The sequence below is a fragment of the Palaemon carinicauda genome, chromosome 28 (assembly GCF_036898095.1).
Source record: "Palaemon carinicauda isolate YSFRI2023 chromosome 28, ASM3689809v2, whole genome shotgun sequence".
Taxonomy (NCBI): Eukaryota; Metazoa; Arthropoda; class Malacostraca; order Decapoda; family Palaemonidae; genus Palaemon; species Palaemon carinicauda.
In genome coordinates, this window is record NC_090752.1 from 34624303 (window position 1) to 34768481 (window position 144179).

General features: G+C 42.3%; 2 protein-coding genes and 1 non-coding gene across 4 annotated transcripts in view; all 3 read right to left on the reverse strand.

The window, feature by feature from the left end:
- Positions 1-14174: 14174 nt before the first annotated feature.
- On the reverse strand, positions 14175-106462 carry LOC137621492 (uncharacterized). 2 transcript variants are annotated; one of them, XM_068351831.1, is made up of 4 exons: positions 106307-106462; positions 60396-60492; positions 49362-49542; positions 14175-22115 (listed from the first exon to the last, which is right to left on the reverse strand). In XM_068351831.1, the coding sequence occupies exons 2-4, from the start codon at positions 60468-60470 to the stop codon at positions 19759-19761; spliced, it is 2613 nt and encodes an 870-aa protein (XP_068207932.1). In that variant the 5' UTR covers positions 60471-60492; positions 106307-106462; the 3' UTR covers positions 14175-19758. The 2 variants fall into 2 exon arrangements, with proteins under 2 accessions (XP_068207932.1, XP_068207933.1); XM_068351832.1 differs by lacking the exon at positions 106307-106462 and adding an exon at positions 106132-106226.
- LOC137622114 (5S ribosomal RNA) lies at positions 82880-82998 on the reverse strand. The gene has a single exon (XR_011040368.1). It is a non-coding gene; the product is annotated as a 5S ribosomal RNA (ribosomal RNA).
- A 25699-nt stretch (positions 106463-132161) lies between the features above and the next one.
- LOC137621494 (uncharacterized) overlaps positions 132162-144179 on the reverse strand; it is an 84567-nt gene continuing 72549 nt past the window's right edge. The window contains exon 2 of the mRNA XM_068351833.1: positions 132162-136508. Within this exon, the coding sequence (XP_068207934.1) occupies positions 134988-136508 (1521 nt within the window). The 3' untranslated portion in view covers positions 132162-134987. The remainder of the gene's footprint in view (positions 136509-144179) is intronic.

A 144179-nucleotide genomic window follows, 5' to 3' on the forward strand; every position in this document is an offset into this window, starting at 1 on the left:
CTTCTGATTGTCTCGCTTGGTAGGTAAGGTCCCGGAGAGTTCTTCTGGAACCCTCTTACCCACTTCCGAAGCGTTTCCCTCGATTCCGCCGTCTTGGGATCACCGAAACCCTCGGACATCAAGGCCGAGCAGACGGTGCAACCCTTAGGGTCCCAATACCTCGGGGTTTCAGTTCCGATGGAGCAGGGGGCATGAGACCTGCACATGTTGTGGCCACAAAAGTTCCTACTTTTGTGGTTGCAGTACATAACCGCACACTTCACCTTGGACTCCTCCTATAAGGAAAGAAAGAGTGAAATGAGTATGGGGTAATTTATCTAACTGATAAATAATTCACATGCATTGATAGTAATTCTTACTATTATAATTATAGCTTAGGATAGTAAGCTAGAAAGGAAATACTGTAGGAAAGACACATATCTGTGTTTCCTGTCCAGGCAATTGCTGTGACCTCCCTCAATATTAATATTTTAAAATTTCCTTATTAGGGAAATATAGGGTGGAATAGCTTTAGTACATAGAGCTGGAGTCAGTGTATACTAGCACTAACTCCCCAACAAGTGAAATATTAATACTATAGGGTAAAGATTTTATGTTCAGATGATCTAGGATACATCAGAATGTTGAAGGAATACTTCACCTCAACATTTGCTTAGTGGTCTCAATAATGGACTATGAAAGGATACACAGCATATGTTGGAAAATCATACTACTGTATGTTATATACTGTAGTTTTCTAACTGCTGTATTTGCTATACTTCAGGAATACTGGCTACTGTATAGTCTTATACTGTAGTTCTGCCGGCACACTACCGGCTAGGCTAGTACCTGGCGGCACTAGACGACAGAGAGAGAGAAAGAATGGAGAGGACTACCGTATTATTATAGTTTAGTACAATAATTAGGGTTGTAGCGACTACTGTCTCTACTGCCTTCTTTCCAGAATGAGGATTCAAATTGAAGGGGAGAGAATGTATTAATTCTAGCTTCCATCCAGCCACAATATCTGTTGCCGGCTGCATTGCCAGTTACTGGGTTTGTGGATGGCAGTCCAAGAGAGTACTGAAGAATACTCAAAGTTATAATGGGTCTCCCACCAGCAACCGTCATGGCCAGCACAACCTTTCCCGGAGCCTTGCTTCCGTTAGGGGGAAGGTCGAAGCGGCAATCTAGCCGCCTTTGTAGGAGACGGGCCGGCATCGTAATCAGCCCGGCAAGCGGGGAGATTGTAGAATACCAGCCGCAGAGGTTGTGACGGCTAGGCCATCACTAAAGGACAGAAGGGGAAGGGAAAGGGTCTTATATTTTGCATAGAAAGAAGGCGGCAGGTATGCCTCCTATTGTCGGCTGCAAATCAAGGAAACATAGTTTCCTACGCCGGCGCCGTCTTGGGCGGCAGAGGAATAACGATTCCTTAGCCTAAGACATTGCCGGATATAAGACATGGCTTCTAGTCCACAAGGGAGAAAGGTGGCAGCAACTGTACTACCACTTTTGGTTGTGGACTAGGGAAGCCGGGCTTCCTATGCCAGCAACTGTGTAACCGGCAGGGAATGACTAATCCCCCATCGGTAGAGTTGCCGACAACAAGACTGAATACTCTGAGTTACTGTCTATATCAAAGCCGGCATACTCACCGGCACAGAGGCTGGACAGAAACACTATCTCAGTCAAGCCGGAGTACACTACTCTATGGCAAGACCAATGATAGGGTTGCCGCCTAATGGCGGCACTCAGAGGGAAGGAAGGGATTATCCTTAAATCTCTAAAAGAGACGAGTATCGAATTATGATAGTAATTCTAGGTGATGTACTATCTCCGATTGAATTGATAATACGATACAAGAGGATAATTGAGGGTAACGTTACTAAAGTATACTAAAACGCGTTAGGCTAGCCTAACTCGAGTCGGGATCTCGGCTACGCTATATCACCGAGGCCCTAACGTATGCTATCGAAACTTTTTAACAGAAGAGGAAATATTACAAGTGTAATCTCATCTTCACTAGTATATTTTGCCTAAATAGCTAGAATTCATCATAGCTAAATACCGGGGACGTCGTACTACTAACTAAATAAAGCATTTATGGCGTACGACAGCGGTCCAAAATGGCCGCCTCCGGTGATGGCTCTGCTCCACTAAAGGCATCTAAATTATGCTAATTTAACTGTGAGAAGGGAGCTAAAAATTATACACAGGAAAGATTAAATACTCAACTTTCCAGAGGATGAAGATGCTGGAGATTGCATTGTAATAATCCTTGTAATAGTAACAACACCGGGAGCAGTCGGGAGATACACCATGCTTAATTCGCTACCACAAAAGGAAATAGTTCGCCGTAGTAATACAGGGAGGGGATCCACCGGGTAACCTTGATGACGGCTCCCCTTCAATTTCGCCACTCTTCCCCTTAAAAGCAAAAACTCTATTCGGGGTGAAGATTGCTATGTGTCGTATCAAGAAATACGTCCCCTGATATGCGATATCCTTAAGAGTTATTTTAAGGATACTCGCACCAGGAGTTAGAATTCTGGAGACCTGTGGTCAATTCTCTGGGAGTATCACTGTAGCCAAATATCCCTTAGAAAGCTGCCTAAAGGAACCTACCATCAGGATGACATGGCTGAGACCAAAAAATATTGTTTTATTACATTACAGTATTTCATTATGAAATGTTGTATATCTGAATATTATGATTTCAGTTGGATTTGTATTTACATCTCTTAATATTTGTAAGTTGAGCACCTTCTACAAACAAACAAGAAGAGGACTGACAAAAACAATTTCCTCCATCAACAGATATTTTTATTTACAGTAGTAAAAACTTGTGAGCCTGAATCTTAGGTACTTACAATATTCAATACAGGTACAAAATTTAGTTTGAAGAAATCAATAGTTCAAATTCAAGAACATACACTGTAAGCAAGAAACCTATACATTATATTTTCAAATAGTTGACGAATTAGTAAGAGAACAGACAATCTGCAACCTGAAAAATTACTTTCCCCAAAAAAATTAAGATAATTCCAACACAAAATTTAAACCTTACCCATAACATTTTCAATATTTAAGCTTTTAAAATCCTGCAAAATAGTCGAGCCTCTAATATCACAAATTTTAAAGATATTTTATATTTTCCCACCTACTGTATACAAACCAGTCCTTTATTAGCAGTATGATTTCAGTGGGTGACAATGAAGCAACTTGACCTTCATCTAGGAATTGCAGGGTGGATTGAGGTGGGAAGTTAACTTAGGGTTGTATGACTAAGGAAAATACAAATTATATTCAAAATTTGTTCCTATACAGATACAAATCTTCATCTGTTAATACGAGACTTATCCTTAGGAGGAAGGAAGTTCCCATGACAAAACCGATTGGTGTAAAATCCTGGGATGTCGATCACTCTGCCCTAAGAAGTTGCAGGAGCGCCAACTTCTATTCACATTATTGCCAAAATGAGGGTTTAGGTGAAGATTTAGGTTCCTGGTGTTAGGCAGACTGTCAATTCAGGAACCTTTCTTCACATTGGGATATTTCATCAGACTGTAAAGCTGATACATATACATGGGTTTATATCTACTGTATATCCCTCCTCCATCATTAAGAGGATGAGAGATCTAACTTATATCTTTACATAAGGTAGAACAGTACACAGTATGGCAACTTACCTGCATCTATGTCCATTCCAGTAATTTAACTGTCGTGTTGACTTCTGCACCCCCAGGAAGGGAAAGAATATAGGAAAAAGGCCAGACATCTTAAACCTATGCCACAACTGTTATTATAGACATGATGCTTCTTGTCCTTTGAGGAGCTAAGAATAATACACTTTATTGAGCAACTACTACATATCTCAAAGAGAACGTGTTAAATTAGACTTGTGAAGGTTGTCTGGCCCTTCCCGACTCTTGCCTCCAAAAATTGACTTACTGACAGGTTCCTTTTGGAGGGTAGGGTAATCCCAATTTCCCCAACTTCATGAGAACGAGCTTGAGATGGTTTGCCATTACACTATCTGCTCGATGTTCTTATGCTTTGGTTATTTAGTCTCAAAACCAGAAAGTGTTTTGGAGCTGTGGTCCAATGGGTTATGTGTGCTAAAGATAGTGTCTAGTGCCTTTACTGGCCATAGAAACAAATCATCCCCATCCTCAGTTGCTTCTGAGTCTCGCTATGAATTCAAGCATGAAGGAAAAGGAGACTTCCCCAACCCTTGGTATGAGATACCATGTAAGACAATCTGCGGATTTTGCAAACCTGTTTGGCTATAAAGAAATCTTATAACAGAAAAATCTGTCATAGACCCTTCTCAAGGATTCATAACAGGCTTTTGTCAAAGAGCTAAGGACTGTTGATGTCCTAAGCAGGAAGTTTGAGTTGTCTCAGGGCAAGATTGCTCAAAACTCATCAGTAATGTGAGTTCCCATGATGAAGTGAGATCAAGACTTTGTTCAAGGCTGAGCAACAACATTTTACCGCTGAAACCCAGAGGCGCTTTTCTCTATGTAAGAATACCAAAAAGTTTGATTTATACTGTAAAGGCTCTGAAAACAGTGCCTCTGCCATGGCACCAGCCACAGAAGATGGCTCACTCGGCCTGGTAAACTGTTCCCAAGGACTTTTGTAGGTATTCGGACATATTTTTTCCCACTACCTTGTGTGAAGCTTTTCTTCTGGAGATGCTTCATAGGCTACAACCATGAAGAAACAAGGATGTCATTGAGCTGTGATGTCGCTGGAAGTGTGGTTGGGGAGTTCTCTGGGTATCTTAGACATCACAAGGTCCAGGTATCGCCGATTGTAGCCATTTGGGTGCCACCAAGGTCATTCTTAGGTTGTGTGGTCAAGACCCTGTTAACAACCATTGTAATCTGGCAGAAATCTATAAGTGTAGAATCCTTCCCATGGATACTGAAAGGCATGCTTAAAAGCTGTTGCCTGATCCCGTACATTACTGGTGGAAGGTGTCCTGAAGAGCTGCTGCCTGATCCGGTACTGCTGAGCAATAGACAGGGAACTTTCTGTTGAGGATAATTGCAAACCATGTTTATTACTGGGGAATGCCAAAAAGACAATTAGAATTTTTATCTCTAGAGGATGCAGAGACCACTCTGCACCCACCACCTTCCCCTGCCGACTGAGTTGTCAGCAAAGATGTGCTTCCTACCTTGGATCAACCTTGCCAACAGGGCTATTGCAATCTCATCAACACCACACCTGAGTGGCCTACTAGGAGTTTGTTGACAGAAATGCAGAGATCGGAAAGCTGTCTAAAGCTCTAGTATATGTCTCTCCTCTGGCCAAGGTCCTACCACGAACTGGGCTCCCAGTTGTGCAGCCCAGCCTTTTTTTAATGCGTCCATAAATAGAAGCATCTTCAGAGGTGGGTACTCTAAGGGCATTCCCTTTAGGTGATTATCATCTAACCACCAATTGAGGTTTCGCCTCCCTTTCCGTGTTACTGGAATCGACTATTGTTGAGTGTAATTGGATGCCTAGCAATGCCTCTTTAGGCATCACTGAAAAGATCTCTGGTGTATTCTTCCTTGCAATACAAGTTTATCCACAGATGACAGGTGGCCCAAAATTTGTAGCTACAGCGAAGGAAGAGTCACGCTACATTCCGGAGTCTTTTGACTCTCATCTTCGAAAGGGAACGCTTTCTCCGATATTGTATCTATCCTCTTGGCCGTTTTCAGCCAGTTCTCCAGGTGTCATAGGAGATGTATACAGTAGGGTCCCGAATTACACGTGTTCTAATTACGCGATTCCTCAATTACACGATCGATAATTTTTAAAAATTAATTTTCCTGTATTTGCGAGGAGCATTCTAAATCCGCGAGTCAAGCACCGCGAAGCGTAGGAAATCTATTGTTTTCTTAATTGTATGGGGGGGGGGGGGGGGTGATGGTTCCCCGATGTCTGAGAAGGGGGGGGGAAGAATGTGAGAGAAAGATTTCTGTTCAAACATTTTAAGACTAGTTTTGGATGAAAAATGTTAAGGTTTGCCCATCTGTTGTGTGAACTTGTCGCTAGGCCTAGCCTAACTGTCCAACACCTATATGTATAATATTCCATATTTGTACTAATTAATTTTTATACTTACGTTGTGATTATGGTGAAAAATCCTTATTCAATAAACTTTAAATTAAAAACCATCAAAATAAAGACTATTTTATATCATGCTACTGCCAAACATGTCACCACAACCAAACCCATTACTTTGTTTAGTACGTTCCATCGCCGATCATAACGAACTCGCTAACCAATTTTAACATCTGTCTATAGGTTAACTTTTGCGGCAAAAGATATCTTACCAGGTACTATGTAATAATAATGTTATAATTAATGTTTTATTTATCCTTAGAAAATCAAAATATATGAAATATGAGCAATTTTGTTTCGTGTTGTTTTTTTTTTCCTAAAAAAACGCCTTCTTAAAAGGAAAACGTTTTTTTTTTACGTTTCATCGTCGATCATAAACGCATTTACTCCTGAAAGTGATATTGAAGAGCTTTTACTAAAGATGTTATTATAAATAAAGATTATAAATAGGTGGTAAAATATCTATAATTAAAGTGTAGCAGCATCAAGAAATGTTGGGGTTCGCCCTTTACATAAGAATGTACTGTACATTGGATTAGACAGAACGTAGAAAAAATCAATTAGGGAAAAATCGGTATTCGATATCCTCTTCATCAGCATCGTCAATCGGGCTTTTTATTTTTTTTTATTCTCGGTCGCTATTTAGTTATCGCACTGCCAAGATCTGCACACATTCCGATAATTCACATTTGAAGGTTTTCTGGGAGAGGATGGATAGAGAAAATACCGAACTATATAAAATGTTTTTTATCCTGTTAAGCGTCACCCACGTGATAAACCGTTCACCACGATCTACTCGGTACCGCCTTCAACAGTATATTCCGTTCATAACTTTAATTGCCTTTTACAAGCCGTCAGTCTCGTGATGTTACTTTACTCGTATAGTAAGTATAGGATCACCACTTGGCAACACTCTCAGCATATGGGGACTGTGAATAGAAACTTATATGATGTCTGGCAACTATTTTTCTGAAGGTAGCTTGATGTTACAAAACTGTGGTTTGAACTGGTTTCCTATCAGTGCGCTCGGGCGTTCATGCATAATTGGTTATTTGTTGTTCCTTTTGTAATGAAAGGTCTAAAGAGGAAGGTTATTTCTTTAGATGAAATAAATGATATTTTTGTTGTGGAATTTGATAATGATAATGAGAGCACTAGTTCTGAATCCTCCAGTGATGAGTATATTGAAGAAACAAAGTTTTCTTTCGATGTCGAAAGCGAAAATGACTTCTCATTACCGAATGACTGGACAACGAAATTTCACAAAACTATAAAGGGAAAGGAGACGCCGAGAGAGAGAGAGAGAGAGAGAGAGAGAGAGAGAGAGAGAGAGAGAGAGAGAGAGAGAGAGGAGAGAGAGAGAGAGAGAATAAAGTGGATAAATAATGTACAAATGTATGACGAACATATTTGAAAACTATACAGGAAACGATATGAAGAGAGAGAGAGAGAGAGAGAGAGAGAGAGAGAGAGAGAGAGAGAGAGAGAGAGAGAGAGAGAGAGAGAGAGAGAGAGAGAGAGAGAGAGAGACCTATCCCTTTCCTTTTGTTGCTTATCCAGGGGTAAGATTTACGATTGAAGATAAAAAGAACCCATTAGAATATTCAGTATTATGTAGCCATTTGAAATTAAATAATAGTAGTATTAATTGTTTTTTTTACTCAACCATTTAATTAATATCCCTACTTTTAACTATAATTACGAATTATAAGCATAAAGAAATTATATTAACTTTGAAAAATTATCATTAGTGAAATGACCGCTCAGGGCAAAAAAAGCGTGATTATTGTACAGCAGCCTAGTGCACACTTGCGCCTAGTGGCCGTGTTTACGTGTGGGAGTGTCATCATGGATATACAGTACTATACTGTAATTTTTAACTATTGCTAGATACGTACAGTATCAAACCTTGAAAACCCTTTTTTGTTTTTAGTATCTATAGGAAATAATTCTACATCATTCGGAAAATACTGAAAACAGTAAGCTATGCATAGTACAGTAGTAAATACTACAGTCATAGAAAATTATCAAAACTTTAACAACTTTTTATTGTTTTATTTATCCATAAAAGAAATTTTGTACAGTATTTTATAAAAAAAATCTATAAGAAGGATTTCTTACAGAATTGTTAAGATAAAAGCTACAGTATATATATATATATATATATATATATATATATATATATATATATATATATATATATATATATATATATGTTTTATATATATACATACATACATACATACACACATACATACACACACAGTGTATATACAGTATATATATATATAGCTAGAAAGCTAGAAATGAAGTGAAAAAAAATTGACGGGTAGGTTGCTGTTTGCCGCCATGATGTGTTTCGAAATATACGAATTTCCAATTACACGAGGCCTTTCATCGACCAAATTCTCGCATAATTCGGGACCCTACTGTACCTCCGGAGTAAGCCCAAGTGAGCGAACATGTGGGTGAGCACTTGAGGGGCAGTCAACAGTCAAAAGCAGAAGACTTTGAACTGGTAGACCTCCCCTCCGAGGATGAAATGGATTAACTTCAAGTAAGTGTTTGCCAGCTCCGTTTTTAATAGAGTTTAAAGTACAAACTAGTTCAGGGCTGAGAGGTCAGTCAATTTCTCTATAAGGAAAAGGAGGCTGTAGTAGCTTGTAGACCCATCATGTACCAACTGTGATATTTCTAAGGATTGATTGTAAGTGTACAACCTCGTCGATGTCCATGTGAGGGGAGGGTGAGAGCTAATGATTAGGAGGTAGTAACCATCCTAAAGGACACATTATCCACTTCTCTGCTCTGTGGTGCTGCCACCTTGCCCGTTTCCTCGACAGGCATCCCCCCAGTCGTGGCAGTGGAAGGGGAAGGATTGCCTTCCCTAATGTCCTCTGGCTCCTCTCCTTCCTCTTTACCACCTTGTAGGTTGACAAAAAGGCTAGGATTCCCAGGTTTTCTAAAAGGGGGTAAGCCCCAGTTGTCAGAAACTTCCTTATGGACTTCTTCAGCGGGGTCTTCTGAGTGGGCCTTGGAGTGTCAGATTTCTTAAAATACTACTTGGTGGAAAATGATTCCCGACTGGTTTTCCTCCACTTTTCTGACTCTGGTTGGTTGGGACATTTCTTCGTGTTAGGGGTTCTCTTTGCCTTGCAAATATTGCAACCACGCAGCATCCTTTCTCTTTAGCACCCAGTTGTTCCACTAGTGAGCTAGGAAGATGCTACTGTCACTCCTGATAACACTAGGTCAGTGAGTTTCTTATTGGTCAAAGCAAAGAAAGTGAGTTTCTTATTGGTCAAAGCAAAGAAAGTGATAGTACCAGTCCGATGGTACAACCAAGTTACAGAGGCTAGTCATAGCAGTTGCTTCCAAGTTTAAGCCCTCTGAGGCATAAGAGATTAAAGGTTGCCCTCCTAATCTTCATGACATGTCCGGTGTCTGAGTTGTAATCCTCAGGTCAATGGGGAGGTGAGAAGGAATGGTTCCCTCTGGCATGTAAAACATCCTCTGTCAAAGCAAGAGGCAGAATTTATTTGACCTACTAATCCAGAGTGAATTACTTAGTCCTGAAACCTGGTTGTTGACACTATCTAGAGCCTGTTAATAAAGATTTTACATCCCTTCACTAGTGCTCCTTTAGCGTCTCCTAGGCCGTTAATATGCCGCATAATAATAATTAATAATAATAATTATTATCATACTTAATGATAAGGATAATAATAATTTATTGGTAGTTGTCATGGGTAGATATAATACTTTTAAAGATGTTTTAAAAAACAAAAATATCTATTCCCAAAGCGTGAGCAGCGAGGCGAGACGAGATTCGACTACGGGCCTGTTTGAGCAAACCTGTCATCACTTAATTGTCGTCAGCATCTTGGAAGTAAACCAAGACTTGCCGAGGGCGCCTGCCGCGATAAGGGGTTTTTGTCCTGTTTTGACCAAGATGTTATCGTCTTAATTAGTGGAGTCAGCATATTTTGTGAGAAACCAAGCCTGAGGGAAATCCTTGTTTAGGATATATGCCATCGTGGAAGGACACGTGCTGCCTAATTGTTACAACTCAACACGTGGTCCAGATTGCATCAGAAATTTCTTCTAGAAGCTTCCATGGCGTGATCGAAGTGGGCGATTTTGAGGAAGCCAATAGAGATGCAGAATTGTTAAAAAAGAACACCTTCTATGGAAATGGCCACTGCCCACTGTAATTAACTCTGCCCATACAAGGGTATATAAACTTCAAGAAGAGACTGTCTAAGAGATAGGACAGGACATAAGACGAGAGGATCTATGTCCGAAGCAGATAAGATCCAAGTCCTAGCGAGATAAGAAACAGAGAAGACCAGAAGTCTGATAGAGCCAGATTTTAACCTTCCCTTCAGACAACAAAAGCCTATCTCCAAAGATCCTGTTATGGCCGAGAAGAGAAACTGCAGCAGCCAACCCTTCCTGTTTGTGACGAGAAGTAGCCAACACTGCCTGAAGCCTGCCTTAGTTCAACAGTATCATCAAATTCCTGGGAGAAGACCTCTGATGTCTCTTCTTGATGCCATCCTTTTTGTGACGTCTTCGAATTTGGTCATTGTACCGGTTTCATATGAACTTCAGCCGCCCTTCTGCAATGTTCTCAAACCTGAAGTCACTGTACCAGTATCATCTCAGCAGCTGCAGAAAACTATTCCTTAAGTATTTCTACCTTACTGACTGTTCCTCTTTTCTATTGATGTTTTGATTGATTTGAATTGTCAGTTAAAGTAACCGAAGAAGTAACATTAGTTTTCTTTGTAAGTTTGTAAATAAACGTGTTGTTTTTCGTGAGTTTCTTTTTATATTCATTTCCCATGTTTTAAGGGTTGTTGTTGTAAACATCTATTTTACTTATTAAAAGAACCTGTAACGATTTTAAGATCGTAACAGTACAATAATACCTTGAGATTCGAGTTTAATCCGTTCCGGGACCGAGCTCGTATCTCAGGTGAATTTTTCTCATATAAAATAACTGCAAACAAATTAATCCATTCCCACCCTCTGAAAAGAAACCCTAAAAACAGTATATTACAGAGGAAAAACATGTTTTTAATTGTTGTAATCAGCATTCTACACTAACAAAATAACTAATAGCTATGAACTGGTTATGAAATGTAACATTATTATGGAGTTCTTACCTTCGAGACAGATGGTAACGGCTAACAGCGGTGTGTGCGGAGGAGGAGGAGGGAGACTTGATGGCAACACATTCGGTACGCACCACTTTAGTAACACACTGTTACATAACCTTAATTTTAAATTCAACTTAAATGAAATTAGCTTACTGTACACACACTTAAAGATAAAATATTTATCTTACGTTACACTAAACTTAATTCTACTTAATTTTACTTTTCTTTTCCTTCCGGCTTGGCTCTTTTTTGCCTCGCTTTCACCTGCACTTTTTGACGGCCTTTATAAAAAGGAACCTATCTAGGGATGTTTGCTTTAGTCTCCCCTTCAAAATGTTGCAAAAATGACGCACGCAAGTGTTGACACAATAGGCTAACGCACGACCACTCGCCAACTTGTCCGGGTGCCTCTTTTCCATAAAATTAGAAAACTCCTGCCACTTCGCTAACATGTCTTTGATTCCCGACGTAGAAAGGCAGCCCTCGTCTTCCACCTCCTCCTCGCTACTGAGCTCCTGAAATTCCTCCGAATGTTGCATCTGGAGCTCGATCAATTCCTGTGTCGTGAGCTCTTCCTGATGCTCCTCGACAAGGTTGTTCACATCTTCCTCGTCTACCTCCAGCCCCATGGACTTTCCAAGAGACATGATTTCATCCATCACACCAGGTTTGGGGTCATCAGGGTCTGTCGTATCAAACCCTCCAAAGTCCCGCTCAGTGACGGAAGCTGGCCACAATTTCTTCTGCCATGCATCCTTGATAATTTTCAAGCAATGTACGATGTTGAAATGTTCCTTCCAAAATTCCCGAAGGGTGAGATTGGTGTTGTCTGTGACACAGAGGCATTTCTTAAATAAATGCCTCGTGTACAGTTTCTTGAAGTTAGAAATAACTTGTTGGTTCATGGGCTGGAGGAGTGGCGTGGTGTTGGGCAGGAAATAAAGGGCCTTGATGAACCTGAATTTATCAAGAATGTCCTCTTTGAGACCAGGAGGGTGACCAGGGTTCAGCAACAAAAGGGTTTAAAGTAAATGAAGAATTAGAGGCTATGTGAGAAGCTTTCGAATCTGTATTACTGTAGAATTTCAGAACCCTTACTGAAAGAAACATTATTAACACTAGACTCCACTTAGGAAATTAGATTAGGATTGGCAACGGGGCTGGTAGGACCAGAATTACCACTTTAAAAGAAGATTCATTGGAGTTCTGAATTTCAACAAAGAAAGCTAGCGATGTCAAGAGATGTTTAAGTTCATCACTATCGAAAGTGGACTGATTATGTAATTTGTCTAAAGGTGATGGCATGTCATCATTGTCATCCCTCTTATAATAAACTAGCCTATTCTTCCAAAGATTTTACCCGTACATAAAAAAAAAAAGTTTCCTTTTGCAGTTTCAATTGTTAACTTGATCAGCAACAACTGAAATGTATGTTTCCAGGAGAGGGACTGTGAGGATAACAACTCTTCACAATGGTTATTTATATAACGGTATTGCTTCCCACACAGCACACAAAGTGAATAAGGATCATGATCTCTAAAAGACAAACACTTCAAGCATTAATTGCTAAAAAAAATCCAGGGAAAGACATTCTAATGCACAGTAATAAGCCAACAATCTGGAGAACGTCCGAACTATACCGTAACGGCAGAGGAAATGATGGAACAGAGACTCTGGGCTTCTTGACGGTTACTAGTAGTTTTTTCCACTCCTTTACTAAGGGTACTGTATGTATTTATTGAAGGGAAAATGGGAAAAAATTTCAAAATTTTTAAAATTTTACGAATAAGTGTCCATTAAATTAAGCTTCTTGAGAAGAACCAATAGAGCATCAGGGGTTATTCATAGAAATAACAGATATTAAAACTAAAATGCACTCGGGTAAACAAGTATATACATATCCTGTATTGCAATATCATAAAAAAAATGCTGTTTTATCCTAACTTACATTGTATAATCTATCTGATCCTTATTGATTGTGATTACAAATTAAATTTTGTTATAGTCACATCATTCCAAAGAGTACTTTCAAATGACCCAGGGATAATGGAGTCAAGCTCATACATACCATATAATTTGCTTAATATTGGATGATGTATGAAGATATAAAATGAGTGAATGGTCTTTCCACCAAATCAATAAATTACAGCAACAGTTATGCTTTCTAATTCAGAATATATTGCAACCAAACAGTAATTTATAGCGATGTGATATCTCAAATAATGACAAAATCAAGTGAAACATGACATACATGCCTTTCACTTGCGAGTATCTGGACAATCAATAAAAATAGAACAAGCACAGGACAGAATTATGGTGTTTTGCATGAATATGGAACTATCTGAGAGGATCTGTTGTGAAGAAGCAAATGGGGTAACATGCATTGTAGAAAAGAACAAATCTAAATCTTCATGTTTTTGAAAACTGTTTGTACTCTAAATTCTTGTACACAAGTGTCTACTCTAATGGAGAGAAAATATTCAGAAATTGTGACAGTAAAAATAAAAATAATTTCTCATAAAACCAAAGTACTGCACTGTTCACTTTAAACATTACACATACAATCAAAATTTTAAATTATAAAACATGAAAAGTCAAAATACTGTAGACTACATACACATATTCTACATAAAAAAGGCATCACAGTTCATTTCAGCAATAACATATATAAATCAAGATTTTCAAATAAATACAAAATTTGCACATGGTCTATAACAATCAACGTCAAAATATTTAAAAGAGGTTTATGGAGGAACAATCTTTGGGTACAAAAAATCAAACCTGAATTTACATTTACTTACTATTTATATTATGGCTGAGATACCCTTCATAATTGGAAAACTGTTAGCTGGATGCAAGGCGGTTATGGATAATGCAAATATGTGACTCAAAAACAACACGTGTCAGAAAATATTTAATTCACTTCTATAAAGTACAAATTTCTTTACAATACCTTCCTTCACAAGGTGACTTAATTCAAAAGTTCAGGGTGAATATATAAATAATGTAGTAAATATATAAATAATGTAAGAAACAAGATGCATTTACTTAATTATTCAAGACATCTGATTTATCAAACTTATCTAACAGGTTATTTGACAGTCTCAAAAAATATGAGCAGCTTATGAACTTATCCGAGGGAGATTGTCCAGGGTTACCAAATAATTATAATTTTCAATCTTTAACAAGATTAACTAGCAAAATTTTTTAAATTCAGTCAAAATCCTCCAGCAAATCTTATGCTCTGTGACATATTACATAAATAAATAAAAAAAAACTATAACTAGTAACATTAATATATCACAAATAACATGAAAACAATATTCATCCAATAAAAAAGGCTGAAACGAAAGTAGTTTGCTATTACAGCAGATAAAAAACCTGTAAAAATTTCACTATTTTTTCATTATTGTTATGCTTACAAAGGAAGGACTTCCCTTAGTACACAAAAAGCATATAACTGTATAAGTCGTTATGGTGCTTTCTATTGCCACAGTCCTAACAGTGTGTATGTGATTCCTAAAACCTCTGATACTTTTAATTCTTGTTAATTTAAAAGGCTTTCTTCAACTTCCAAATATGACAGAGGACTAAATAATTTAGATGAAGCATACCTATTCAAGGAAAATTCCAGTGTGCAAAAGCATAAAATTCACCTACTCGACCAGCTTTACCTTTACGATTGAAACATAGTAAAAGATTATCTTAAAATAGACACCAAAAAAGATAATCTATTACGAAACTTGGTTAGCTGCTCAAAGTAGTCCCACAAAACATCCAAGATGGGTAAAATTTCAAAGAGAAAACAATGTCAATGTGAGAAAGACAATATATCTTGATATACTGATGTTCACAATAAAGAAATTGCATATGCTTTAGACAGAATAAACACCTAACTATAGCTTCTTGTATGAAATGATTTAAGATTAAAAAAAATTGCAAAATACTGTAGTACTGAAACTTGATATTGATTTCATGAAGGAAGGACCTACAATCTTCCTTCACAACAAGATCAATATGTGTATCTAACCAACAAAATAAAGACTCATAATCAGTCATGAACAAAACTTTGACTTGATCTCTACCTAATAAAACTTGCAGCATCAAAAACTAATGTGCTGGCGTCTTTAATTTTAAAAGAAAATTTATTGGCCCTAAACATTTCAATGCCTAGTAAATAATGTACTTCAGTTATGAAGAATGATTTCTGTAAAGAATATCTGGCAACACCTATTTTGATACACTTACTAAAACAATCTGCACTCTAATGTCTCATGGGCTGAAGGGCACTAAATATTCCAGGGGTTTCAACTCACCAATTGTTGGATAATATCATCCACCATTAATGACATCATGAGTACATTAATGAAAGATGATAAACCACTGAGAAGATTTAATCAACAAAGTAACCTAACCTCTTTGTTACTCAAAGGCCACTCAAGGATCTGAACACTGATTTCTATAAGATCCCAGTTTCCATTCAGAATGGCTTTGTACAATTAACTGGACTTCAAAGACCAATGGGTACATAAATTCCATTTTGGCCATGAACAAGATTTTAACCAACTTCTCATATATGACCACTTTTTCACTAAAATAGTCACATACATGCAATGACAATACTGAAGTGGCAAAGTGTATTTTGTACAGATAAATTACTTTTTTTTCAACTGATAATATAGCCAGCTAAGAGGCTAACACTTTGGAATTAAATACAAAAAAAAAGGCATCATTACATGTACAGATTTGGTGCAACATTCAAGAAAAATAAAAAATTTTAAAATGTTTAATAAACATAATTAGCCAGAAAATTCTAATTGTAGATTACAATAATTCAAAGTAAACAATTTTGACGATTCTTTTGAAAATCATTTTTTTTTTCAGGCAAAACTATGTACAGTGCATCTTACTAACTAGTCTTTATACTAATACTGTATAGTAAAATAAACAGGCAAAGTACCACGAGGGACAGATAACACGGACGGATGTATCTTTCCAGAGGTTGTAACACAACCTACTGCATGTAATCAATTACATAGAAGATAAACAAATAAGAAGGGGGAAACAAAAACTATATTACTAACTACACAAATTATTTGCAATACAGTAATCAGCAAATTGAAAAGTTTACGTCACTAATTACTAAAACAATAACCATAAACTTGATAAAAAAATTATTTCTATACTGTACTCCCATTATGTTCATATTGCTTCTTCTCCATAAGCTTGGTTTATCTATGTTTACCCTAAAAATGTAATACAAATTTCAATTTTATTTCCTTTCAAACGATACACGGCTCCTGCAAAATTATGAAAGAATCTAGCTTTTAACGTTGGGTAGCATACCAACAGTTTACCGCTCTTCAATTCTCAAGTCAAAAGTACTCATTATTCCTTGATATTACAAGTCAGTGGGGAGGGTGGGCATGTATATGAAAATCAGGTGTTCAGTTTGGAAATGAAAAATGTTATGAAAATTCTGGATTTTTATGAACCTCCCCTGACATTCATATTGCGAATTCCAACACTCTCATGGCAGTGGGACACAAGTGAGGGAAAGATATAGGTTAACAAGAAGTTTAAAATGTATAACATAATTGAGATTCTAGACTCAATTGTTAAAATTATTACTATTATTGGTATAGATTTAATGGAAATCATCTGAAAATACAGTTTACAATAAAGAACTTAGTCTGCATCTGATAAATTTATATACAAGTACCTTAGCCAAAAAGAACTATGTACTCTAAGTAGTTGATTTGTCTTTTTTAATTTATCTTAAAAACTAATTAAAAATCTTTTTATTATTTAAAAAAAAAATTATGTTTTTCAAATGACTACAGTACCTATTAAGTATGGAAACTGATGTACTGTATATAAGATAAAGAGACTTTCAAGCAAGTGAGGTTATAAATTCCATATTTACCTCATACAAGAAAGGCATGATATGAGCTAGTGACCGAACTTGTTAGTGAACAGCTCCCACAGCCCTTCCAACAGGATGCAATCGAATAGATTTAGTGAATCCTCATACAAAAAGAAAACAATTAGCACCGTAGCATCCTAAGATTGTCACGCCAACCACAAAACAATAAGAGAAGTAAAGAGGAGTACTAAAACATCTAGACTAACATCTCAGCACATAAGAATAAACATAGGTTTGGAGGCGCTTGAATTATTGAGAGAAAAGAGATACAGTATAAGGATCCAAGCTACCATCTCAGTTTTAATTCTTGCAAATTCTAGGGGTCTACTAGATTGGCTAGAAATGTGGGAGAGCTATGTTTTCCCTGTAGAAGGGAAAGTAAATACAGATTTCAAGGCTCTGCCAGAAGATCTGCGATCTTGGAGATACTATGTACAACCAGACTTAACCGAAGGGTACATCACAACCAGCGGTTACCACTTGAGAAGTTAGGTTAGGATTTTAAGCAGGGCAAGTTAGGCCTGAAATATTACTCTAAAACAAGAAATAAATAGTTCTAAGCTACCACAAGAGGAGTTACTGACATCAAAATTCCTAATAAAAAACTAACTAGTTACGCTGTGGTAAAGACAAAGCCTGGAGTGACTGTAGTGTCAACATTGACCTTTACAAACAACAAACCTAGTCTCTGTTAAAAGAAAGTTTCTAAAACACTAAAATTAACTGCAGAGGAAAGTCTTTCAAAAACACTTCCAAGATTACTATCCCCAAACAATCATTAGTAAATTAGCTTGTAAACCTTTAATTTAAAGGTTTTTGTTAATTACTCGTAATGATGGGCTCAAAGGCGGGCATTATATTGAAATCTGTAACAAGGTCAAATAACAGACTAATCTGATACTAGTCAAAACTTCTTTGAGGTATCAAAGATTTAAGAGACTAAACGAAAAAAAGAATTAGCAGCCATTCTTAGTAATAGTGACAACAATCTAACTACTCTTATCCACAACAAAAAAAGGGTAATTGGGAGGTATACAGTATACTGTATAATCTTAGAAACAACTGTCTACAAATAGGCTACTTGGAGGAAAATGTCTCACTAGAACATATCTTACAAGCCAGTAATAAGGTAGTTTAATAAATAAAATTTTACTTGACACTTCCCTCTTAAACCCCTTTTTTACAATTGGCATGTTAGTGCTGTACATATGTTGAAATTCAAGGACTAAAGGCATAGTCTGTAATGTCACCTCCAGTGTAATAGCAATGGATTTTTTGTGTATTAAACACTTTTACTATTTTTAACTATATTCCTTCAGTGAATGCAAATAACCCACAATAAACTTCTCCTACACAGAAAGTTCATACATCACCAACAACAATAAAAAGTCAAGATAATTTACAATATAAAACTCCAACTCCAAAATTACCCAAACATCAACTACCAAATTCAAAATAATGTCACGGTTTAGCAGCAGAAAGCTCCAAAGTAATTAAAGAATTTGAGACTATAACAGAGCTCCACTTAGAAAATTTTCTGGCCCTATGAGAATAACAAAGGAAGTTAAATAAGTTGAGATCCTTTAAGGCTCATCACTAAACATTTGGCTGGTAATTGGCATGTCATATCATAGGCAACTATGCAATAAACACCTATTCTCTTCCCCTTGAACTAACAATTATTTTCTCTCTTCGGCTGTTATGAGAATCGTACGTTAGTTGTTCTGCTTATGATGCACAAACTTGCTTTTGTGCAGTGTAGATTCTCCCGTTCCATAAACACTAGAACTTGATGAGAGGAACAGCGAGACATCGTACTCCTCATAACAGTAATGGAAAACAGTGCTTTCCCTCTATATGAATCCTAATAAATCCAACAAGACAATTAAAATGCAATAAATAGCTTATCGTAACCTGAAGAGGATACGTCTTGATAGTAGCGTAACAACTGAAAATCTGTTGGCAAGTTAATTCCCATTAACGAATAGATTGTTTCATTACTTTACTGGGGGTGTGTAATCATTTGATAGGAAAGAGAATGCAAAAATATAGAGATTTTGGGGGTAAACATTGGTAAACCTAGCTTCTGGAGAAAAAGCAATATGAACATCCAGGAAGGCCATTGAAATAAATTCCATGTACAGTTCATACTTACTGAGGAGAATATGATCATGTTACTTTTTTATCACTTATTGATTAAGTGGTGATATACTTTCCTTGTTTTCCTTCCCCTTATAAAATAATACAAGAGAATATTCTTCAATACTGAAACTTTTTCATAAAACAAATGTCTTTAAAATATGGCCTTTTACGAAAACTATCCATGTCCACATAGAAGGTGTTCTAATGCAATCTCTTCTCTTAGGAATAAAATCACAAAATACACTGTATAGTAGAATGTATAAGAATATACGAGATCAAATGCAGCTTCATTCCAATGCTATCTCAACACTAAATATGATACTGTAAACTAAAATTTTTATGTATTAAACAATTAAAAATAAATGAAAAACACTAAATAACTTGACAGACAAAAGAAATTAATTACATATATCTATGTCACCACCTCCTACTGTGTCTCTCTTTTGTGACCAATTTATACCAACCTGGATCTCTTCGATTTTGTAAAGCTTCCTGAATCACTTCATCTGGAGAAGGAGTATCAAACTTAAATATTTTAAAAGGTACACAAATAACTTTCTCTGTTAAACGCTTGACTTGTGGTGAATACGGGATGTTTCCCATAACTTTGCCAAATGATGATGGCTTTCGCTTCCAAAGTGTTGCATCATATCTGAAGGGACAAATCTGGGGTTCAATGAACAGGTCAGTAGACTGTATGTCAGTTTTTCTCTCTGATTCTTCCTCAGCCTGAGGTTTCAAAAGTGCTGAGAGCAAATCAATATCTCCATTCATATCAACTTCTTCCTGTATCAACAAAGTTTCCAAACATTCCTTTTGTAGTAAATCACCCTGAGGAACAACATGCTCAAACCCTGGAGGTGGTTTTAAACAAGGTTTCAGTTGTAGAGAAGAAGTTATCTGGAAACCCACTTCAGTATCCACATCTGTTGTAGACACTGCTAAATTTGCTAATGATGAAAGAAATGAATGGTCACCAAATGGACGATTAGAATCATTCATTTTTAGTAGGTTAGACATTGAAGAGTTAGAAGGAGACTTATTCAAATTTGAATCTAATGTAAATGTTGGTGGTCTTCCAGGTTTATCAATGCTGTTTGCATTACTATTGTTAAAACCTTCAGTTATATTCAAACCTTGAGCCATATCAAACACTGATTTTGATTCTCCAACTTTTAAAGTATTTTCATTCCCCTGACAAATCCCTTTTTTGCCTGTCTCTAAAGGTGGTACTGAAGATATCGACAAGCTATTGCTGCCAAGATAAGTACTTGCCAATGTGAATAAACTTGGACTGCCACTATCAGTGTTGGAACTCTCTGGAAGCTTTATGTCTATGGGACTAGATTTAACTGAAGACAATGATTTTGCACTAATGTTTCCTTCAGTCCTTGACCCTGTTAAGGATGATAAACTCAGTATAGAGTTAGGATCAGGTACAGACGATAAGAGTGAGTTAGCATTTCCTAAAGATGTAGTTGCAAGTGCAGACAAAGTTGAGCCAATGCTCCTTCCACTGAAGTTAGGATCATTTCCACTCAAGTTTGAATCAGCAAGTGATGACAAACTTTGGGGGCCACTCACAGGACTGAAGTTTATTGACTTCTGACAATTGACAGTACTTGTATTAAGTTTTGGAATTGAAAATTGAATTCCTGAACTCCCAGCAACACCACAAGCAGATAGGGGCAAATTTGGCTTATTGCTATCCTGACTCACATTATTACATAGAGAATTTCCTAGGGTCAATGAACCTAAGCCTACCTTACTTGTACTTATTTCATTATTACTTAAAGAAGAATGGGCTAACATAGATAATTTAGGTCCTTGCATATCTAACCCCCTTTTAAACATAAATCCACACTGATCTGGCCCCTTCACTCCAAAGTCACACTGGGGATTATTTCCATCCATCCTTGAATTTGCCAGATCAGATGAATTGGAATCTTTATTCCTATTATCAAACTGGGGCTTACTTCCAGTCACACTAGAATTTGCAAGCTCAAACAAACTAGGCCCTTTAGTTTCAGATCCTAATTTACATGTATTTACACTTGATTTTGTACTCTCAAACACTTTATTACCACTGACACTGCAAGAATTTACAAATCCTGTTTCACTGTTTTCAATCATTCCCATTGGTGGTGGATGAGAACTCACTTTGCTGCTATTCTCATCAACCTTAAATGGCAATTTTAAACTAGGAATCTGAAATAAACCCGACTCTCCACGTAAGTTTGATGTGTTTGGTGTAATTTGTAACTTAGGTACTGGTAATTGCACAGGTGTTAAACTAGACTCAGCGATTGATGATGATTGTATTTGAATATTAATGTTACTTGGTAAAAGTTCCTTGAAGCCACCCTCGGAAAGTAAAACTGTGTTTGCTGATAAATCATTTTGAGGCTGGTGTTCCACTTTGGATGTCTCCAAGGATATTTCAACCTCTTCACCAAAATCTTGATTCACACAATCAACAATCATATCCTGACTATCTTCACTCAAATCCTGACTACTATCTCCCACAACATCCTGACTGTCCCCACTTGTGGTAACAACAGAATCTTCGCTACATTGACTTTCATTCCTGTTTCTAAAATATCGGCACTTTTCCTCTTCTCGTTTCTGTCTTGAACGTTTTCTAAGAATTTCACTCAACCAATCTCGAACTATCCTATGCAAAGGAAGTCTATCTAAGGTTTTATTTTCAACAAAAATTGCTGAATTGTGGCAATAAGAGATTGGTAACTGATATTGAACCAATAAATTGTGACCTTACCTCATAAATTCATTGTAGTCGGTCAAGCAAATAATAAAAAACAAGAATTGCCAGGAAAACCATCAGCATAGTCAGCACAGGTTACCAAAACAGGTCATGGAACGAAAAAAATAAAAAATAATGTTAAACAATCCAAATATAATTTGACAGGGTAAATGAATTATTAGCCATACCTTTAAAATACCTCTAAGGAATTAAATACTAAATTTCATAATGTATAGTAGTATATCTACATATTTACAGCAATTATATCTTTAAAAATAATGGAGAAAATTACCAAACCAATACAATAACTTTTATAATTTGCCAATAAGAAATCGTGTCATTCAGCCTTATCATTAATTCTGCCAACCATATAAACTTTAATGACAAGAGTATCCTAAATCAATTGCTAGACCAACTGACATATACAGAAATAAGTTGGAATTCCAAAGGATTACTCTACTATTAAAGGCCAAAATAATTTAACAAAACATCAATCTCGACTGTGCAAGTTATTCTGGTGAAGGATATACGCGACTCTCATCCTGCAAACACTACTCATCACAAGAGGAATATAAATAGTATATACTAAGTCACTGATTTCCAGCTGGCTTCTTTAGAGAGGATCTTGATAAAGTGAGTTTTTAAATTTTGTCTTTTCCTGTGTCCTTTTGCTCTAACTGTTAAAAGGGATGGTAGACCTCAACTTGAATTTTTTATTGATTCAAGTTGTCTTCTGGTTGATCTAAAATATCAACAGACAAAACATCATATCTACTTTATGTAATCATTTCCATGTTCCTTATGGAAGAGGGGTGAGAGAGATGGAGGTCTCTATTTTCCAATCAAGAGGTGCTGAGCGACCAGGTTTGTGCACCTTCCCCACCACAGGTGACCTGGTAAATTGGTTTTAACTGGAAACTATCAAATCAGGCAAGGGCACAGCCATAGAGAGGTTTGTACTATAGTTTGTAAAGAGCAGGGGTGTAACTCAGGGGGGGGGGGGGGCTCAAAGTTTGGGTCAGAGGGGGACACAGTATACTCTTCCCCTCTAAACAAAAAAATATTATGGTTGAATATCAGGCTCCTACAAAGACAGAGTAAAGAGAATTGAATTGTTACCACTTAAAGACAGTGCCGTGAAGTTTTATTTTGACTTCTGGAGAAAATTAATATAAGTTTGGAAGAACATATGTATATATTATAAAAATATTTTAATATCTATTCATTACTTATTTAGATATCAATTTATTTGTGAAAATGAAAGATTAACTTATTTCTGTTAACTTTTTCTCAAATGCCGAATGTTTCATTGTTTACTTATGAAGACAAGTCACAAGTCACTGCACCCAGTAACAGTTGATTAATTAGGTAAGTGGTTCTTAACAGGGGTGTGTACTCCCTAGGGGCCATCAGAGGTTTTCATTGGGAGTTGGGGGAGCAGGGTTTGTATCAAAAGTATATGATATGTGAAATAAAGGTTTTCATGGTATTTATTTTCCTTTGAATATCCATCATCCGTGCATATACCAAATACCCATATAAACAATGATGTATAATTTCTCATTGAACAAATATAAAATAATTATCATCCACAAGAATATTACTATTTGACAAACAAATAGGATCTAGGGGACGTGAAGGAGAAATAAACTGTTTAAGGGACAAGTATCTTTATTCTTCACAATTAGTGCTTCATGATACTTTTATAAAGTTAGACACTAGGTAATACACTCTATCCAAATTTTGTACAGATACGAGGGTTCGTTACAAAGTTAACAAGTTTTCATTATCTCTGAAACCCATATAGGTAGAAGTAAAGATGTCTGTTTTAAGTTCCAATATCATCAGAATAGATGCGCACCAGAACAGTAGTTGGGCAAGCCCAACCCCTTGCTATGGTGCCCAACAGATTAGTGCTATCCCAGTAAACAGTTTAAATTCACAGTCCAGGGATGATATCATTCTTTTGTTATGCGAATGCTATGCGAATGCCTCAACACTGTACTAGCCAGGAGGCCACTTAGTCAGTGTTACTCCTCGGCTCAATTTGTAATTATTATATTTTATTGATTTTGCAGAATATATATATTCAAAAGTTTTTTGTCCCAAAAAAGTGGGGAGGGCCAGATATGTTGATATAGGCCCAGTAAAAATGCCAGAACCAGTAGAACCTCGATGCCAAAAACAACTGCCAGGCCTAGTACAATCACTAGGCCAAACACAACCTCCATGCCATGCAGAACCACTAGGCAGCCCCGCACATTTATCATTAATCCAAAGCTAAGTTACAAACCTACCAATTAGCTACGATGGTGAAGATGGGTTGATGTCAATTCCAAGTACAAAAAACCTGAATTCGACAGGTATAATTACAGAAGAATTGCAATTGACTTTTATCTTTCTTCGTGGCCAAGTGGTATGTTACTGTTGTTACAAGTTTCGTGGACAAGGGTTCAATTCCTGGCCAGTCAGAAGCTATTGTCTTTGAGTGGTTTCGCCTGGGGCTCTGATCACGGAGTCGGTAAGAGAATCCAGACATTAATGTATCAAAATATATGGCTTATTTGAATATGAAAAACACGTCTAAGTCTGAAAAACTTATCATTAAGCGAATGCCAAGTACAAAAATACCAATTAGCTACAATGGTGAAGATGGGTTGATGTCAATTCTAAGTAACAAAAATCTGAATTTGACAGGTATAAGTACAGAAGAATTGTCATTAACTTTATCTTTCTTAGTGGCCAACTGGTATGTCACTATTGTTACAAGTTTCGTGGACCAGGATTCGATTCCCGGCCAGTCAGAAGCTATTGTCTTTGAGTGGTTTCGCCTAGGGCTCTGATCCCAAGGTTGGTAAGAGAATCCAGACATTAATGTATCAAAATATATGGCTTATTTGATTATGAAAAACATGTCTAATAAATGTGCAAAGTTTATGATCTATACATACATACATACATACATACATATATATATATATATATATATATATATATATATATATATATATATATATATATATATATATATATATATATATATATACATAGATGGTAGGCCTAGAGCCTATAGAATTGGGTATAATTTTGCTTGATTTTCTGCAAAGGGAAACTTTTTGCGATACAACGGACTATCGGCGATACCGGACACACCTTCCCCTTTATCAGTCCGTTATTGCAAGGTTCTACTGTATACTTATTAACCTTCAAATTCAATAGTCTCCCTTAGTTTCAAAGTTATAGCATTGAAATTTGGTATATAACTTAGAAATACATTATGAAACAATGAAATGAAGCCCTTTTTCCAATTTTAGTTTCATATTTTGTTTGTTAATTTTTTCCCCTGATTTTTAGGGTTTATTTTTTTTACCATAATGAAAAAATTCATATCTGGCAGAAAAATTACTTAAGAAAAAAACTTCATTTTATTGGAGGTCTATATCCGGTCTATATAGGGTAGTAATCCCAGATCTTGGTAATAATTATCAAGGAAAGAGATAGAACTTAAAAAATTCATTTTCAGGATAAATCACCCAGGCATAGTAAAACCGAAGGTCAGAGGCAAAACTCCTAAGCAATTTGAAAATGCCCTAAGTCACCTTATTAAGTGGTATGAATTTCAAAGTCCTGTCATTAAAAAACGGCATTAGCCAGCCGGCCCCCTTAAGCGCATCCTCATGATTTTTACAAGATATCCTAGAATCCAATTTTTCATTAAGTTTCATTCTTATTTCATTTATCAACCTATAGCACTCAAACGCTTTTAATAGCTCATAATAATTTGTCTTTAATGGAATTTGGGTAACATATATAATAAATTCTCAGTTTCCTGGTGTTACCCAAATTACTTGATTTATGAACAGATGGTCCCCTCAATACAATACTTGTGGGATAGAACAAAAGAAATATAGTGGCACAGGTATAAGCTAAATCCACCTGTTAGGATAGACTAAAAAACATGGAATTATCCTCCTTGTATGTGGTGATGGGCTTCTGGCCAGAGGCCTTCAGTCTTACCTCAAGGATTGGATCCCCTTGGATTCTGACAAACCACCCCTGGAGAATAGCTCCACCAAAAAAGGATTAAACCATCTTAGGGATGTCTGAGATCGTCTAATACCCTCACATATAGCTTTGAAAGCAAATACCTTCCAACCTTATCCCTTCAACTATTCAACTAATCAGGCAGTAAGAATGAATGTGGAAATATGCATGCCACTTAACAAACTATATATATAAAGGAATAAACAAAAAATATATATAAAAATTAGGGAAATATTACTTATAGAGTTAGGACAGCAGATAAAAGAAAGTTGTTAAAGTTGGAAGAAGGTCGGAGTAATGTTGAGAAGAAAATAGAAGAGAGATAGAATTAGATTTGAACTGGGGGAGCAGTTTCCTTAAGTTCCAAAGCCCTCTTGCTAATCACAATCCTTCAACATGGAAACGATATTCCCTGTTGAGCACGATGACTTTATCAAGGCAGTAAGTAGTGGTTTGGGCAAGGCGCCAGCCACCGGTTGAGGTACTGCCATTAGACAGCTATTGGTTCCTTTGACTCGCCAGACAGTATTACATTGGATCCCTCTCTCTGGTTATGGCTCATTTTTCCTTTGCCTACACATACACCAAATAGTCCGGCCTATTCTTTCCACATTCTCCTCTATCTTCATACACCTAACAGCACTGAGTTTACCAAACAATTCTTCTTCACTCAAAGGGTTAACTACTATACTGTAATTGTTCAGTGGCTACCTTCCTCTTGGTAAGGATAGAAGAGACTCTCCAGCTATAGTTAGCAGCTCTTAAAAGAGGACACTCCAAAATCAAACCATTGCTCTGTAGTCTTGGGTAGTGCCATAGCTTCTGTACCATGGTCTTCCACAGTATTAGGGTAGAGTTCTCTTGTTGGAGTGTAGACTCAAGCACATTATTCTATCTCATTTCTCTTTCTCTTTTTTATGTTTTTATAGTTTATTATATAAGAAAGAATTATCTTTAGTGTTGTTATTATTCTTAAAATATTTAATTTCAATTGTTCATTATTACTCTTATAGTTCATTCATGTCCTTTCTGCACTGTGCTATTTTCCTTGGAGCCCTTGGGCTTATAGCATCCTGCTTTTCCAACTAAGGTTGTAGCTTAGCAAGTAATAATAATAATAAGAGGGTCCAAATCTCTGAATAGACCTGTTTGCCACAAAGAATAACCACAAGCTTCCACTACAAGTAACCCAGCATGTGGATTCTGATGCAGTGGCAAGAGATGCTCTGAATCTGGATTGGAACAGACAATCATCAATCTATGTTTCCTCCAAAAAGTTTGATTGCGAAGACTTTGAATATCCTTCCCTGCCATGCTAATAGCTGCACTGTGGCCAAACAGCCCATAGCATCCATTGCTTCTGTGTCTGAGGCAAGATTACATGTTTCGGTCTTTACAGCTATATCAGACAATAGGGAGTCGGATATCTTTGCTTCCTCCTTTCTTACCCAGAACCTTCCGGCTTGGATTTTCTCTCCCGTATTTACAAGAGCTATTTCTTAGCCCACTACTTGACTAGTTTCATGAGTTGCAAGAGGTCTTCATCCTTGAGATATTGCCATATGTGTGGAAATCTTGAATGGCCTCTCTAAAGAATTAGGTTACCTGTCAAATAATGTGAGACTACTTTGCTTCCTTTTTTATTCACCTCTGAGGATAGTAAGCTTCAGCCATCAACTACTTTTTTGTATAAATTGGCACTGACAGAACCTCTCAAGCGTGCTTTTGGCATGGATCTAGACTAAAAATGTTTCATGAGAACACCCAGTCTTTTGTTTTGCATAGACTATCTCCACCAATAACTGCTAAATCTTAGTTTCTAGATAGGGCGGCCTGAGTTCAATAAATCAAAGCATTCTTCCATCTCCCTTAACGAATGATAGCAAAAAGATCACAAATTTTAAGTAATTTGTATTTTTCCTAACAGTACTTACCTCGAACTACTTTCTTAGGAGTATCTGGCATCTCCTCCCATCCGACCTGAGTTTTGTGTAGTTTACCCTAAACCCATTTTCTATGAGGGGTAACCTCAGGCGGAGGGATACGCGCCCTGAGGCTAACCCCGGGTCAGAAAGCATGTGTGCTCAGGTCTCGACCTCCAGTATGTTCTTGACAACTAAGGTCTCTAAGAACACCAGGGGACACTCGGGGAAGGCAGGGTGGGCCATTACCCGAAAGTAGTTCGAGGTAAATACTGTTAGGAAAAATACAAATTACTTAAAATTTGTGATTTGTTCCAACACGAAGTACTTACCTCGAACTACTTTCTTAGGAGACTTATAACTTAAGAGGTGGGCGTGTCCCACAACCGTTCTAGAGACCGTGTTAAGGAATGTTCAGAGACCTAGATAGGAGGCTAGGTCGTGTTGACCCCATAGAAAGCGGAAGAGAGGAAACTACACAAAAACCCATCTTAGTGTCTAAGAAACTCACCTGTGCAAACAAAATCCTAGGGGACATGTCCTCCCCATGTTGAGGTACTTGTCTCCGGCTCAAGGCCCTCCCTGGGCCCACTTGAAGCAGAAAAAAAAAGGGGGGGGGAAAGGAAGTACAAGGGGGTTTAAGGAACGAACCTGTCTCTTGTGCTTGTTCACCCGCGGTTATCACTGAGGCTATGCATTTAAACCGTTTGGAGCGCGGAAACGATGGTACCTATCGAGAACCCGTCCAGGGACTTCCTTAAATAGTCGCTCAAGTAATGAGCCATGAAGGTAGACTGGTTGGCCCAGGTGCCTGCCCTTAGGATCTGGCCCACTGCCATATTCTTCTCGAAGGCCAATGTAGTAATCAGGTCCCTAATGTTATGGGGCTTGGGTTTCCCGGCAGGGGGATTCCTGCCTCACTGTAGGCCCTGATGATGACCTGCCGCAACCAGAAGGAGACGGTATTCTTCGAGACTGGCTTGTTCATGTGGATACAAAAAGACTCTTGATTCCTGGCCGGAGTTTTGCTGTCCTTTCCAAGTATTTCCTCACTGCCCTGACAGGGCATAGGTGCAAATCCTTCACGTAGTCCGACTGGGGGATTGCTGGAATTGAGAAACCTTCAAATCTGGTGTCCCACACGGCAGGGTTCTGGGTCTTAGCTACGAAGGAAGGGACGAACTTGAACGTGACTTCTCGCCAACCTTTCGATTGAGCTACTTCGTAGGACAGACCATGAATCTCGCCTACTCGTTTACCTGATGCCAACGCCAGCAAGAAAACCATATTGAGAGTGAGATCCTTGTCCACGATGTCCTTCAGGGGCTCGAACGGAGGTTCGGATAACATCTTCAGGACCCTTGCTACATCCCATTGTGGCACCTTCACAGCTTGCGGGGGACATGATTGCTCAAAGCTCTTAATGAGCATTGAGATATGCCTGGAGTTACCCAGGTCTATGCCTTTCAGGAGAAAAACTTGGCCCAGAGCAGCTCGGACTCCCTTGATGGCTGAAATGGACATGTTGACCACCTCCCTGAGGTAAACTAGGGAGTCCACTACATGCGGGATGGAGGCCTTTAGGGGCCTGATGTTCCTAGCGGCGCACCATTTGGTAAAGGTGGCCCACTTAGCTTGGTATACAGCTGTCGAGGACCGTCTCAGGTAGCCCGACATCCTCGTTGCTGTACTCGATGAATAGCCTTCCCTCCTCAGGAGATGCTCGATAACCTCCACGCGTGAAGGCGGAGGGACCAAGGATTCTCGTGGAATCTTTAGAAGTGTGGTTGTCGGAGAAGGTCTGGCCTGTCCGGAAGGGGCCAGGGTGGTTGTTGGGCTAATTCTCTTAGGTCCACGAACCATTCTCTCTCCGGCCACCAGGGCGCTACCAAAGTAATCCATTGGTTGTCCGTCCTTCTTACTCTGTTGAGGACCTGCCGGAGCATCCCGAAGGGGAGAAAAGCGTACACGTCGAGATTGTCCCAAGGATGTTGGAAGGCGTCCTCGAATGCCGCTTCTGGGTCTGGGACAGGAGAACAAAACAGGGGGAGCTGCGTGTTCAGCCTTGTTGCGAAGAGGTCCATCATTGGAGAACCCCATTTCTGGATGACGGACCTGGCTACTGATGGGTGTAGAGACCATTCGGACCCTACCACTTGCCCCATCCTGCTGAGGCCGTTGGCGAGGACGTTCCTTTTCCCTGGAATGAACCTCGCTGAGATTCTTACCTGCTCCACTTCGGCCCATTCCAGAAGTTGTAACGTGAGGACGCACAGCTCCTTCGACCTAGTCCTCCCTGCTTCTCTATGTAAGCTACTACCGTGGCATTGTCGCACATCAACGCCACGGTGTTTCCCCGGAGTAGGTGTACGAACTCCTGGCACGCTCTTTGTACTGCCCTCATCTCTAGTATGTTTATGTGCTGAGTCTTCTCTAGGGCTGTCCAGTTCCCTCTTGCCAATTTTCCTATGAGATGGGCACCCCACCCCTCCTTTGATGCGTCCGTGAACAGAAGCATCTCCGGAGGGTCGGCTGCAAAGGGCATCCCTTTGAGGGTGTTCGTCCTGCAGCTCCACCATTCCAGGACCCGTTTCGTGTTCGGGAACACCGGGACTACTCTGTGGGGGGAATCTGTTTGGTTCCAGCTTTCCTTTAGGTCCCACTGGACCTCCCTGAGCTTTAGCCTGCCCTGGGGGACCAGTTTCTCCAAAGACACAAGGTGGCCTATCAGTCTCTGCCAGTCCTTCGCTCTCCTGGGTTGGTCCGTCAGGAATTGGCGGAGGACCTGGTCTAAGTTGTCTAGCCTGTCCGCGGAGGGGAAGGCTTTCACCAACCGGGAATCCAGAACCATTCCGAGGTAGGTTGTCCTGGTGGAGGGTATCAGTTGGGACTTCTTTAGGTTGAGGGTGATCCCCAGAACGTTGCAGAAATGCAGTAACATTGCGCCTTGCTCCTTCAATACTTCCTCTGAGGCTGAAAGCAGCAACCAGTCGTCCAGGTAACGAATCAGGTGAATGCCCTGTTTGTGTGCCCAGACTGAGACCGTTGTGAAGACCCTTGTGAAGACTTGGGGGGGCAGAGGAGAGCCAGAAGCAGAGGGTCTTGAACTGCAACGTCTGGTTCTTCCATTTTACCCATAGGTACCTCCTGCTGGAGGGATGAACCAGGATCTGGAAGTAGGCATCCTTGAGATCTACCAACATCATGAAGTCCCCTTCTCTCAAGGACACCAGGACTGATTTTGGAGTGTCCATTTTGAAGTTGGTCTTGCAGACGAACTTGTTGAGGGCTGAGAGGTCTATGACCGGTCTCCATCCTCCTGTCGCTTTCTCCACCAGGAACAGCCTACTGTAGAACCCCGGACCTGGGTCCTGAACAGGTTCCATTGCCCCTTTTGCCAACATCGCTGAGACCTCTCCCTGCAGAGCCGTCCGTTTCAAGGGATCCTTGGCGGCTAGCCACTCCGCCTGCTGGTCTGGCATCAGAGGTGGAGGGTCCGCTAGGAAGGGCAACCTGTACCCTTCCTTCAGAACTGTCACGGTCCACGGGTCTGCTCTGTGTTCTTCCCATGCTTGCCAAGAACGTTTGAGGCATCCCCCCACCTGAGGCTTCGGCAGGAGTAGGGGGCCTCCCTCCCCATCTTCTCCTTGAAGAGTGGCCTGATCGCCCTCTTCCGGACGCCGCGAAGGACAGCCTATAGGCGGCTTGGGTCGAGGCTGATCCCCTACGGGAGGGCTGAGACGACTGGGACCATGTTGTCGCCGAGTTGTCTCTCCTGGGCTGGTTAGTAGCGGGCCGAGGATGGCGAGGCACGTCGACGGAGGACCTTCTGAATGTCGGCCTTCTGACCGGGTGGGGCCTGGTCTCGAACGGTTCCTTCATCCTCAGAACTCTCTCCATCGGTTCCCCCGCTGCCTTCGAGGGAAAAATCCCGTCGTCCCATAGGGTCTGGTTCCTCAGAGATCTGGCCTTTCTGTCCGGCATCTTCCTAGTCAGCCTGCTCAAAACGGTGTCCCTCCTTCATAGGACCCAGTTGGCGGAGAGGGCTAACGACTGGTATGACAGGAATTTCAGGGCCTTACCTCCCAAACTGATAAGTTCCTTGAGTAAGGCCTACGTCTCCGGTACCGTAAGGTCGTAGGACGACTGAACGCCCACCAGGGTAGAGGCCCACCAGTCCAGCCAGGAGGAGACGTTGACTAGGTCCTTAGAGATCTCCTCCATCATGACTGCCTCCGAAGGAGAGAAGCAGATCGGAGCCGTGGACGCCCTTTCTTCTGAGGCTCCTTTCCCCAACACGGTTAGTGCTGGCTCCAGTGCACAAGCGTCCGCTCGTTGCCCCTCTGGAAGGTAGAACCTGCTCTGGGACTTCAGGCCCTGGAGCAGCTTGGAGGCGCTCTGGTTCTTGGGCGCCTCGGCGTGGTTGGCCACGATCCTATCCACGTGTGCTCTTCCCAACTTAACGTCCCTCGGCAAGGGGAGAGCCAAGGAGGGGCACTGCTGGACCGGGGCGTCCACTATCCTGTTGAGGCTGGAGCGCCATGCATCTTCGGAGGAGGGTTCCGGTACGTCCAGCCTGTGATGACTTCTGATGAGGCCTATCACCCTCCGATAGGCCGAAACCTCCGCTGCTGACCCCTCTCCATGGTCGTCGAGCTCCTCCGACGGTGTTGCTGGTACACTACATGTGACGGGGTACTCCGACGGAGGACCTCGCACGTGGGGGAGTCCTGGACCGATGCTCTCGCAGGGGTTCACGGCGAAGGACGGGCATCGCCGTCAGAACGGGTGCCTCCATCCTGGGTCCAACATCTCTTCCAGAGGTTCTCGAATCTGCGGGTTTGCCCGTCGAGGAAAGCCGAGGGCTGCGCTCGTGCCGAGCTAAGTGGCCTCGGGGCGACTCTCTCCGCTGGGCGGATGGAGCCGGAACCTTCGCGGTCTTATGCCTGTCAACTGGAACCAGCCATGATGAGTCCCTCCGTCGGGTTCCGCTGCTGCCGGAGGAGTATTCATCTGGGGATCTTGTCCTCGGACGCCAACTTGAAGGTCCCGGCGCCGCAGCTAGCTCCAGCTGCCTGTCTCGATGAACCATCACCCACTCACTGCTCTTGGGGGATCTTGGGCGCCCACTCTCGTGGCGCGACCTCGAGGGAGAGCGAGAGCGCGACAAATTCCTGTGGGACTTCTCCCTTCGTCTCCTGAGCTTCCTCAGCGCTTCGTCCTCCGAGGAGCAGGAAATTTCCCCCACTGCGGAGACCGACAACTTATAAGTCCTCTTCGAAGGCCTAGCCTCCCTCGTTGGTGTAGGAGGATTCTTGCGAAGTTCAGTAGAAGACAATGCCTGCAAAAACTCCTCTGGGAAGACGGCCGACGGCGCTGGGGGGGAGCGAGGAGGATCTCTCGTGGGAGTCCAGGTCCTGAAGTCTTCCTCCATCCTCAACGGGGACCTGAAGGGCGTCTTAGGGAGAACCCACGCAGTGGGGTCCGACGGCGGGGAAAGCTCCTTCTCGACGTCGCCCTCGGCTGCTGAACCACCTGAAACATACGCCCATGAGGCTGGAGAGGAATTAGTAACATTTTTACCCCACATGGGGTCATCTGAGGAGACGCGACCTGCGGGCACCAGGCCACCGTATCCCGAAAACACTCCCTTCTCTCCCTCAGGTCCCTCACTCGCCTGGAAAGACGCCACTACACCACTGTCTTGGAGGTCAGACTCTTGGGGAAGGGCCGCGGGCCTCTTCCCCGCAACGGACTTACCTCGGCCCCTACTCTGGGTAGGGGAGGTTGGAAGAGAAGCTTGGACCGACGAGGTGCCCATCGAAGCAAGGGGGGAAGGAACGCTGGGCTTCTTAGGTGACTTCTTCGTCGCCTTCTTCTTGGTGCTGTACCGCACCCACTGCACCTCATTCCACGACTCGCACTCCGGACACGTGGCGGAAGGGGAACACACGCTGCCCCTGCACGAGGAACACAAGGAGTGCGGGTCAACTTCGGGTTTCGAGAGGAACGCTCCCCACGATTTCTCGGCCATAGGGCCAGGACAACGGCGAGGATACTCCATGATGAAGGAGAAGCACTGCGAGACACAAGCGCGCACAGGGAAAGCACAATTGAACCACGTGGGAAGCGCGTGGGACACAAAGGGTCGGGGGCACACAAGTCACACTGGGATTAAGGAGAGCGGCGAGATGATATCGTGACGTGACCAGTGAACTTACTGGAGGTCGAGACCTGAGCACACATGCTCTCTGACCCGGGGTTAGCCTCAGGGCGCGTATCCCTCCGCCTGAGGTTACCCCTCATAGAAAATGGGTTTAGGGTAAACTACACAAAACTCTGGTTGGATGGGAGGAGATACCAGATACTCCTAAGAAAGTAGTTCGAGGTAAGTACTTCGTGTTGGAACAAACATATTTTTAATAGCTTTAGCCTGAGGAACAATAGTTAAACTTCCAGCCTTTTGGAGAGAACAGGAGTTTCACCGTATCCCAGCTCATTTTCTAATCCTGGCCAAACACAGAAATCCTCTTGAGAGACGGGGTCACCTTTACATTTTGGCTCTTAGAGTCGGGAGATAGTAACCTCTGTCTGATGTTACTCTACTACTATATATACTTGCAGAGATCCACATTCTCAGAAGGTAGTTTGTTTCAAAATAACCAGACCAACAAACCCCTTTCAACATGGGCTATCAATATTCTAATGACCTCTATTTAAAAAAGCTGATCATCTCCATCCCCAAATCCTACAATGTTAGAAAAATTTCTTCACTAGCATTTTTTTTGCTAATAAGCAATTTCAGGATATCCAAAGCTTTACAGGTTGGTCTGGCTATAAAGTGCTCATTAAATACTAAATGAAACATCCAAGCAATACAACATTCATGTGTGGTACAGTATTTGGTTTGTTTGGGACACCTTAAAGGTAACTCTGAGAAAAATGGAGTTTTTATGATAAAACAAAGTTTTATGAATACTTACCTGGCAGTTATATATACATAGCTAATTATCTCTATTTCGGCAGAATTTTTCTAAAACTAGGCAACCGCCTTGTGGTGGTTGGGTGGTAACACCCGTTAAAGGGTGGTAGGAGGAATCATTCCCGTTTTCTGTTCTTCAGTTCATCTATGCCCGACCTGTCTCCTGAGGGGAGGTGGGTGGGCCTTCGAATGTATATATAACTGCCAGGTAAGTATTCATAAAACTTTGTTTTATCATAAAAACTCCATTTTTACGAATAGAACTTACCTGGCAGTTATATATACATAGCTGATTAACACACTTGGAGGAGGGTGATAGACAGTAACATCGTTGGGGAAACAACCAAAAAAGTTGTAGGATAAATAAACACCTTGATTCCTTACCTGCTAAGGTAGCTGACTTCAAAGGTTCCTGCCTCTTGAGTCGCTTTCCCTTAGGAGTGTCAGCCAGGATGTGACCTGCAGTGCTGAAAACACTCAATCGAGTCTGTCAACGGGGTGAGACCAACAATCTGACTAGACTTCAGGACTACCTATTGCCCAAAATAAAAAACCGCAACTTTACCAAACCAACCACCTAACATTTGCAAAGTAGATAAAAATGATCTAACTAGACTGAGGTGACTGTACACAAGTCGAAGTCCTCAGACAACCAATAAAAAAATACACCAACCTATGCACAAGTAAACAAAACTAAGGTTGAGGGGAGGTAGTAACTCCTTTGCCTAATACAGAAGCCGTAGCTACGTATGGTCCCAAGGTATAACATTTCTCATAATCCACCCTCACCTCTCTGAGGTAATGAGAGGCGAACACAGAGTTGCTCCTCCAGAATGTCGCATCCATAATTTGACGGAGCGACATGTTCTTGCGGTAAGCAAGCGAGGTCGCAATGGCCCTCACTTCGTGGGCTTGCACTTTTAAAAGTCCGAAGTGTTCCTCCTCACACAAGAGATGCGCTTCTCTTATCACTTCCCTCAGGAAAAAGGATAAAGCGTTCTTGGAAAGGGGCTTTTGAGGATCTTTCACAGAACACCACAGGGAGCTAGAAGAGCCTCTCACACTTTTTGTGCGAGACAAGTAGGTCTTGAGGGCTCGTACTGGACAGAGCAGCCTCTCTTGCTCTTGACCCACTAGGTTGGTCAAGTTAGGAACCTCAAAGGTCCTCGGCCAGGGCTTAGAAGGGTTCTCGTTCTTAGCGAGAAAGTCTAATCTCAAGGCACAAACTGCCCCATTCAGATTGAAGCCTACCTGTTTTTCAATTGCATGGACTTCACTAACTCTTTTAGCTGTTGCTAAGGCCAAAAGAAAGAGGGTCTTCTTGGTAACCTCCCTAAGGGGAGCCTGTGAGATGGGCTCAAATCTCTTGGTGCACAGAAATTTAAGAACTACATCAAGGTTCCAAGAAGGGGGCTTTAACTGGGTCTGCTTGGTCGTCTCAAAAGACTTCAAGAGGTCATGTAAGTCCTTGTCGCGAGACAAGTCCAAGCCTCTATGCCGACAGACGGAAGAGAGCATACTTTTGTACCCTTTGATAGTGGACACAGCTAGCTTAGCGTCCTGTCTGAGGTACAACAAGAAATCCGCAATCTGGCTCACAGAGGTAGTGGATGAGGAAATCTTGTGCTTCCTACACCAAGCCCTAAAAGTCTCCCACTTGGACTGGTAGACCCTCTGCGAAGAGACCCTCCTCGCTCTGGCGATAGCTTTCGCAGCTTGCGCTGAAAAGCCTCTCGATCTGACGAGCTTCTCGATAGTCTGAAGGCAGTCAGATTGAGAGCGAGGGGGTTTTGATGATATCTCTCGAAGTGGGGTTGTCTGAGCAGATTTGGACTTGCAGGGAGGCTTCTTGGAAAGTCCATCAACAAGTCCACCACCTCCGTGAACCATTCCCTCATCGGCCAGAACGGAGCTATCAGGATCATCCGTCCCGAATCGAGGAGGGCGAATTTCCTGACTACCAGATTGATGATCTTGAACGGGGGAAAAGCATAAGTGTCCATCCCCGTCCAATCCATCAAAAAGGCGTCTACTGCTATTGCCTCTCTGTCCGGAACTAGGGAGCAATAGATGGGGATCCTCTTGGATAAATTGGAGGCGAAAAGATCGATGAGGGGTCTCCCCCACAGCCTCCAGAGACTCTGACAGACCTGTTGGTTGAGGGTCCATTCTGTGGGAAGGACCTGCCCTTTCCTGCTGAGCATGTCCGCCCTCACATTCTTCTGTCCCTGAACAAACCTCGTCAGCAGGCTTATCCTGTTCTCCTTCGCCCAAAGAAGGAGCTCTCTTGCTGTCTCGAAGAGAGACAGAGAGTGAGTCCCTCCTTGCTTCCTGATGTAAGCAAGAGCTGTGGTGTTGTCTGAGTTGACCTCCACAATCTTCCCAGACACCAAGTCCTTGAAGGCCTTTAGCCCCAGAAAAATGGCCATCAGCTCCTTGTTGTTGATGTGCCATCCCAGCTGAATTCCTTCCCAATAGCCTGAGACCTCCTTGCTTTCTAGTGTTGCCCCCCAGCCTGACTCTGATGCGTCTGAAAACAACACTAGGTCTGGGTTCTTCTTGTGTAAGGAGATCCCTTCCCCTAACAAGGTTGGGTCCAGCCACCACTTCAGAAGAGTCTTGACTTCTATTGGAATGGGGAAGGAAAAGGAGTCTTCCTGCATCTTTCTGTTCCATGTCTTCGAAAGAAAGTGCTGAAGAGGCCTTAGGTGGAGTCTCCCCAGAGAGACAAACAGTTCGAGGGAGGACAGAGTCCCCAGCAAACTCATCCACTCCTTCGCTGTGCATCTCTTCTTGTCCAGGAAAGTTCTGACTTTTACGAGACACTTGGCCTGTCTTTCCTGAGAGGGAGAAGCCCGAAAAAGAACTGAATTCAGAACTATCCCCAAATAGAGAATAGTCTGATTCGGTCTGATCTGAGACTTCTCCCTGTTGATGACCAGGCCTAGATCCTGAGCCATCATAAAAGTCTTCCGTAAATCCTCCAGACATTTCTCCCTCGATCGTGAACGAATCAGCCAATCGTCCAGATAGAAGGATATCCTTATCCCTTCCTGATGCAGCCAACCTGACACATTCGCCATTACCCTGGTGAAGACTTGAGGAGCCGTGCTGAGACCGAAGCAAAGAGCTCTGAATTGGAAGCACTTGCCCTCCATTACAAACCTCAGGTACTTCCTCGAAGTCAGATGGATGGGGACATGGAAATATGCGTCCTGCAAGTCGAGGGACACCATCCAGTCCCCTGGACGTACTGACGCCAGCACCGACTGAGTCGTCTCCATGGAGAACTTTGTCTTCTCCACAAATACGTTGAGCGCGCTGACATCCAGGACGGGTCTCCATCCGCCCGAGTTCTTGGGGACCAGAAACAGGCGATTGTAAAAGCCTGGGGAGACTAGATCCCGAACCGGTTCTATCGCCCCCTTGTCTAGCATTTGGTTGACAAGGTCTACTAGAGCCTTCTGTTTCCCAGGATCTGAGTACCGGGCTACTAAGGCCAGCGGAGCATCTGCGAGAGGAGGTTTTTTCAGAAAGGGGATCTTGTATCCTTCCTTGATGACTGAGAGGGACCAGGTGTCCGCCCCTCTCCTCTTCCAGGACTGCCAAAAACCTGACAGTCTTGCGCCTACCGTCTGGAGGAGACGAACTTTATTTCCTGGAGCGAGGTCTGAAAGAACCCCTGGTAGATCTTGGTCCTGAATCTTGCCTTCTCCCTCTAAAATCTGATCTTGAAGTAGTCCTGCCCCGAAAGGGCTGCTGGAATCTCCTTTCCTCCCGCTTCAAAGAAGAAGGAGGGGCTGCAAAGGGCTTACGAGCAGAACGAGATAAAAGGTCTTGGGTGGCTTTTTGGGCCAGAGAACGCGTAATGTCATTAACCAGAGACTCGGGAAAAAGATGTTGAGAGAGGGGGGCGTAAAGAAGCTCAGACTTTTGAGCATTGGTAACAGACCTAGAAGCAAAAGAGCAAAGCAGAGCTCTCTTCTTTAGGACCCCAGCTGAGAACAGAGCAGCCAACTCATTCGCCCCATCTCTGAGGGCCTTATCCATACAGGACATAATGCTCGTAAGGTCCCTAGATCCATCCATCTGTTCAGTTTTCCTTGCGAGAGTCCCAAGCGACCAGTCTAGGAAACTAAAAACCTCAAAGGCTCTAAAAATACCTTTGACGAGATGATCCAGCTCCGACATTGACCACATGACCTTGGCTGAGTTGAGAGCATGCCTTCTAGCAGAGTCCACTAAACCAGAGAAGTCACCCTTGGAGGAGGAAGGCACTCCCAGACCCAAAGGTTCTCCAGTTGCATACCACATACCCGCTCTTGAAGCAAGACGAGCTGGTGGAAACGAGAAGGAAGTCTTAACTGTTTGTCTCCGCTCCATCATCCAGTCATCAATCTTCGTGAGAGCCTTCTTTGCGGAGATAGACAGCTTCATCTTGATGAAGGCCGACTGTTTCTTGGCCTTCTTTCTGTTAAATTGGGACTGAGGAGAATGAGGGGCAGCAGGTTGGAATTCCTCTCCAAAAAGTTCAAGAAGGGAGCGAGAGAGAACTTTGTAATCTCCCACAGCATCGGCAGGATTATCATCGTCATCAGAAACATCCTCGAGGGCCTGATCCACATCTGCAATATCCTTCGAAAGAGAAGAATCCTTAGAACCCGACAAGGGCAAATCAAAGGCATCATCCTGCAAAAGACGGGTTGCATCCTGGAGTCCCGCGCTAGAAGAATCCTTGGAACGAGAGGCAGTATCGTCCCGAAGAGGCAGGGTGGTATCGCCCTGGGACCGAGAACGAGAGGCAGAGTCGTTCTGTCGTCGAGAGCGAGAGGCGGTATCGTCATGGCGGCGAGAATGAGAGGCGGTATCGTCGTGGCGGCGAGAATGAGAGGCGGTATCGTCGTGGCGTCGTGAACGAGAGGCGGTATCGTCGTGGCGTCGAGAACTAGGGTCGGTATCGTCGTGGCGTCGTGAACGAGAGGAGGTATCGTCGTGGCGAAGCGAACGAGAGGAGGTATCGTCGTGGCGAAGCGAACGAGAGGAGGTATCGTCGTGTCGAAGCGAACGGGAGGCGGTATCGTCTTGGTATCGAGAACGAGAAGCAGCTTCGTTCGATAAGGTATCGTCCCGGTATCGAGAACGAGAAAACGTATCGCCCTGGTATCGCGAAGAAGTATCGCCTGGCGCAAGCACACATTCCTCATCCTGGCGTAGAGAGGGAGAAGTTCTCTTTAAAGAAGAACTCCGTTCTCTCTTAGAAGCAGACTTCTTAATCGGCAACGAGTCGTCTTTACGTCTGTCAGACTGGGCGTGAGGGCGGCTAAAGGCTTGTACTAAAGTCAAAAGTTGTTCCTGCATGACAGACATAAAGGATTTAGCAACATCAGCTGGGTCTTGCGGATCCGAAGGGGGGGGCTGACGAATAACACTCGTATCTTCGGCAGCAGGCTTCGTCCTTTTCACAGGCACGGAGTCGAAATCATCCTCCGACGGACAAGGTTCATAACTGCTAGAACCGGGAGAGAAAGAACGAGACCGTTCGTCGCGGTTCCATCTCCTCTTAGTAGGTCTTGAAGCTTCATACTTCCATTTACGTCTGGACGAATTCGGAGAAGAAAACAACACATCCGACTCGTCTTTCCCGTGACGGTCAAGAGCAGCCTGGGAATAGACAACAGGACTGTCTGAGGCGACGGCTGACCGAGGGTACGTACCTCTCACCCCCTTTCGGTCATCGACGTACCTTCTCCCTTGGTCCTGGGAGCTTGGTAGAGGTCTAGGCCTAGGGGTATGACAGATTCGGTCGGTCGCCACCTCCACTGCACTAACACAAGCACTTTCACTTTCCTTACCTTTAAAGGCCTCCAGCTGTTCTTTAATGGCCTTCAACTCGGCCGCCAGGCTAGCGTACCGAGGGTCATCCGTAGATACGGAACCTGTAGGAGGTGCAGGAGTTACTACCTCAAGGGAAGGATCAACTTCCAAAGAGGAATCAATAATAGGATCAATAGAAAAATCTACGCTAAGTTCGTCTTCCTTACCACTAACAGACTTAGACTTAGACCTAGAAGCTCTCCTAACTCTATCGAGCTCTAGCTTACGCACATAGCGCTTCATAATTAACCAATCTTTCTCATCCAAAACCTTACATTCCCCGCACCTATTATCAAGGGCACAAACAAAACCCCTACACTGAGAACAAACAGTGTGAGGATCAACCGCCATTTTGGGTAGTCTCACCTTACATTCCTCATTCGCACAGATACGGTAATGACTCTTTTCACTCATAATGAAAAACAGCAAAAAAAAAGCTAAGAGAAAACAAAATACAACGATCGCCAAAACCCCAAATCAGAGTACTTCACCAAAAAGCAGACTGGTACACCGAGCAGGGAAATCGAAGAAAAACTCTTAATGACGGACCAACGTGTTATCGATCCGGCCGGCAGAGATGAACTGAAGAACAGAAAACGGGAATGATTCCTCCTACCACCCTTTAACGGGTGTTACCACCCAACCACCACAAGGCGGTTGCCTAGTTTTAGAAAAATTCTGCCGAAATAGAGATAATTAGCTATGTATATATAACTGCCAGGTAAGTTCTATTCGTAAAATGTTATTTTCATTAGTAAAATAAATTTTTGAATATACTTACCCGATGATCATGTAGCTGTCAACTCTGTTGCCCGACAGAAATCTACGGTCGGGATACGCCAGCGATCGCTATACAGGTGGGGGTGTACACAACAGCGCCATCTGTGAGCAGGTACTCAAGTACTTCTTGTCAACAAGAACTCAATTTTCTCCTCGGTCCACTGGTTCTCTATGGGGAGGAAGGGCAGGTCCTTAAATTCATGATCATCGGGTAAGTATATTCAAAAATTTATTTTACTAATGAAAATAACATTTTTCAATATTAATCTTACCCGATGATCATGTAGCTGATTCACACCCAGGGTGGTGGGTGGAGACCAGCATACATGTTAACAAAGAAGCTAAGTATCCCGTATTTCATTTTATTAGTTATTCAAAAATAACATAAAATAAATAAGTACCTGGTAAGGAAGACGACTTGAACCATTACTCTGCCTTTATTAAGTACGTCTTCCTTACTGAGCGTAGCGGTCCTCTTAGGATGCTGAACGACTCTTAGGTGCTGAAGTATAAAGGGCTGCAACCCATACTAAAGGACCTCATCACAACCTCTAACCTCGGCGCTTCTCAAGAAAGAATTGACCACCCGCCAAATCAACAAGGATGCGGAAGGCTTCTTAGCCGACCGTACAACCCATAAAAAGTATTCAAGAGAAAGGTTAAAAAGGTTATGGGATTATGGGAATGTAGTGGCTGAGCCCTCACCTACTACTGCACTCGCTGCTACGAATGGTCCCAGGGTGTAGCAGTTCTCGTAAAGAGACTGGACATCTTTGAGATAGAATGATGCGAACACTGACTTGCTTCTCCAATAGGTTGCATCCATAACACTCTGCAGAGAACGGTTCTGTTTGAAGGCCACTGAAGTAGCCACAGCTCTCACTTCATGTGTCCTTACCTTCAGCAAAGCAAGGTCTTCTTCCTTCAGATGAGAATGTGCTTCCCTAATCAGAAGCCTGATGTAGTAAGAAACTGAGTTCTTAGACATTGGAAGAGAAGGCTTCTTGATAGCACACCATAAGGCTTCTGATTGTCCTCGTAAAGGTTTTGACCTTTTTAGATAGTACCTAAGAGCTCTAACTGGGCAAAGTACTCTCTCCAGTTCGTTCCCCACCAAGTTGGACAGGCTTGGGATCTCGAACGACTTAGGCCAAGGACGTGAAGGAAGCTCGTTTTTAGCAAAAAACCGAGCTGCAAGGAACATGTAGCCGTTTCAGATGTGAAAACTATGTTCCTGCTGAAGGCGTGGATCTCACTTACTCTTTTAGCTGTTGCCAAGCACACGAGGAAAAGAGTTTTTAATGTGAGGTCCTTAAAAGAGGCTGATTGGAGAGGTTCAAATCTTGATGACATAAGGAACCTTAGGACCACGTCTAGATTCCAGCCTGGAGTGGACAACTGACGTTCCTTTGAGGTCTCAAAAGACCTAAGGAGGTCCTGTAGATCTTTGTTGGTGGAAAGATCCAAGCCTCTGTGGCGGAAAACCGCTGCCAACATACTTCTGTAACCCTTGATCGTAGGAGCTGAAAGGGATCTTACGTTCCTTAGATGTAACAGGAAGTCAGCAATCTGGGTTACAGTGGTACTGGTTGAGGAAACTGCATTGGCCTTGCACCAGCTTCGGAAGACTTCCCATTTAGACTGATAGACTCTGAGAGTGGATGTCCTCCTTGTTCTGGCAATCGCTCTGGCTGCCTCCTTCGAAAAGCCTCTAGCTCTTGAGAGTTTTTCGATAGTCTGAAGGCAGTCAGACGAAGAGCGTGGAGGTTTGGGTGTACCTTCTTTACGTGAGGTTGACGTAGAAGGTCCACTCTTAGAGGAAGAGTCCTGGGAATGTCGACCAGCCATTGCAGTACCTCTGTGAACCATTCTCTCGCGGGCCAGAGGGGAGCAACCAACGTCAGCCGTGTCCCTTTGTGAGAGGCGAACTTCTGAAGTACCCTGTTGACAATCTTGAACGGCGGGAATGCATACAGGTCGAGATGGGACCAATCCAGCAGAAAAGCATCCACGTGAACTGCTGCTGGGTCTGGAATCGGAGAACAATACAACGGGAGCCTCTAGGTCATCGAGGTAGCGAACAGATCTATGGTTGGCTGACCCCACAGGGCCCAAAGTCTGCTGCAAACATTCTTGTGAAGGGTCCACTCTGTGGGGATGACCTGACCCTTCCGGCTGAGGCGATCTGCCATGACATTCATATCGCCCTGAATGAACCTCGTTACCAGCGTGAGCTTTCGATCTTTTGACCAGATGAGGAGGTCCCTTGCGATCTAGAACAACTTCCTCGAATGAGTCCCTCCCTGCTTGGAGATGTAAGCCAAGGCTGTGGTGTTGTCGGAGTCCACCTCCACCACCTTGTTTAGGTGGAGGGACTTGAAGATTATCAAGGCCAGATGAACCGCCAACAACTCCTTGCAATTGATGTGAAGTGTCCTTTGCTCCTGATTCCATGTTCCCGAGCATTCCTGTCCGTCCAATGTCGCACCCCAGCCCGTGTCTGATGCGTCCGAGAAGAGACGGCGGTCGGGGTTCTGAACAGCCAAAGGTAGACCTACCTTGAGAAGAAAGCTGTTCTTCCACCACGTTAGAGTAGACCTCATCTCTTCGGAAACAGGAACTGAGACCGTCTCTAGCGTCATGTCCTTTATCCAGTGAGCAGCTAGAAGATACTGAAGGGGGCGGAGGTGGAGTCTCCCTAACTCGATGAGCAGGGCCAGCGATGAAAGTGTCCCTGTTAGACTCATCCACTGCCTGACTGAGCATCGGTTCCTTCTCAGCATGCTCTGGATGCATTCTAGGGCTTGGTTGATCCTTGGGGCCGACGGAAAAGCCCGAAAAACTCGACTCTGAATCTCCATACCCAGGAAGACAATGGTCTGGGATGGGACGAGCTGGGACTTCTCTAAATTGACCAGGAGGCCCAGTTCCTTGGTCAGATCCATAGTCCATCTGAGATTCTCCAGACAGCGACGACTTGTGGGAGCTCTTAAAAGCCAGTCGTCTGACGGAGCCGGACACAAGATCATGGTACTGCTGCACAGTCTGTGAACTGTCAACCATGGGGAAGCGAGGAAGTACAGCGACAACCCGAAACTGTCTAGACTGTCTGGGTAGTACAGACAACTCCTTATCGGGTTGCTGAGGTTGCCGCACTGCGTCACAACAAGTCACCTCTGCTGGTTGTTGAACGTCTTCCCAGTGACACACTGACTCCGTAAAAAAAAAAAATCCTCTATCAAGGACTAAGCTTGGACTGCATGTCTTGCAACAAAGCTCAAGGTCTATGGGAGCAGGTGTGGCAACAGACGGGGTTAGCGACTGAAGCGGAACCATTTACCCTCCCTGGAAGTATGTTATGCTTAAATAAAAGTCCATAGGAGGCTAAGCAGCTTAAGGCTCCTCTCCAAATGACAGAGTCCTCAAGGGAATATCAGAAGGAGGGAGAACAGCACTTTCTCATCTACAGGAACCATATCCGAGAAAAGCTAAGTTCTCTCAGTGAGGGTTTCACTGGTGCAAAAGCAGCAGACCAGAAGGCAACGTTATGAAACTGCTTGACAGTCTGTGAACTGTCAAAAACTGAACTGTCAACCACAACAGGAGCGTGAGGACATACAGCACTGGTGTATAAGTAGCAGACCAGAAGGCAACGTCATGTAACTGCATGACAGTTTGTGAGTTGGCAACAACCAAAGATGTGTGGGGAAGCCTCAACTCCCGCCTGACTAGTTTGCTGCTGGCGAGTGGCGGTAACCACAGTGTGTTGCGGAGGCTGACACACCGTGTCAAAACACGGCAGCTTGTGGTAGCTCCCGCACGGTAACGGAGTGCTCTGTGTGTGGGAGTCATCATACATCTGGCAGGGTTGACTGTGCATGGGTGGAGGAGCTCTCACAACAAGAGTGTGAGAGCATGAAGCCATGCCGGGCGCACAACCGTGGGAGGTGTAGGCCCACGGGTGCATCGTCAACCTTCTCCGCAGTCGGAGTGTGGGAGCTGGCAACAACAAAAGCAGAGTGCTGGTGCGTGGGAGGGGCTGCGGTGGGTTGAGGAGCATGCGGTATGGTATGCAGAGCATGCTGTAAGGTATGCAGAGCATGCTGTAAGGTATGCAGAGCATGCTGTAAGGTATGCAGAGCATGCTGTAAGGTATGCAGAGCATGCTGTAAGGAATGCAGAGCATGCTGTAAGGTATGCAGAGCATGCTGTAAGGTATGCAGAGCATGCGGTATGGTATGCAGAGCATGAGGTAAGGCATGCGGCTCATGCTGCATGGTATGCGGCTCATGCTGCATGGAATGCGGCTCATGCTGCATGGTATGCGGAGCATGCTGTAAGGTCTGCAGAGCATGCTGCAATGGCTGAGGAGAATGCCGCATAGTGCTGGAACCCGGCAACTCCTGATGCGGCAGCTCACGCATGTTAGCAGATGGTGCAGCAAGAACATGCGTCTGGCAGTGAGGACTGCGCATCGGTGGAGGAGCTCTCACAGGTGTGGTGTGGGAGCAGGCAGCCGCAGTATCTGCTGAGCGCACAACCTCGGAGGGTTGTAGGTAAACAGGCTGCATTGTCAACCTTCCAGCATGATACTCCTGTATGAAGGAGCAAGCTGAGACTGTATAGTCTGCAGCATGGACCACTAGGGTCTATGAAAGACAACAACAAACGGAGCTACTGTCCGTTGTGACTGAGGGTCTAAAACAGCTGGTGCGGCAACAGACGGAGTTACTGCCTGTTGCGGTACCACCTAGCCTCTCTAAGGAGGTGTGCAGTTGTCGTACTGCAGCGAGTCCGAACTGACCCAGTGGCTACACCTAGGCCGTTGGACTTGCGCGGAAGGGACCGACTTGCACTTAAAAGCTGCAAGATTTGGTCCATGGTTTCTGCGAGAAACCTCTTCCGCAGACGAGGAATAAATGGGCTCTCTCGTCTTTGTGTGGGTGGGGTGATCACGTCGGCAACGTGTGTAGATACACCCGAAACCACAGAGGGAAACGTCTGTTCGTCGATCAAGGCCTGAGGAACCCATAAGTCCTTCGACATTACTTCTCCCCTGGGCTTGGGAGCTTGTAAGAGGTATCGGACTAGGTGAACCACTGGCACGAACAGACGAACCCTCGAACGCAACACTGTAACACTTTGCGCATATCACTTTATCACTTTTGATTTTCTGTTTGCACTTATTTCACTGAACTCGAAACTTTAAGTGGTTTGTACCTGAAACACGCAATCCTATCCTTCATTAAAAGGTAGTAATTGCGAAAGCAGTATTACAATCTAACAGAAAAACATAATGAAAGATAAAGAATTCAGTGGCTGGAAAAGAGACTAAACACTAGATCAAATAAACTACGTTTAAAATCTCTCACCGCATAAAGCCTGGGAACAAGAATAAAACTCTAGAAACGTTTTACCTTCTTCCCCTCTATCGACTAGGGAGAAGAGCAAAAAAAAAAAACGAGAACAACGTTACCCGCTTGAACGAAACGTTTATCCTCCTCTCTCTCCCTCCGTCTCTATCTCTCTCTCTCTCTCTCTTGACTTAGAACCTGAGAGATGAGCCCAATTATATATATCGTTAAAACATATTATTTGTTAAAGGAAAAAAACTGAAAGGTTTCCCAAATAAAAAGTTCCTTTATTAGAATTAAAACCATTTAAGCTAAGAAAGAATGAACGAAACGCTAGAATCGGTTTACTCTTACTGCAACGTGAAACCGTGAATACTCTCTCTCTATCGTAACGATAGAGCGCAAGTTGAACGTTCTGAACGTCAACAACTGCGGAGACTAAACAAAACGTTAGTTCAACTTTGAAAACAGTACGAGACTTATCAAAGAAATTCTTTCAAAAACATAAAATTAAAAAAGCATAAATTCTTAACAGGAAAAACGATATGACGAGCTCAATGTTAATTAACTTCGGTTCCAAGTAAGGACCGCCTACTATTAGGAAAGGTCGCATATTTTTTTTTTTTTTTTTTTTTTTTTAAGGAAAGTTAATCGAAGAGGCCTATAAATGGCGGAGAGATATAAAATAAAAAGTGAAAGAGAGTCTATACTCTCTTCGACACCAACACTTCCGTCTAAGGGAAGGGTCGGCCATTTAAAAGTGAAAGAGAGTCCATACTCTCTTCGTCACCATAATTAATTCAAATTAATTCCAAAAGCTTGCTAAGCTAAAGATAAAGCTTCCTGAATAGCGAAGGCTAAACTCTAGAGCAAATACATCACCAAATCGTGAACAATAACTCCAGAATCAACAGCGTATCCAAGTAGGTCTAGCCGGAGGCACGACAGAGGAAAAATTGAGTTCTTGTTGACAAGAAGTACTTGAGTACCTGCTCACAGATGGCGCTGTTGTGTACACCCCCACCTGTATAGCGATCGCTGGCGTATCCCGACCGTAGATTTCTGTCGGGCAACAGAGTTGACAGCTACATGATCATCGGGTAAGATTAATATTGAAAAAGGACCATTTCAGTCAGGTCTTTCAGCAGAAGCATGATGATAGTAATCCAGTGTTTCCTGGAGTCATCTCTATGAGGTGATAGTCATACTTGTAGGCTTTTCTTATCATCTATACAAACAAGTGTAGTTGTTGTACATTATTACTTGGTGGTAGATGGTTGTCGTCGATGGTGCAGGAGTCTACTTGGCGACAATACAGCCCATAAACCCCTAAAAAGGCATTTTCATGATGGAAAAACCTATTTTTGGAAGGTGCTGTTTGGTTTCCAGAACTGATTCCCAGCTGTAACGTTAGGTTGTTTGGGTATGTGATGATGACGTAGTAATAACGTCACTCATAGCAGATGGTTTTAAGCATTGGAGGTGTTGTGTCGAGTTCAATAGCTCCTGAAATAGAAGGTCTCTCTCATATGCACCGAGTCTGTATTTTGCAAGTTGATACACTGGCTCTAGAACAAAGGAGATATTTCTTTGGTATTTATATTGCACTGGATTTCCTGCTCTATCCTTTCAGAGGAAAATCTGTGGAGAACACACTGCACCGCCCCAAAATTAGGTTTTCCTTTGTCAAAAACCCTTTTTTGGAGGCAATATTCAGCCTATGTTATATTGTACACTATTAACAAAGGCCAATTATTATGTGCTTTATTACTTATAGTCTTTACTGGTGGTGTTTACTGGCCCAGCCCTTTTTTATTAACAAGTTAGGTATTATTTCCTAGATTCCTGTACATGCACGGGATCAAACTGCTACGTTACAGTTCTTTAGTTTGAATACTATTCTATATGTATGGTTGCTAGCAGCTCTCTGACAATTAACTTCTACAAAATAACCCATTTTGTAAATTTACAGAAAACCCCCCTTCATTCCATTCTTGTATTACTAAATGAAGTTATAATTAGTCTACCCCTTTTGCCAATTAGAAATCACATAGTGACCATTTGTAGACATAGCAATGTTTTCTTTTATCACCTGATGGAAATTTATTTTTTGAGTATAAAGCTACTTATATTCTCATTTTGAAGCTAAATGCTGAAATTTATTGTGATATGTGACTAATATTTATTATGGTATATGACAAATACAATTATCCTAATATTTTCAACAGATCCTTACAAGGTTAAAAAATGCTTTTCAATATTAACAACAATAGTTCACCAAAAAATATTTATCAAATTACCTTCATAAGTTTTTCTTTTTTCAGGACATTGCCTTGGTACTGAAGATTCCCGTCCATTAAGTAATTGCACGGCTGATTTCAGATCGAACTTACAGCTAATTATTGCTTGCACCATTTCCTGTTTTGTAAAATTTCTCCCTGCCATGATGGAGAGTTCATCCACAAGAGGACCTAAACGTATCTAATGAAGGAAAACATAAAAAATTGGTAACAAAACTTTATAATTTTTAACACATAGATGATTACAATATAGAATCTTACAAAGGTAACATCAATATAAAATGGTTTCCAAGTAATTTCTGGTAATTACTAACTGGAGAATCAACATAAGCAATAAATTAAACCCTATCAGTTATTTTAAACATATTTTTCCATTTCAAAAGTTTCATTGCTCTCAGTATTTCAATATTAATTGTAATACTGTATCATAATTACTATACAATTCATTTTCAAGTCTTGAGCCTAACCCCTGTACTAAAGGTTCTGTAATAAAATGACAATGAAATTTTTTTGTTTAAAAATGTCAGAGCTACCACTACATGCCTTATGTAACCCATATACAATTATGTTTGTTAGCCCTAGTAAAAATAAAATTTCTAAAAGGAATACATATTTTTCAAGCTATAATAAACCATAAGAACTACAAAATAGAGAATATACTTTCAGCAGAGCAGGAGCGGCCATTAAAATCCGCTAATGAAGTAATTAATAACAGGTGGCGAGTGTGAGCGAGTGGGAAAGTGGAGGGAGGCAGCAGGTGTGGTATGTGATAAGAAAAGGCCAATCAAGGTGAAAGTCAAGATCTATAGCACAGTAATAAGACCAGTGTTAATGAATGGATCTGAAACTTGGGTTTTAAGACAAAAAGAGGAAGCAAAGCCTGAGAGAACTGAGATGAGAATGCTGAGGTGGATTATGGGAAGATCACTTCTTGAAAGATGGGAAAATTATGAAATAAGAAGAATGGCAGAGTAGTAAAGATAACAGAGATGATAAGTGTGTCACGGTCAAGATGGTGTGGGCACATGTTGCGGATGGATGGTGGGGAGGGAGTGAAGAGGGTTTGTGAGGAACCTGTTAGGAGGAGATCAATAGAGAGGCAGAGAATTGAATAGCGAGATAAGGTAAAGGATGAAATGGAGAAAAGAGGCTTGGTGGAAGAGGATGCCTTTGATAGAAGGTATTGGAGAGGGCGTATCAGGTAACTGACCGCTTAATGTAGGGATAACGGTGGGGAAGAAGAAGAAAAGTGAGCACGGGCGAGAAGACCACGGGCAAGCTCCACCTATCAGAAGCACGTCACTTTTGACCTTCAGCTCAAGACTGAAAGTGGTGGTTGACACGGGAAGTTCAACTTTAAAGGACTCAGGTTTGTATAGCTAGGAAAAATACAAATTAATTTTCAAATTTGTCATTTGTTTCTACGCATATATATATCTTTCATGCTTTAAACTAGGAAGACTCACTGATTGGTAAGTTGGAATTCCCCCTAGAACAAAAACTGGTTCATTCTTTTCTTCCTTGGAAAGGTCAATGACCCTAGTCCCATATGGGAGTGTAGGAGAGGACTCCAGCAACCTTCTATCTATCTATAACAGAGATAAGAAGGCTGATAGGACCTGGTCAAGATGATTGATACGTGGTCATATGAAGGATCCCTTTCCTCAAGGGGAGTATGGAACAATATACCTTGCATGTGATGATCAATGGTTTGGTATAATTTCTACCATACTCCCCCTCGTAAGGGAGGACGGGGGGGATACTTCAGATTCTAAAGAATGGAGCTTATCAGCATAAAGTCAGATCTGGTGAGTGCGTTTTAGCTGCTTATTCCCCAAGAGAGGAAGCAGAAAAATTAAGGAGTAAAGAATGTCATTCTACCTTCAATTCCAGACTTATATCTATATGTTACCATAGACAAGATGCTTCCTGTACTGTCTGGGCTAGGCAGATACACTACTACTTGTGGGTATACACCCATAGATAAAAGGCCGTGAAGGTGATTTGTCTTTTCCAAACACCAGCCTTCAACACCTAGCCAACAAAGATTCTTCTTGAAGGTTAAGGATTATACCCCTGACTTGGTGAGTTCTGGTCCTAGCTGGTACCTTGACTATCCCAGCAGTTAAGGGTACACTTTAAAAATTATCTAACAAAACCAAAAGGACATTGTTCTGTGACAACTCTTTCGTGGTCCTTCCACTACTAACAAAGAGTTGTAAACACTCAGGCCTGTAGTGTCAGGTCTTTTCAGGTAGCACCACAGAGCTCACAAAATCATCTCAACTAGATTACCACCCGACACTCCACGTCGAGAAGGGGTTGACAGGATCTAGAACATGGGGTCGTGCACCGACTGGTTCTAGGCTGTTCTGAACAAAGAAGTAAATATTCAAATGAGCCATTAGATCATGAAAAAGTAGGTCATAAGCCACCTCAGGCCCGGGAAAGAGTTGTACTGTGTATGTTGAATGTAAACTGCTGTCATTCTTTTACTTCCCAGGTCAAAGCATGAGGGAGGTTGGAAAAGCACTGAGGGATTTGAAGTTAGGCAACCTAGATCGCAGATGTCCCGTAGTAACAGGCTACCTTCTATCTCCTGGAGGAAGCACCTGATCCCCATAGAGACAGTGCCATAAAAACTCACCCTTGGAAGTAGGGTAAGAGGATTTGGGCCTGAACCATGTGCCCTTGTCACCACTGGGCGCCATTACGCCCAAACGACACTCCACTGGGTTGCGATCTTAGTATTAAATTTTGCCTAAGAATTATAATGTGAAACAAGTATCATGTGTGCCCCTCCCTCTTGCTTGACTTGGATAAAAATTAAGATTGCAATGTTAAGTCAATGTTAGATTTAAGACTTTTGAGATAAATTGTTATTTTACTGATGAAAAAAGATAAACAATAACTTGCTCTGTCCTTTCCCTCCGAGTGAGTCTGTTAAAGTTGATACATTGTTATCTACAACTCGTGACTATCTACAGTAGAATATCCAAGTACTGTAATTAGAAAGCTAATGAGAGACTTAGAGATCAATTGATATGTAATTGAAGATATTCATCCATTCACTTTGAAAGTGTTATGTTCACGTCAAATTATCTTAGACAATAAATCCTCTTTACAATGTAAAAGTCATCTATTTCCCCTGCCTCTCATCATTTATTATTAAATTGCCACAAAAATCAGTGACAAACTGGTGGCAGAAGTGAGATGAAGAGGATGAAATGGTATTAAAAGCAAGTTTTTAAAAATTAGCAAAACACAGTGTCATAGCTACCAAAAATAGGCTTAAGACATGAACAACGATGGAATAAGAAAACGAATAAGGAGAGGGGAATGAAGACACACACAAAGCAAGAGACAGACATCTCAGAAGAAGAAAAACCCAATTAAGAGAACAGCGGATGATAACTAAAAAAAGATAAGGGACGAATGGATTAAGAAGAAAATCCTGACGATGATGTCGAGAATCGCAGTCAGGAGGGGTGGCATAAACAAGTCACCCATGGACGAACAGCAGGGAAGAGACATTAGCGCCCTTCCACAGAGGCAGGCAGGCCGGAACAGCCGACGCCCAAAGGAGGAACCCTTTATGAGACACTCTCGTTCCCCAGAGGACGACACGACAATGTTCCTGTAGGAAACGAAGACGGTACGCCCACCCTAATATGGAGCCCTATTAGCCGATCATCAGAAGCAGTTTGGGGTGCCAGCAAATGCCCTAACAATGGAGAACCTCGTCATCTAATCAACAGCAGCGGGCGCCCTGACAGATATGGCGCCCATGAAGGCCAAGGACAACCCCGAAAAATGGACAAGGTCCCAAACAGCAACTATAGGACGAAGGACGTAAGACAATCCACAGCAAACAACATATGTTAAGTAATGTGGTACAAAATCTGTAGGTTTTATGATTAACAAATGTGTTGTAGGATTTTGTAAAATTGTGTAGATTAACGAGGTTGTAATTCCGTTTTCTTTAGGTAATGTTAAAGTAAAATGAAGAACACTGATTTTCATGTATTGTTTGAAGAAAGTAACTAGTTTAGTAAAATGTTTTCTGTGTTAAAGATCCAAGTAAAGATTGGTTTTTCTCAAGAGAATAAATAGTCAATGCACTTGTTGTCGTGTGGATAAATAAGAAATTGTTCTTTGCTTTGTGTAAATTGTGGATTTTCACTGCAAGATTTCTTTGATTTGAAGTGATTCATTAATGTTTGCTGTTTATGACATTCGTTGCCAAACATGTTTGATGTAATTATCAAAAAAGTGTGATCGAATGTTGAAAAATTGTGTTAAAATAAGAGTAACAATGACAGTCGTTAGTATTAAATTCAAGAGAAGAAGTGTTTCAATCATAATTGGAATGTAGGATGGTATACAGCTTTCATCTGTAGCTGAATGTGCTTCCCCACAATGTATACAACTTGAATGTTCCGTGCATGCTCCATGACTATTTTTTTCCACAATTGGCACAAACAACTGGCTTATTATTTAGTTTTTCCTTACCCTTCTAGCTTAAATGGCCATACATATGGCAACGATAATATCACAATGGTGTAGGGATGTATGGTTTCACCTTCAAAGATAGCTAACCAGCTTTAATAACATTAGGTGTTCTACATTAATCAAATGTTACAACCAAAGTAGCAAGAGGAACACGGTCTCAAACTCTCTTGCTCATTTTAACTACTACTACTTCTTGACTTTTCAGTTCATCCTCAGTTTCTTTTTCCTCTGTCTAGCAATTCTAGAGCATATATCACAACCCTACTCTGGTTGAAAATGGAATGCAAAACGTATTTGCCACTAAGACCATCCAATGTTGAAACTGCTTTTAATCTTTCACTTTGTATTGAGGATAATGTCTCAATCAAGAGACTTCCATTTCCCTGGGGAAAAATTTTTGGCTGCCCTAACATAAATTAACTATTTCCCTGTTAGCTTTAAAAACATGCTCACATCTTCCATTTTCAAATTCCAAAATGAAAAAAAAAATTCATAATTCACTACTTCGCAGTGACCAGGTAAAACTGCTTTTCTATATTTTTTCTATCCTGTCATCATTTCTTCCTTTCTTTCTCTTCTTCTCTAGTGTTTTCTTATAATCATTCTTTACATGACATGAATAAGGTTCGAATGTTAAAATATTAGAACCTGAGAACCTGCATTGGAGTTGTCTGTACCGACATCCATGCTTGTATTTTCCCGGTTGTCACCAGAGTGGTTTGTTTCTAAAGAAGGAGCTAGCTGGTTATCCCCCTCTTCTCAAAGGATATCAGTCCTCCTATTCCATGTGGCTCAACTTGAGAAAAGGTTTCGCGAGGACTAGTGCTCTATTAGAGAGGGGCTGCCTCTCTTTAGGGGGGACATGCACTGGTCAATAGGGGTTACCACTCCCACCGACAACTCCAATGGATGGCATCACTAATTACCCGCAATAATAGGATGACTTGAAACTGGATCACTCTTAACAGACTAAGACTGCACCCAATGGGATCTGCCAGAAGGTGATGGTGTCTAAATTTGAAGAATATACAGTAAAGAAACTGGTCAATATTCTAATAATGGTCGTCAACAAAATTCAGATAGAACAAGAAGAGAAAAAATTAAATAGAAAAGAAGGCTTATGAGGTCCAGTCTAGGTCTGGGGTCTCAGAACTGGCCTTAGTGGTATGGTTGTACCTGAAGGGGTGGATAATCACCCCACCACCATTGCCCAGCCCATCATTGAGAATCTCAAGCCCCTCTACAACATCAATGTGCTGGACCATCAGAAGGGTCTAAGTGCTGAAGGGTTGCCACCAAATTTGCTAGGATCAGCCAATTGTCGAAGTATCATAAGAGATAGATGCTGATCCTGTGAGCCTAAGATGACACAAGGGTGAACACCCTGGTGAATACCTGGGGTACTGTGGAAAGACCAAATCCCAGCACCTTGAATTGGCATTGCCTGTTCTAGTGTATGATCAAGAGATACTTCCTTGAAGACGGATGGACCGAGATCTGGAAGTATGTCTTTGAGATACAGTGTGCACATGAAGTCATGTGGTCTTACCATTTGTCTGTCCGTGTCTGCAGTCTCCATTCTGAACAGAGTTTGAAGAACGAACTTCTTCAGAGACGAGATATTGATGACTGGTCTCCAGCCTCCACACTTTGGCACAGAGAGCCAGGCCCTATGAGGATCCCTTCTTATAGGAGCTCGATGGAACTGGATCCCGAGTAAGTGGAGGGAGAGATTGAGTGAACGGGACGCAATACCCTGAACGAAGCATGAAGACTGTCCATGGTTCGGCCCCGTGCTGCATCCACCTCTACCAATGGCGTTGCAGGCGTCCCCCTATCAGTGGCCCAGAGAGAGGATTGCCCTCCTTAGCGGGAGCAACCTCTGCCGCGCCCCCCCAACCCCTACTACTTTAGCCTCCTCTACAGGACTTAAAGCCCTTTTGGTCTTTAGCAGGAAAGGGCTGTTTAGACACCTTCTTGGAGTACCCTGCTGTTCGAATGGTCAAGGGTTTAGATGTTTGAGACTGTTTCCTAGGCATCATTGGGGCCTTGATGCTGGACTTGCTCCACCATTCAGCGCCCTCTTGACCTCTTCCGGGTTCTTGAGCCTGGTAACCTCAACCTGGGAGACCTGCCTATGAGACCTTTAGATCACCGCATCCCATCGCCTGAAAATAGTGTTCTTTCCCAGGTTAACAACCTGGTGAGCAAGGAATTTTATGGTGAGGGTGCCAGATAAAAGGAAGGTTTCCATGGACTTCCTTGTAGAATCCTTGGACAAATTCTCAATTCTAACAAGGTAACCCACTGATGACAACCACAGATCCAGCCACGAGGTAGCCTGCATGACGTACTTCGCAGCCTTTTCCATGTTTAGGATCTCAGACGCTGAAAAGGAGGCTGAAGCCCAGTAAGCCTCTCAGACACTGAAAAGGAGGCTGAGAGCCCAGAAAGCATCTCAAACAAGACTTCCCTTGAGAGAGACTACCGAGGAGTCCAGAGGCAAAGCCGATAGGGAATTGTCTGAGACCTCGTAATACCTCCTCTGCAGGACGAATGGTGGTGGGAGGCGTTTAGAGGATAATCCCACTCGAAGCAGACAAGAGGAGCCAGCAATCTGAGAGAAGGTCTTTTTTGTGGCCGCCATCATCCCCTTTGACCAGGGCAGAGCAGCTAGGACTTAGGAGGTCTATGGCTGCCATAGACATGGTCTAGGACCGTGTCCTTGCCCTCCTGAGGAGCCTTCTCTGGCTCAGCTTACCCATTGATGCCCCAGAAGGCTTACTCTGACTCTCTCTGCTTGGCTTCCGAGATGAACTTAGGGATAGCAGGCCTCCGGAAATATTTGTCTTCCATATCAAAATCCTCATCCACTTCCAAGCTCTCACCAATAGGAGCCCGGGGTAGGTCAAGGTCATCAACACAGGGAATGTCACTGGCAGACATTCCTGTTGCAGGGGATGACCCGTGAGCCCTCTCTTGAAGAAGAGCTGCCCTTGCCTTTGCATTCTTTGAAATGGTCTTTGTGACCTTAGACTCTTTGCGAGGCGGCAGGAATTCCTCCAGTGGAGAAGGTCTGGGAGGTTCTTGCTATCGCAAAGTGGTCTGAGCCTCTCTTGCAAAAGGCTCCTCGTCTTATTCTGATGGTCTGGATACTGGTTTAAGTTCTGGCAGGACCACCTCAATACGAGATGGTCAGAACCTTGGCACCACGAAAAACTCCCACAGGACTCTAAGCCTCAGCTTGCAAGAGGGTGGACGAGATCAGCCTGAGGAGTAAAATTCCTCAATCTCCTTTTCTGCTTCATCGTCAGGACCAGGGTGAGCATAAGCTGCGAGAAGTCCTGTTGGATGTTCAAGGACATTCTCGCAGCTTCATGAGGTCTTTTGAAGATAAAGATGATCATGGGAGGGTCCAGGACTAGAAAAGAGACAGGTATCATACAGTCAGATGGAGAAGAAGAAGCAGAGAGGGAGACCAAGTTCTCCAAAATCCTCGGGGTTGACTCAACTGCTGTCTGCTTAGGAGGTTCTGGCTACTGTACTGTTACCTGATACTGCTTGCTTGACCACCTAGACCAAGATGTCAAACCATGATGGTGGTTTCCCCACAGTAAACAGGTACGGCGTGTCCTTGAGAAGACCTATAGGTGGAGAATGCCTCTTTAGGGATCGCTTATCCGGTGCAAGGCGGAAAGGGTTCCTGAAAGTCTTCATCAACATTCTTGGGTGGTCGAACTGGAGTTATGGGCAGCCCGCAAACTTGTTGGGAGGTTCCCTGAATCCCTCTGGGAAAGGGATCGGGCAACTGCCTCTTGCTAGTAAGTTGGGGAAACATGCAGGTTACTCTGGAACAGTCGATGATTGATTACAAACCATGTCCCAGGGCTGTCGAATTGGAGAAGCCAGATCGCTTGAGGGAGTGTAACTTTCCCTTGCGAATCATGGCGATTGCGCAAGAAAGAGTGGGAATCGCGTGAGGAAGATGGAATAAAGCGCGCTGGCAAGTGGCAATTACATTAGGAGACCTGCATGAAAGAATACGACGAGCTGGCGAATGACGATCAAAAGCTTACGAACGGCGAGCAACATGTTAGCAAATGACACGCTGGAGATCTGAAAGCTGAAGATCGGCGAGATGGAGAACGTCGCGCTGGTGTGTGAGATGAAGCGTGGCGCGCTGGCGAGCAGTAAGATACAGCGTGATGTGCTGGTAAGCGGCGAGATATAGCATGGCGTGCTGTTGAGTGGTGAGATATATCGCGGCGTGCCGGTGAGCAGCCAGCTGAGGAACGTTTAGCAGGCGAAGGGCGAGCTGGCGAACGGCCCGCTGTTGTGTAACAATAATGATGACGAATGATCGCACGCCGAGGAAGAGTGCAGTAAAGTAGAACATCGAACAGCTGGTGAACGATGAGCAGGCGAGTGATGATCACAAGCTGGTGAACGATGAGCAGGCGAGTGATGATCACGAGCTGGCGAACAACGGTCAGGAGAGTGACGATCACGAGCTGACGCATGGCGAGATGATCGTCTATCTCTGGAAGGAGAACGCTGCTTCCTGACAATAGGTGTTGGCGAACGTCTGGATGGGCGAAGGGGAATATGGTTGCTAGAAGATGAAGAGGTCCTGAGGTGGCGAAAACTCTCATCGTCCGTAGCAGATCGGTGTCAGGGTGGCGAGTGGGCAAGCTGGTCTCATGAGAGGCGATCCTTCGAAGGGGAATCACTCTGTGAAGGACTAGCAGGAGCAGCAGAGGGCGAAATGGGCCTCACAGACAGCAAGCGTATCAACCACGGCGTACAAGAAAAAGAACTTCTATCTCAGAGGATGCAGGAGAAGGTTTTCTCTGTGACCCCGCTGAAGAGACTCTAACAGAATGTCCTTCTAAGATGGCCCTGCAATCCCCAGCAACAGCCAAACTGCAAAACAGAAGAGAAGGGCTGACCCCAGGGCAGGAGCGAAGTTGCTTCTCTAGGGGAAGCAGCTCCGTCCCCAGAACTTCAGTGTTGCCCAGGTGATAGTTAGTCAACACTACTATTCGACCAGTCTTCAGAAGAGACGAAACAAGCAGGAGCTTTGGGAAGAGACAGGGGGGTCAAGGAAGAGGTCTGGGGTTTCTTCACTCTCGAGGAAGACCCCAAAGAAGAGGAATCTCTCTCAGACCTTTCCTTGCGACAACTCCTAAATCTCTCCCGCTGGGAGGATGACCACTCCAAACACTCCTTGCAGGTGTTACTCTGATCGCATCGCCATCCTCGGCAACCCGGACATAATAATTGGGGGCTGGTCTCAGCGCAGGACTTGAAGGTAACGCAAAAGTATTCTTTAAGTTCTGTGCAGATTTGCATTAGGACGGCATGAAGAAGAAACACGCACACCTGAAAAGAGACAAAACCTGAGAAATTAGTTTATGGCAAAGTTTGTTGGGAGGCAGAGCGGGGACGTCCGTTCTCAGCTAAGACAAAAGAGAAAATGGTTGAGACACACTGGTGTGAGTGAATGGGGTAGCCGGCAACCCCTACTACCAACAGTTAACTAGTACATTCGGTAGTTGCCACCTGGCTTAAAAGTCTTATGGCTAGTCTTCCATCTTCTCCAAAAGATAATCCCAATAAATAGCGTAGGGTTTGCATTGAGTGTCGAAACAAACTAGGTATACTGTAAAAATAATTCCCAGTTTTCCTTTTCTTTTGCAAGGCTTAATACTAAAAGAACTGCCTTCCCAAAGTTTCATTCTGCTTTGACCAAAATGAGGAATGATCTTCCAAATCAAACAGTTGAATCTGGAATTTCAGAAGTTGAAACTTGCTGCAAATATCATTTTGTTGAGCATGTTGAAATTCTCTTACTAATGTGGATTTTGCATCCCAGAGTATCTCTGTGACACCATTTATTACATTCTGTATAAATTACAGACTTCATCACAAACTTTTCTTACAACAGCAACATGACCATTCCCCTGACTGTATTTTTCATTTGCAGTCATCATTAGATTGGTTTTGGTTACAATGATTTACAACCATTTCTCCTCTACTCCTCTCTTCCCCCTTTTAAACCATTAAACCACTTCTTTCTTTAAATTCTACATTCCTTTGCAGCATCTTCCATTGGCTTTTGATACCCCTACAACTACCTTTACTCTAGCCACTACCTTCCCTCAAAACATTTAAGTAGAGTAACATCACTAACTTTATTAGTATCTGGTACACACCTTCCTTTTTTTAAGCGATTTATTTACTTGTCTTGGTACTCTGTTGAATGCCTATTCAAGGTCTACAAACATGCAGTACAGTCCCTTACTCTTTGAATGGTACTATTACTGAAAAATTTTCTGTTGTTCTCTTAGGTTTGAAGCCAAACTATTATCAATCTTTTTTTTTTATTTTCATCTTTCCTCTAGTATATTTCCTAATAATTTCTAGCATGTTCAATAATACTATATGCCAAGACAAGGTGACGGGTAGGTTTTATTTGCATCTTCAACTGGCAACAGTACACTATCATAGTATTGTTTTTACCTCATCAACATCCTCTTCCTCTAAAGCCATCTCTCCTCCTCCTCCTGCAGCAGACCAGCTACCAGCATCACTCATTTTGGTTTATTTTCCTTTGTACCTGCAAAAGAATTAAAATCAAACTTGATCGAGCTAGTTATAAATACATTCCTCAAATTCTCCAATAGTTAAAATCATTACCTTTCTTAAGAATTGTTTCAGTTATAAAACAATCAAATTTAATGGTGCCTTTAACTCTATTCTTAGCCAAAATCTATAAAAAGGCCAAACTGCTAGCTATAATATGACCAATTCGGAGATCATTTTTATTTTTCCTAACTATACATACCTTTAGCTATTTATTAGGGGTTATTACTTTTAGCGAAGCTGAAAGGACAAGACATTAAAATTTAGCAAGGATTAACTACCCATACCGCTAGTTAGCGGGGGTAGAGGGGGTAGCTTGCTACTGCTCCCGCTCACACACCGGTGATTTAGCTCACTTTGCTTGGAGGTAAGACTTCAAGAGGGATAGGGCTGGAGGGTATGTTTGTATAAATAGCTAAAGGTTTGTATTATTATTATTATTACTAGCCAAGACACAACCCTAGTTGGAAAAGCAAGAAGCTATAAGCCCAAGGGCTCCAATAGGGAAAAATAGCCCAGTGAGGAAAGGAAATAAGGAAATAAATAAAAGATGAGAAAAAATTAACAATAAATCATTCTAAAAACAGTAACAACGTCAAAACAAATACTGTATGTCATATATAAACTATAAAAAGACTTATGTCAGTCCGTTCAACATAAAAACATTTGCTGCAACTTTGAACTTTTGAAGTTCTACTGATTCAACCACCCGATTAGGAAGATCATTCCACAACTTGGTCACAGCTGGAATAAAACTTCTAGAGACATAGCTACGCCCCTGACATCGTGGGCTCTGGGGGGGGGGGGGGGGGACGTGAAGGAGGAGGGTCCGGATTCAGTGCATGGTCTAAGACCTTGCGAATCCAAGCAGAGATGGTATTCTTAGTGACCCTCCTCTTGTTCCTCCCTGTGCTGACGAAAAGTGCAGACACATGGGGACGGGCTGCGGCTGTTCTCTTGAGGTACAGCCTCAAACTCCTCACTGAGCAGAGTAAGAGATGATCAGGGTCATCAGTTACAGAGCGGAGACTCGAAATCTGGAAGGAGTCGAATCAGGGATCCGCTGCTCCCAGATTTTGAGTCTTGGCAACAAACTCAGGGACGAAGCTGAACGCTACCTCTACACATCTCCTTGAATGGGCAATGTTGTATGAGAGACCATGAAGTTCACTGACTCGCTTGGCTGAAGCTAAGGCTAGTAGGAACACCGTCTTCCAAGTAAGGTGGCGATCTATTGCCTGGCGTAATGGTTCATAGGTAGGTCTCTTTAGAGACCTGAGATTTCGAAGCACGTTCCACGTGGGAGGTCTCACTTCAGTCAGAGGACAGGTAAGTTTGTAACTCCATATGAGTAAAGAAAGTTCTATTGATGAGGAAATATACATTCCATTGAGTCTCAGAGCTAAGCTTAAGGCTGAGCGATAGCCTTTAACCGCCGAGACTGAAAGTCGTATTTCCTCACACAAATACACAAGGAACTCTGCTATTGCTGGAATAGTGGTATCGACATGAGAAATATCCCTTCCACGACACCAACAATAGAAGACCTTCCACTTTGCCTGGTAGACTGCTGCTGATGATTTCCGCAGGTATCCAGACATCCTACAGGCAACTTGTTGCGAAAATCCTCTCTGAGTGAGGAGATGCCCTGTGGAAGATGTTGGCATGTGGTTGTTTGAGTAGATCGTGTCGTGGAGGGAGTTCTCTTGGAGACTCCGTCAGTAGATGCAGAACGTCCGGATTGATTGATTGATTGATTTGAAGTTGTCTGGCATCCTGACATCGAAGGTCATTGACGCCGATATCATTTATTATAAGTAAAGATTAAAGAATACTCAAATAAAACCAGAGAAGTAAATACAGTAATGCCTCACAACACAAAATTAATTTGTTCTGGAGTGGCTTTCGTAAAATGACAAATTCGGAGATAATTTGTATTTTTCCTAACCATACAAACCTTAGCTATTTACATAGGGTTTACTTTTCGGCGTAGCTGAAATGACGAGCCATTAAGATTTTAACGAGGGTTAACTACCCCCCGCTAGTTAGCCGGGGGTAGGGAAGGGGTAGCTTGCTACCCCTCCCCCCCACACACCTGTGAGTTGTCTCACTTCACTTAGAGGTAGGACTTGACTTGGGGGACAGGGCTGGTGGGCAAATATGTGTAAATAGCTAAGGTTTGTATGGTTAGGAAAAATACAAATTATCTCCGAATTTGTCATTTGTTCCGTAACCGAAATACAAACCACGCTATTTACATAGGGTGACTTACCCTTTAGGAAGGGCGGAAAGTCCCCAGCCTTACTGGCTTTGGCTTTACCCGGGGACCCGAAAACCGAGTGAGCAGTACTCGAGAAAGGGGGTCCCTGCACCTCACAAGTTCCTTGCTACGCAAGGAACGTGTGGCCTATATAAGTTGTGTGTGGAGGAAAGAGCGTGACTCGTCTTATGAAGTTGACCTTGAGACCTTTAGATACGAATCCAGGATAGGAGGTTCCCAATACCACCTCGTCAGGGTATGGGGGACGCGACAGTATTAAGTTTAATACTAGGAACACAAGGAAGCATGGTTTACCTGCAGAGGTTGAGGTCAGCTATGCGGAGACCAGGATGCTGCTTCCCCAAGAGAGGGGAGGATGAAGAAAGTAGTAAGGGTCAGACATACTCTTTCATTCACGCAGACTAAAACCGGGTAACAACGCCCTCAACCTACTGCTACTTGTCCATAAAGGAGCCTGAGGTTAGGCCAGCTGTTGTGCAGCCATCACAGGGCCGATAGAAAAAGTATCGAGGCTCCTGTGGGTCACGTCCTGCAGGTAGTGGGCTGTGAAGGTCGTCTGACGCTTCCAGACCACAGCTTGAAGTACCTGCGTCACAGAGAAGTTTCTCTTGAAGGCCAGGGACATAGCGATGCCCCTGACGTCGTGTGCCCTAGGGCGACGTGACGGAGGGGGATCCGGATTCAAGGCGTGATGGATAACCCTTCGAATCCAAGCCGAGATGGTGTTCTTGATGACCCTCCTTTTCGTCCTGCCTGTGCTAACAAACAATGCTTGCACCTGAGGACGAACTGCAGCTGTTCTCTTCAAGTAACACCTCAGACTCCTCACTGGACATAGTAGCAGCTGGTCTGGGTCGCTTGTTACAGAACGGAGACTCGCGACCCTGAAAGAGTCGAACCGTGGGTTCGACACTCCAGGGTTCTGAGTCTTGGCAACAAACTCAGGGACGAACCTGAACGTTACCTCCCCCCATCCCCTTGAATGGGTGACGTCGTACGAGAGACCACGAAGTTTACTAACTCGCTTGGCAGAGGCCAAAGCGAGCAGGAAAGCCGTCTTCCAAGACAGGTGGCGATCAGAGGCCTGGCGTAATGGTTCGAAGGGAGGTCTCTTAAGAGCCCTGATGACCCGAACCACGTTCCAAAGAGGAGGTCTCACTTCCGACTGAGGGCAGGTAAGCTCATAGCTACGTATGAGTAAAGAGAGTTCCAGCGAGGAAGAAATGTCCACTCCTTTCAGCCTAAAAGCCAAGTTTAAGGCTGAGCGATAGCCTTTCACCGCTGAGACAGAAAGGCGCATTTCCTCCCGCAATTAGACGAGAAACTTCACTATTGCTGGAATAGTGGCATCGAGTGGAGAGATACCCCTCCCACGACACCAACCACAGAAGACTCTCCACTTCGCCTGGTAGACTCCCTCTGAGGACTTTCGCAGGTGCCAAACATCCTCTCTGCAACCTGTTGAGAAAAGCCTCCCTCTGTGAGGAGACGCTGGACAGTCTCCAGGCGTGAAGCCGAAGCGATGCTACGGCTCTGTGGAAGATGTTGCAATGTGGTTGTCTGAGTAGCTCGTGTCGTGGGGGAAGTTCTCTCGGGAGCTCCGTCAGGAGCTGCAGAAGGTCTGGGAACCATTCCGCGTGATGCCATAGCGGAACTATTAGAGTCATCGACAAGTCTCTTAAGAGCCCTGAGGACCCGAACCACGTTCCAAGGAGGAGGTCTCACTTCCGACTGAGGGCAGGTAAACTCATAGCTACGTATGCGTAAAGAGAGTTCCAGTGAGGAAGAAATGTCCACTCCTTTCAGCCTAAAAGCCAAGCTTAAGGCCGAGCGATAGCCTTTCACCGCTGAGACAGAAAGGCGCATTTCCTCCCGCAAATAGACGAGAAACTTCACTATTGCTGGAATAGTGGCATCGAGTGGAGAGATACCCCTCCCACGACACCAGCCACAGAAGACTCTCCACTTCGCCTGGTAGACTCCCTCTGAGGACTTTCGCAGGTGCCAAACATCCTCTCTGCAACCTGTTGCGAAAAGCCTCCCTCTGTGAGAAGACGCTGGACAGACTCCAGGCGTGAAGCCGAAGCGATGCTACGGCTCTGTGGAAGATGTTGCAATGTGGTTATCTGAGTAGCTCGTGTCGTGGGGGAAGTTCTCTCGGGAGCTCCGTCAGGAGCTGCAGAAGGTCTGGGAACCATTCCGCGTGATGCCATAGCGGAACTATCAGAGTCATCGACAAGTTGACCGATAGTCTGGTCCTGTTGAGCACCCATATCATCAGACAGAACGGTGGGAAGGCGTACACGTCGATGTTGTCCCACCGTTGTTGGAAAGCATCTTGCCAGAGTGCCTTGGGGTCCGGGACTGGGTAGCAGTACAGGGGCAGTTTGAAATTCAAAGCTGTCGCGAACAGATCCACAGTCGGGAAACCCCACAAAGTCAGGACTTTGTTGGCTATCTGAGGATCCAAAGACCACTCGGTACTCACTATCTGCAAAGCCCTGCTCAGACTGTCGGCGAGCACATTCCTCTTGCCAGGAATGAAGCGAGCTGATAGTGTTATTGAGTGGATTTCGGTCCACCTCAGAATCTCTACTGCAAGATGGGATAGCTGCTGCAAAAAAGTACCTCCCTGCTTGTTGATATAAGCCACTACCGTGGTGTTGTCGCTCATCACCACCACGGAGTAACCCACCAGGGTCCGTTGGAACTGTTGAAGAGCCAGGAAAACGGCCTTCATTTCTAGCAGGTTGATGTGCAGGTACTTTTCTGATTCTGACCAAAGGCCTGAGGTCCTCTGGTTCAGAACGTGCGGCCCCCACCCTTCTTTTGACGCGTCCGAAAACAGTGTCAATTCCGGGGGGAGGACAAGAAGATCCACTCCCTTTCGCAGGTTCTCGTCGACCAGCCACCACCGCAGGTCTGCCTGTTCCGAAGGTCCTATCGGGACCAGGAAGTCCGGGGAATCGGATCCTTGATTCCACCGGGACTTGAGCCGCCACTGCAGGGATCTCATCCTGAGACGGCCGTTTGGAACCAGACGGGCCAGGGAGGACAGGTGACCTAAGAGACGCAACCACGATTGGGCAGGAAGCTCTTCTCGCCTGAGGAAGGGTTCCGCCACCCTCCTCAGCCTTGCTATCCTGTCGTCTGATGGAAAGGCCTTGTGGAGATTGTCTAACAACATGCCTAGATAAACCAGTCGTTGGGACGGCTGAAGAGAGGACTTCTCAAGATTTACCACGATCCCCAGATCCTGGCAAAGTCCCAGAAGCCTGTCTCGGTGTCGAAGAAGGGTCGACTCCGAGTCTGCTAGGATCAGCCAGTCGTCCAGATAACGGAGGAGACGGATGCCGTTCCTGTGCGCCCACGACGAAATCAGGGTAAACACTCTGGTGAACACCTGAGGTGCTGTGGAGAGACTGAAACACAGCACCTTGAACTGGTAGGTCTTGCTGTCTAGGCAGAATCTCAAGTACTTCCTGGAAGACGGATGGATTGGGATCTGGAAGTACGCGTCCTTCAGATCCAGTGTGCACATGAAGTCTTGTGGTCTCACCGTAAGTCTGACCGTGTCCGCTGTCTCCATGCTGAACGGAGTTTGCTTGACAAACTTGTTCAGAGCTGAGAGGTCGATGACAGGTCTCCAGCCTCCAGACGCCTTCTTTACAAGAAAGAGTCGGTTGAAGAAGCCTGGGGAGCCGTCGACAACCTCCTGGAGAGCATCCTTCTTGAGCATGGTCTCGACTTCTGCCCGAAGGGCTAGCCCCTTTACCGATCCCATGGCATAGGAGCTCAACGACACTGGATTCGCTGTCAGGGGAGGTTGAGATGTCGTGAATGGGACGCGATATCCTTGGCCGATCACGGAGACCATCCAAGCATCGGCCCCATGTTGCTGCCACCTGTGCACGCAACTTTGAAGGCATCCCCCCACAGGTGGACACGAGGGGGGACTGCCACTCCTAGCGTTTGCGGCCGCGGCCGCTCCTTCTAGGAGTCTTGCCTCCCCTGGAGGACTTCACCGCCCCTCTTGTCCTTGGCAGGAAAGGGCTGGGGCTTAGACACCACTTTCTTAGCTTCCGGCGCCTGCTTCGGTGTCTTGCGAGGCTGCTGCTGATGTTGCTGTGGAGCTGGAGGCTTGTAGGGCCGAGATGCAAGGGCCCTTTGGAGGAGGGAGTCCTGACTCGACTTCCTCCACCTCTCAGCTGTACGTTCCATGTCCTGGGGCTCAAACAAATTCCCCCCGAGGAGGGAGGCGTGTCTGAGCCTGTTGACGTCCACGGCGGGGACCTTCGGATGGATCTTCTCGGTCACCGCATCACGACGCTTGAGCACCGAGTTGGCCCACAGGTTGGTAACCTGATGTGCCAGGAACTCGATGGAGCGAGTGCCCGAGAGGAGGAAGGTCTCCAGGCCCTTCCTATTGCTCTCCTTAGACAGATCCTCAGAGCGCAATAGGATGCCCAGAGATCCTAGCCAAACATCCAGCCACGAAGTGGCCTGCATGGCGCACTTCGCGACCTTCTCATGGCTTAGAATCTCGACGCCGAGAACGTCACCTGCCGGGCGGAGAGCTTCTCAAGAGGAACTCCCCTAGTCAGCTCTTCTACCGAATAGTGGAGGGGAAGAGCGAGGCTAGACTCCATGATCTCAAAATACCTCCTCTGCTGGAGACGAGGAGGTGGGAGGAGTTTGTTCCCGGCAGAGGAACGACTGGAGGTAGCAAGTACTGCGAGCTGAGCATTGGCCCTGGCTCTGGCACTCTTCAGCCCCTGGGACCAGGGCAGAGCCGCGCTGGCCTTTGGGGGCTTCTGAGTCCCATAAACCTGATCCAGGACCGTGTCCTTGCCTTCACGGGGGGCGATCACAGGGTCCATGAACCCGTTGAGCTGTCTCATCAGGCCAAGGACCTGCCAGAAGGCATGCTCAGACTCTTGCTGCTCCCCTCCCTGCGGACTGGCAGCTAAGTCTCCTGTCCCCGGAATCTCTTCCTGGGGACACACGTGGACGTTCTCCCGGGGTCTAGCTGGTTCCTGACGAATACGTGCAGAAGATTTCGGCAACGTCTTGGAGTCCTTGGGTTCCCTCCTGGGCGGGATACAAGACTCCAGCAAGGTGGTCTGGTAGGCACCCTCCGCGCGAGACGATTCTCCTCCACGAGGAGGTGACTCCCCCCTTGGTGCTGAGGGGGAGACCGCCACCTCACTGGACTCTCCCGAGGACAGAAAAGCCTCGTCCACAGGAGAAGGAGAAAACGACTGCGAAGGGGACGGGGCCTTCCTGACAGACCTCTTAGGAGCCAACTTCTCCCTGGGAGAAGTCACCACGAAGTCCACTCCTCTCCTTCTCTTCAGCGGGGGCGAGGCCGTCGCTGGTTTGTGTCCTGGATCGGCAAGTGCCGGCTTCGTAGCCTTCACTAACGCCCGCATCAAAGGACCAAACCAGGACTGCCGAGACACGGACACAGAGTCCGAAATTCCCGCTGGAGGGAAGGGGATCGGGCGATCCTTCGGAGTGGACACCACTGGACCTGCCTGTAAAAAAGAAGGGGAAGAAAGTTGCCTTGACCTCTCCGAAGGTCCTTCCTTGTCCTGCAAAAGTGACCTGCGCTTAGGAGGAGGCGATCCCGACTGTGACCTGGCGACACGCGTCCCTGCTGCTGCCGCGAGCTGCGGAACCCGACGCGAACGGGGGTCGTGCTGACGCTCGCGCGAGGGCGACACGAAAGAGTCGCGCGCGAGGGGCTGTTGGAGCGCGGGCGCGCAATCGCGCGGAGACAAACGAGTGCGGGCGGGCGAGCTGGCGAGTGAGCGCGCTGGCGCGTTGGCGAGTGAACGCATTGGCGCGTGGGTAAGTGAACGCGTTGGCGCGTGGGTGAGTGAACTCGTTGGCGCGTGGGCGAACGAGAGCGCTCAGGAGATCGCTGAAGTCCAGGGGACCGATAGTGTCCTGGAGACCTGTGACGCGTGGGCGAGCAATGGCGAGTCGGCGATCGATGGCGCGTTGGCGAACGCTGGCGCGCAGGCGAGCGATAGCGCGTTGGCGCGTGGTGGCGCGTTGGCGAGCGATAGCGCTTAGAACACGCAGGGGAGCGGCCGCGCGTGGGCGAGTTGATCACAGGGGACCCATGTTTCTCCGGATCTGCTGGGCGCTGACGCGTAGGAGAGCACCTGCGCGCAGGCGATGGATCACGCGGAGGATCTGGAGATCGCCGGCGCTCAGGAGAACGCTGACGCGCTGGAGATCGTTGACGCGCAGGAGATCGCTGACGAGAACGAGAACACTGACGCGTCGGAGATCGCTGTCGCGCTGGAGAACGCTGGCGAGCAGGGAGATGGCGCGTAGAAGGCTACGCAGGAACTGTCGGCGCGACGCGCAAAGGCAAACGCTCGTGAGTGGGCTCAGGAAGAGGAGGGGCGTGGGTGTGCAGGAACTCTAGATGTACACGCAGGAGACCGCGCGCGTTGCTGCGCAGGAGAAAGCTGACGAGCAGGATCGCGAGGGCGAGGAGAAGTTAAGTCCTTGCCCAAGTCCTGAACCGGAGTTCTAGGGCGCGTGGGCGCACAGGGCGCGTGTCAGGAACTGGAAGCGCAGGTGCGCGTTGACGAGCAGGAGATCTAGTGCGCTCAGGAGACCATTAGCGCGCTGGGCGCACACCAGGAACAGGAGGATGTTCGTTATCCTTAGGAGAGCGCTCGCGAGCAGTAGGGCGTTGATCATCAGAGTAGCGCTGGCGAGCAGGAGAGTGCTGGCGATCAGGAGAGCGCTGACGAGCAGGAGAGCGTTGGTGTGTAACTACGCGTGAACGCGCAGAAGGGCGCGCAGGGGAACCCTGACGCACAAGGGAAGTGCCCACACCGTGGGCGACATCCCTTTGCCCCGAAGGGACTGGTGCCCGTCGGCTGACGAGATCAGGCTGCTGGCCGTCTGCACAGGAAGTCGAAGGTCTGGAAGGCGTAGGAGAATGAGAACGATCCCCGGAGAGGTCTAAGGACGCTGCTCCTACAGACTGCTTCTGGTGAGGAGAGTCCCCATCGGGGGACGGAGGAGAAGACTCGAAAAGGCGCCTCTTGACACCCTTATAGGGGGACGGGACGCCCTTGCGGCGAAGCGGACGATGAGCCTTACGGCGAAAGCGGCCACGAGGGAGGTCGTCAGGATCATCAGTCCTCCGAAGAGGAGTCTCAGTCAGAGTGCTCCCCCAAGGGGGAAACTTAGCCGCAGGAGAGCCCGTAGGACCCACTTCCCCCTCCGAAGGATGTACAGAAGGGGGAGGAGAGCCTTCAGCAACGTCATCACCATCAGGCGCCGCAGAGGTTTGACCAGACTCGTCGGAAGCCTCTGCCACCACGACGTCGACGATAGACAGAGGATCTACCTCTGCTATCACCGGCGACTGCTTGACAGCGGCCCCCAACTGAATAAGGTCAAACAGGGCTTCCTTGGAGGGCAGGCCCTTAAGCCCCAAGGAACCCCAAAGCTGAAAAAGATCATCATTATACATGGAGTTAACATTATCAAAATCCTCACCCGGAGGAGGAGGGGGAACCGCCCCGCTATGGGAGGCGACGCTCTCTCCCGCACCCCGAGATCGGGAAACAGAACTGGGGCCTGCGCTCCCACTCGGCGGCCTCTCAACAGGAGCCGGACGAGAGGAACTTCGGAGGAGGTTTGGGCGGCGGAAGAAGAGTCCCGAGAGCCTTCCTCCTTCAAGGCAACCCTCGAAGGAGAACGGTCTCTCTTGGACTTCTTCTTTCGCCGGCGGGCAAACCTCTCCCACTGGGAGGCAGACCACTCCCTACACTCACTACATGTATTTTCACTATCACACCGTCGGCCTCGACACTGCGGGCAAAGGGCGTGAGGATCAGTATCCACCGCAGACATGAAGGTACCGCAAGGGCGGCCGGCAATCTCAGGGCACTTGCGCATGGTGAACAGCAAAGGGCGAGGCCAACTTCAAACACAAAGTCTGAGGAAAAGCAAAAAGAGATTAAGGCTGTCAAAAAACGAGTACAATGGACAGAGACGTCTGTTCATTGTCCGAGCCAAAAGTGAAGTGAAGCAAATCACCGGTGTGGGGGGGGGAGGGGTAGCAAGCTACCCCTTCCCCTACCCCCGCTAACTAGCGCGGGGGTAGTTAACCCTCGTTAAAATCTATTGGCTCGTCAATTTCGGTTACGGAACAAACTACAACTAGAAGCTTGTGGTGTCAAGAAAAGACGATGATTGACCGTGTCCATCTTCCTCTTTAGAAGTTTGGAAGTTGAAGCCAGCCTCGTCTGGGTGCTGAGTCATCTGAAGAAGACGAAAAAACTTTCATCTCACCCTTCCTATGATGGTGAGAAAATTGTGAGGCGTCAAAAGGTATGCTCCGGGAAAAGGGAGCTGGAAGAAGTTTCAAATAGACATTCCTTGCAAGAGGTCTAAGGATAGGAAACAACGATATATCCTCACAGACGCATCTTCTATTTGAGGGGTGGTGCTTAGCCCAAAACAAAGAACTCAAAACTGGACAACTTCCTCCCATACACGAACCTTCCGGTAGCTTGAAGTTCGGATGGATGGGGAAGTAGAAGTAAGCATCCTGGAGATCTAAAGAGATCATCCAGTGGACCTTCATTACAGCTGGAAGCATTGTCTTCTGAGTCTCCATAGAGAAATTTTGTCCTCTGGACGGAGCTAGAACAGTATGTGACTGACGTTGGACGTCACGGATTGTTTGACGTTCGACGTCATGAGCTCGTAGCTCGACGTCACGTTCAGCTTGACGCCCAACGTCACGTTCAGCTTAACACGCAATGCCATGCTTAGCTGATTAGCAATCGTCGCCGCGCTTGGAAAGTAAACGCTTCTGCTACTCCCTTGCTTGGCCATTTGATGTCTGGTATCAAGAAAATGGGATATAGAAGCCTTATCACGCTGTTCAACATTTAGTTTGCTGGTAGGCCGCCTGTGCGACAACGCGTCCTAATAAGAATCATGACGAACCATCGCTTAGCTAACAGCAGGCTGATAAGACTGCATAACAGAAGAGAGCCGTTGTTTCATGCTAGCAGCATAGTCCAATTAGGATCAACAATAGGTGACACCAGTGTAGAAAACTTTGATCGCGAACTCGCCTTCCTCATTGCTTACATAACGCTCTGCATTTCAGCAGACGGAAAACAGTCTAGCGGAAGCGGAGGTGCCTGTACCGTAACACCAGACTCAGGAACAAGATCCGTATCAGTCTGAACTAAAGTTTTGCCAACTTTTAACATCCTGACAAGACGAACAAAGCGAAAAAGGGTCACTGCCTTCTCTCACAGAACACTAATGCACTTCCTGCTGTTGCAGCTGAACATGCTGCTGCACTAACATCTTTAGTTAGGTTCTTTATGCTGCATTGAGGACGCGCTATTGCACTGCCCTATCAGCACTGTCTTTTTGACGTTGTTACTTTTCTCAGAATGATTTATTGTTTACTTATTCTCATCATTTACTTATTTCCTTATTTCACTGAGCTATCTTATTGGAGCCCTAGGGCTTATAGCATCTTGCTTTTCTAACTAGGGTAGTAGCAAGGCTAGTAATGATAATAAAAACTATATTTTCATAATAAAATAACTTTTTTAACATACTTACCCGCTGGTTATATAACAATAGCTTTATTCTTCTGTCCGGCAGAAATTAAAAAAACTTGCAGCAATCACATAGATATGCCAGGTGTACACTAGCACCACCACAGTAGCTAGGCTGAACTATTCCTCCCAGTATCAGATTTTCCATGCCCATAGGTCTCTAGAGGGGAGGAGGGTGGGATTTTAAGTTATATAACCAGCGGGAATGTATGTTCAAAAATTTATTTTATCATGAAAAATGTTATTTTTATAATAAAATAAATTTTTGAATATACTTACCCGGTGATTATATAAGCTGCAGCTCTGCTGCTCGACAGAAAACTCTACGTTAAAAATCCGCCAGCGATCGCTATGCAGGTAGGGGGTGTACTTCAACAGCGCCATCTGTCGTGCAGGTACTCAGTACTCATTGTAAACAAAGAACTCAATTTTCTCCTCGGTCCACTGCGTCTCTATTGGGGAGGAGGGGAGGGTCCTTTAATATATAATCACCGGGTAAGTATATTCAAAAATTTATTTTATTATAAAAATAACATTTTTCAATATTAAACTTAGCCGGTGATTATATAAGCTGATTCACACCCAGGGGGGTGGGTAGAGACCAGCAATAAATGTTTACATTATTATGAGCTAAGGATTTTTTATTTCATTTTAGCAGTTATCAAAATAACAAACATAAAATAAATAAGTACCTGGTAAGGAAGTCGACTTGAACAATTACTCTGCCTTTTTAAGTACGTCTTCCTTACGGAGCCCAGCGATCCTCTTAGGATGCTGAGCGACCCCTAGGAGCTGAAGTATCAAGGGTTGCAACCCATACTACAGGACCTCATCAAAACCTCTAATCTAGGCGCTTCTCAAGAAAAGAATTTGACCACCCGCCAAATCAACCAGGATGCGAAAGGCTTCTTAGCCTTCCGGACAACCCAAAAACAACAATAAAAACATTTCAAGAGAAAGATTAAAAAGGTTATGGAATTAGGGGAATGTAGTGGTTGAGCCCTCACCCACTACTGCACTCGCTGCTACGAATGGTCCCAGGGTGTAGCAGTTCTCGTAAAGAGACTGGACATCTTTAAGATAAAAAGACGCGAACACTGACTTGCTTCTCCAATAGGTTGCGTCCATTATACTTCGCAGAGATCTATTTTGTTTAAAGGCCACTGAAGTTGCGACAGCTCTAACTTCATGTGTCCTTACCTTCAGCAAAGCTTGGTCTTCCTCACTCAGATGGGAATGAGCTTCTCGTATTAACAGTCTGATAAAATAGGATAAGGCATTCTTTGACATAGGCAAAGATGGTTTCTTAACAGAACACCATAAAGCTTCTGACTGTCCTCGTAAAGGTTTAATTCGTCTTAAATAGAACTTAAGAGCTCTAACAGGGCATAAGACTCTTTCTAGTTCATTTCCAACCATATATGATAGGCTTGGAATATCGAACGATTTCGGCCAAGGACGAGAAGGTAGCTCGTTTTTGGCTAGAAAACCAAGCTGTAAAGAACATGTAGCCGTTTCAGATGAAAATCCGATGTTCCTGCTGAAGGCGTGAATCTCACTGACTCTTTTAGCTGTGGCTAAGCAAACCAGGAAAAGAGTCTTTAAAGTGAGATCTTTAAAGGAGGCTGATTGTAGTGGCTCGAACCTTTTTGACATAAGGAATCTTAGTACCACGTCTAAATTCCAACCAGGTGTAGCCAAACGACGCTCCTTCGTGGTCTCAAAAGACTTAAGGAGGTCCTGTAGATCTTTGCTGTTGGAAAGATCTAAGCCTCTGTGACGGAAGACTGATGCCAACATGCTTCTGTAACCCTTGATAGTGGGAGCTGAAAGAGATCTTTCTTTCCTCAGGTATAAAAGGAAGTCAGCTATTTGAGTTACAGAGGTACTGGTCGAGGATACTGATACTGACTTGCACCAGTTTCGGAAGACTTCCCACTTCGACTGGTAGACTCTAAGAGTGGATGTCCTCCTTGCTCTAGCAATCGCCCTGGCTGCCTCCTTCGAAAAGCCTCTAGCTCTCGAGAGTCTTTCGATAGTCTGAAGGCAGTCAGACGAAGAGCGTGGAGGCCTTGGTGTACCTTCTTTACGTGTGGCTGACGTAGAAGGTCCACCCTTAGAGGAAGAGTTCTGGGAACGTCCACTAGCCATCGAAGTACCTCGGTGAACCATTCTCTCGCGGGCCAGAGGGGAGCAACTAACGTCAACCTTGTCCCTTCGTGAGAGGCGAACTTCTGCAGTACCTTGTTGACAATCTTGAACGGGGGAAATGCATATAGGTCTAGATGTGACCAATCCAGTAGAAAGGCATCTATATGAACTGCTGCTGGGTCCGGGATTGGTGAGCAATATATTGGGAGCCTCTTGGTCATCGAGGTTGCGAAGAGATCTATGGTAGGCTGGCCCCATGTGGCCCACAGTCTCTTGCACACATCCTTGTGTAGGGTCCATTCTGTTGGAATGATTTGTCCCTTCCGACTGAGGCAATCTGCCATGACATTCAAGTTGCCTTGGATGAACCTCGTTACTAGAGAAATGTTTAGAGCTTTTGACCAGGTGAGGAGGTCCCTTGCGATCTCGTACAACGTCATAGAGTGGGTCCCTCCTTGCTTGGAGATGTACACCAAAGCCGTGGTGTTGTCCGAGTTCACCTCCACCACTTTGCCTTGAAGGAGAGACTTGAAGCTTTTCAAGGCCAGATGAACTGCCAGTAGCTCCTTGCAGTTGATATGCAACGTTCTTTGACTCGAGTTACAAGTTCCCGAGCATTCCCGACCGTCTAATGTCGCGCCCCAGCCCGTGTCCGATGCGTCCGAGAAGAGAACGTGGTTGGGAGTCTGAACAGCCAGGGGCAGACCCTCTCTGAGGCTGATACTGTCCTTCCACCAAGTCAGGGAAGACTTCATCTTCTCGGAAATGGGGATCGAGACCGCTTCTAGCGTCTTGTCCTTTTTCCAGTAAACAGCTAGGTGATATTGAAGGGGACGGAGGTGTAGTCTTCCTAACGAAACGAACTGTTCCAGGGATGATAGTGTCCCTATCAGACTCATCCACTGCCTGACTGAACATCGTTCCTTCTTCAGCATGTTCTGGATGCATAACTGGGCTTGACTTGTTCTGGGGGCCGACGGAAAAGCCCGAAAAGCTTGACTGTGAATCTCCATCCCTAAATACACAATAGTTTGGGATGGGACCAGTTGAGACTTTTCCATATTGACCAGGAGACCCAATTCCTTGGTCAGATCTAGAGTCCACTTTAGATCCTTCAGACAGCGACGACTGGAAGAAGCTCTTAGAAGCCAGTCGTCCAAATAGAGGGAGGCTCTGATGTCCGCTAAATGAAGGAATTTGGCTATATTCCTCATCAGCCTCGTAAACACAAGAGGAGCTGTGCTTAGGCCAAAGCACAGGGCTTGAAACTGGTAGACAACCTTTTCGTAAACGAATCTCAGAAAAGGTTGGGAGTCTGGGTGGATGGGGACGTGAAAGTATGCGTCCCTTAGGTCTAAAGAGACCATCCAGTCTTCCTTTCTGACCGCTGCTAGAACGGACTTTGTGGTCTCCATGGCGAACGTCTGCTTTGTGACAAAGACATTCAGCGCACTGACGTCTAGCACCGGCCTCCACCCTCCTGTCTTCTTTACCACTAAGAAGAGACGGTTGTAGAAGCCCGGGGATTGATGGTCCAGGACTTTGACTACCGCTCCCTTTTCTAGCAAGAGAGACACCTCCTGCTTCAATGCTCGTCTCTTGTCTTCCTCTCTGTACCTGGGAGAGAGATCGATGGGAGACGTTGCTAGAGGGGGTTTTCGTACAAACGGGATCTTGTACCCCTCTCTGAGCAACTTCACAGATTGTGCATCTGCGCCTCTCTTCTCCCAGGTCTGCCAGAAGTTCTTGAGTCTGGCTCCCACTGCTGTCTGAAGAAGGTGGCAGTCAGACTCTGCCTTTAAAGGACTTGGTTCCTTCTTCTTCCCACGTCTCCCTTCGGCACGAGCACCTCCTCTGCTGGAGGCTCTGCCACGAAGGGGCGGAATAAATCTGGACGCTGGAGTGTCCATCCTGAGTCTTGACAAGGTAGGCAAAGGGGTGGCTTTGCGGGCAGAGGACGCAACCAGGTCATGGGTGTCCTTCTGAATCAAAGAAGCAGCAATCTCCTTAATCAAGTCCTCTGGAAAAAGGCACTTTGAGAGAGGAGCAAACAGAAGTTCTGATCTTTGACACGGTGTCACTCCAGCTGACAGGAAAGAGCAAAGGTTCTCACGTTTCTTGAGGACCCGGATACGAACGAAGCAGCAAGCTCACTAGATCCGTCACGTATGGCCTTGTCCATGCAGGACATTATGAGCAAGGAAGATTCCTTGTCAGAAGGGGAGATCTTCCTGCTCAAAGCTCCCAGACACCAGTCCAAAAAGTTGAAGACCTCGAAGGCTCTAAATACTCCTTTCAACAGATGGTCTAGGTCCGAAGGTGACCAGCATATCTTAGAGCGTCTCATGGCTAGCCTGCGGGGAGAGTCTACAAGACTTGAGAAGTCGCCCTGGGCAGAGGCAGGAACTCCCAAGCCGAGAACTTCTCCCGTGGCATACCAGACGCTCGATCTGGAAGAGAGTTTAGCAGGGGGAAACGTAAAGGCTGTCTTCCCTAGACTCTTTTTGGACTGCATCCAATCTCCTAAAACTCGTAAAGCTCTCTTGGACGAGCGTGCGAGGACGAGTTTCGTAAAGGCAGGCGAGGATGACTGCGTACCTAAAGCAAACTCTGACGGAGGAGAGCGTGGAGCCACAGACACAAACTGGTCCGGAAACATCTCTTTGAACAGAGCAAGAACTTTTCTAAAGTCCAAAGAGGGTTGCGTGGTCTTGGGTTCGTCAAGGTCCGAATGTGGTTCATCAACGTGTGCCGCATCGTCATCATCAGAGAGTCCATCATCCGAGAATTGAGGAGGAAGCGGCAAAGGAGTAGGAATCGGCTGGTCAGCTGAGTCCGGTCGCACGGGTGCACGCGTGACTGAACCGGACGCAACGTCATGGAACTGTTGCTCAGTCTGTGAGCTGGCAACAACCATAGCAGCGCGGGGACGCACAGCGTCTACTCCAGACTGTCTAGTCTGATGTGGGCGAGCAGAGGCAACCACACTGGGTTGCGAAGGTTGACGCACCGCGTCAAAACAAAACAACTTTGACGGTTGTTGTACCTCGCGAACGTCAACGGAAGGTTCCGTGCGTCGCTGAACGTCAACATGCGGCTGGCAGGGTACACTGGAACGCATGGGTGGCGGGACTCTCTCAGCTGGAGTGCGGAAGAAGGTCGCCTCAGCGTCCACAGGACGCACAACCGTGGTTGGTTGTAGGCAAGAGGTTGGTGCAGCATCAACCTTCTCCGCACGAAAGTCCTGCATCAGAGACGTTAACTGATACTGCATGGTCTGCAGCAAAGACCACTTAGGGTCTACAGGAGCAGGTGCGGCGACAGACGGTGTGACTGCCTGAGGTGGTACCGCTTTGCCTCTCTTAGGAGGTGAGCAGTCATCGGAAGACTGCAGCGAGTCCGAACTGACCCAGTGGCTACAACTGGGCCGTTGGACTTGCGCGGAAGGGACCGACTTGCGCTTAAGAGGTCGCGAGACCTTGGTCCATGGTTTCTTACGAGAAACCTCTTCCGCAGACGAGGAATAAATGGGCTCTCTCGTCTCTGTGTGGGTGGGGCGATCTTGGGTAGATACGCCCGAAACCACGGAGGGAACGTCTGTTCGCTGATTAAAGCCTCTCGAACCCTTTGGTCGTACGACATTGCTTCTCCCCTGGACTTGGGAGCTTGCAAGAGGTCCCGGACTAGGAGGACGTCAGGCACGAACAGACGAACCCTCAAGCGCAACACTATCCACAACACTATCACTCACTTTATCACTACCCACTGCACTCTTACACTTCAGCTCCTTGACGTCCGCCATGAGCTGGTTAAGGTCACTAGCCAAGGACTCGACTCTCTCACCCAGAGCTTGGATGGCACGCATCATATCTGCCATCGAAGGTTCTTGAGTGCCAGAAGGGGGATTAGGAGCAACCACTACAGGGGAAGGAATAGGTTGTGGGGCATGAGGAGAGGAAAATTCAACGGAGCGAGATGAACTTCTCCTGACTCTATCTCTCTCTAGCCTACGTGTATATTTCTGGAATTCGATAAAATCGAATTCCGAAAGCCCAACGCATTCCTCACATCGATCTTCCAATTGACAGGTTTTATCCCGACAATTGGAACAAACGGTGTGAGGATCGATAGAGGCCTTCGGAAGACGCCTTGAACAGTCCCTAGCATTACACTTCCTGAATTTAGGGACTTGAGAAAGGTCAGCCATTTTGAATTGGTCAAAGGGGAATTCAAAAACTATCCAAAGTCATCAACAAATAATCCGATATCAAAAAAAGAATGCAAGGATTTATTGAAGAGAAAGCCTGCAAAGCGAAAGCTCAAAACTAGAAACGTGTACTTCACCAAATAGTTGTGAAAACCAATCCAGTTAGCAACAGCGAATTAGTAGGTCTTGCCGGTGGCACGACAGAGAGAAAATTGAGTTCTTTGTTTACAATGAGTACTGAGTACCTGCACGACAGATGGCGCTGTTGAAGTACACCCCCTACCTGCATAGCGATCGCTGGCGGATTTTTAACGTAGAGTTTTCTGTCGAGCAGCAGAGCTGCAGCTTATATAATCACCGGCTAAGTTTAATATTGAAAATATCATTTTTAAACATTTAAACTTACCCGCTGGTTATATAACAATAGCTGATTGACACCCTTGGTGGAGGGTCAGAGACAGCAACATTGTTGGAATATCACTTAAGTGTTAAATAAAAAACAAGCTTAAGGGTTCGTACCTGTTAAGGAAGCTGATTTCAATGATTCTCTGCCTCATTATGTCTGCTATCCTTATGAGATCCAGCGGTCCACTCAGGGGGCTGAAGATCCCTAGGAGCTGTCAAACGGGTAATAACCTCTATGCTGACAGGACCTCAACTAATACCCTTGTTCCGGGCGCTCTCAAGGAACAGAATGACCACCTGACTAAATCAAAGATTGCGGAAGATTGTCGACCAATCTTCACGTACAACCATAAAAATATATAAAAGTTCCAAGATAAGAACAAGGGTACTAGGGATTAGGGGAAACGTAGTGGTAGATCCTTTACCTACTACTGCACTCGTTGCTACGAATGGTCCCAAAGTGTAGCAGTTCTCATAAAGAGTCTGGACATGTTATAAGTAATGCAAGGCGAATACAGGTTTACTCCTCCAAAAGGTTGTATCCATGATGCTTTGCAGAGAACGGTTTTGTTTAAAAGCTACAGAAGTTGCCACAGCTCTAACTTCATGAGTCTTAACTTTAGGCCGCTTAAAGTCTGCCTCACCACAGTGTGAGTGAGCCTCTCTTATCAAAAGTCTTATAAAAAATGATAGGGCGTTTTTAGACATAGGTAGCGCAGGCTTCTTGACTGCGCACCAAAGAGCCTCTGAATTGACTCTTTAAATCTTTAGTCCTGTTCAGATAAAACCTCAGTGCTCTAACATGACAAATTCGGAGATAATTTGTATTTTTCCTAACCATACAAACCTTAGCTATTTACATTGGGTATTACTTTCGGCGTAGCTGAAATGACGAGCCATTAGATTTTAACGAGCGCTAGCAGGGGTAGGGGGAGGGGTAGCTTGCTACCGCTCCCTCCCTCACACACCGGTGAAATGTCTCACTTCACTTAGAGGTAGGACTTGACTTGGGGGACAGGGCTGGCGGGCAAATATGTGTAAATAGCTAAGGTTTGTATGGTTAGGAAAAATACAAATTATCTCCGAATTTGTCATTTGTTCCGTAACCGAAATACAAACCACGATATTTACATTGGGTGACTAACCCCTTAGGAAGGATGGAAAGTCCCCAGCCATACTGGCTTTGGCTTACCCGGGGACTCAGAATCCAAGTGAGTCGCACTCGAGAAAAGGAGTCCCTGCACCTCACAAGTTCCTTGCTCCGCAAGGAAACGTGTGGCCTACATAAGCTTGTGTGTGAAGGAAGAAAGTGTGACCCGTCCTAGGCAGTTGACCTGGAGTTCCAGAAGGAACTCTGGGTTAGAACGTTCCCAATACCACCTCGTCAGGGTATGGGGGACGCGACAGTATTGACTCAATACTCGGAACACAAGGAAGCATGGTTTACCTGCAGAGGTTTGAGGTCAGCTATGCAGAGACCAGGATGCTGCTTCCCCAGTAGAGGGGACGATGAAGAAAGAAGTAAGGGCCAGACATACTTCTTTCGTTCATGCAGACTAAAACCTAATAACAATGCCCTCAACCTTCTGCTACCTGTCCAAAAAGGAGCCTGAGGTTAGACCAGCTGTTGTGTAGCCACCACAGAGCGATAGAAGCGTATCGATACTCCTGTGGGTCACGTCCTGCAGGAAGCGGGCTGCGAAGGTCATTAGACGCTTCCAGACTCCAGCTTGTAGCACCTGCGTCACAGAGTAGTTCTACTCGAAGGCGAGGGACGTTGCGATGTATCCGACATCGTGCTGTAGGGCGACGTGACGGGGGAGGGTCTGGATTCAGGTCGAGATGAATGCCCTTGAGTCCGAGCTGAAGAGGTATACTGGTGACTCTCCCCTGTGTCCTCCCTGTGCTCCCAAACCGGCTTGCACGTGAGGACAAACTGCAGCTGTTCTCAAAGATAACCCCTCGATTCCTTTACTGGCAAGAAGGAGAAGGTCTGGGTCATCTGATACAGAACGGAGACTCGAAATCTTGAAGGAGTCGAACCGAAGGTCCGGGACTCCAAGATTCTGAGTCTAGAAAACAACTCAGGAGCAAACCTGAATGTTGCCTTTCCCTATCCTCTTGAAAGGGCGGAGTCGTACGAGACCATGAAGATTGCTTACACACTGGCCGAGGCCAGAGTGAGCAGGAGCACCATCCCCCAAGACGGAATACGATCAGAGGCCTGACGTAATGGTTCTTGAGAAGATCTCTTAAGGGACTAAAGAGTCCGAACCATGCTCCATGGAGGAGGTCTCACTCCGACTGGGGGCAGGGACGTTCGCAGCTTCGCATGAGCGAAGAAGGTCCAGCGGGAAGGAAAAAGTCTATTCCTTTCAGCCTAAAGGCCAGGGAAAGGCTGAGCGATAGGCTTCACTGCCGAGAGCGGAAAGGAGTTTCCTCCCGCCGAAAAGCAATAACTCCATTATTGCTGGAGAAGAGGCCTCAAGGGAAGAGGTATCTCTCCCACGACACCAACCACAGAAGACACTCCACTTCGCCTGGTAGACCCCTGCGGATGACTATCGCAGGTGACGCGACCTCCGCTCCGCGACTGTAGCGGGTTGTCTCTTCTTGAGGGGGCGGCGTAGTGTCTCCAGGCGTGAAGCCGAAGCAATGCAACGGCTCGTGAAAGATGTTGTAGTGTGGTTGTTTGAGTAGCCCGTGTCGTGGAAGCTCTCCCGGGAGTTCCGTCAGGGGAAGCAGAGGGTCAGGAAACCGTTCTGCATATAGTCACAGCGGAGCTCTCAGGGCCATCGAAAGGTTGACAGACAACCTGGTCTTGTTGAGTCCCATTCTCAACAGACAACAATGGTGGGAAGACGCAGGCGTCGATGTTGTCCCACCGTCACCGGAAAGCATCTTGACAAAGAGTCTTGGGGTCTGAGACTGGGGGGAAGAACAGCGGAAGCTTGAAGTTCCAGGCTGTCGTGATCAGGTCCCCCAGGCCAGGACTTGCTGGTTACTATAGGGCAAAGACCCCCAGGTACTCTCTATCTGTGAGGCTCAGCTCAGATACTCGGAGAGAACATTCCTCTGCCAGGAATGAGCGCGCCGATAGTGGTATTGAGAGGACCTCGGATCATCTCAGTATCTCTACTGCAAGATGCAAAAGTATGAAAATGCGCCTCCCTGCTGGTTGGAATACGCCAGTACCATGAAGTCGTCGCGCACGGAGCGACTCGGCAGGATCTGTAGGATCTGTAGAGGAGCCAGACTACGGCCCCTAAGCCTGCCTGAATGATGGGGAGGTACCCTTCAGGTCCTGACCATAGGCCTGAACCGGACATTGCCCCCCCCCCCCCCCCTTTTCTTTGACGAGTCCGAGAACAGCATCAAATGTGGGGAAAGGACGAGAATATCCACTCCCATGCAAGAGGTTCCATAGGTCAACCCATTGCTGGTCTAAACGTTCCGCTAGTCCCATAGGGACCAGAAAGTCCGGTTAATCGTTGCCTGGATACCACCGGAACTTGAGCCGCCTCACAGGGAACTTATCCTGAGGCGACCGTTCGGAACTAGACAGGTCAATGAGGAAAAGAGACCGAGGAAACGTTCCAAGATAAGGCTGAAAGCTCTCCTTGACTGAGAACAGGTACTGCGACTCTCCTCAGCCTTGCCACAGTCAACTGAAGGGAAGGCTCGGAGAAGGAGTCAACAGCATCTGGTATTCCCAGGCGGTCACCCATCCAAGTACTGACCAGACCCAACGTTGCTTAACTTCGCTGATCGGACGAGAAGCGGTGTTTTCAACGTGGTATGGCCGTTAACTCAATATCATGGCTAGATACTCCAGATGTTGAGGCAGACATAGAGAAGGCTCCTAGCAAATTACCATGATCCCTCACTCTTGGTAAAGACCCGGAAGCTTGTCCCGGCGTTGAAGAAGGTCGAACCCGAGCCTACCGGAGTTGACCAGACCTCCAAAAAGCGAAGGAGGCGGAAGCCTGCTCCTGAGCGGCCATGAGGAAAGCAGGGGAAAAACCTGCGATGCCACGGCGGGATCGCCACACCGCATCTTAAGCAGGAACACCTGTAGTCTAGGCTGAATTCCAAGAGCTTCCTGGAAGATGGATGGAATGGAACCTGGAAGTACCCGTACTTCCGATCCAGGGCCTAAGGAGTCCTGCAGCCTCGTTACCAGTCTGATCGACTCTGCTGTTCCACGCTGGACGAAGTTTGTTCGACAAACTTGATCAGAGCTGAGAGGTCGACGACGGAACTCCCGTCTCAGATGCTTTCCCATAAGAAAGGATCGACTGAAGAAGCCGGGGGGGGGGGGGGGAAGCCGTCGACGACCCTATGGAGGACCTTCTCCTAAGGCATGGATCCTTCTGCCCAACGGGCAAACCTCTTGCCGACCCAATGGCATAGAGGCTCAGTGACACTGGATTCGCTGACAGTGAAGGACAGATGGTAAGGGCGAGGCGCGATATCCTAGGCTGATTACGGAGCAGGAATCTGCATCGGGAGGCTGTTATCCGGACGAGTAACCTTAGGCATCCCCCCAGCGTGAGACCTGCAAGGGGGATTGCCAATCCTAGAGTTTGTGAACTCTGCCGCTCCCGCTAGGATTATGCCCCCACGGGAGAGCCTCACGTGCTACCTGTCCCTGACAGGAGGGGACTGCTATTGTACCCTTGTCTTAGCTGCCGTAGCCGGTTCCGATAACTTAGGCTGACGAGGCTGAATGAAGAGGCGTCAGAGGCCTGCAGGGTCTGGAAGTAAGCGCCTTGGAGGAGTGAAATCGGAATGCGACTTCCTCCGCCCAACAACTGTCCATTTCTCTGTCCTTGGGCTCAAAACAAGCTCTTCCCAAGGATGGAAGAGTGTCTGAGCTTGTCGACATTCACGGATGAGACACCCGAGAGGAAGCCCTCGGACACTGCGTCTAGATGCTCCAACATCGAGGTTGCCCGCAAGTTCGACTTGGCGACGGAACGCAAAGGTGCTTGAGCCCGAGAGGAGGAAAGTACCCATGATCTTCCTGGGGCTTCCTCGTACAAAACCTCGGGTCGCAACCGAGGAGGGAAAGGCCTGGTAAGCCCCCTCCACGAGAGGTGAAGAGGAAGGGCTAAACCAGCCACCCCTTGCCCGACGGAGAAATCTCGAAAGGAAAACTCCCTGGCAAGACCCTTCCAGAGAATGACGAAGAGAAAGGACTAACCCAGGTTCTGGAAAGAAGAATGTTGCACAGACCTCCCTGAAGATTCTTCCTGCTCTAGCATGAGCCCTGCTCTGCGTTTACGGGGTGAAGACCGTGCTCTGGAAATACGCGCTCCAGAAGACTCGCCAGGCTGGCCGTGTTGCGAAACCCCGACGGGAATCGCGGTCGCATTCGCCCTAGCGCTCGCGCGATAGTAAATCAATGGTTCGCACGTGGGCGAACATGGAAGCGCCCGTGCGCGGGACGCAGGAGCGCAGACGAAAGTGCGCGAGGGAGCGCAGAAGGAGGGCGGGCGAGAGCTGGCGGTCGGAATCCGATAGTTCACAGGCGAGCGATGACATGTAGGCAAGCGATGACATGTAGGCAAGCGATGACATGTAGGCAAGCGATGGCTTACTGCAGGAATCGAGCTGGCGCTCGCGCGATGGAACACCGTTGGTTCGCGCGCGGGCTAACATTGGTGCGCATGTGCGCGGGCGCACAGGCATGTGGGCGTGCGGTCGCGCGGGCCTGTGGGCGTGTGGTCGCGTAGGCACGTGGGCACGCGGCCGAGTGCAGGCGGTCAGGAGACCGATGGCACGTAGGCGGGCGATGGCGTGTTGACGAGCGATGGCGCGTCTTGGCGAGCAATGGCCCGTAGGCGAGTGAAGGCGCGTTGGCAAGCGACGGCGCGTTGGTGAGCGGTGGTGCGTTAACAAAACGCTAGCGCGCAGGCGAAGAATCGCGCGGGCGCGTAAGAGATCGCCGACGCGTAAGAAACTAGGGACGGTTGACGGCGAGCGCTGATGTGAGCTGTCAATCAGGCGATCCTGGACATTCAGGAAAAACCGGTTGCGCCCATTGGTGCGTGGCAGGAAAGGGCGCGCAGATGTGCGCTGGCGATTTGAAGAAAGAAAGCGCACAGAAGGACAGAAGTAAAGGTGAGCGCCGGCAAGCAGGAGGAAAATCTACGGCAAGACTCAGCTACCGGAGATCATGGTCCACAGCAGGCGAGCGCTAGATCGCTACTGATGGTGTCCAGGGAACCTGTAACGCGTGGAAGATCGATAGCGAGCAGGCGATCGATGGTGTGTTGGTGAACGCCGGCGCGTAGGCAAGCGATGGCGCGTTGGCGCATGGTGCTTGTGCGCAGGCGAAAGATCACGCGGGCGGTCAGGAGATCGCCGATGTTCAGGGGATCGCTGACGCTCTGGGGATCGTTGACGCGCAGGAGATCGCTGACGAGCAGGCGAACGTTGACGCGTCTGTGGTCGCTGGCGAGCTGGAGATCACTGGCGAGCAGAAGGGCGACGCGTGGAATCCTGTGTGTACAGTAGCTTTAGAAGCACGCGTGGGCGACGGTGAGCGTTGCTGCGCTGGAACAGGCTGACGAGCCGGATCGCGAGGGCGAGGAGAGAAGTCCTTGTCCAAGACCTGAACCGAAGTTCCAGGTGCGCTCTGACGGGCAGGCGATCTAGAGCGCTCAGGAGACCGATGGCGCGCAGGGCGCACAACAGGAACAGCAGGATGTTCGGAGTCCTCAGGAGAGCGCTGGCGAGCAGAGGGGCGATGATCATCAGGAGAGTGCTGGCATACAGGAGAGCGCTAGCGATCAGGAGAACGCTGACTAGCAGGAGAGCGCCTGTGGGCTAACACTGCAGAAGGGCGCGCAGGGGAACCCTGACGCGCAAGGGAAGCACCCACACCGTGGGAGGCAACCCTTTGCCCCGAAGGGACCGTTGCCCGTCGGATGACGAGGTCAGACTGCTGTCCATCTACGCCAGGGGCGGAAGGTCTGGAAGGCGCTGGAGATCGATCCCCGGAGAGATCTAAGCAGGAAGGAGCTGCAGGCTGCATACGACGAGGAGAAGATTCAAAAAGGCGCCTCTTAGCACCCTTACAGGGAGACGGGAGGCCCTTACGACGTAGCGGACGGTGAGCCTTACGGCGAAGGCGGCCAACAGCAACAACAGCAGAAGAGTCCTCCAAAGAGGAGTCTCTATGAGTGTCCTCCCTCGTGAACGAGAGAGAAACACTTCGTAGAAGAGACGGGTCAGCCAGTGACCTAAAAAGAGCAATCCTCCGAATATGGGCTCCTGCAGTTGCCCAGCCCCTTGAGCGTAACTGCAGGTGCGACTGCTCAGCACCAAGAGCATAGTCGCACTAAAAAAAGGCAAGAGGAGAACCCCCCAAAGGGAAAAAACTCAAGCCTGGACAGGAAAACTTCCCTCGGAAGGAAATTTACCCACCCAAGGAGGCGAGCCTCCAGAGTGTTCTAAAATGAACTGGAGAGCTGTCAGTCGTCACGGGAGTACTTCCAGGAGAAGGAGACACGCCCCTGACGAAGATCTATAGGGGAGGCAGCAACAGCAGATTCCCCAGGCCTCAACAAGACAGCTCACTCCGTTGTCACATTACAGAAACGAACTAGATCGTTAAATGTGAAAAATAAAAACAAAAAACATTAGTTAACATTCATTCCCCAGGGAAGACTCCGAAGAGGAATCCCGAGGGAAAAGAACACAAGAATTACACAACAGGCACGTGCCTTCACACCCACTTACACTCACTGAAGGAGAGCTGTACCAAACACAGAATTATAACAATTATAATTATGTAATTATGTAATTTAAAAATGAATGAACACTAAATAAAGAACGAAAACCCCGAAAGGAAACGTTCTACAAAAGCTGAACAACCAACAAATACAATTAGATTCATAAACTAATTGAGACAACGTACGGCGTTGCAACCCCACCCACCCGGGAAGAAAGCTGCTCAGACGTAGTAAAGGTAAAACATAGTTAAGGGTGAACGACCTCAAAAGAGAGAGAGAGAAAGACCGTAGTCAAACTCGATCGCGACCCATGAAATTACACCGTGGTGGCCTAACTGCCGAGGGCTCCACGGAGATATCATACACTACACACACAAGCACAAACTCTGAAAAGGAAACTTACTGATTTCTATACTCAAATATATACATAATCACGAAAATTTTTTTACATATATATTGAGTAAAAGAAAAGTAAGTAATTAAGTAAAGACAAAACAAATAATGGCTGCCAAGCGAGGACGAAAACAGGAACGTCTGTCCATCGTCCGAGCCAAAAGTGAAGTGAGACATTTCACCGGTGAGTGAGGGAGGGAGGGGTACCAAGCTACCCCTCCCCCTAACCCTGCTAACTAGCGCGGGGTAGGAAACCCTCGTTAAAATCTAATGGCTCGTCATTTCAGCTACGCCGAAAGTAATACCCAATGTAAATAGCGTGGTTTGTATTTCGGTTACGGAACAAATGACAATTAACTTTCTTCCACTCTTTACTCACCATATCAGAGAGAATAGTAATCTCGAAAGATTTTAGGCCATGGATGAGAAGGACGTTTGTTTTTGGCCAGGAATCCAAGTTGCAAGGAGCATATGGCTTTTCTGTTTCTAAAGCCAATATTCTTGTTAAAAGCGTGAACTTCACCGACTCTCTTAACTGTTGCCAGACCTAATAAGAAAAGTCTTCAAGGTCAGATCTTTAAAAGAAGCCGAGTGTAAAGGCTCGAATCTGTCACCCATGAGTAATTTTTAAAAAAAATATCTAAATTCCAGGCCAGTGAATCTTATCGACGATTCTTAGAAGTCTCAAAAGATCTGAGAAGATCTTGAAGGTCTTTATTATTTGAGAGATCTAAATTCCTGTGCCCGAAGACAGCTGCCAGCATACTCCTGTATCCGAAGACAGCTGCCAGCATACTCCTGTACCCCTTGATGGTCGAGGAGGAAAATGGTAAAAGTCCTTCTTGTACTAGCAATAGCCTTAGCTGCCTCCTTCAAAAACCCTCCAGATCTCGGGAGTTCTTCGATAGATTGAAGGCAGTCAGACGTAGAGCTTGGAGGTTTAGATGGTTTCTCGCCAAGCGTGGTTGTTTGAGAAGATCTATTCTCAATGGCAGGTTTCTTGGAATGTCCACCATCCATTCCAGAACCTCTGTGAACCAACCTCTTGACAGCCAGAAGAGAGCTACTAAAGTCAACTTGGTTCTCTCGTGAGAGACAAACTCTTGTAACATCTTGTAAAGTACTTTGAATGGTGGGAACATGTACAAGACCATGTCACGAGCTACTTGACGCTCAGGGTCTCATTGTGCTTGATGCATCATGTAGTGTCTCGATAGACGCTCGACGTCACGTCTTACAGGACGTCCTGTTCCACTGGAATCTCGACGACCTCTTAGGTGGACGTACGACGTCACGTCTGTTTGATGGACTCCTTGCTAGGGAGTTGTGAAGACGTTCGACATCAAGAACCTCTCGACTAGTACAGTAGGCTCACTACGCTTAGTGTCCAGACGTGAAGTTACCTGACACTCAAGATCCAGGTCTGCTACTCTCTTGTTGTATGCAGGCCGACAAACTAGTATGAGCGAAGAGAGCTTCTGTTGCAAATCTAGTAGTGTAATAAAAATAGGGTCAAACTGTTGTGGTACAGGAGACGTCATGTCTACCACCAGCTCTCTTTCTACACCGTTTAAAAAAACCACAGAGCGTCCAGAAGACGATAACCAGTTTGATGGTGGAAAAGGAGCATGAACTGAAGCCATAGTAGGCTCAGATAACTGTCCTGCAACTGAGAGCTGGGCGTTATTTGACAGTTGCTGACATCCTAAAAGGATTTTTGTAAAGAGAGTTTTTCTTTGGTAGAAAGAAAAAACGCTGAGGATCTCCGTAGCTGAGAAAGACACTTGCCGGTTGGAGAGTCTCTCTAGAGGGACCCCCCTGGTAAGCTCTTCCACAGAGTGGTGTAAGGGAAGAGCTAAACAAGACTCCTCCATGATCTCGAAGTATCTCCTCTGATGGACACGAGGAGGCGGGAGGAGTTTGTTGCCGGCGCTGGAACGGCTGGAGGAGGCAAGCTCGGAGAGCTGGCCCTCGACTTTATCTCTGGCACTCTTAACCCCTTGGGACCAAGGCAATGCCGTGCTGGCCTTAAAGGGTTTTTGATTACCAAAGACTCGGTCCAGGACCGTGTCCTTGCCCTCTCGAGGGGGAATCTCAGGATCCGCGAACCCATTGAGACTCCTCATCAGGGTCAGTACTTGCCAGAACGCATGCTCTGACTCCTGTAGCTCTCCTCCTGAAGGGCTGGCAGCAAAGTCTCTTCTAGGGGGGACTCGTGGACGTTCTCCACGGGTTTGGCTGGCTCTGGTCTAATCCTCGAGGACGACTTTGGAACAGTCTTAGAGTCCTTCTACTCCCTCCTGGGAGGGATACAGGACTCCAACAGAGATGGTGGGAGGCTCTTCTCCACCCCTACCCGAGAAGACCTCTCTGCGCGAGATGGGGTTTCTCCCATTGGTGCGATGGAAGAACGCCTCACCTAACGTGAATACCCTGAGGACGGGAAATCCTCGTCCGAAGGGGAGGGAGAGAAAGTCTGGGGGGAGGGAGCCTTCCTCAAAGACTTCCGAGGAGCCAGTTTAACCCTTGGAGAAGTCACCACGTCATCTACTCCTCTCTTCCTCTTCAGGGGGGTCGAAACTGTCGCTGATTTGTGGCCCAGCTCAGAGAACACAGGCTTAAAGGCCTGCATGACTGCTCTGACCAGGGACCCAAACCAGGGTTGACGACTGACAGCAGCGCTGTCAGAGACTCCCTCTGGAGGGAAGGGGATCGTTCGATCCCTAGGAGTAGAAACCAAAACAGGGTCTACCTGAAACGAAGAAGAAGAAGGAAAGTTCAGTTCCTGGACCTATCCGCAGCTCTCCCTCCCTCCGGCGAGCGGGCTGTTCTGCACTTGGGGGGGGGGGGGGGGGCGCTGATGATGACCTGGCCGCGCGTTGTCCTGCAGCCTCGTGCGTGGGATCGTGCGATGGTATCTTTCCTGGATCGCGCGCGGGCGAGCGGGCGAAGGATGGCGTGCGGGCGAGCGATGGCGCACAGGCGAAGGAGCGCGCGGGCGCGCAGGGGCACGTTCTGGAGAATGCAGAGGGCGCGCAGTAGGCTTGATAAGCGTTCGCGCGCGTGGAGGTGATTGCTCGCGCGGGCGCGCATGATCCCGAAGAACCCGAGAGGGTGATAGCGTTGGGCGCGCATGCGCAGGGGACATATCCCGCGCGCAAGAGGGCACACATTAGGAACAGGAGAACATGCAGGGCGTGCATGGGCGCGCGTTGGTGCGCAGATGAAGGATGGCGAGCAGGAGAGTGCTGGCGAGCAGGGGAAGAAAGTATCTTCCCTCTTGCGCCCAGATCCGAAGATCATGGGTGCACAGGAGATCGTTGGCGCGCAGGCGAGCGCGGGCGAGCAGGAGTGTGCTGGTGCGCAGGAGATCGTGGGCGCGCATCAGGATGAGGGCGCGCAGTGGCGCGCTGGCGAGCAGGTGAGCGATGGCGCACAGGAGATCGTTGGCGCACAGGTGAGCGCTGGCGCGTTGTCTCTGAAACAGCAGCTGGTGATCGCTGGTGCGTTGTCTCCGGAACAGCAGCTAGAGAGGGTTGCGCGCAGGAGAACGTTGGCGCGCAGGGGATACCTGGCGCTTAAGGGACTTCGACACAATGTGTGAAAGTCCCTTTTGCCCCGAAGGGACCGTTGCCCGTTTAAAAACAGGATGGGTGGGCGCCCACAGCGCATCAGCGGCCAGGAACGGCGACGGCAGGTCAGCAGGTCTGGCAGGAGAAGGAGGTCGCGAACGATCTGCGGAGAGGTCCAGGGATGTAGCTGGAACAGTCGGTGAAGGACGTCGAGGTTCCTCTGCGACGGACTGCGGCGATGAAGAACCGAAGAGGCGCCTCCTAACACCCTTGTGAGGTGAAGGAAGGCCTCTACGGTGAAGAGGAAGGCGAGCTTTACGCCTTATACACCCTCTGGGGGCCGTGGGGTCAGCAGTCCTCCGAAGGAGTCTCTGTCAGTGAACTCCCCCGAGGGGGAGAATCACCTGTAGGAGAGACCGTTGGACTTAGTTCCTCCCTCGAAGGATGTTCGGAGAGGGGAACTAAGCTTCAGCTACATCAGCAACTTCAGGAGCAGAGGTTTGATACAACTCATCAGAAGCCTCTGCCACAACAATGTCGACAATAGACAGAGGATCAACCTCTGCTAAAGTCGGCGACTGTTTGACAGCTGCTCCCAATCTGATTATGTCAAACAAGGCTTCCTTGGAGGGCGAGCCCTCAAGCCCCAAGGAAGCCCAAAGCTATAACAAATCATTCTTAACAACAACATTTAAATCCTCCCCCGGGGGAGGAGGAGGAGCTGCCTCGCTATGGGAGGCAACTCCCTCTCCCAAACCCTGAGATCGGTCAACAGAAATGCGGCCTACGCTACCACTCGACGGCCTTTCGGAAGAAACCGATCGAGTGGGAGCTTCGGAGGAGGTTTGGGCCACGGAAGAAGAGTCCATGGGATTTTCTCTCTTCAAAGAAACCTTTGAAGGAGAAATATCCCGCTTGGACTTCTTCCGGCGCCGGGAAAACCTCTCCCACAGGGAGATAGACCACTCCCTGCACTCACCACATACATTATCTCTATCCCACCGTTGGCCCCTACAGTAAGGACACAAGGGCGGTCAAGTAAGCCGGGACACTTTCGCATCGCAGAGGCCAACTTCACAAACACTCTGTCAAAAAGAAAAAGAAAACGAAAAATTAATAATGGCTGTCAGTGTAGGCGAGGGTGACAGCGGACACGTCCTTCTAGCACCCGAGCCGATAGCAAAGTGAACTCAGCACAGGTGTGTGTGAGGGGGGGGGTAGCTAGCTACCCTCCCTACCCCCCGCTAACTAGCGGTGGGGTAGTAAACCCTCGTTAAAATTCTAATGGCTCGTCATTTCAGCTACGCCGAAAGTAATTACAGTGATCCCTCGCTACTTCGCGGTTCGACCATCGCGGATTCACCACTTCGCGGATTTTTTTCATAACGCATGTATATACATATATCGCGGATTTTCCGGAAATTTCGAAAATACCGCGATGTGACCGATGGTGCGAGATTGGAGAAAGTAAGGAAATTTGAATCATGATTGATTTTCAATATAAATGAAACTTTGAGGAGCAACAAAGATATCATTTGTTAGAGAGATAGAGAGGGGTAAGGAATGGGAGGTAGTGAAAAGTAGCCCACAGAGAGAGAGAGAGAGAGAGAGAGAGAGAGAGAGAGAGAGAGAGAGAGAGAGAGAGAGAGAGAGAGAGAGAGAGAGAGAGAGAGAGAGAGAGTGTGTGTGTGTGTGTGTGTTTTAAATGTAATAAACAAAAAAATTTGATAGGTTATAACACATTGGTGCTTATGTAATATCAACTGTATAGACAGTTTGAATAAGTTAAGAAATGGTATAAACGATACTTTGTTAGTGTACTGTATTCGTACGCTCTCACGAGCGGCAGCTAGACGTCAGCTGATCTGATCACAGCCAAAAGTAATACAAAAAGAAGTCAACAATACTCGATTTTTAAAACACACCCGAAACTTAAAAACAAAAGTACACGCTTTCTTAATGTGCAATTAACTATTTAAAGAGTAGCAATTTTCTAGAATAAAATGGTTTCCCCAAAAAAAGTGGTTTGCTGATGAAATCGGATGCCGTATTTTTAGCTACGATTGAAATGGATGTAGACTCGGCATAATTTTTTCGTTTCATATTTAATTGACACTAAGAAAACTAATTTTAGTTTCTTCATCTATATCTAAGTATTGTATAACATGAGAGAGAGAGAGAGAGAGAGAGAGAGAGAGAGAGAGAGAGTGTGTGTATGTGTTGTTTTAAATGTAATAAGAGAGAGAGAGCGAGAGAGTGTGTGTGTTGTTTTAAATGTAATAAACAAAAAAATTTGATAGGTTATAACACATTGGTGCTTATGTAATATCAACTGTATAGACGGTTTGAATAAGTTAAGAAATGGTATAAACGATACTTTGTTAGTGTATTCGTACGCTCTCAAGAGCGGCAAGTAGACGTCAGCTGATCTGATCACAGCCAAAAGTAAAACAAAAAGAAGTCAACAATACTCGATTTTTAAAACACACCCGAAATTTAAAAACAAAAGTACACGCTTTCTTAATGTGCAATTAACTATTTAAAGAGTAGCAATTTTCTAGAATAAAATGATGTTTCCCAAAAAATAGTGGTTTGCTGATGAAATCGGATGCCGTATTTTTAGCAACGATTGAAATGGATGTAAACTCGGCATAATTTTTTCGTTTCGTATTTAATTGACACTAAGAAAACTAATTTTAGTTTCTTTATCTATATGTAAGTATTGTATAACACGAAGAGAGAGAGAGAGAGAGAGAGAGAGAGAGAGAGAGAGAGAGAGAGAGAGAGAGAGAGAGAGAGAGAGATGAATCAGCTGTTGTGATCGAATGCCATGTTTTTGTTTCGTGAGAATTTCATTGCCACGACTAACAACAACATACTGTACTGAACTTTACAGTATTATACAGACTACTGTAATATGATAAAGTAAAATATTTGTAATAACCTATTTTATATGAAATGGGGCTATTTTTTTTGTTTAAAATATACATTTACGTATGTAAAACAACGATCGAAGATGGAGCGTACTTTATGACGCCGCCCATAAAGAAAACCATTTCATTTGGAAGTCCTAAGAAAAATTAAGTAAAACATTGCTAATAACAAAATCAACATGATATTTTAATTATAAAATAAATTTTTGAATATACTTACCCGGTGAATATATAATAGCTGCTACTCTGTTGCTCGACAGACACATACATAAAAAACTCGCGAGCGATCGCTATGCAGGTTGCGGGTGTGCCCACCAGCGCCAACTGTCGGCCAGATACCACTCTCGGATGTAAACAAAACCTTTAATTTCTTCTCATCCCACTGCGTCTCTATTGGGGAGGAAGGGAGGGTCGTTTAATTTATATATTCACCGGGTAAGTATATTCAAAAATTTATTTTATAATTAAAATATAATTTTAAAATATTTAACTTAGCCGGTGAATATATAATAGCTGATTCACACCCAAGGAGGTGGGTAGAGACCAGGGTTAAATATGTTTACATCGTATAAGCTAAGAGTTTTTTCATTTTGACAGTTATCAATATAACAAAACCAAAATAAATAGGTACCTGGTAAGGAAGTCGACTTAGACGATTACTCTGCCTTGTAAGTCTGTCTTCCTTACGGAGCCCAGCGATCCTCTTAGGATGCTGACAGACTCCCAGGAGCTGAAGTATCAAGGGCTGCAACCCATACAACAGGACCTCATCAAACCCCTAATCTGGGCGCTCTCAAGAAATGACTTTGACCACCCGCCAAATCAACCAGGATGCGAAAGGCTTCTTAGCCTTCCGAACAACCCATAAAAACAACATTAAAAACATTTCAAGAGACAGATTAAAAGGATATGGAATTAGGGAATTGTAGTGGTTGAGCCCTCACCCACTACTGCACTCGCTGCTACGAATGGTCCCAGTGTGTAGCAGTTCTCGTAAAGAGTCTGGACATCTTTCAAGTAAAATGACGCGAACACTGACTTGCTTCTCCAATAGGTTGCGTCCATGATACTTTGCAGAGATCTATTTTGCTTAAAGGCCACGGAAGTTGCTACAGCTCTAACCTCGTGCGTCTTAACCTTAAGCAAAGATCGGTCTTCCTCACTTAAGTGTGAATGAGCTTCTCGTATTAACAATCTAATAAAATATGACAAAGCATTCTTTGACATAGGCAAGGATGGTTTCTTAACCGAACACCATAACGCTTCAGATTGGCCTCGTAAAGGTTTAGTACGAGTTAAGTAGAACTTAAGAGCTCTAACAGGGCATAATACTCTTTCTAGTTCATTGCCTACGATCTCCGATAAGCTAGGAATATCGAAAGATTTAGGCCAAGGACGAGAAGGTAGCTCATTCTTGGCTAGGAAACCAAGCTGCAGAGAACAAGTAGCTTTTTCTGACGAAAACCCGATGTTCTTGCTGAAGGCATGAAGCTCACTGACTCTTTTAGCCTAGGCCAAGCATACCAGGAAAAGAGTCTTAAGAGTGAGATCTTTCAGGGAGGCTGAATGTAAAGGCTCAAACCTGTCTGACATGAGGAATCTTAGGACCACGTCTAAATTCCACCCAGGTGTAGCCAAACGACGTTCCTTAGAGGTCTCAAAAGACTTAAGGAGGTCTTGCAGATCTTTATTGTTGGAAAGATCTAAGCCTCTATGCCGGAAGACCGAGGCCAACATGCTTCTGTAGCCCTTGATCGTAGGAGCTGAAAGGGAGCGAACTTTTCTCAGGTATAAGAGAAAATCAGCTATTTGGGCTACAGAGGTACTGGACGAGGATACGGAAACTGACTTGCACCAGTCTCGGAAGACTTCCCACTTCGATTGGTAAACTCTAATGGTAGACGCTCTCCTCGCTCTAGCAATCGCACTGGCTGCCTCCTTCGAAAAGCCTCTAGCTCTCGAGAGTCTTTCGATAGTCTGAAGGCAGTCAGACGAAGAGCGTGGAGGCTTTGGTGTACCTTCTTTACGTGTGGCTGACGTAAAAGGTCTACTCTTAGAGGAAGACTTCTGGGAACGTCTACCAGCCATCGAAGTACCTCGGTGAACCATTCTCTCGCGGGCCAGAGGGGAGCAACTAACGTCAACCTTGTCCCTTCGTGAGAGGCGAATTTCTGCAGTACCTTGTTGACAATCTTGAATGGTGGGAATGCGTAAAGATCTAGGTGTGACCAATCTAGGAGGAAGGCATCTATATGTATTGCTGCTGGGTCTGGGACTGGAGAGCAATAGATTGGAAGCCTCTTGGTCAGCGAGGTTGCAAAGATATCTATGGTGGGTTGACCCCAAGCCGCCCAAAGTCTCTTGCACACATCCTTATGGAGGGTCCATTCGGTTGGAATTACTTGACCTTTCCGACTGAGACAATCCGCTAGGACGTTCAAGTCGCCCTGGATGAACCTCGTTACTAGGGAGATGCCTCGATCTTTTGACCAGATGAGCAGGTCCCTTGCGATCTCGTACAGAGTCAATGAGTGGGTACCTCCCTGTTTGGAAATGTACGCCAAGGCCGTGGTGTTGTCCGAGTTGACCTCCACCACCTTGCCTCGAAGGAGATTCTCGAAGCTTATCAAGGCCAGATGAACCGCCAAAAGCTCCTTGCTGTTGATATGCATGCTCCTCTGACTCGAGTTCCACAGACCTGAGCATTCCCGACCGTCCAGCGTCGCGCCCCAGCCCAAGTCCGATGCGTCCGAGAAGAGAACGTGGTTGGGTTTCTGAACTGCCAGGGGAAGACCCTCTCGTAGGCTGATATTGTCTTTCCACCAAGTCAGACAAGTCTTTATCTTTTCGGAAATCGGGATCGAGACCGCCTCTAGCGTCTTGTCCTTTTTCCAGTGAAAAGCCAGATGGAATTGTAGAGGTCGGAGGTGTAGCCTTCCTAGCGAGACAAATTGCTCCAGGGATGACAGCGTTCCTACCAGACTCATCCAAAGCCTGACTGAGCAGCGTTCTTTCTTCAACATCTTCTGGATGACGAGCAGGGCTTGATCTATTCTGGGGGCCGACGGAAAAGCCCGAAAAACTTGACTGTGAATCTCCATCCCTAAATACAGAATAGTTTGGGATGGGACCAGCTGTGACTTTTCCAAGTTGACTAGGAGTCCCAATTCCTTGGTCAGATCTAGAGTCCAATTGAGATCCTTCAGACAGCGATGACTGGAAGAGGCTCTGAGAAGCCAGTCGTCCAAATAAAGGGAGGCTCGGATGTCCGATAAATGGAGGAATTTTGCCACATTCCTCATAAGCCTCGTAAACACGAGAGGAGCTGTGCTTAGGCCAAAGCACAGGGCCCGAAACTGGTACACCACATCGTCGAAGACGAATCTCAGAAAAGGTTGGGAGTCTGAGTGAATGGGGATGTGGAAGTAAGCGTCCCTTAGGTCTAGAGAGACCATCCAGTCTCCCTTTCTGACCGCTGCTAGGACTGACTTTGTGGTCTCCATGGTAAACTTCGTCTTTGTGACAAAGACATTCAGAGCACTGACGTCTAGCACCGGTCTCCAACCTCCTGTCTTCTTTGATACTAGGAAGAGACGGTTGTAAAACCCCGGTGATTGAAGGTCCGAGACTTTGACCACCGCTCCCTTCTCTAGCAAAAGAGACACTTCCAGTTTCAGGGCTTGTCTCTTTTCTTCCTCTCGGTACCTCGGAGAGAGATCGATGGGGGACGTCGCTAGAGGAGGTCTGCGTACAAAAGGGATTTTGTACCCCTCTCTGAGCAACCTCACAGATTGTTGATCTGCGCCTCTCTTCTCCCAGGCTCGCCAGAAGTTCTTGAGTCTGGCACCTACTGCTGTCTGAAGTTGCGGGCAGTCAGACTCTGCCCTTAGAGGACTTGGATCCTTTCCTCTTTCCTCTCTTCCCTTCGGCACGAGCACCTCCCCTGCTGGAGGCTCTGCCACGAAAGGGCGGGATAAACCTGGACGCTGGAGTGTCTATCCTAGGTCTAGCAGACAAGGCAGGCAAAGGGGGAGCTTTGCGAGCCGAGGACGCAACTAAATCGTGGGTGTCCTTCTGCACTAAAGACAAGGCAATTTCCTTAACCAAGACTTCAGGAAACAAGCACTTAGACAAGGGCGCAAAGAGTAGCTCAGATCTTTGGCATGGCGTCATTCTTGCTGACAGAAAAGAGCACAGAGACTCTCGTTTCTTAAGGACTCCGGACGTGAATGAAGCGGCAAGCTCGTTGGACCCATCGCGGACGGCCTTGTCCATGCAGGACATAATGAGTAAGGAAACATCCCTATCGGCAGATGAGATTTTCCTACTCAGGGCTCCCAAACACCAGTCCAGGAAATTAAAGACTTCAAACGCCCTAAATATGCCTTTAAGAAGGTGGTCCAGGTCCGAGGGAGACCAACTAATCTTCGAGCGTCTCATGGCAAGGCGGCGGGGAGAGTCTACAAGACTTGAGAAGTCGCCCTGGGCAGAGGCAGGAACTCCCAAGCCGAGAACTTCTCCCGTGGCATACCAGACGCTCGATCTAGACGAGAGTTTAGATGGGGGGAAGGCAAATGCCGTCTTCCCTAAACTCCTCTTGGTCTCTAAACAATCGCCTAACAGCCGTAAAGCTCTCTTGGATGAGCGAGAGAGAACGAGTTTCGTAAAGGCAGGCATGGTAGCAGGAACGCCTAAGACAAACTCGGACGGCGGCGAACGAGGAGCCACAGAAATAAAGTGATCAGGGAACAACTCTTTAAAAACAACCATGACTTTTCTAAAGTCCAAGGATGGTTGAACTGCTTTAGGCTCATCTAATTCTGAAGGCTGATCCTCAGGCTGTGGTTCAGCAACGTCCTCATCTGACAGTTCCTCATCCGATAACTGATGAGAAAACGGCAAAGGTGTAGGCAACGTTTGACTCGCAGAGTCCGGTCGCACTGGTGCATACGTGACGGAGCAGGACGCAGCGTCCTGGAACTGCTGAACAGTCTGGGAACTGTCAACAACAACAGGTGCGCGAGGACGCACAGCGTCCACCCGAGACTGTTTAGACCGTCTGGGTTGTGCAGTCAACACCATACCGGGTTGCGGAGGTTGACGCACCGCGTCAAAACAAGTCAACTCTGATGGTTGGTGAACGTCCTGAACGTCACCAATCGCATCAGTGCGTTGCCTAACGTCAACGTGTGGCTGGAAATCCACACTGGGTCGCATCGGTGGAGGTACAACCCCAACTGGTTGACGCGAGAAAACTACATCCACGTCAACAGGACGCACAACAGAACGCTTGGATGGCAGATGGCCAGTAGGTTCAACGGAAACCTTCTCAGCGTTGTAGTCCTCCATCAAGGACGCAAGCTTAGACTGCATGTCTTGCAGTAACACCCATTTAGGGTCTACGGAAGCAGGTGCGGTAACAGACGGGATTAGCGAATGAGACGGCACAACTTTGCCTCTCTTAGGCGGCGAGCAGTCATCAGATGACGGCAACGGGTCCGAACTGTCCCAGTGGCTACATCCGGGACGTTGGACTTGTCCTGAAGGGACCGACTTACGTTTTAAAGGTCTAGAGACCTTGGTCCAAGGTTTCTTACGTGAAACACCTTCGGACGACGAGGTAAAAATGGGCTCTCTCGTCTTATGGTAGGGGCGATCTTGACGAGATACGCCTGATACCAAAGAGGGAACGTCTGTTCGCTGATCAAGGCCTCTCGAACCCATAAGTCGTACGACATTGCTTCTCCCCTGGGCTTGGGAGCTTGCAAGAGGTCCCGGACTAGGTGGACGACAGGCACGAACAGACGAACCCTCAGTCGCAACACTGTTCACAACACTTTGCGTAACACTAGGCACTGTGACACTTTCCGCCGTGGCACTTTGGCACTTGAGTTCCTTCACGTCCGCCATGAGTTGATTCCGGTCACTTGCTAAAGCCTCTACTCTCTCCCCCAAGGCATGAATAGCACGCATCATGTCTTGCATAGACGGTTCCTGAGTGCTAGGAGGGGGGTTAGGAACAACCACTACAGGGGAAGGATTAGGTTCAGGGGCATGTGGAGAGGAAAAATCTACAGACCTAGAAGAACTTCTCCTTACCCTATCTCTCTCTAGTCTGCGTGTACAGTGAACCCTCGTTTATCGCGGTAGATAGGTTCCAGACGCGGGCGCGATAGGTGAAAATCCGCGAAGTATTGACACCATATTTACCTATTTATTTAACATGTATATTCGGACTTTTAAAACCTTCCCTTGTACGTAGTACTGTTAACAAACTACCCTTTAATGTACAGAACACTTAATGCATGTACTACAGTACCCTAAACTAAAACAGGCACAAATATTAAAGGCGATTTTATATCATGCGTTTCCTAAACACCTAAAAAGCACGATAAAAAATGGCAACCAATGTTTTGTTTACGTTTATCTCTGATCATAATGAAGAAACAAACTCATTTAGTGTACTGTACACATATATGTATAGGTTAGTTTTTGCATCGATTATATTGATGTACAGTATACAGTATGTTGATTTTGTTATTACCAATGTTTTACTTAATTTTCCTTAGGACTTCCAAATGAAATGTTTTTCTTTATGACGCCACCTGAAACGACGGCGTCATAAAGTACGCTCAGTAAACAACCACGCTCAGAACAAAGAAGGCATTTACTGTAACGCGCATGATGAAAGTGATAAATAATGATATTTACAGTAAAAGCATTTACAAAATATGTTATTACAAATATTATTTACCGTATCTATATAAAATCATACAGTACATACTGTACGTAGCAAAGCAGGAAAACAATTTACGAGAGAGAGAGAGAGAGAGAGAGAGAGAGAGAGAGAGAGAGAGAGAGAGAGAGAGAGAGAGAGAGAGATTGTTTTACGTACGTAAATGTAAATTTTAAACAAAAAAAATATGATAGGCTTTTAAAACCTTCCCTTTAACTTAATGCATACAGTACTAAACTATAAAACAGACACAAATATTACAGTAAAATGTTTAAGTAAAAAATAAAGATTGTTACTGTACTCACCACGAAAGAAGTTCAAGAAAAACTTGAATGATGATGGCGATGAATTTGCTGCACAGTAGAAATGATGATGATGAAGCTGATGATGTCTTCTACTGTGCAGCCAATAATAGTATTTTACGTCTCTTCAGACGGAGGTGTCTTTTCCTGGGACACCTCTTCAACTTCTTCCTGAGACACTTCTTCAATTTCTTCCGAGGGCATTGTGATCGGAAGTTGCTGCCGCTGCTTCTTTTTTCGCAAGAGCATCCTGTAGGGAGCCATTTGTTCATCGATCTTGGTGCAGAATTGTAGAGAACGAACCATATCCTCGTCCCACTCTTGCGACATTTCTTTCACCTCATTCGCAAGCTTGCAGAGCTTGGCAAGCCGTTCTATAGTTAAGACCGTTTCTTCGACATTTTCTTGGATCTCTTCCTGTGTTTCACTGTCTTCACTGCCCGATTTCGTCAGGTCTTCGAGGTCTGCGGCCGCGTAACTTCTACCGTCTTTTAACATAGTATCGAGAAGCGTCACCTTCTCAGCAATCATCATTTTTCGGTGCTGTTTAGGCTCACTACCAGCCTTAGTAGAAGCAGAAGGCTTGGGAGGCATTGTACAGTAGGGTTTAACAGAAAGTTCAACTTAAAACAGTCGCACACAGCACAGATTCAACTTCACAAACTTAAGAACGTCTACTCAGCAATACGCGGAAAGAGAAAGTGAACGATGCAGACCCGCGAGAACTGTGATGCTGGAAGTTGAAGATGCGGGCAAAACACCAATCACAGGCTAGATAACAAAACTTGAGTTTTGATTCGTCATCTATCAGCGCTTGAACCAATCACAACCCGTCTTATACAGTACTATGGTGCGTTGGTTACTCATAGAAGATGTCCCGCGCACACTGAACGTACGTAGATTAAGTACAATACCGTAATAATAATAAATAATGATAATAATACTGTACAGTAATAATAATAATAATAATGATTAATAAATAACAATAATAATTTTATTAACAACAACAACAATAATAATAATAATAACAATAATAATAAAAATTTACGTACGTACGCTATTTTACGCCTCTCTCTCTCTCTCTCTCTCTCTCTCGTACGCTTACAGTACTTATTCGAAATGTGATTTTTGCAACAAAGAATATTATTGGATGCAGTACTGTACTACGTACGTATACATACAAAAGATTCATGGAAAAGAAGCACATCCATTACAGTACACACCATTCTAATATGGTATGACTGCATCTGATTTGCGTTTCATGTTCGATTTAATTTTACTACGTACTGAATTATCGTATGATCACATTCTCTTTTCGTGTTTTATTTCTTTCTGTGCTGAATTATATATCATATGTAATGCAATGAACAATCAGTAAGAGCAGATATTACTAATTACAGTATTAATGGAATTACAGGTAACAAAATATCGTATTTGGTTATCTTCAGATTTCGCGATATTTTCGAATTTTCCGGAAAATCCGCGATATGTATATATATATGGGTTATGGGAAAACCCCGCGAAGTGGTGAATCCGCGATTGTCGAACCGCGAAGTAGCGAGGGTTCACTGTATATTTATCAAATTCGATCCAATCGAATTCCGAAAGGCCCACGCATTCCTCACACCAATCTCCCAATTGACAGGTTTTACCCCGACAATTGGAACAAACAGTGTGAGGGTCGAGAGAAGCCTTTGGAAGACGCCTATTACAGTCCCTAGCATTACATTTTCGAAACTTGGGAACTTGAGAAGGGTCAGCCATTTTGAATTAGTCAAGGGAAAATTCCAAAAAACGATCTAAGTCATCAACAATTAATCCGATTCAAAAAAGAGTTCAAGGATTTATTTGAAGAAAAACACCTATACTGCGAAAGCTCAAACCAAACTAAAGTACTTCACCAAATATGATGGGAAAAACTCCAGGTTCTACAGCGAGTAAAAGTACGTCTTGTCGACACGTCGACAGAGAAGAAATTGAAGGTTTTGTTTACATCCGAGAGTGGTATCTGGCCGACAGTTGGCGCTGGTGGGCACACCCGCAACCTGCATAGCGATCGCTCGCGAGTTTTTTATGTATGTGTCTGTCGAGCAACAGAGTAGCAGCTATTATATATTCACCGGCTAAGTTAAATATTTAAAAATACTGTATAATCAATATAATCGATGCAAAAACTAACCTATACACAGATGTGTACACTAAATGCGTTTGTTTCTTCATTATGATCAGAGATAAACGTAAACAAAACATTGGTTGCCATTTTTTATCGTGCTTTTTGGCGTGTTTAGGAAACACATGATATAAAATCGCCTTTAATATTTGTGCCTGTTTTAGTTTAGGGTACTGTAGTACATGCATTAAGTGTTCTGTACATTAAAGGGTAGTTTGTTAACAGTACTACGTACAAGGGAAGGTTTTAAAAGTCTGAATATACATGTTAAATAAATACGTAAATATGGTGTCACTACTTCGCGGATTTTCACCTATCGCGGTCGGGTCTGGAACCTATCTACCGCGATAAACGAGGGCTCACTGTACCCATATCAAATAGCGTGGTTTGTACTGTATTTCAGTTACGGAACAAACTACTTTATCTTATAGGAAAAATTACACTCTTCGAAAATGACACTCGTTCCCGTCGCAAATGAATAGTTTCAGTAATATATATACGTATATCTATATCCTACGATAATGGGGGACCCCCAGTGGGAACTCGGGGTTTTGGGTGGGGAAAACATACTGCAGAAACGATAATCGTAAAACAAGCCTTTTCTTCTCTATACATTACCTTCTTGGATGTATAATAAACGGAGGAAAAGACAAAACATTATAATTGGAAAAACTTTGGAGGCGCCGTTGCAAAGGCTATGTCTCATGAAAAAATACAGTAACCAGAGCTGCCAACGTGTGATGTAGATCAAATGTTAGCGTATCATGCTAACATTAGCAGTGTTTTTCATTTAATTTTTCTCATTCTACTTGCCGGTTGTAGTCACTCTTGTTCATTCGTTTGTACATAGCAGGTTTCGACCTTCTACGTAAAAACCCCGCCTCCCTGCGCAGAGACTTTTCCTCCACCAAAAGGATTTCTTCTTCTCTAATCATGAAATGTAACCATTCATCTCTTTACCAGTTCTGTTCAAGTCTATTACTTGATTAGTTATGTAATACCCTCATATACATATTACGTTTACCCCAGTATTACTAGTTTTATTATCCGATACCTTATAAAATCACCTCATTTTATATACCCATCAAATATTATTTATCATACATTCCATTTTATCTTCATATATTACTTTTATACATTTTGTTATTACCTTGTCACTCCTAGATTTCACATAAATACTTGCTCTGGACAAGTTTCCCATTCTGTTCATTAATGTTTACTCTCTAGACTCCGTTGCTTTTCCGTTAACCAATCACGAACCCATACGTATGTAAAGTTTGCACAGGGGGGTTAAAATTGCCGTACCCCCACCTTCCAACAATCCCTTTTCCATTGAAACCTTTGCCCAAATCAGGTCTTTGTTAGTTCAAGTGACGTATTTTAGCGAATTTTACAATCAAATTTTAGAAAATTGTATCGACTTCAGTAATCCATACTTGAAAGTATTTTGGTGAATTCCAATGTTGGTAATTTTCTTGAATCACGTAATGTAATACAGTATACCAACTTTTACGGTGTTCCGACCCACAAGTTACGTCGTCACGGTCATAAAAGTAAGTCATTAATTTCTTTAATTTTAATGTGTTAGTTTTACTATATTTTGTTAGAGTGCGGAGCTCAACATTACCGCTTGCCAGTGCATACGAGGTTGATGTTTTATTTTCCTGTGATCGTAAGTGAGGAACAAGAACCATTATATTTAACGCTGGTAATGTTAGCGTAACATTGCTAATGTTAGTGTGCGCAGCTCAACATTACCGCTTGCCAGTACATACGAGCTTGATGTGTTATTTTCTTGCGAGCGAAGCGAGCTAATGTCGCAACAAGAACCATTATATATAATGTTATCGTAACAATACTAACGTTATCGTAACGTGAGTGAAGTGATATAACAAAGGATCAATATATTGGGTTTGTGACCTGGGAACTTCTAGGTTAGGTTAGGTGGGTTTGTGACCTGGGAACTTCTAGGTTAGGTTAGGTGGGTTTGTTAGGTTCTGTACCCTTTTTGTACTTTTTTATATATTGTGTAAAGGGTATATTGAAAAATTCTTTAAAATACACATGATAATATTACCGTTACCAATGCCACCGTAGAGTTGGTAACGCTGTGTATCACTGTAACGTTGGTAACGTTGCTAATGTTATCGTTCGCAGTACATACGTAAGTAAAGTGACACAGAATTTGAACAAGACATTATATTTAATCATTTTAATAAAATATATATAATAAAAGACATTATATTTAAACATTTTAACAGAAAATATATGTTTTCCTGTAGAAAATAACGTGATTTAACCGGACTTCACCTTCATTTCATCCGTAATAACAGCAACCAGTCCGACTACTTAAAGTTATCTAATTAGTTCTTCTGTTGATCTGCGGTTGAAATGAAGGTCAAATTCGGTCAAATCACGTTATTTACTACAGGAAAACATATATTTTCTGTACGAAATCAGAATCTGTAATACAGTAAAACTTTACCATATTTTCTGTTTGAAATCAGAATCTGTAATACAGTAAAACTTTACTGTTTTCTATAGGAAACACCTGTTTTATAGTAGAAAAGCATTTATCATCCATCAGTATAATAAAACCCTTAATTGAGCAAAAGATCTATTGGTTTTCACTTTAACGTACCGTCGCTTCACTCGCGATTAATCAGCATCTCATTGCTCCTATTTTCTGGCAAGCAGAACAAGTTTCACTACAAGCGTTAGCCCCGTGAGCTAGTATTTCATCGTTATCAATTATATAAACTTAATTTGATTACCTTAGTTATTATTACCATGTGATCGTTATGGGTTTAAGCGAATTTACTATTAATGATTTACTGAAATATACTAATTTAAATCATTTGGGGAAAATTGTGTTAATGTAAAATAAAACCGCTCAGCATTTTTAAAAAAACCATAGGGACTCTTAAGCTTTTACATATCAGCCACACCAAATAGCATTTTATTTTCTCTAAACCCATTACTGTACTGTACTCTTCTATAATTTTACCAGTGTGGCTTGACTAGACCAAGAATACCAGTTGATGGCTAAACTACTAGTAGGGTAACTTTTCAGTTTTTAAAGTAAGAATTCTAACCTTTGACATGACCAATCTACAATGGGATCTCTTCCTAGGTTGTGCTATTACTGGATCAAGGGCAACCTAACTGGGACCTAAATAGGATACTTGTCAGACTAACACTTTCATCTCTTCTTGTCTTTTAATCATGACAGCGACCGTAAATACTTCAAGAACGTTTTATCTACATTACCTTCTTGAGAACATATAAACGATGACGATATTACATATTGGGAACGGCGATCTCCTGACATTTAATAACGTTTGAAGTTGCTCACTTTCTAAAAGTTCACCAAGTACATCAACGTATCAGTCATGTTTACATCCCCTGGACTTACTACGCCATACTGTGTCCGGTTCGAGAGCGTAAATAATCTTGAAAATCATTTAAAATAAGTCAATTAACCTTATCATAATTGTCATAGCACGTAATTAAATATATATTCTAATCAATATAAATATATATATTTTTCTATCATTGCGATAATAATTCAACTGTCAATTACACTATGCGTGCGTAGTAAGCATAAGCCAGATCCAGTGGCATTCAAACGAAAGATATTTTATTGCATTTCGCGCGATATTTCAACGAACACAGGGAAATATCAACACGACGTTTGATTCACTAATTGATTGTGTAAACGTTTCTTTTCAAGGTACAAAATTAGAACAGACATCCCAATTTTACCTTACGTCATAGTAACAAAAAGCAGCTGACGTCGAAGTAAGTGATGACACAAGATCAGCTTGAAACCGAAGTTGTGAGGTAGTCTTTATTCCAACCTGTCTCTTAAATATCCGTTTAAATAAGTACTGTTAATAATGCAAATGCACTCATGGGAAACAAAATATAATGAGAGTCTATGTAAACTTTTGGAGTAGAATGCCGATATGAAAAGGTTGAAAATCAGAGAAAATAAAAGTAAAGCATTAATAAAATTAATAGGCTACAATCATGTAATGAAAAATAAATTTCTACTTCCATAACCTCAGTTGATAAACATAAATTCGAAATCATTTAAAGCAGACAAGCTTGTCCTGAAAATTTTAAATCAGCGAATCAATGGAATTTCGAAAGGCTGCTTGTGACGCTTAGATTCTGGTATAGCAACTAATTGACGTTCTGCGCCACTTTTCCTTATTCAAAGGAAATATAAGATACTGTTGACTACCGAAGTGTATATAGATTACCTACATTATATTTTGAATTGCTTCACAAAAAAAGGTTAAGATCGCCTTACCTTATGTAAGACACGGGCTCTTGCGTTAACAAATTGTGGACTTCAATAATAATGGAAAATGTTTTAGTAGCATAACAATCTATAACTGCAGTGCTATAAAACCACTAATAATGCTATACAATAAGGCACTTATTTGCAGATAACCATGTAAATAAATATAGTATTTTTTATGCAATTTATATCGTGCCATTCAGCAATGGAAGTGGTATAACAGGTATTGTGAATAATGTTTGTGAAAGTGAGAGAACGTTTGTTTGCACCTGATTGTAACAACTAATAGGCTACTTACACTGTAACAACAATCTGTACAATTATGCGCCAAATCTCGTTGACAACAGTACAGTTATATGAACGTGACCGAAACGAAGTTCAAACCTCAAGCCAACTTTATGGTTTCTGGTTCCTAACTGCTCACTCCGCAAAGTAAGGTTACGGCCAATGCTTCTAAGATTATACTTATTTAAAGGTTTAAAGGTCACTCATGAATGACAAATGCAAGGGACAGTGACACTGACCTAGCATGCAGAATAATGCCATAGAGACTGTCTATATATCATGACGTCCTGTCCACTCTACACCCAAGCAAGGACCAGGGTGGCCTAGGTAATGACTGCTGATGATTCAGCAGAAAGGCGTTATTTTACCCGTAACATAAACAACATTATTAATGAAAACCCAAATCTTTAATTTTATCCCATTCTACATTGAAATCAGTTGGAATAATACCTTGCTCTCATCAGTTCTGGCAACCTATTGTGGTGTTTGGACTTTTTAAATTCTTCTTTCATATGCATTGCCTTACTTATGTATACAATCAATCACTGCTAGGATTTTGCAACATAGCCTACCTACGCCGATGTGTTGTTTTTATCAACTGTCCTAATTTTGGACATGTAAATGAATCTTCTTTTTTGCCTTCAGCTTTTCCCTTTTCTATATGGGGTCGCTGTTTCTAGTCAACCTTCTTCATCTTCCTCTGTCCTGTACATCTTGTTTTCTTAGACCCTTTTCCTTCATGTCATTCCATAATTTATCTTTCCACTTTAACTTTGGCCACGAAAATAAATGTTCTGTATTATCTTCTTCTTTGAATAGGTCACACACATCATCTGTGTTTTTTCCCCTGAAATTTGCTTTTAGCTTGAGCACATTTAACCCCGCCTTCATTGCAATGATTGGCTTATCCATGTAAGTTCCTGTTTTAAGACTGTGGGCCATTTCCTTCGATGAATCTCAATTTTTCGTCCCTTTCTTCTTATGTTCAGCTTAACTGAGAATGTCTGAATGAACATGGTATGGCGCTAGAAAGCCTCCGTGTGTGACGATACACTCATTTTTTCGTAGTTTAATGAAAAAGTGTCATTGTAAAGTTAATCTATATAAAAGAATCCCCTATCATACGGTCACTCACAGCAAATTGTTTCATTGTCTTTAATTGAAGTCTGTTGTTACTATTGTGAATGTTAATATGACATTTAATAGTTAACAAGTTTCGTAAGAAAATGTGTTTCTTTTATCGTGATCTAAAAACAAAGTATCATTTATATATATCATCGATTTATTGACTGATTAATTTTCATAGCGTCTTTAATTCATGAATGAAAGACCATACAAAATCATAGGTGTGAATAACTAATGAATTTATTTTATGAAAAGAAACATTGCTGTAAAGAGCCTGGAAAGAAAGATTGATGAAAAGCTGAGAAATGAACAAGCCTGATTTAAAAAAAAGGTAGAAGTTGCACTGACAAAATTTTCATTTTGAGACATGTTGTACAGCAATACGTAGACTATAGAAATGCACTTTTGATGAAATTTGTGGACTATGGAAAAGCCTTTGAAAGTGTGCACCGATCAATTTTGTGGAGAGTCCTGCGTTATTATGGAATTCCTCTTAAATATGCAAATTTGATTAAGTCTGTTCATGAGCATAGCAATTGCAAAGTTAATGTTAATGGAGTCTTATCATATGAATTTCCAGTGAACAGCGGAGAATTCCAAGGGAATGTGTTGTAACCTATGTTGTTCATCCTCCTCGTGGATTTTGTAATGCATAGAACAGTCGAAGATGGTGGAGAAGGATTGGACTGGATTGGTGATAGGAATTTAGCAGACCTGGAGTATGCCGATGACGCTGTCCTTGTTAGGAGAACACCACAGGTTTTGCAATGCTTGCTTATCAGAATACATGAAATATCACAGGAGGCTAGCCTGGAAATAAATAGAAGAAAGACAGATGATGAGAACAGAGTATGCAATGAAAGATGAAATATCATTGGAAGGAGAAAGGATTCATGCGGTAGAATCAATTAAGTATTTAGGAACTATGATCTCCAATACAGGATCTTTAGAATTAAATTTTAGTAAAAGATTGAAAAAGGCAAATCAGACAATGGCTAGGTTAGGTAAAATTTGGAAATAAAATCGCCTAAAATTTCATATAATAATCAGACTATATATTAGTTTAGTGAGATTGGTATTACTCTATGGACATGAGTCATGGTATGACAATGAAACAATCTCCAAGATTTAGCAGATCTGAGAATAAAGCCCTCAGAAGGATATTGGGAGCTAAATGACAGGACAGGATTAGAAATGAAACTATAAGAGAGGTTACCCGAGTACCATACGTGGATGAGATCATGATGAGGGGTAGATGGAGATGGATTGGGCATGCTCTTCGCACTCCTCAAGAGAGATTAATTCAGCTAATGTTCAGCTGGGCTCCACAAGGCACCAGGAGAGTTGGAAGACCCAGGCGTACATGGCTAAGGACTATGAAGTGCGAAGTAGAAGATGATGAATGGAGAAGTATTGAATTAAAAGCTCAAGATAGAGACGACTGGCGAAATCTAACCGAGGCCCTTTGCGTCAATAGTAGTAGGAGGAGAAGATGATGAAGTTTTGATAGGCTAATAGTTCTAGATACTGTGCCTTTCAGTGTGATTATTCCTTCGTTTAGCAGATTCCGCAAGATGTTAGAACTGCAATTTTTTCATATGAAATTAGTTGACGAAATTTCAACTGCGGTGACATTAATGACGTGTGCATTTTATAGAAAAAAGTGCAAAAGGTTCCCCATTCGTTTGAGTTTTAATGGGCTAAAGCGATGAGAAGGATAATCATATTCTTTATATTCAGTTTATTTGTGACGCAACAAGGAAACAATGCATACGAAAATACGGATTCCTTGGTTAAGGACCATCACTTTTACAGGCCTTTGTTATGATAAAGTTTGATAACCCCTTGCCTAAAATAATTCGCCTGATCTAAATATAATTGTAATTACATCAATTACAGATCAAAGTAAATCCTTTACTTTCTTGTACTCGAAGGATGAATGAAAGTTATCAAAACCTTTCTTGTTTTCTAAGTATGAAAGAAAGTTATCTTATAATTTCTTGTTCTTTAAGGATGAATTAAAGTTGCCAAACAATTTATCGTTTTATAGGATGAATAAACGATGTCATAACCATGCTTGTTCTCTTAGAATGATGAAAAGTTATCATAGCCTTCCTTGTTCTTTAAGGATAATGAAAAGTTATCATATCCTTCCTTGATCTCTAAGGATGATGAAAAGTTAGCATATCCTTCCTTGTTCTCTAAGGATGATGAAAATTTATCAAGCATTCCTTCTTTTCTAAGGATAATGAAAAATGATGAAATACTTCCTTGTTCTCTAAGGATGATGAAAATCTATCAAATGCTTCCTTGTTCTCTAAGGCTGCTGAAAATTTATAAAATCCTTCATTGTTTCCAAAGGACGATGAAAATTTATCAAATCATTCGCAGTTTTCTAAAGATAATGAAAATTATGAAACACTTCCATGTTCTCTAAGGATGATAAAAAGTTATCAAATCCTTAAATCTCTAAGGATAATGTAAAAATTATGAAATATTTCCTTATTCTCTAAAGATGATGAAAATTCACCAAATCCTTTATTCTCTAAGGATGAGGAACATTTTTCAAATCCTTCATTATTCTCTTAGGATGATGAAAATTTATATAAAAATCCTTCCTTGTTCCCTAAAGAGGATGAAAATATATCAAGTACAGTAGTTACTTTTCCTCTAAGGATGGGGAAATTTTATAAAATCCTTCATTGTTCCCTAAGGATGATGAAAATTTATCAAATCGTTCCTTGTTTTCTGAGGATAATGAAAAATGATGAAATACTTCCATGTTCTCTAAGGAAGATGAAAATTTATCAAATAATTCCTTGTTCTCTTAGGATGATGAAAATTTAGTAAATCCTTCCTTAATTATTAGGGATGATGAAAAGTTATTAAATCCTTCCTTATTCTCCAAGGATAATGAAAATTTATCAAATCCTTCGTTGTTCTTTCAGGATGAAGAAAAATTATGATAAATTTCCTTGTTCTCTAAGGATGATGAAATTTGTCAAATCCTTCCTTGTTAGAATAATGAAAAATAATCAAATACTTCATTGTTCTCTATGGATGATGAAAATTTATAATATCCTTCATTGTTCCCTAAGGATAAAGAAATATAATGAAATACTTCCTTGTTCTCTAAAGAGGATGAAAATTTATCAAATACTTCCTTTTCCTCGAGGGATGAGGAAAATTTATGAAATCCTTCATTGCTCATTAAGGATGAGGAAAATTTATCAAATTGTTCCTTGTTTTCTAAGGATAATGAAAAACGATGAAATGCTTCAATGTTCTCTAAGGATGCTGAAAAGTAATCAAATCCTTCCTGGTTCTCTAAGGATGCTGAAAAGTAATCAAATCCTTCCTGGTTCTCTAAGGATGCTGAAAAGTAATCAAATCCTTCCTGGTTCTCTAAGGATGCTGAAAAGTAATCAAATCCTTCCTGGTTCTCTAAGGATGCTGAAAAGTAATCAAATCCTTCCTGGTTCTCTAAGGATGCTGAAAAGTAATCAAATCCTTCCTGGTTCTCTAAGGATGATGAAAAGTAATCACATCCTTTTTTGTTCTCTAAGGATAATGAAAATTCATCTAAATCTTTGTTTTCTAAGGATGATGAAAATTTATCAAATACTTTCTTGTTCTCTAAGGATAATGAAAATTCATCAAATCCTTCCTTGTTCTTTAAGAATGAGGAAAATTTATCAAATCCTTTCTTGTTCTCTATGGATGATGAAAAGTTATCAAACCCTTCTTTGTTCTCTAAGCGTGATGAAAATTGATCAAATACCTTTTTTCTCTAAGGATGAAGATAAGTTATGAAATATTTCCTTATTCTCTAAGGATTATGACAATTTATAAAATTCTTCATTTTTTTCGATGAGCTTGATGAAAATTCATCAAAGTACTATTTGTTAGGATAATGAAATATAATGAAATTGTTCCTTGTTCTCTAATGATGATGAAAATTTATTAAAGACTTCCTTGTTTTCTAAGTAGGATGAAAATCTATAAAATCCTTCATTGTGCCCTAAGAATGATGAAAATTTATTAAATCATTCCTTGTTTTCTAAGAATAATGAAAAATTATGAAATACTTCTTTGTTCTCTAAGGATGAGGAAAATTTAACAAATCAATCTTTGATCTCTAAGGAGGTTGAAAAATTTTGAAATAGTTCCCTGTTTTCTAAGGATGGGGAAAATCCTTCTTTGTTTTGAAAGGATGAGGAAAATTTATCAAATCCTTCCTTATTCTCTGGGGATGATGAAGATTTATCAAATCCTTACTTGTTCTCTATGGATGAAGAAAATTTATCAAACCCTTAATTTTTCTCTTAAGGATGATGAAAATTTATCAAATACTTCCTTGTTCTGTAGGGATGCTGAAAATTTATAAAATCCTTCATTGTTCCCTAAGAATGATGAAAATATATCAAATCATTACTTGCTTTTTAAAGGATAATGAAAAATGATGAAATATTTCCCTGTTCTCTGGAGATGATAAAAATTCATCAAATCCTTCTTTGTTCTGTATGAATGATGAAAATTTATCCAATCCTTACTTGTTTTCTTATGATGATGGAAATTTATCACATCCTTCCTCGTTCTCTAATGATGATAAAAAAGTTATCAAATCCTTCTTTCTTCTCTAAGAGTAATGAAAATTATAAAACATTTCCTTGTTCTCTAAGCATGATGAAAATTTATCAAATCCTTCTTTGTTCTCTAAGGATGATGAAAATTTATCAAATCCCTCCCTTGTTCTCTAAGGATGATGAAAATTTATAAAATAATTTTTTGATTTGTAATGATAATGAAAAAAAAATTGAAATATTTTCTTGTTTTCTAAGAATGATTAAAAGTTATCAAATCGTTCTTTGTTCTCTGAGAGTGACGACAAATCAAAATTATGAAAACCTTCATTGTTCTCTAAGGATGATCAAAATTTATCAAATAATTCCTTGGTCTCTATGGATAATGAAAATTTATCATATCCTTCATTGTTCTCTAAGGATGATGCAAATTTATCAAAAACCTTAATTGTTTCCTAATGATGATGAAAGTTTATCAAATCCTTTTTTACTCTCTTAGGATGGTAAAAATTTATCAAACATTTCCTTATTTTCTAAGAACAATGAAAATTGATCAAATCCTTCATTGTTCTCTAAGGATGATGAAAAATTATGAAAACCTTCATTGTTCTCTAAGGATTAAAATCTATCAAATCCTTCTTTGTTTTCTAAGGATGATAAAAATGATCAAATCCTTCTTTGTTCTCTAAGGATGATGAAGAATTACGAAATATTTCCTTGTTCTCTAAGGAAGATGAACATTTATCAAATCTTTCCTTGTTTTGTAAGAATAATGAAAAATGATGAAATACTTCCTTGTTCGATAATGTTGATCAAAAGTTATCAAATCCTTCTTTGTTCTCCAAGGATGATGAAAAATTATAAAAACCTTAATTGTTTCCTAAGGATGATCAAAATCTATCAAATCCTTATTTGTTCTCTGGGGATGATGAAAAGTTATCAGATCCTTCCCTGTTCCTTAAGGATGATGAAAAATTATGAAAACCTTCATTGTTCCCTAAAGATGATAAAAAATTATGAAATATTTCCTTGTTCTCTAAGGATGATGAAAATTCATCAAATCCTTCTTTGCTCTCTAAGGATGATAAAAATTTATCAAATCCTTCCTTGTTCTCTAAAGATGATGAAAATTTATCAAGTCATTCTTTGTTTTCTAAGGATAATGAAAAATGATGAAATATTTCCTAGTTGTTTAAGGATGATCAAAATCTATCAAATGCTTCTGTGTTCTTTAAGAAGAATGGGAAACCATGTAAACCTTCATTGTTCTCTAAAGATGATGAAAAGTTATCAAATACTTACTTGTTCTCCAAGGATGATGAAAAATTATGAAATATCTCCTTGTTCGCTAAGAATGATAAAAACTCATCAAATTCGTCTTTGTTTTCTAGGATGATGAAAAGTTATCAAATTTTTCCTTGTTCTAAAAGGATAATGAAAAATTATGAAAACTCTTATTGTTCTCTAAGGATGATGAAAAGTTATCAAATCCTTCTTTGTTCTCTAAGGATGATGACAATTAATTAAATCCTCCTTTGATCCCAAAGGGTGATGAAAAATTATCATATCCTTCCTTGTTTTTTAAGAATAATGAAAATTATTCAAATCCCTCTTTGTTCTCGAAGGATGATTACAAATTTATCAAATCCCTACTTTTTTTTTAAAGATAATGAAGATTTTTCAAATTTTTTATTGTTTTCCGAAGGATGCTGAAAAATTTCTCAAATCATTCCTTGTTCTATAAAGATGATTAAAATTCATCATGTCCTTCCTGGTTCCCTCATGATGATGATAAAATTTCCAAATCCTTTCTTCTTCTTTAAGGGAAATGAACAGTCATCAAATCCTCCTTCTTTTTTTTTTTTTTTTTTTTTCTGGCAATGAGGAAAGTGTATCATATCGATCCCTGTTCTCTAGGGAAGATGAAAATGTATTAAATTATTACTTGTTCTTTAGGGATGATGAAAATTTATCATATCTTTTCTTGTTCTTCAAAACGCAGTTATCAAATCCTTCCTTGTTCTCTAAGGAAGATGAAAGTGTATCATATCCTTCCTTGTTCTCTAGGAATGATGAAAATTTATGAGACCATTCCTTGTTCTTTAAATAGTAGTTATCAAATCCTCCCTTGTTCTGTAAGGATGATGAAAGTGTATTATATTCGTCATTGATCTCTAAGAATGATAAAAATTTATCAAATCATTCCTTTTTCTTCAAAGAAGCAGTTATTAAATCTTTCCTTGTTCTCTAGGGAAGATGAAAGTGTATCATATCCTTCCTTGTTTTCTGGGGATGATGAAAATTTATCAAATCACTCTTTGTTCTTCAAGGAATTAGTTATTAAATCCTTCGTGTTCTCGAGGGATGATGACAAATTTACCAAATCCTTTCTTGTTCTTTTAGGGAAATGAACAGTCATCAAATCCTTCTTTGTTTTGTCTGGCAATGATGAAAGTGTATCATTCTCTAGGGAAGATGAAAATGTATTAAATCGTTCCTTGTTCTCTAGGGATAGTGAAAATTTATCAAATCTTTTCTTGTTCTTCAAAGAAGCAGTTATCAAATCTTTCCTTGTTCTCTAGGGATGATGAAAGTGTATCAAATCGTTCCTTGTTCTCTAGGGATAATGAAAATTTATCAAATCTTTTCTTGTTCTTCAAAGAAGCAGTTATCAAATCCTTCCTTGTTCTCCAAGGATGATGAAAGTGTATCATATCCTCCATACTCCTCTAAGGATGCTGAAAACTTAAATTATTCCTTCCTCTCTAAGGATGATGAAAATTCATCAAATTTTTTCTTGTTCTTCGAAGAAGCAGTTATCAAATCCTTCCCTGTTCTCTAGGGATGATGAAAATGTATCAAATCATTCCTTGTTCTCTAAGGATGATGAAAATGTAGCAAATCAATCCATGTTCTCTATGTAGGATGAAAGTGTATCATATCCTTCTTTGTTCTCTAGGGGTGATCAAAATATGTCAAATCATTCCTTATTTTCTAAGGATCATGAAAATTTATCAAATCAGTCCTTGTTCTTCATAAAAGTAGTTATCAAATCCTTCCTTGTTCTCTAGGGATGATGAAAGTGTATCATATCCTTCATTGCTCTCTAAGGATGATGAAAATTTATCAAATCACTCCTTGTTCTTCAAAGACTTAATTATAAAATCCTTCCGTGTTCCCTCGGGATGATGAAAGTGTATCAAACAGTTCCTTGTTCTCTAAGTATGATGAAAATTTATGAAATAATTTCTTATTCTTCAAAGAAGCAGTTATCAAATCATTCCTTGATCTTCAAAGGATGATGAAAATTTATCAAATTATTCCTTATTGTTCCAAGAAGCAGCTATCAAATCTTTCCTTGTTCTCTAGGGATGATGAAAGTGTATCATATCCTTCATTGTTCTCTAAGGATGATGCAAATGTATCAAATTCTTCCTTTTTCTCTATATATCATGAAAATGTATCAAATCATTCCTTTTTCTCTAAGGATGATGAAAATTTATTTAATCATTCCTTGTTCTTTAAAGGAACAGTTATCAAATCCTTCCTTGTTCTCTATGGATGATGAAAGTGTTTCATATCCTTCCTTGTTCTTTAGGGATGATGAAAGTGTATCATATCCTTCGTTCCTTGGTCTCTATGGATGATGAAAGTGTTTCATATCCTTCCTTGTTCTTTAGGGATGATGAAAGTGTATCATATCCTTCGTTCCTTGGTCTCTATGGATGATGAAAGTGCATCATATTATTGTTCTTCAGGGATGATGAAAGTGTATGAAATCATTCCTTATTCTCTTCTTCTTCTTCTTTGTCTACATCTTTTCCCACTTCTATGTGGGGTCGATGTTTCTGGTCAGCTTTCTCCATCTACTTCTGTTCCACATTTCATCACCGGTTAATCCCTTTGATCGGAGGTCATCCTTGATACAGTCCATCCACCTTCTCTTTGGTCTCCCTCTCCTTCTCGATCCCTGTACCTCCATTTCCATCACTCTCCTCCCAATATACTGTTCATCTCTTCTCATGACATGACCATACCACCTCAGTCTACTTTCTTGGATCTTATCTGATAGTTTTCTAACTCCTTTGGTACCCTTAATTACCTCATTCCGTATCTTATCTCTTCTTGTCACCCCACACATCCACCTTAACATTCTCATCTCTGCCACATCCATCTTCTCTTCTGTCTTCTTTATTTCCCACGTCTCCGCTCCATACATCATTGCCGGTCTCACAACTGTCCTGTGTACTTTACCTTTCAACTTAACCCCTATTTTCCTGTCGCATAGTACTCCACGCACTTTTTTCCAATTCTTCCATCCTGTTTGTATTCTGTGGTTTATTTCTGACCCCAGATCACCATCCTCTGCAACTGTTGATCTTAAATACTTGAAATTTTCAATTTTTTTCAGTCTCTCTCCTTGTAAACTAAATTCCCCATTCTCGCCATTTTTCAATCTCAAATACTCTGTCTTTTTCCTGCTGATCTTCAATCCTCTAATTTCCATTTCTCTTCTCCACTCCTCCAGTTTCTCTTCTACTACCTCTCGCCTAGTGCTACACAGTATAACATCATCAGCAAAAAGCATACACCAAGGAGACTGATCTCTAATACCTTGTGTTACTACATCCATGACCAGATCAAAGGATGATGAAAAGTATCTTTAAGCAGCTACGCAAGCAGCATGAATCAAGCCACTGGTTTCTACGTTTCGGGAAGTTTTCAAGGAACAGTTAAATAGCGTTTCCAGCTACTTGTTGAGATACTACCTCTAAAGAGTTATTGGGTCCTTTGACTGGCCAGTCAGTAATTCATTGGATCCTTCTTTCTGGTTACGGCTCATTTTGTTTTCGCCTACGCATACATCGAATAGTCTGGCCTATTCTTATTACATTCTCTGTTCTCATACACCTGACAACACTTGAAATTACTAAACAATTCTTCTTTGCTGAAGGGTTTAACTACTGCAATGTAATGGATCAGTGGCTACTTTCCTCTTGGTAGGGGTAGAAGAGACTCCTTAGCTATGGTAAGCAGCTCTTTTAGGAGAAGGACACTCCAAAACCAAACCATTGTTCTCTAGTCTTTGGTAGTGCTATAGCCTTTGTACCATGGCCTTCCACTTTCTTGGATTAGAGTTCTCTTGCTTGGCATGCTGTTCTATCTCATTTCTCTTTTTTTTTCTCGAAGCTTTTATAGTTAAATGTAAGGATCTAATTTAATGAAATGGAATGTTTTATTCTAATTGTTTATTCTTCTCTTATAGTTAATTTATTTCCTTGTTACCTTTCCTAACTGGGCTATTTTTCCCTGTTGGGGTCCTTGGGCTTATAACATCTTGCTTTTCCAACTAGGGTTATAGCCTAGCTTATAATAATAATAATAATAATAATAATAATAATAATAATAATAATAATAATAATGTGAAACTCAATTATATGTACTTAGTTACGCAAAAGACTGTAGAAATAAATCTATACATATTCAATTAGATTTTAGAACAGAATTTTCCTTGGAAAACCTGATTCGTAAGCAGAGGCGGTTTGCAGACGCATTAGCTGAGCTCCCCCTATCTTTGGACGAATGGGACCTTTTGTTACTGATGTTAGTTGTGTTATATATAAAAAACTGCATTATGATTTTGAAACAATGGATATATTTGGGTCCCATATATAAATCTTGAAAAGGAAAAGATAGAGAGTTGATAAGATGTGGCTTTTGTCAAGTATGGCATCACATAAATTGCGTCTTTCTTATGGAACCAATGATGATAATGTATAACAAATGGCAGGAACATATAATGAATATATCAATAAAGTGCAGTCAAAAAGGAGAAATATAGAAAAAAATGTAAGCAGAACTTGAGCAGCGAGATATAGCTATTGGTGAACGCGATGCCCCGACTGCCAAGCCAGATACTAAAATATCAAAACTGACGCCAGGACCACTGCTACTGGGTACATTGCCACTGGGAAACTTGCCCATGTGGGAACATTGCCCATGAGGAAACATTGCCATTAGGTACATTGGCATGGGGAACATTGCAGGTGTTGGAACATTGCCCATATGGGAACATTACCACTGGTAACATTAGTCGTGCTGGAACATTGCCACTGGGAACATTGTCAATGTGGAAACATTGCGACAGGGAACATTACCCATGTGGGAACATTGCCCATGTGGGAACATTCCCCATGTGGACACATTGCTATTAGGTACATTGCCACTGGGAACATTGCCATTGGGAACATTGTCCATGTTGGAACATTGCCACTGGTAACATGCCTAAGTTGAAGCATTGCCCATGAAGGAACATTGCCCATGTTGGAACATTGCCACTGGTAACATGCCTATGTTGAAGCATTGCCCATGAAGGAACATTACCACTGGGAACATTGCCCATGTTGGAAAATTGCCACTGGTAACATGCCTATGTTGAAGCATTGCCCATGAAGGAACATTTCCTTTGGGAACATTGCCCATGTTGGAACATTGCCACTGGTAACATGCCTATGTTGAAGCATTGCCCATAAAGGAACATTTCCTTTGGGAACATTGCCCATGTTGGAACATTGCCACTGGTAACATGCCTATGTTGAAGCATTGCCCATAAAGGAACATTTCCTTTGGGAACATTGCCCATGTTGGAACATTGCCACTGGGAACATTGCCCATGTGGAAACATTGCCACTGGTAACATTGCCAATGTGGAAAAATTGCTACTTGGAACATTGCCCATGTGGGGTCATTGTCACTGGTAACATTGCCTATGTGCTGTTGATCATGACACGAAAAAATGGTCTTCGGATTTTAAGTGTATATATAAACTGCTTAAGACAGAGCAAAATAAATATTGATCACACCATAAATTCGAAATTCTAGTAGGTTGGCCAGGGCACCAGCCGCCTGCTGAAATACTACCGCCAGAGAGTTATGGGGTCCTTCGACCGGCCAGACAGTACTGCATTGGATCCTTCTCTCTGGTTACAGTTCTTTCTCTTTGCCTACACATACGCCGAATAGTATGGCCTATTCTTTACACAGTCTCCTCTGTCCTCATACACCTGACAACACTGATATTACTAAACAATTCTTCTTCGCTCAAGGGGTTAATTACTGCACTGTACGTGTTCAGTGGCTACTTTCCTCTTGGTAAGGGTAGAAAAGACTCTTTAGCTATGGAAAGCAGCTCTTCATGGAGAAGGACACTCCAAAATCAAACCATTGTTCTCTTGTCTTGGGTAGTGCCATAGCCTCTGTACCATGGTCTTCCACTGCCTTGGGTTAGAGTTCTCTTGCTTGAGGGTACACTCAGGCACACTATTTTATCTGATTTCTCTTCCTCTAGTTTTGTTAAAGTTTTTATAGTTTATATAGGAAATATTTATTGTAACGTTACTCTTCTTAAAATATTTTATTTTTCCTTGTTTCCTTTCCTCACTGGGCTATTTTCCCTCTTGGGCCCCCTGGGCTTATAGCATTCTGCTTTTCCAACTAGGGTTGTAGCATAGCAAGTAATAATAATAATAATAATAATAATAATAATAATAATAATGATAATAATAATAAAGTTTAAAATTGTAAAAATTTAAAACTGTGATAGAGATTGCAAATAAAAAGTCTCGCTATTACTATTCTTTAAGTTTATAACATATGATTAATTGCTGATGGGACTGTTTGTTTTGTGGCTATAGAGACTTAATTAGATGCATAATGATATTTTTCTTTCTACAATACAAAAGTAATAGCATTACTCAGTAAACGTTCCCATAAGGTAAGACCTAACAGGATGCCGAACCCTTTCGTGTGAAGTGGGACGAGATAAGCAGACCACAAACTAAACTAAACTTAGATGTTAGTGGTTACGCCCTTCATATCCATAATGGGGTTTAATCAAATTAATGACAGGATAAAATAATCTTCACCTTATCTTAAGAACTCGCTCAGCATAGTTGATCATAAGCTGATACGATTATAATGAATTTATCTAGAATTCTTACATAATGTAACTATAATTCGGAGGTTCAAAGATCTATAGATAATATAATCTTCGTTGTAGTTAAATAATGAGCACAAAGAAGAGGTTATTTTCACGCCTATTTCTTATTACATCTTGAAAAACCAGGGTTGGTTACATGGGAATTAAACGTCTAACCAAGGTAAGTGATGATGGGTAGGAGTTGTGACTATATGATCGATGAAATGGAATGATTTCCAAATGGAGATTTAACACAGAAGTGGCGTCTGTTATGTTAATTTAGACCGATATGTTTGAATATTTCATTAATAATAGATGGTCACAACTTTTTTTATTAACTTGGTTAAATATCTAAGTCCATTTGCGTAATGTTCTTACAAAAGCAATTTCTTCTTCTATTAGAGGAGTTGAATGAACTTGCATATTTCATTCTTTTCTCGCTTACTCCATTGGCTTTCATGCTTCATCGTGATCATCTAGCCCTACTAATGTTTGTTTAAAAGGTTAAGCTATACCATTTTTTTCCCTTTATAAAGGCATGGACGTCAACCCGTCTATTTATCCTGTCTTAGTATCCACGCAAAAAAAGGGGACTCTCATCTCTTCCATTACCCCTATGCCAGTATGTAATATCCCAAGCTTTGATAGTATTATAATTTTTTTATTCCTCGTGTCTTTTTTTATCTAGAATCCACCACGCTAACACCGCAGCAAGAAAAGGATCTGTCAGAATTTGTGAACGAAGGATAGCTAACTACATTAATATTAGTATACTATCTGGGGCTAGAGAGAATATCTCAAAGTTATGGGTTGTATTAACTAATACTATGCATTGTATCAAAGTAATTTTAATCATATCTCTCGTAATTACAACTAAATAAAAAAGGATTGACGATGCATTGTTACATCCGAGGTTTTAAATGTTTCGTATCTTTGTAAGAATATTTTTTTTTTCCTAGAAAAAAAAATCTAAAGACAAATTTTTAATATTCATAATTTACGTATCCCTGTAAAAGTGTTTTTCTTTTTCTTTGAACAGGTTGTAACACCTCTTATCTTTAATTGAATTTTGATATCGAAGCCTCCAGCCTTAATATTTAGACTAAAAATGAATCCTTCCGAATCTTTTCTGCCTTCAAAAGTTATGTATCTTTGCCAGACGGAAGGATACATGAAATAGGCAAGTTGGCTACATGGTAACGTCGGTGAACTAATTAAGAAATCGCTGGCGATCATTATCTTACTCCTAATGACACCCGAATCTTATCGTCATTATCCCAGCAGCAGCGCGTCCACGGTTGCACACATCTTCCAGGAATGTTTTCTCATTAGCATACAGAGACGAGTCTCCGTGTGTGGGCGAGATGTTTATTTCTTGTATTAGTGGGAGCTTTCTTCGAGATATTCTTTTTTATTATTTCAGCGTGATGTATCCTTGAAATTTTAGATATATAGACGTTTCATCAAAGTATCATTGAGATGAACGCCGATGTTTCCTCTTAAGGAGAGAGATGTTTTTGATTGGTGGGCTGTTTCTTCGAAGGATTCGTTATATATTTCCCTTATGGATCTATGATATGTTTCAGCCTTTGAATAGAGATATTTTGTGTCTTAGACTATAGAGATATTTACATTTTAGATTAGAGAGACGTTTCCCCCTTTGCAACAGAAGGGTTCGTTCTCGAGTTTATAGTCGAATGACCCATTAGCCAGAATCAAACCCAAGAGTTAATTACACTAATTAATGTTTCTTTTTCTTTCTGTTGACGAAAAGCTCCAGTAAACATATATTTATGTCCATCTGAACGTTTATCTGCCTTCGCACGCATATGTGTGTGTGTGTGTTTGTGTGTGCACGAAAGTGATTTTAAAATGAAAAGGAAATGATCGGGGAAATTAAAGTTCACATTTTGAATGAGCAAAGGGAGGTCGATGGTTTCTTTGTTTAAGAAATGAAACAAGACATATGAGAGGCAAATGTGCTGCTTATGAGTCAACAAAGCATGTTTATTCCATTGTATTTTTTTTATATATATATAGAATTCTTGCTCAAATGTGACCCTAAAGAAAAGATATTGTCATAAGTGAGTTCAGGCTACTGTGAATGGGAGGAGTTGTGGGAGTTGGATTAAATAACTTTTTCAAGAAGTTTCTATATATGCAGAGAACAAGATTCTTTTGAGACTTGTTAATTCCGATAAACTTTAATAGAAAATGAACATTCCTTCTCGATCGGACTGTCTCTTACTGCTCAGTAAATCTGTATACTAATATTATCTAGTTTATAACTTGCATATGTTTGACAGTGGAGAAATAAATATCTTATTTTCTCCTTGCTGAATTAGAATTGGGATATTTCGGGTCAAATTATTCCATAATATAAAAATGAAAATTTTGATAATCAAAAAAAAAAAAAAAAAAAAAAAAAAAAAAAAAAAAAAAAAAAAAAAAAAGCGTACCTGTATAGCAGTGGTTTATAACTATGGGTGCTCTCTTAGCCAACATTGTTTTTGCTAAGAATTAGAGGATTTACCATAGGAAACCCTTCAAGATTAGGAAATTTCGGTTAAAGAAACTGTCGTCATTTTCTGGCTATGCTAAGCAAGGAGGTTATCATTTGGATACACAAACCCTACTGCAATATTCAAAGTTTCTTCCACTAGAATATTTGTAAACAAATATGTTTTTGTGTCGAAATTATATATATATATATATATATATATATATATATATATATATATATATAAGTAGAAACTTACATATATAATGTTATACACACAAACACACACACACACACACACACACACATATATATATATATATATATATATATATATATATATAAGTACACACACACTATAAGTACACACACACACACACACACATATATATATATATATATATATATATATATATATATATATATATATATATATATATAATGAGCATAGGGTATATTACGTACAAACTGTATATTTGAAAAAAAATTCTCTTTAGGAAGCAATCAGGTCACTTTTCCAACTAAAAATGCTAAGTCAGCACTGTTGTTTTATTCTGATTACACGAAGCTCAGATTTTATATGAGGCCGATACATTTTATTCAAATGTTTCTTATTCCAGTTACCTTTGGTCTTCTTTCTTTCATTTCCATTTTCCTTATCATTTCCAATTGTTTCCAATCTTCGTCTATTACTTTTACATTAATTATACTCTTCTGATGCCTTATTTCTTCAAATTTCTGTTCTATTTCTTTCCCTTAATACAAGGAACAGGTTAGTATGCAATGTTATATATCACAAACTCTTTCATAATAATAAATTTACTAGTTTTATTAAGTGATATCACCTGTTAGTATTCACATCACTTACGCAATGAAGTTACAGCCTCCAATTTTTCTCGGATCCTACTTTCAAACAAAAGAGATTTGAAGCTGACTTTCCGACATTTTTCCATTTGCTGAAAAACCAAATTCCAGAGACTGAACGCTTCGTCTATATAAATGACAGATTAATTTTTCCGCTGCATCAAACTATCTATCTGACATTTAGGGGGAAATAGTTTCATATACACTCACCGGTTACTAACAATCATATAAGTGAAATATGGATATTTGACCCGTAGAGTTTCTTTCACAACCATCTATTTCCAAGCGGTGCTTTGCACGGCGATCATGTTATTGAGGCCATGACTGAATGAAATATATTTTTAGAACTGTTGAATTTAAAAGTCTTCATTCAACACAAAAATGATTAATTTTCTATTTAATTGTATTGGCTTTTCGTCATGAACCCTCTCTCCATATCGGGGTTTTTCCCTTATTGTTACTCAACGGAGTCAACGGCCATACGTACATACGCAGACATGTATTGAATATTTGTGAACATGCACACATGTACTGTATATTAATTTGTATTTCTCCTCACAATAAATATTTATATAACACAACACAACATAACACACACACACAAACACACACACACATACTGTATATATATATATATATATATATATATATATATATATATATATATATATATATATATATATATATACATATATATATATATATATATATATATATATATATATATATATATATATATATATAGTATGAATGTTTGTCACTAACACATGTGACTTTAACAAAAGTAAATATCAACCACAAATGGGGTTTAATATCGAATTAAAATACTGTAAATTGTTTCCTGATAAATGCCTCTGTTGGGTCAAGGACTCTAATCTATGACTTATTAGTTGAAACAATGCCAGCAGTAGACTATACTACTGAGCCATCAAGGGATATACATTAAAGTTCATTCCAAGTCAACTGAACATATTCCTGTCGAATTCAGAAATTTGTTCTTAGACTTGAAATCAACCCATCTGCACCATAATAGCTCATTAATGATGATTATTTTTCACTGTCATATATGTTTATTCCATGTTAAGTCGTTTCTCATTACAGGGTTCTCTAGAGAAATACAACACAGGAGCCAGTGTCACATTCATCTTGTTACTAATAAATCGTGGATGAAGTCAATGAGCAGCTAAACATTAACATAAATAGTTTGTACGATATAATCCAAATATCAAATCGAAGAATTTCCTCTTCGAGTTCCAATATAAACTGCAATTCCCATTCCTTGTCACGATCAGAATCCCGATTCCACCATTCATTCGTCGACGTCATTAGAATCATTATTTCACATCACTCGCCAAGACACCATTCACTGACATTCAGATTTCCAACAATCCTGGTTGCATTCTGAGTCCTTCAACCTTGCATGATTTTCGCCAGATCGGTTAGCTCGAGTTTTCGGATTAATTCTTTTCGACCAATGTTTATTTGAATCTATTTAAAGTCGTTTGTTGATATTTCCATGTAATTCTAATTTGTTCTTACAATAACCTTATTTTAGATCGGCGTTAGTCCTCTCCAATTTAATGGCATTCTGCTACGAGGATAAATCCTTAACCAAATCATGGACTTCTCGGTTCTCTAATTTTGTGGCCTTAATGAGTAATAACAAAAAATTATGATGTAATATATATATATACATATATATATATATATATATATATATATATATATATATATATATATATATATATAGATCATACAATCACTGAATACCACTATCATATATGAAAACCATCGGGCCTGCAACATTTAATGCTATGGCAAAAGGATAATTTCTAAAACACCTTTGAATACACCAAGATATTAATTTAAGATAAATTTCCTTTCAAACAAGCAGCTCAAGATCTGCCATTTTAATCTGAGCAATACTAATTCACCATTTATTCATGTTTTTGGATAGCTTTGGCCCAGGCACAAATTTAAAATGGAGGCATACTTACCTATGCAGTCATTATGTAATTAAACATTGCTCAAAACATGGTAACCCAAGCTAAAATCGGTCAGTACTGCCGTAATCATATTAAACTTTTGAGCTGGAATTCTGTCGGTGTTATGACATAATTATGTATTCGATTCATTTGTTACTGCCTTGGAAAAAAATATCACAGGAAAACTGTCACTGCTAATAAACTATAATTTGTAGTGCCCATATTTATTCAGAGTAATATACTCATTTCTCATATCCGGACACGGTTTGAGTAAATCCTTTATCATTTTTCATAAATGCACATGTCAATATTGGGTAAGCCATTTCATATAGCATTCAGCCAAGTTCAAACATAGCCATTCCCAATGGTATACAGACACGTTCAAAGCCATTCATCCCGTACAGTATCCGGACAATGCTGACACGTTTACACTCAGTTATCCCTTAGAGTAATCGCGCTTATCCAAAATTAGTCATCCCGTTTTGTATCAATACATAGACAAAACAGGTAATTTTTAAGGAGTCCAGACAAGTTCAAACTGGGTCATCCTGTATACTGTCCAAATAAGTTTTAAGACAAATAAATACCCCTTATAGTCATACCTAGGAGTATCTGGGTATTAGGAGTATTTGGGTATTTTCAAAATGAGCTAATCACACCATAGCATATCATACAGCGTTCGGAATGAGGTATTTTTTTTTTTATTTCAAATTTTGCAACTGGTCAACAAGTAAATAGGTCAGAAGAAAAACGCCAGATTTAAGCCTCAGAAGCTTTATTCTCGAAATATACAAACAGACAAAAGATAATCGCTTATTGTCACAAAATAGTAACAAAACAGATTTTATTATTCTTTTTTATTTTAACCTTCACAACCTTGGAATTATATTTAAAGAATGTGAGATGTACGGACCATGTAGAGATGTGGTAGAGCAGAAACTTACACAAAGAACAAATAAAAATAAAATAAAAAAGAAAAGAAAAGGAAAACCTGTATAGCAAAATGATCATTTTGCTACAAGCTCAGCTCATGGAGAGGAAAACTCGACTAGGACGAATAATACGGTCAGACTGAACACAGCCGTTTTCTTTGGGTCGAGGTTGTCTCGTTCTCAGAAGTCATTGCCTTTTGGAATGTAATTACATCCGATAAACGTCACTTCTGTATTCATTCTGCATCAAAGAACAAACGTGAATTAATTAGAATTAAAAAAAAAAACGCTCTGGTTATCAAACTACAGACTCCATTAAAGCGTGAGAATATAAGTTAATTTCCATTTTTGAAAAATTGGGAACTGTGGTGTTGAAAACGCTCCTGGCGAGGAAAGCGAGAGGCTTGTAGCAAGCCTACAGGGTATCCAATCCCTGGTAGAGAGCCTGTAGCGCAACAGGGTTTCAATTCCTGGGAGAGAGCCTGCAGGGGTTCCAATCCCCGTACCCTCGAGAGCATAATCATATCACTGACGTAAAAGAGGGTTTTCCTTGTGTAAATAACTTGAATGCATCGTGAACCGTATTTGGACACATCACTCTTTACGCGCTCTGTGCATAAGAGTTATTTTTGGTGCTCAGTGATTGAAAAATGTTTACAGGTTAAATGGAATGTCAAACAGCGATTATTCACAGAATATGGCGTCAAGTGACTAGAAACCTTACAAAGTTGATGGGATACACGAGGTCTTCTTCAATAAGCCCTATTTGGGACCTCTTTCCACAGGAGGATACTTTGCTTCAGGAGGTCACTGTAAGTTATGTTGTCTTTAACAGGGGTTATGTTCGGAGTCTTTGCCATTATGTAGCTTGTTAGTATCTTTTGTCTAGAAGATTTCATCTTCGAGAAACCCAATTCAGCCAAAAAGATCAAAACAAAATTATATATATATATATATATATATATATATATATATATATATATATAATATATATAATATATATATATGTATATATATATATATATATATATATATATATATATATATATATATATATATATATATGATTCAGCCCAGGGCCATTCTACTTTTCAAATATCGCAATTAGTTTCCTTTCCATGAACAGCAGAAGAGAAAATAACGTAGCTGTTAAAAATGACTTCAATAATAACATAAGGTTAAGCTTTGTTCTATAAGGATACCCATTCCAGCAGACCTCCAATAGCTACCTCTTAAGTGAGCAGTTCTTCTCTCTTGTTTTCTCTATATTCCTACTCATTGGATTGAACGGCTCATTACATTTATCACAAGTGATTTCAATAATGACAACCCCCCCAAAAAAAAATTGGGCCTGAATTCCACCGGCATTTTGTGCTGCATTCAACCAACCCCCAACTGTCCTCTGGTGAATTTGCAATCGATGCTGGAAGCGAATGGTATCGTCCGGTTTTGCTTTTCGCAACACAAAACTGCCTTTGACCTATTTCTCGCCCTTGATCCCACAGTTTCGACGGCCGTGACGTACTGAAAGGATGTTCGCCACAACTTGACTTTGACAAGCGATTTGTATCTCTTATATCAACCGGAATTTGTTCAGGGGATGTTTGTTTTCCGATACAATTTCCTTTTCTTTTGTAGCCTTTTTTTATATTGGCAATCAAAATCTATTTTACTTTTAGCTGAACATACACTAGTTTTTCAGAGTTATCAATAAGTTGATAAAATGAAAATCCTTCATTTGTACCAAAATACTTAACGAAACTCGATACTAAATTCATTCTTCCTTTGCAAATGTGCATGATTCCAGTTCCGTTCAAGCATTTTTTTATTTTCGCGTTCTTCCTTGCAGGAAGTCTATTCCATTTTTAGAACGCTATGTCTACACTATCGATTCTCCTCTCCCCCCTCTTCATATTACTCGGGCTTACTCTTTTCAATGGGTTGGAATCCGAAACGAGATTGCTCCGCCCTTGCTTTCCGATTGCTCTGCGCTTTTCAAGGACACCTCTTGACTCCAACACACACCTGAATCTCTCGGATATTTTTAAACCGATAAATTGTTCTTTTTTTTTTTTTAAATCTTTTATATCTGGTCAACGGAGAGAGGAGGATGTTTCCAGGAACTTGTTAGTGTCAGGGGCGGATGTGACCTTCGACTCACTGTTTAATTTAGTAATTTTTTTTTATCTTGTTCATTTTCTCTAGCATCGTCATTTTTTATCATTTTATCTTGTCATTTCTCTCTGCACTAATGACTCTGAAGGATCATTTATTTTTTCTCGATAAGAGGAAAACATAAGGGAGCTCGACTTGTATAATGCCTCTCGCTTTCCTTTTTAATTTGGTTACTCAATTTGTATCTTAATTCATAACTAATTCAAGTAAAAAAAAAAAATAAACGAATTTTACTCAGTTGAGGATATTCGTCTCAATCCAACAAGGCATCTGCATCTTCTTTTTAATTTTCCCTCTGTCAGTGCAATATTCTTCGCCTTCAATCCTATTCACCTTTGTTTTTCCACCTTCTTCACCACACTGGCAAAAATGCCTCTCACAATCCCCTCTAAGAAGAATGGTCGCCATTTCGTAAATCGTTCACTAAATGGGTACCGAACGTGAGCCGAACGAAGGACTGAATAAAATCATTATTTTCCTAATAAGACAATCGGAAGAAGATCTCAGCCACGCGAAATGATACCATTTTGAATACAATTCATTTACTTCGTTTCCAGTTGCTTTTGTTAGGACGACATCTGACAGAGGTATGATATGGGGCAAAGAAATACGTGTGCAGATGTTATACCCGGTAAATTATGAGAGAGAGAGAGCGAGAGAGAGAGAGAGAGAGAGAGAGAGAGAGAGAGAGAGAGAGAGAGAGAGAGAGAGATGGGTGGGTGGGAGGGGGAGGGGTTGCGGATCAATAGAGAACAGCGTTTAAGGTGGGTGGGTGGTTGGGTGGGTAGAGAGGAAGGGATTTGGAGTAGAGGGGGGAGGGGTTGGTGGCGGGGAGGAGACAGCCGCATGACGGTAGGAAACAAGTTTGTGTTCACTAAGCTCGTTTCTAAGTTTCTTATGTCATAAAGATTGGACGATGCCCCTTTTAGCGGCCGGCGGAAGAGACTTCAAGATCCTCTTCAAATCCTGAAGAGAAACAGACTTTCAGAAATCGTATCCTGTATCATTTACCTCAAGGATATAAAAAAATGATGGGCGTCTCTCCTCTCTCTCTCTCTCTCTCTTTGCACTATCGCAAGTTGGCAACCATCTCCAAGCATGACGGGAAACCGGAGACTTGACAGTGACGACGAATGCCGAGACCAAAGTCGATTTTGTAAATGGCGTTTGTCCGTTATCATGCCAATGGCAGTCGCTTCGACGATACTCTATCATATACATAACCTTTAAAGTATGGAAATTTCTGCTCATTCGGATTATGCAGCATTATCTTAGCTGACCTTGAAATTACACGGACAAAACATTTATATATCTTATACAAATCATCCCTGGGTAAAGTAACTCAACACGCCTGACCTTTTGGACCGAGTCTCTCTACCTCTGCAGATACTGACAACTCACGAACATTCGCTGTTGGACTTCAAGCGGCATCCATAATATATATATATATATATATATATATATATATATATATATATATATATATATATATATATATATATATATATATGTGTGTATATATATATATATATATATATACACGAACAACGAGATCCAACCGAACGAAATAAGAAAGGAGAACCTACATGTATTTCTCAGGACAATTAATCCTTCGAAATACGTATAGTCTCCAAAGGGACTACACCATTTCTCCAATTGACATCAGTTTTGCCATTTACTTTACTTTAACATGTTTAGCGTTCACGGAGTTGCAGCCCCTTTTGTTGTTCTTTCTATTATCGAATTCTGATCAATCCGTCTTTTTCATATACCACTTCGTTTTGGATCTTTCAGATTACAAACGAAGGATATAATGCATGTAACAAATAATACAGGAGTCTGAAATCAATAACAACTTTACAGAGTTTCAGAGAACCCTCCGAGTTTGCCATATTAAGTTTGAAACAACTATTGTTATCTATTTTTTTTCAGGAGGGAAATGAACTCTTACCCCATAGGAGTATAAGATCCTTTCCATTTGTCTACCAAAACTTCCAGTTAAAGGAAGAAGAATACAAAAATAAATATACTTCACCACAAATAGATATAAAAAATAGCAACAAATGATTCTTCTCCAGTTCGCTGAAAAAAAAGGGTTTTAGGTCACCAAAAAAAAAAAAAAAAAATAGGAAACAAAAAGAACGCTGCCTCGAGGAAACCGCATATTGGCTCCCGTTTGGACATGACGAGAGAAACAAAGCCAAATCTCTACCTTATCACAAAGAGTAATAACACTTATTTTTGTTTGCTTTACTGACTAAATGGTGGATGTGGGACAAAAATAAATGCTCATGTACAATCACAGGCACAAATTAACTACGGTACTCTGCCAAACCTGTCGTGATAGCACACTGAAACCAGTGAGAAGAAGCAACACGCACAAGAAGAAGAAGAAGAAGAAGAAGGAAAAGATAAGGAGGAGGGCAGATGAAGATATAAGTGAGAAAGAAGAGGAAGGTTCGGGAAAGAAAGACTAACTAATGAGGAAGGAAAGTAATAGAGGGGAATAACAAGAGGAGGAGGAGGAGGAGGAGGGGGAGCAGGAGGGAAGGAGGAGGAGGAGGAAGAACAACAATGAAAAGATCCAGAAATCACCTTGCAATAACAGATTAACCTGGTTATGGTTACACGTGATCATCTATTTCATGACATTTTTGTTTTAAACAGTATAAGAAAATTTCAAGTGACAATTCAACTGTCGATTTCATGGCTGCAGGATTTTGTAGGCTAATATTGTAAGACTACGACAGAGAGATCAATCCAATATTGCAGTGGCGATATGCGATTCCTTTGGAAAAATAAGAAATGAAAAGATATGATTTGAAGTAGTCGTTTCGGGCGGATGACACGGCTTCGAGAGAGGCGCGCCATGTCACCCACTGCAACGAACCCTTTTTCGGGGAAGAGGGAGGGCTGGGGGGAAGGGGGGATTAGGAAGGAATGGTATGAATATGGGAGGAGAGGGTTTAGGGTTTGGGGGTGGGACCGCGAGTGAGGCTAAGCTTTGTACACCCCTGGGGACTACTCGCTTTTTGGGGGAGGCTAAAACCTACACTATTATGGTATAGGCTGTGGGGCCACGTATGTAGAACAAGAGTAAGTGCCTCGACTGCTCGCTGACGCTGCTCGTCTCAGGGTTAACGAGAGGAAGAAGTTGACCTGAACATTAGCTGCGCTTAATTAGTGACATTAGCTGCGTTCAATTAGTGCTTTTGTGGCGCTTGTTCAACATAAGACGCCAAGCTGGCTGAGCAAGTCTGATAATAACTGTGGTGTCTTAATTTTAGGAGGTTGGCCAAAAGGTGACCTGTGCTTTTGCATGGTTAATTGTTCTCTTAACATGATTACTCTCTAATTACCTGGTGAAGGGAGAAGGAGAATCAGGAGAGGCTCGAGGGACTTAATCTGCTCCCGCCCCAAAATGGAGAGTTACAGCAGAAACGATTCGCGTACAAATAATCAGTGGAATTATTCCTAATGTACACTTTCTACAGAAAGAGAGACAGAGAGAGTCTTCTAGTGTACTCTTTGATTCTAGAGTGAAAATTTTGATTCTAATGTTTTTTTTTTCCTTCGAGTATACGTAGCATGGATTTAATTACCATATAAATTACAGCTAACATAAGGATGAGAGAGAAGCAGGTTGATTGATTTAACTATTTACAGTGACAAATGTCTGGCCAACTCTTCCATTAGCCTCAATGACGTTGCCTATTTTTGTCTTCCAGTTGGTTGAATGGATGACCTCATGTGACCTCTGAAAGGTCAAATTGTTACTTTTTTTATATTTCAGTCAAATTTCTTATGTATTATAATCTCATTTTCTGGAAATAAAATTTAGAATGAAGAACTGTGCATTAAAAAAAAACGTACCTGATCTTATCTTTTACATGTTATCATAAGTGGAGTTCAGATTTATGATTTAATCTAATTTGAATGATTCTGATTTCATATAACAATTGAATACTCCACCGATGGCATATCAAAGGCTTTGTCGTTATTCTTATCTACTTCTTTTTTTCACTCTCATGGATATGACACTCTTACCAGAAGCCAGAAATGCATTCTCTTTTCATCGTCCTTTATATCATGTACAAGAACAATCAATCTCTTTTAATATAATCTACTCATGTACAGTCAAAGAACTCCATTGTACAGCAAACATGTTCTAGACAAACTACATATTGTAATGAATAAAGTGTGTACATATTAAGTCCATGATATACATTAAATACACGATGAAATATACACCAAACCACTTGGACGCTTATCTATAGGTTTACCTCCACTGAAACCATCCTAACGAAGAAATTAGCTAAAAGGTACGTATGTTTGTTCCCACTCTCTTTCTGCATCTTTAACTGACTTTTTTTTTCTCCTGTTATTCAAAGTCTTATTTTGGATGGAAAATGTAAATAAATGAAATGTAAATGAATGACATCCAAGTCTTTAACCACGAAAACATAAAATATCACAAAAAAATTCTATTATGATGAACACTCATGGATTTCCGATCAATTTTTTCACTTTATTCCCTTTTCACATATTTTTTCCTCATCAAATTTGTATGGAGAGAATATTTCTTAACTGTAATATATACAGTAATATTTACTTGAACTCCACGGGACTATACATCCTGATAAATGATGTTTCACAGGATTATCCAAAAACTGCTTTCTCTACTGTCTAAAATTTGAAACCACTTCACTAAATTTTGCATATGAATTACTTGTATATTTCTTCTTTTTATTCATCAGATTTCTGTATTGGATACGTATTAATGAAAACGCAAATATCAAAAGAAGAGAAAGACTATGAAAGCATCAGTCTCATGTCCTAATATAACTAAGAACTAATCACTAGCATTTAATACTCTTAGCATCTTGTCCTAGGAGTTGTGGGGGATTTGGGTGCAGTGCTGTATGCCACTGTTATCACACTGTAAACAAAAGCCTTGTACCTCATTATATGTATCACACGAGGTACTTGACTCCCTCTTCGCTGATGAATCAATTAAGCTAGATTTGTAGTTGAAGAAAGTAACTGCTTGTTAACCAGTCACTTTAACAACCACTTTCATTTATCCCAATCACACAAATTTTGCAGTAGTGTCTTCTGAACAGGTGAATTACTTAGGTCTAAATGTCCTTTTTTCCTACAATTTTTTTTTTTTGTTTTGTTTTTATGTTTTGGACTTTTGCAGTCAGCTAAGTGTTCACTTGTCCCCTGGAATAATCACCCCTTCGTCCTCAGGATCATCAGTAAGGAAAGCATCTTGAGAGACCGGTGCTCTGTTCTTTGTGCGTGCAATGGTCCAGTTCTGCTGCCCTAAGAGGTCATCCACACGTGCCTGGAAAGTACGGTACCACTGAGCATAATCACGATGGAGACGTGAAAGGCAGTATGCAATGTCAACAACTCGGTCTGTTTTCCTGAGGCGCCATTCCAGTTCATAACTGAATCGACCTTCAGAGAGCTTCTCCAGTTCACGAGTAAGAGCTCGGCGAGTAGGATGATCAGAGCCTTTGATGGTTGGGTGATGAGAGCGTAGGACAACGTGATGGTCATTCCAGAGTGGGGCCCAAGTACGAACAGCTGCTAACATTCCACGCATTTCATGATCAGAGGAATCTTGGTGGCTCTGATACTCAATAGGAATATTCTCATAGAAGTACGACCAGTGTGTGATGGTCTTGTCAGTTTTCCAGACACAGAATCCTCCAATATGGTTGCCAGAAGCTGTGGTAGCAACATAGACAAGCTTGTGAGCTAGAGGATGGCGTGTGCTAGTGGTAGTTGAAGTTGTTGTAGATGTGGTAGTATTTGGGGCTACTGTGCTTGAACTGGTAGATACATTGCTGGACTTGACTGTGGGTTCTTTTTCACCTGTCTCGGAAGTCTGGGACACAGTTTCCGAGGATGGAGATACAGAAACTGCTGCAGAAGTGGAAGCAGCTGGAGCGATGGATGTTGCATTGGTATCATGGTGTGGAGCTTCTGTAGTGTTGGTAGAACTTGTTGTGTTATCTACAGTAGCCTGTGGTGTGGAAGGACTGGCATCAACAGCCATAACGGCCACTTGTGCTACTGATGCTGGGGCTTCTGAGGTTCCTGCAGTGTCCTCTGTGGTGGTATTTTCATCTGCTTCTTTCTTCTCCTCATCTAGACCAACCTTTTCAGAGTTGCCTTCCTCATGGTCACTGTCATCCCCATCTGTATTGTTGTTCTCTTTCTTTCTTGTAGCATTAGTGTCTTCCATCACAGCCAGTGTGACAGCTGACTCATGAAGAGTGACAATATTTCCTGTATTGTTGTTACTGCTAGCATGATGGCTGCTGTTGCTGCTAGCTTTACTGCTGTTAGACTTGAGGGCTTGAGACTTCGTGATGTTATTATGTTCTGCTGTGTAATTCTCACGCGTGAGAGCTGCACTCTGCAGAATGCTGAGAACATCCACGTGGCCCAGTTTTCCATGTTCCACCACATGGTGGTCACTGTTATGCTGGTGGAGGGAGTGGTTGCGGATAGGTACAGGCTGGAACACCACAAGAGTGCGGTCGCTGACCTGTGCCAGTCGCAGAGACAAATAGGGTACCACAGCCAAAGCTACAAGCAACAGGGTACCCAAGAGAACTCGGACTACCCATACTCCAGCACCCGCTCTCCCACGCTCTTCTCCAACGACGGTGTAGAGAACATATTTCTTCTCTTTACCACCGACCACCTTCTCCTCCATCTGGAAAGAAAAAAAAACGGAATCAGTAAGTAGCTAATGACAATCATTGTAAAATGAAATAATTGGAAATGAATAATTGTATGGAATTTAGAATTTTAATGCATGTATGGCAATTAGTTCATAAGGCACAGTGTTGGGGCCTGAGCGGTCAATCATCTCTGATAATCTTATTTGAAGAATGGATTTATACATTTACAATAATAAAAAGAAGTCTTTAAACTATTCTCGATTCATACAATGTACTTATATGTATGTTAGTATAGTTCATGGTTTGATAAGACCTTTCATGTTGTAAAATATTGTGTCATATGTTACAATGCCCTAAAACTAAAATCAGTTAAAACCAGAAAAAAAGATAATGCAAAGCCTGAATTAAGTAAGAGAGGTTCTTAGAATGTTCATCGCATCCATTAATACAGAATAAAGGAGAAGAAGAGTTCCTAGTGGTGTTTTTATGTATATAGTTGAGGTAAACGTGACCACTTGATTTCCATGAAATGCACACATGCACATAAATTACGCGCGCGCGCGCACACACACACACACACATATATATATATATATATATATATATATATATATATATGTACATATATATATATATATATATATAAATATATATATATATATACATATATACATATATATACATATATATATAAATATATATATACATATATATATACATATATATATATATATATATATAAATATATATATATATATATATATATATATATATATATATATATATATATATATACATGCATATATATACACACATATATATAACATATGTAATTATATATATATATATATATATACATGCATATATATACACATATATATAACATATGTAATTATATATATACTGTATACACAAACACACACACAAAGACAAGTCACTTTTGGTGACTACAAACATTGCATTCATGACTAATTTTTCAAGTCGAGCACAATCGTTGCTTCTTTATTTACATTCTCATTCAATGAGGCGACATCTAACTTAAACTTCACCAGAGGTTCTATGTAATATTATATTTATCAACATGAATATGGGAAAAATAGTTTAAAGAGCATTACAGTACCGTTCACGCTGCACACAAGTCTGCTGTTGAACAATAATAAAAATTTTGTTCCAAGGTAGTAAAAGATTTCCCTAAAAATCTTTCGCTTCTAAATCGGTTCATGTATAGGTGTGTATTTGTATATGTACGTGTATATATACAAACACATATATATCGTTATATCATCGTGTGTATATGCATACATAAATATGTATACACACGCATATATATATATATATATATATATATATATATATATATATATATATATATAGACACCCGTCGACCAATTGCCTTTAATGAAAATAGCATCAAAGTAAAGCTGTCCCAATGAAACACTTACACATACAGTATATATATATATATATATATATATATATATATATATATATATATATATATATATATATATATATACATATATATATATATGTGTGTGTGTGATGTGTGTATTTTACTTCTGGTTCACCCTGGAAGCAATATTTTCAAACTTCGTTAAAGAGGGCTGATTGCTATAAATCCTCTAAATATCATATTACTCTGTTTTGAACACAAGCTAAAATTCGTGAATCAAATTGTCACGATTAAAGAGGCATATTTTCGCACTACATTTTTTCCCACGAGTATGAGCCACCTACTGCTAAGTTTGGCGACAAAGTTGAAGGAAAAGTTACTAGTGTGACGCCGTCTCAAGAAGATTATTCGTCATTGCGAATCTTGCCTCCGTCGTCGCGCCTAACATTTCTGAAGTTTTCTATTATTATCTGCCATCTAAATTGTCATTCATATTTAGCGTTATTCGCTCTTCTTTTTTGCGTGTATTTACTTTCCTTGGAGTTGTCAGAAGTACCAATGAATAATGGAACTTTGGAGTCACTTCGAAAATTAAGTAGATGGATGAGAATATATCTATCTATCGAACCTTGTCCCTATGGACGAGAATACTAAACTTGAAGTGGATTTTTTTTCTTTTTTAAGTAGCACAAGTTAAGGAAGAACGTGGCCTTTCTTGCTCCCTGCAGTGGATTACGATTTAACTGTAATCCAGAGTCTCCTACTACAAGAAAATGAATTTTCAAAACTAAATTTCAAACAAACAATGTTAAAATTTAAAGATTTTAGGTCTATTGGAGACTCATGATATGTTCAGTTGATTAGTGCAGACGGGGTATTTGATATTTTAATCCAGTATAAAAGACAAAGATCTGGTAATAGTATGAAACGAAATTTAGTCCTTTTGATATAAGACCTAAGAGATCCAGAAGTGTGTGTATATATATATATATATATATATATATATATATATATATATATATATATATACACACACACATATATATATATATATATATATATATATATATATATATATATATATATATATATATATATATATATATATATATATATATATATATATATATATATATATATATATATATATATATATATATATATATATATATATATATATATATTTATTTATATATTCATTTTATATATAAACCCCAAGCGACCTGAAAAGACGATCCTTCTTTACATCAGTTCATTGGTTATAATAAACAGTAGTAGTCTTACTACCAGCTGAAGAGCGTCGTAAACCTCATTATTGTTGGCAATTTCCAAGAGAGATAAAGTTTGCGTAATGAGCGTGTAGCCAGGCATCGTCATCGTTATCTCTTCATTAACGTAAATACTGCTCGGAATTTTATACCTTAGAGGAATGAAACTTCTGTTGTCGGCAAAGATTTTGTCCTGATAGTTTGATTCAGTTAGTTTCCGTTGTTTTCCAATGTTTTCTTTTCATCGTTATTTTAACTCCCTTGGTTTTTTTTTTATCTCTACCTCCTTGAAACTGATATTTTGATTCAGTTTGGTGGGTTGTCTGCCTTCTTAAAACAGATAGACTGAAACAGTTATTGTTCTTTTATGTCTTCTTGTAACCTAAGCCATGCTTCAGTTGTTGATCTGTAGATTCTTAAAACCGATATTTTGCTTCACCGGTTTTTGATGCTGTTAGCCTACTTCATCTTTAATCCGGTATTTTGGTGGGGTTTATTCCCGATATTCTGATGCGGATGTTTTCATTCTTTTCTTTTTCTACTTCAACGTCTGAAACTGACAGTTTATTGCTGGTCATGTTATTGTCTTCTTTTTCCTTTCTTATCCCAGAACCGACATTTTTTTTTTGTCCTAGTTCTCTTACGGCATTTACAAACCAACATTGAATATGTCGTTGATGTGATTCTTAAGAGTTATAATTCTTCCTGAGCGTTATATCTAATTTTATAGACCTAAAAACATTATAAACAGCCCATTATAAACCAATTTACTGCCGTTCATTAACTGAAATTCCTTTACTAAGGGCATGGTAATCCATTCAGAAAGTTTCGTCTTTCGCAAACAAGATGGAGATGAGCATCACTAGCGACAGCTGGCGGGAGATAATTTACCTCTTTAGTTATGACCCACGAAATTAATCTGATACATCGTTATTCGAATGGCTCTCAAACCTTATTGAGACCCATTGCTACTTGCACCTCATGAGCTAAGGCAGCTGATAAGATGACTCTTAATCTAGTACTTTCGTTTTAATTATGAATCATTGTCATTTGCACCTGGCCGCTAAGATTGGTTGTGAGCTTCACTCTTTTTAGGTATTTTGGCTTTTAATAAAAATCAAGACGGTTTTGAGGACACTAGCATTGCCATCTGAGACACGAATTAGATAGAAGACATCAATTTGTCATGTAATTTCTGATGTGAAAATCAAGATTAAATTACTACTAACGTTATAGTAGAACACATAAAATCTAAAAAGAGTCGTTTTCTTATGAAAGAAAGTAGAGCAGCTAACAAGGCAATAATAATGCATTCATTTGTGAATATATGAAGATGAAAAGTAAAACAAGGGTACTCATATCCAAGTAATATAATCAATCACATTCTGGGTGGCCCTTTGATCAAGAGTGCACGAATTCTTCAGCAGCCAAGTGTGCTCTCTGGAAGGCAGGAAGAAAGACAGGAGGAAAAAAAAGCCCTTCTGCGATGTGAAAGCCGGTGGTCCAGACACTTTCAAGGGCATAGATTTGTTACATCAAGGTCATGAAACCGATCTGTTTTGATGCTTTGAAAATTCGTTTACTAATGAGAAAACCAACCACTCGCTTACTTTCATGTACATCGAAATAACCTTTAAACGCTCTTCACATCCAAGGCCGGCGATAAAAGACGCTATCTATTGGCAACGATAGCGTGTTATTTCGACGAATGCAACTGCTAGTTGCTATGCAACAAGCTGTAGCCATAGAGAGCCACCTATCTCCCCTACGCATGCGCGGAGATTCAAGGCACACCTACGTAAGTAATTCTACAAGGATCACTCGATGATATCCATATCGCTCCCATTTTTCACTTTTCGAGGAAAAAATAAACGTCGCCAAGGGTAAAAAACGAGTGGACCTTCATACCAATCTATCTGCAGACAGGACGCCAGGATAATCAATACACGGAGGAGTCCGGGACAACATGAGAGGAAGCATGGGTGAGGGAACCGTCGACGGGAGAGGGAAAAGAGAGAGAGAGGGACAGAGAGATAGTAAAATTAGGTGGAGGAATATTACAGTGGAATAGGACTGGAAGAAGAAAAGAAGGAAAGGAAGAGAGGGAATTTAAAAGGAGAGGCATGTAAAACGGGAAAAAATGGTGACAACTGAAGACACAAAATAGAGGAAATGGGAAATTAGAGGAAATAACGAAGAAGGTTGGAAAAATAATCAGGATAAAAAAGGTGTACAAATGGAAAAAATAGGTATATACTCAGATATGAAGATACATATACATACTTATCTATTTATAAGTATTTTTATCTAGTAATCTCTCTAATTATTTAAACAAATATATAAATGTATATATATACATATATATACACAAATATATATATATATATATATATATATATATATATATATATATATATATATATATATATATACATCGCATACACACACACACACACACACACATATATATATATATATATATATACAAACATATATATAAATTATAAGAGAGAGAGAGAGAGAGAGAGAGAGAGAGAGAGAGAGAGAGAGAGAGAGAGAGAGAGAGAGAGAGAGAGAATACTGATAAGATTGCCTAAGGAGATAGAGTGCGGTTTGTGCACGAGAATGGAGATAATAAAATGAGCAGATTTTACTCGATGACATTAAGTTGCTCTTTTGACAGCATCACGCAACAACAACAACAACAACAACAACAACACTTGGGTGTCAAGAGACCGTTGTTGCATGCGTGTTACTGGCTAGACCCGTTAACCAACTAAGGTGATAGGTAAACACAAGATGGAATGGGTAAACATTAATTCCAGGTTAAATCAATTTTATTACGTAAAAACACACATACGCAAACACAACCTAAGGAAATTTTTTTTCTCTTATTCACTCATATACTTATAGTGTATATATATATATATATATACACACACACACACACATATATATATATATATATATATATATATATATATATGTGTGTGTGTGTGTGTGTATGTGCGCGCGCGGTTGTGTGTATATACAATATATGTATATGTATAAACTACATAGATTCATAGCTCAGGCTTTTATCATAAAAGACCAATGTTTGGAGTCTTGCAACGTACCATAGGAATTTGTTGTGGGTGGCAGTAAGCAGCATAATCATTGAAGAGAAAGAGATAGGCTGTTGGGTGAGTGGATAATATCTGGATATTTTTAGGACTCTTCTTCCACTTGATTCTGGCGGAGATAAATCGGATGGCGATGCCAGATATATCTGGGAGTTTCTGTATGCGTGGGACGAAAATGCCAGGCTTCCCATATATCTAAATATAAGGAGCAGAATGGTGCCAGAGAGAGAGAGAGAGAGAGAGAGAGAGAGAGAGAGAGAGAGAGAGAGAGACTTCTGGAAATCCTGGCGTTTTCGTCCCACGCATACAGAAACTCCCAGATATATCTGGCATCGCCATCCTATTTATCTCCGCCAGAATCAAGTGGAAGAAAAGTCCTAAAAATATCCAGATATTATCCTCTTACCCAACAGCATATCTCTTTCTCTTCAATGATTATGCTGCTCACTGCCACCTACAACAAAATCCTATGGTGCGTTGCAAGGCTCCAAACATTTTTCTATGGGATAAGCCTGAGCTATCTCATTCACAAACCAATTCAAACTTCAAATAAATTTATTTCAATATGAAGCAATTATTTTGGAGTGGGAAAACTATTAATGTTTTCTTACCAATAACAGTAAGAATTTTAAACTTGAAATGCATGACCTAAATTAAAGTTTTATCAATCAAATTCAAAGGTGAAATAGCTTTAAACATTCATTCCAACAAAAAAAACATGAATATTCCCAAAATAAGTAAAAGCGAAAAAGATAAAAAAAGTAGGTGTAAGGAAAATACAGTAGAAGTAACGATGAGACGGTAGATATTCACTTGACATTAAGTTGATGCCTCTGCTCATATTGGTCGATGGCATTGTTTGCTCTCGACCAGCCCCAAATGGTGCCAGTTCCTGATCATTCGGAGTGACTGGCAGGCTGTAACTGTACCGTTCTAAATGTCAGCAAAATAACAGGAACTAGATGACAAGTTCCAACACTAGGACGTTATGTACCGTCCCATAGATATAGTAGCCATGAAACACTGATAGTCTTGCAATAAGTTTAGAAAATAACGCAGAAGAACATTAAACATTACATATGCATACATCTTACGGATATACATGCAGACACTCATATGAACTTTGTGGTAAAGTTTTGTCCCAGAAGGGGTGAGGCTTCCCTCTCTCCCCATAAAAAATCCCATCGATCAAAGTCACATTCAACTGCTGATTTATGCATCCACCCTCTGGCAAAAAAATATTCCACATTAGCTGCTTCATACTCACTCAAATATATTTATATTATCTATCTATACATACGTACACTACCACACTTTAACACACACATATACATACATACATACACACACACACACACACACACACACATATATATATATATATATATATATATATATATATATATATATATATATATATATATCTAATTATCTATTTATCTATCTATCTATACATTATATATATATGTATATATATATATATATATATATATATATATATATATATATATATATATATATACCGTATAAATATATATATATACATATATATATATATATATATATATATATATATATATATATATATATATATATAATATATTTGGTTTGTGCGTGAAGACACATCCACTTAATGAAATATATGTCAATTCTAATTCCTTTTATTCTGTAACTTCTACTATGCAGGACCGAAATGAACTAGTTGGGAAAATTCGATCTTAACACACAAATATATATAATTAAACAAGCCTAAGTTTTCGTATGTGATACACATAAACAATTAAATTGCAAACCAAAATTTTGTATACGAATATTCTTTTATTCAGAAAAAAAATATCAAAGGATAGAGGAGTGTTGTGTAATATAAATGGCAATAACGAACGAAACAACCAAACAGACAAAGTAATCAGTAAATAATGT

Excerpts from the sequence above, each read along its gene's own strand:
- LOC137621492 (XM_068351831.1), bottom strand. The coding sequence starts at position 60,470 with ATGAGTGATGCTGGTAGCTGGTCTGCTGCAGGAGGAGGAGGAGAGATG. Across the intron at positions 49,543-60,395 it reads AGGAAGAGGATGTTGATGAG|ATACGTTTAGGTCCTCTTGT; the intron begins GTAAAAACAATA and ends TTCCTTCATTAG. Across the intron at positions 22,116-49,361 it reads AAAAAGAAAAACTTATGAAG|GTCACAATTTATTGGTTCAA; the intron begins GTAATTTGATAA and ends TTATGAGGTAAG.